Source organism: Lacerta agilis, chromosome 10 (assembly GCF_009819535.1).
Source record: "Lacerta agilis isolate rLacAgi1 chromosome 10, rLacAgi1.pri, whole genome shotgun sequence".
In the NCBI taxonomy this organism is placed as follows: domain Eukaryota; kingdom Metazoa; phylum Chordata; class Lepidosauria; order Squamata; family Lacertidae; genus Lacerta; species Lacerta agilis.
This window is the reverse complement of record NC_046321.1, coordinates 42,828,000-42,971,016: the sequence shown is the minus strand read 5'-3', so window position 1 is coordinate 42,971,016 and position 143,017 is coordinate 42,828,000. Positions and strand designations below refer to the sequence as shown.

Here is a 143,017-nt window from a genome sequence, read left to right as displayed (position 1 = left end):
GGTACTATTTCTTTAACAGCATTTGATGATACACAGATTTATCGTGGACTAGACCTAAGCAGTATTGCGTGTGATCTCCCTTTAAAAGGACACATTTATGAATTTATGGTTTTGGATTCATAAATCCTTTTTTCCATTTCTTGAAGGTTGATCCCTTGTAATTTTACCAAGTAAAGGTTGAAGCAGATACCCATCTCTTTAAATCCAAAAACACAAGGAACCTAAAACCCATCTCTTAAAAAGTAATAATAACAATACTAGCAGTAGAATGATCACTGGCTGTATTTACCTTTTGCTCTCTCTTCACAGTAGCATGACTTGATAAAAACAACGAAAGAGTTTCTACACCTTTAACAGTCGTATAAAATGCTACCATTCTTTGCAACTGTTCACCTTATTTCACATTCCGTCCCCCAATTTATTTTTTTACACAGGTCTTTTAATTCAAAATATCCCAAATGAATGTTCCTGGTGCTTGTTTCAAGGTTAAAAACAAACAAACATGAACTTGCATTATTGTCCAGTCTGAAATTACTTATTTTAGATGATGCATACCAGTGTTAACTATCAAATCTTCATCATTTCTTCATCTTCAGGTATGGTCAAATGTTTTCTCAAATGTTTGTCAATAGTTTTGCCAGGCTATCATGACAGTTTTCTAAGCTGGGTACAGAGAACGGTGAGTGGGAAGAAACTCATGAAACAGGACTTTCCTTCCACCTCCACCCTTTGAAAAGCCATACCTGAGGCTCAGAGGACCCTCCTAGGAGAGGTACCTTGTGCAAGTGGTTGCCTCTGATTATTATGCAGCTTCCCATCTCCCCCAACAACCACCCTAAGCACTAAGAGAATCACCTTTATGCAGTGCTTTTTTTCTTAAAAAATGTTTAGGAGCACTCTCATTTTCCTACTCATATTGAAATACAATGAGGCCAAACTTAGATTCACAAAATGTTTAGGGGTATGCGTACCCCTGCATACCCCCAGAAAAAAGCACTGCCTTTATGACTAAAGGGGATGTGGAACAGGAAGGAGTGTATGGGAATATTCACTTCTACGAGCTTCCTCCTCACAATTCTCTGGATCCAGCCCAAAGTTTACTCCAGTTTAACATAGACTTGTGTGTGAAATAAGGAAAGTAGAAATTAATACCTGATGAAGTTCCTTTTATTGTCCCTGAAATGTTAATTAAAAACAAAGCAACTTTTTGAACTGTATTTACAAAGCACAGTTGAAATACTATCATTTTCAAGGCTGGTAACATGTATATTTGAAGTACATGTCTTCTGCTATATCTGTTCTGTTGTACTTTTATGTAAAAAAAGAATGTATGACTGTCATTAAGAATGAAATCGTTGGTTCCTATGGCACAGGGCAGTCTTCCTGTGTGTTCACAAAGGCCCTACCATAGAATGGCTTCTTTCTTCATGAACCGTTTCTTTGAAATCTACCACAGAAGTGTCTCTGAATGGGGCCAGAACCTTGATCTGCGGCTAGGGACTGGAGCACATCAATATAAGTCTGATTAAGGCCATAATATGTATGAGACATGAGGCATGTCTGACAATTTTATGCTTGTTTCAAACAAATTAACACAGTAATGTAAAATTAGCTGCAAGTTTGCATTGGTAGTGACATTCCCGTTCCAAAATCTCTTTGCAGTGAAAAAAGGGCAGAGTTAGGAATTAAAGTCTTCTCATGCATAGCTTTTATGTCCACATTGTCTTGGCTGAGAACATGAGGTATCATCATCAAACAGGATGATGTTGCTTTTCGATATATTCACAAATGACCTGAAACGTAACTGAAAAAGTTTTATTCCCATTTATGGTCAGAACTGAAGTTACTTTCTGAATATCACATTCCTTAGTGCTTTGATTTTTTGAGGTATTGTATGTGAAACAAATGATCTTAAAAATGGAGAAGGTCCTTCACTCAGGAATTTCTATACTTTTTGTTTAGCAACGGATGTCAACAACCTGAACACCCTGTTAATTTCCAATGCAATATATACATATATATAAATAAATATATAATATTATATAAAGATACATATATGGTACTAATTCTATATTTCCCCTGATATTTGCCAAACCTTGAATGCAGGCAGTTGTCTTGTTTGTAAGGCATTGATTGCTACTGAATGTATAGGAAATGCTTCCATTTTGTAAAAGGAAATAGTGTTTGTATGGTATACCATATTATTGCATGTCCCAACCAGCAAGTATGGTGCCTTTCTTTTCTTAACATAAACATGTCATTTCATTGTAGCATCACCTTCAGCTATGTCTTCTAAAACTTTGCTTCTCTAACCCTGCACTGTGGTTCCGAAGTTATGGTACAGCCCAGCTAAAATCTTAGCATGAAAACAGACAATAACAGTCCTGTAATCACCAGTGTGCCACAAATGCATTTATTAAATGCATAAATATACATTTCTATGAAAGCCAAAACTGTATTTGTATGTTACTTTTTGTCATTACATTGTAAAATACTGTAAATTTGTTATTTGTTGTTATTTGTTCTAATTTTGCATTATAAAAAATTTTCCTACATAAAGACATCCTACATAGCGACTTTGTATAAAAGTAGCTTTCTAGAGTTTATTTTATAAAAATAAAAAATTCTAAAGAGTTGCCAAAATCCTTCTGAAAAATTCAAACTTGTTTCAAACCACCCCTCCCCCACTGTGGTTTGTTTCAAACATTCCATGCTTCCTTTTAAGCAAAAATGACATTTATACTACACATAGTATGTTTTGTTTTTCAAGATTCATGTACTACCATTTAATTTCGGCGTGCTTTGTCATTGAGCTTACCAGATGATGTCAGTTTCAAAATGTATTATGTAATATTGAAAACATCCCCTCACCAGTGCCAGCTTCATATGAATTGTAGCATGGCAATAAAATATTGATTTTTACTATGTAAGTGTTCAGTGCTTCTTGAGTGGATGGGAGAAGGGTGTTTTCAGGTGTTTGTATTTTGTACTTTTTCTTACATTCAAGTCAACTGTAAAGATTATCCGAGTTTAAGTACACATCACATTAATTAGCTAATGAATAGTCCCTCCTGTTTTGGATTGAAAGCCACCAGACCTAGTTAGTGCCTTGAGCAGAGAAGCTTGAAGGCTGGGTTAGGGATAAGGTAGCCAGTGCGCCAGGAGTTAAACCCAAGCCCCAATGGCCTTCCTATTTGGCTCCCAATGAAGCCTCGCACCCACATGTCAATTTTTGACTCTGAAAGCTAATTCAAGTGTGCCTTGCACTGTGGAATCCCTTTGTATGTAATCTTTATCTGTGTTGCTCTGGGTACTGTATATATTAAGTGCCATACAGAAAGAGGTGACATGTTAATAGCTATGTGTAGGGTCAATCCATACAGAAACAGCTTCCACATTGTAGATATAATATTCAGTTTAGACAGGAGACCAGTTTGTCCAATGTATGCATGTTTGAATGCTCCCCCACAAGAAAATGCATTAGGAAAGTGTAAACCAGCGTTAGGGCAGCTTCCTACACATTGCCAAGAAAGAGACACAGATTTGCCTGTTTTAATTTATACATATAATTAATTATTGTTAAACCAATACAATACTGTACATCTCGGCATAGTGGGGAAGACTGTGATGAAGTGATTTCTCAATCTACGGTCCAACACAATTGATAATTAGTGGGCAACTTCAAGTCCCCTGCTCTTCCTTCTTAGGTTCTTTATACTGGACTTTGGCCCAAACAAAGAATGATCCTCTGAAAAGTTCAAAACATGGCCACTCTAGTCAGGCTAAAACTATGGTGAATTGCCTTTGTTGTTTCTATATAGAGAGTTGTTTAGTGTAGGACCATTCAAAAATGCAAGTGTTTCTTCTGCACCTTCAAATGGTGGAGTCTATTAATAGCCTCTAGCTATTATTTTTGCTGATAGTTTAAATTGGGCCAGATCAGAGGGGTGTCTAACCACTATCTCCCCAGCCACAGGAGATTTGGAAGTTGTTTCTCTCATACATAAGTCAGCAGATCACTCCTCATTTACCTGGATCTTGAAGTCCAGTTCTGACATTTGTGGCAACCCAGTACAGTATTTAGAACCTTCGGTTTTGCCTAATTAAAAAAAAATATAGCCACTGCAGAAGACAAGATACCACTGTGTGGAACTACTATACCCAGAATTAACAGCTGCAATTCAAAGTAGGCCTGTTGCTGGAAGAAATCTAATTGATTGTAATGAAGCAACTGGTTAAATCTGCATATGGAAAAGAAGCAGCAGCATTCTTTCAGGTCAGCTATTGTGGGAAACACAGTGCTGCTTGGAAAATAGCTATCTTATTTCCCGTATGTATACACGTATGTGGGTCTTTGGTCTAATCCAGAATGCCTCTTGGGTTCAATTGTAGGTGGTGTGTATTGTCAAGGCACCATTACAGTCATACCTCGTGCTGCATTAGGTTCATGTTGCGTCTTTTTGGCTTGCGAACACGGCAGGTTTCGTTGCTTGCGCAGAAGCATTCTGCACACTTTATGCATGTGCAGAAGCGCTCTGCGCGCTTCGCACATGCATAGAAGCGCTCAATCATGCTCCGCGCTTGCGCAGAAGTGTAGCTCTAGTTTGAGCTGCCCTGAGGGGTGAACCTCTGCCTTCCCCAGCACGCAACCCCGACCCTTATGCATGTCTATCCAGAAATAAATCCCATCCAATTCAGTGGGGCTTGCTCCCAGGTAGCTGAGTTGCAGGATTTTCAGCTGCAGCTAGATCTTTTTTTTTTTTTTAATGCTTTTCAAGTTTATACATTTCACTAATTTTAACATTTCAAAACTTGACTTCCTCCCCCCCTCTTTCTGCGGTTCCTTATATTTATTTTTAATATCTTCTGCATATCCAAATCAACTCAATTTACTCATTTATTCATCTACTTTAAATATATACTCTTACAAAACTGCAGGTGATTATAATAATCCTGCCAATGTTCTTATCTGTTTACAATTTATCTGTAAATATTCAATAAACCGTTTCCATTATTTTATAAAAAGTTTGTTATCTTGATTTCTTATTCTTTCTGCACATTCCATAAGTTTTTGTATCCAGTTTTTCCTTTGCTGGGACTACTGCTTCTTTCCATTTTGGGGCGAGTAAAATTCTTGCCGCTGTAGTAGCTAGATCTGAAAACCCATCTATATCCGTTACAAGCTCGTGCCGATCCCTGGCTAGGCTCCAACCCTCTACGCAGAGGCATAAAGGACCCGCCGGTAAGGGAAAACTACACTTCCCGGCATGCAAGGAGCCCGCTCTGCCCTTCCTTTCTCCGGCGGCTAGCGTCATTTCCGGTCTTCGTTGAATCCGCTCGAACGCGCAACTGCTGCTCCGGGCACGAGGCGGCTGGGAAGATTCGAGTAGCGGCCTGGAAGCCCGACCGCTCCGTCAACATGGTGAGCCACGAATCTAATAATCCCACCCTCCGTCCCTCTTCGCTGAGGGGGAGCCGGAGCCCGTCGTGGCCGAGCGGGGGTGGGGGGTGGGGAGGGAATCGAAGGTTCCAGAATTACCGGAAAGGGGGAGGGGAGGGGAGCCGGTGACGCCCTGGCGGCAACGGCCGGGGATGGAGAGGCCCCTGGGCCCCGCTCTCTCCTTGGGCGGCGCCGTCCACCACCGTTAGGATGCTGGGGCCTTCATTCCTTCAGCCCGTCCCCGTCCCCGTCCCCTCGCCAAGCGCCTTTGCTTGGCCCGAGGAGGAAGGGTTGCCTCCCTCTCCCTTCAGTGCGCAGGCGGCGCTCAAAGGCAGCCAGTGCCGGAGACAAAAGGAAGGCGCAGCTCTGGGGGGAAACTCCGGAGAGGCCTCTTGGCTGTAGTTACATGCAGTCACTTCATAGGGTTGGAAGGGACCCCGGGGGGTCATCTAGCCCAACCCCCTGCAATGCAGGAATCTCAACTAGAGGTCATACACGGCAGAAGTGGCCAGCCAACCTTTTATGATTCAAAATCTGCCAAAGAAGGAGTGTCCCATGGCCTCCCGAGTTCATTGGGGATCTGTGTGAAGACTCCTTTCAGGGGAGCCTGGCTTCTGCCGTGGCTAAGGAGTCGCATATTATACACACACACACACACACTACCCTTTTTCTTAAATTTCGATGTAGTGTAGTGATTTGCACCACGGTTCACATTGCGTTCTGCAGCAGGGGTGGGGGAACTGGATCTGGTGGGTGGACCAGATCCTTGTTTCCTTTCCCTGCAGGCCCAAGTTTGACAGGTGGGCGAGGCTACCCGTATTTGCCCTTGTTGTTTGAAACCAAGCAGCACAGGCAGAGGGGCACGTAAAGTTCTGAGCGTCGTCTGATCATTGAGCCTGTCGACGCCATGTGTGTGGCGTTCTGCAAGAACTAGCAGCCGCACTTTGCAAGACCTGATGATCAGAGCTTGGGAAGCTTTGCGGACAGTGTGTCTTTAGCTGCCCCACACTTGACAATAGCAGGTACGAGACAGGCTAGTGCGGCTTGACCAAAATTGCTGCGTGGACGTTATTTGGCCTGTCGTCCAGATTTTCCTCATCGCTGTTCTGCAGCTGTAAGCTCTTGTTTGGTTGTTCGATTTGTGTGTACATTTTACACCTGAGGAGGGAGAAGCATGCTCAGCTCATTCCCCAACCGTCACCATCTTTGTTGCCCTCCACGAATTGGAGGATGAAGTGCTTCTACTCATGGAGGCTCCATATGTAATCTAGAACCCTGCTTTTGTAAGATTTTTTGTTATTACTATTGTTATTTATTAAATTTGTATGCCGCCCTTCACCTGACAACCACAGGGCAGTTGACAACATTAAAAAAACAAAACAAAATGAGAACACAAAATACATAATAAAACAAAAACAAACCAATTGCTTCTCTCCCACAAACACATTTAAAAGGCCATAGAATGTTAAATCAGCCCAAGACCTGGTCACAGAGTAACATTTTTTCTGGGCACCTAAAGATGTGTGATGAAAGCGCCAGGTGGACTCCTTGTGAAGAACATTTCACAAATGGGAAGTCACTGCAGAAAAGACCTGATCTCATGCTGCCACCCTCCAGACCTCTCGGGGAGGCACTCAAAGAAGCACCTCAGATGATGATTGCAAGGTCTGGGTCTGGGTTGGTTCATACTTTAAATCACACTGCAAGCCTCCACCCTAACCCCCAAATAGAAAATGCTGTCCACTTCAGAGTCATGAAGGGCAATGACAGTGGTGATCTGGGAGGAAGAACTTAGTGCTCTTGTACCTGTTAGTGTGTAGGATTTATAAGTGAACATCATGCCTGAAAGGGAGCAGTAGTCACAATGTGAGCAATTCAGAAATTATATAACACTCATAGTAAGTGAATGGCAAGGTGTAAAATAGTTATTTAAAAATTAAGTCTTTCCTATATGCTAATTGGCATTTTGTTTCCTATTATTTCAGGCATCTTTATCCCTAGCACCTGTGAATATCTTCAAGGCTGGTGCTGATGAAGAGAGAGCAGAGACAGCCCGTTTGGCAAGTCTAATATTCATTGACACTTGATATCTAGAACTGTAGTTACACCTGTATATGTTTCGCTATAAAAGAAAGCTTGAGCTTATTCTGCTTGGAGTCATATTTATAATTTACCCTTTTTTATTCCAGTCATCTTTCGTTGGGGCTATTGCCATTGGAGATCTAGTTAAAAGCACTTTGGGACCTAAGGGCATGGTAAGTTATTTGTAATTTCTGAAATACATTGTTTTTGTCACTGTTACCACTTTTGAGTCAAATATTTAAGATCTTCAAATATGGACCTTCAGGACAAGATTCTCCTCAGTACTGGAAGAGAAGGCACAGTGACAGTAACCAATGATGGGGCAACTATCTTAAAAGCTATTGGAGTGGACAACCCTGCAGCCAAGGTTTTGGTTGGTATGTTTGAATAAATACATTATGGGGATATTTTATTTTGCTAAATTAAAAGATTGTAGATTGTCTGCTTCCTGTGAAAACTACAATGTGTTCCCAGTCTGACATTATTCACCACATCATGCTGGTTCTTGAACCAAAGCAGTCAAACGTAGACGTAAAGAAAAAGCTGGATGGTGCTGCTTAAGTGTTGCATAATGCTGTATTTGCTTCTTATGACATAGTGCCCTATCCTGGGCACATACAGCCTTGCCTATAGTATGACAGTGCAGTTAGAGAGATCCTGCTTTTATCTCTGATTTCTGTATAGCCATATAGAATGCTAACATGATATTTCAATATTAAAGCTTATGTGGTAACGTTCTCCTCACAGATATGTCCAAGGTTCAAGATGATGAAGTTGGAGATGGAACTACTTCAGTAACTGTTCTGGCAGCTGAATTGCTAAGGGTAATAAATAGTTCCATTTTTTAAAACACTGAAAAGGTATGCTGAAATGCTAAGTTGAAGTTTTTTCGCTGCAACAAACTAATATAGCTAACTTTATAGAATATGTACAAGGTATACTGATTTTAAAAAATAGGGAGTTTTTATTTGTTGAAGATTCCAGGTAATCTTATTTCAGCCTTTACATCATTGAGACAACTGAAAAAAGGAACAAGAAAGTGGCATGTATTTGCCGGAGAGCACACTTGAAGTTATTGTTTGTACTTGCAACTGCATCAAGATAAACTAAATGCTTTTATTTTTCTAGGAGGCAGAATTATTGATTGCCAGAAAAATCCACCCTCAGATCATTATTGCAGGTTGGAGAGAAGCAACAAAAGCAGCAAGAGAAGCCTTGGTGAAATCTGCTGTGGATCATGGGTTAGTTCTAGTCACAGACAACAGGCATTTGTCTCTCAGATTGTTATGGTCCAATATCATGTAACTAATGACAGGTGTGTGCAGCCAAACAAAAAAGGAAAGTAGCATTAAGAGCTGAATGGTGCTTGCACTTAAAGAAGTGTTTCCTGCTATTTGAAACATGCAGCTTTGTTGAAATATTCTACCAATAAGCAAAATAGTCTTGAAATTTATCCTGGACATACTACTACTACTACTACTACTACTACTACTACTACTAATAATTTATTTATACCCCGCCCATCCGGCTGGGTTTCCCCAGCCACTCTGGGTGGCTCACAACAGATTAAAAACATTCTAAATTCTGCAGTATATTATTTTAGATATTGCTGTATTTATTTATGAAAAACATGTTTTAAAGACAGTGGTGTCTGATGCAAATGGCTTCTTCCCTCCTAAGTTTTCTACTTTCCCAACTACTCTAAATATTTTACAGTGGCTATTATGGGAAGAATAGCCTCCCTATTCTAGATGCTTTTTTCCTGGTGAACAAGACTTCTTCACATCTGGATAGGACAGTGTTCTAGGACATTCTCCTATATTTTGAATAAAAATGTCTTGTATTACAAATAATTGACCTGTGTTGCAAAATTTTTATTTATACTGGAGTTCAAAAATGTGCTAAATACAGAGGGAAAGGAAGGACTGGGTGTATGGCACATTAATGAGGCAAAACCCTATTGTACTGCTGATTTTTCATGGATTTTAAATGCTGAGGAGGTTCTGCATTTGAAAAAATAAAATCCACGATTCATGGATTAATTTAGTGTCTTTAATATACAAATGAAACATTGAACATCTTTTTGTGAAAATACAGTTTTACATTCTTCTAAAAAACAAATAGTGCAGCACATGCTATTAGGCATCTGCCAGGGCTTACAGTATTTTTGGTAGCAGCTTGTTAGGTTGGTGTAGGTGGGTGGTGGTGGCTCGAAAGTGGAGAGTCAGAAGCCTTGCAATTATATACAGAACTTTGCTGTGTGTTTCTTTGGATCAAGGCCATATATTTTAGTGATGATCCAAGATGTGCTTTTAAGTTTCCTTTTTTCTGCTTTTCAGGGGAAATGAAGATTCATTTCACAAAGACTTAATGAATATTGCAGAAACCACACTCTCTTCAAAATTGCTTACTCATCATAAAGATCACTTTGCAAAACTTGCAGTAGATGCTGTCCTTAGGCTGAAGGGATCTGGTAATCTGGAAGCTATTCATATCATCAAGAAACTAGGAGGAAGTCTAATAGACTCCTACTTGGATGAAGGTATAATTTTGCTTTACTGGTAACAATTCAGTAAATTATGTCAGAGCAAGGAACCTTGTCATTGCTTACTATGAAGATAAAATAGCAGGCTTGCCACTAAGCCAGTTTAAAAAAACATTGTTTACTGTCATGTAAGCCATAACACCAGACAGTGTTCACAAACAAAATTGTGCCTGCTTTATTCCTACAGGCTTGCACTGGGAGAAAACTAGCTCACAATTTGTGTCTTAATGTTATGTCCAAACCAGGAATCATAGTTTGTTTCACTCTAAATAAACTGACCTGTAACCAAATTTTCTTGTTTGCTTACTGCTCATGGTTTGTAGGAGCGAAACAAACACAATCCCTGGTTAAGATACAGCGCTGAAGATGGAAGGAGCAAGATGTTAATCCATGGGTTATGGCTTACTGTGATAAATAAGTGCAGACAGTATTTGTATATTTCAATTAGCCTTGGTAAAATTTTGAAGGCAAGTTCCAATGTATTATTTTGCATGCAGAGAAGGGCCTCTGAAAGCTATTCCCATAGATGTGAAACGTAAGTGGAATCATGTTTACATTGCTTCCTGAATGGTTTTAAATCACAGGATTACCTGTGTAAACTGAATGTTTGCCTATTCTGACAGAAAACTTTTCATATTTATGCACTTGGGTCACTTCATAATGTATTGTATGAATTAAGCATCTGAAGTAGCCTCAAATTATCTACATTTAAGAAGCTAAGTGTCTTCTGATTCTATTACTGTTTCATTTTGGTCTGCCTTATGGGTTCCTTGATGCTTCATATGATTTGGGGGGAATACTGCATTGTTTTATTCAGCTAAGTTTTTGAATCTATTCTTATGATTGTTTGAGTGAAAAGAGCCCCGGGCAACCTGTTCCGTTTCATAAAATATGCCTGATTAACCTTGCTGCTGTAACAAAAGTCTGATTCTTCTTCATTTTAGGTTTTCTGTTGGATAAAAAAATTGGAGTCAACCAGCCAAAAAGGATTGAAAATGCTAAAATTCTTATCGCAAATACTGGCATGGATACTGATAAAATTAAGGTACGTAATTTTTTGGTGCAAATCCTAGTGTAGTCAAAGCAGTTGAGTTATTGCTGAATATTGACATATTATTTCTTAGATATTTGGCTCCCGTGTAAGAGTGGATTCCACGGCAAAGGTAGCAGAAATTGAACAAGCAGAAAAAGAGAAAATGAAGGAGAAGGTTGAACGTATTCTGAAGCATGGAATAAACTGCTTTATCAACAGGTATGTATTATGCTGAGGGATGTTTGGAACATGCTGGTTGACCTGCTGACAAGCCTGTAACTACATAGTGGCACAGTTTACACATCAACTTAAACCACAGCTTAAAACAAATTGTAGTTTAGTGTGAGCAAACAGCATGCTGGTGCAAGGTGCTCAGAAATTCCCACATCACTCCTTCCTCACACCTGCTGCTGCTGCTGCTGCCATGGATGAAAGCTAGAGCCTGGCTTGTTGAACCGAAGAACAAAACCTTGGTTACTAGTCGTTAACAGTTAAAGTCATGCACAATGTATAAAAATCATTGTACTGTTGAGCGCTATGGAAGTTTTTGTTGAGATAAATTAATATATGTTTTCTGCCACGTTATTATGAGCACCTTTTCTTATTACAGGCAATTGATCTATAACTACCCAGAACAGATGTTTGCTGCTGCTGGTGTTATGGCTATTGAACATGCAGATTTTGCTGGAGTTGAACGTCTAGCTCTTGTTACAGGTACAGAATTATTTTTAACCTGCCTTTTGTTACACAAGGGATCCCAGAATGTGGTACAGTAAGAAGAAAACTGCATAATAAAAGTAAATCAGCAGCACCAGATAAAACATGCCACTAATAACCAGGAATCACATAGTAAATACCAGAAGGCAAAGTACCATCCATTGAACAAAGGATCTGAACTCCTACACTTCATTTTTTTTACAATATGCTGTAAATCTGATTTCTTTTTTAGCTATTTGGGAAAGTTACACAGAACCCAGCTTCTTTGCTGCTTGTGGGCCAAATATGAGAGCTGGAATTGTTTTCCAATACATTTTTTTATCCCCCCCCCCCCCGCACAATCATAGTGAGGATGTCTCCATAATTTAAGGTGAAAAGTGGCATATCAGCATAGTAGTTTCTTTAAAACAACACACAGAGAGAGAGGGAGGGAGAGAGAGAGAGAGAGAAAAGACTGATGAACATTTGCTCATACTTCTTTTCATAAAAGCTTCTTTTCAAAGTTCAGGTTTGTATGTCTACTAAGTAAACAGTTATGAAAACTATTTTACACTTGGGGGGAAAGGCTAACACGAAGTTGCATTCATTCTCAGGTGGTGAAATTGCTTCAACTTTTGACCATCCAGAATTGGTAAAGCTAGGAAGCTGCAAGCTGATTGAAGAAGTCATGATTGGTGAAGATAAACTTCTTCATTTCTCTGGAGTTGCCATGGGTAGGTTTTGCTGCTTAGTGTTGGACAGAACAATCATGTGCACCAGCTACCGTCCACTGCTGTGTCTGTGGAGCAGCTGCCACCTTGCATTCAGGCTTTACCCCAGAAAGGGAGGAGAAGATAACCACAATCTGAAAATTTTAAAAACAAGAGGCACATCCCTGGAAACTATCGGGGTTGGTGGTTAGCAGCAATGCTCATATGTTACCCACACATGGAAAGCAGTGACCCTAGCACCTCTACCACCTAGAGACAGAATAACACCTTTTGCAAGTATGCAAAGGGAAATGCCTGAATATGTACAAGAGCAGCTACAGAGCAACCGTCTCCAGTAGCTCAGTTCATCTAGTGGGGGGAGAGGGGGTTATTGGTTTGTTTGTTTTTCTTGTTTTTATGCTTTTATATTGTGTTTTTCTGTTGTGAACTGCCCTGAGATCTGCAGATGAAGGGTGGTATACATGTTTTAACAATGATTAATAATAACAACAACAACAACAACAACAACAACAACAACCACCACCACCACCACCAGTCACCACTATGTGGCTTTAGGACTTGGCTTGATAGACAGCAGGGCAGCAGGTTCAATGTCCTTTTATATATCGCTATGTAGGAGATAGGATTTTGTTGGAAATATTTTTATTGCTTTCCCTTACCTTTTTATACCTTTTAGGTGAAGCATGCACCATAGTTCTGCGTGGTGCAACACAACAGATCATAGATGAAGCGGAAAGATCTCTGCATGATGCACTGTGTGTTCTTGCCCAGACTGTAAAAGATACTAGAACAGTGTATGGTGGAGGTAAATATACAGTGTTCTTATTTCAACTCCAGCAATTGAAAGATTAACTTTATTACTTGCTCAGGTTGGTTACAAGGTGTCTGTTTGTTTCCTAACTCTTAGGCTGCTCAGAGATGTTAATGGCTAATGCTGTTTGGGAGCTTGCAAAGAGAACACCAGGCAAGGAATCTGTAGCAATGGAGTCTTTCGCTAAGGCCTTGAGTACGGTAAGCTAGTGTTTGGTTCTCTTTACTACCAGTATAACGAAGCACAGTGCTCTTGAAAGCTAGTAATTCTGAGGAGGTGGCTGAGCACACCCAACCTACATTTACTGGTTGTTGGTTATTGCAAAGTCTTTCGAGATGGTAGTTTTCAGGTTTGTGGCTGATGCAACCAAACTGTGCCCTCGTTAACCAAGGAACAATAACATTACCTGTCTTCCTCTAGGCCCTTTCCCATGTTTCCTTTGGCTTGGCTGACTTTACATAGCGTTCTTTCTAAGTGCTTCTAAAACATGGGTTGGCTTTCTCTCTCCAAACCAATTGTAGCAGGATTCCCTTGAACCAGGAATGGAGGACTGTGGCCCTCCAGATGTTGTTGGACTCCACCTTCCATCAGCCCCGGCCAGTGTGGCCAGTGGTCAGGGATAATGGTTTCCTAGCCCTGACCTAAGCAGAGATCTGGGATTCTCTTGTAAACTTGTTTCTCTTCAATGAATGGGAGGGATTGCCAAAGATTGTCAGTACTGTATTGACAATTTCAGATTCTGCATCAAGGATACACATATTTTGAGTAAGGGTAGTGCAATAGTACAATAGTAACTAATAGCGCTTACATGTGTGCTGTGCATTACTGTTATTTATTTTTGTAATTGCCATGTGGTTTGCAGGTTTGATCTTTGCCAAATGATCTAACAAGCCTGCTTTATTTTGTTAGCTCCCAACTATCATCGCTGATAACGCTGGCTATGACAGTGCAGATTTGGTTTCCCAGCTTCGAGCTGCTCATTTTGAAGGGAAAACTACGTATGGACTTGGTGAGGATTTTTATATATAGTTTGTCTGTTTTATTTTTTAAAAATATACCTTTTGTGTTACTAAGACTAATAAAAACTAGCAGTGGGAATAGAAGCTGCTATGGGGTGTTTTACATTCAACAGCAGCAGTGAAAATTAAAATCAAGCGTGAGACTGAATTTCACTAAATGCAAATTCCACTTGAAAATGTGTAGACCTTTAATTAATATCAGTATCATTTTAATAGTGCCAAGATAGAAAATGCAAAACAACTATGGAAATGGGATGCTTGCCTTATTAACACTGAGAAACTTTTTTTAAAAAAAATCTTGAAGACATGAAGGAGGCTACCATTGGAGACATGGCAACTCTGGGAGTGGTGGAAAGCTTTCAAGTGAAACGGCAAGTTTTGCTGAGTGCTGCTGAAGCTGCAGAGGTGATTCTCCGTGTCGATGATATTATTAAAGCAGCTCCAAGGTAAAACCCAAAGCTTCTCCGGTTCTTGCGAGACAATGCCGTAATCAATCTTTATCAGAAAAACAATTGATTTGAACTATTTCCTTATAATAGGTATGCTTCTACGTTTATGAAATTTTGTTAGGGTTGTACATTTGATGCTACCGGCTAATATAAGATATATTCCATCAAGGTACGATCAGTGTCCTATCTGGTCTAGGAGGATCTGTTCCAGGTTTTGAGCCTGAGGATGTAGCCAAGGGAGTTGAAGCAGCGGGACTGAAAATGTACCCTCTCAACACTTGCCTTTTTGGGCTGATTCAAAATAATCAGAAGGGCTTGGCCAGAGGGATCCAACGTGTGGAGAGCTCGTACATGAAGATCTGTGGGGAGGCCCTCTTGATGGAGCTGCAATTAATTGACTGATACACAGCGCAGGAGGGAGGACTTTCTTGGTGTTGGTTGTCTGACTGTCGAATTCCCTCCCCCTCAGATATAGCTGGTGCCAACTCTCTTGTAGGCATCTGTGGTAGTGGGCCGAATAGTGGTCTTATCCTCTTGACTTGTAGTTATCTCTGCCTGCTACTGTTACTAATTGAAATATCATTGTAACCTACTCTGGGATTACCTGGGCAATTAAGAGTGGACTGAGAAGACTATTGCTGATGAACTAAATAACAAACATGTACGAACACTTAGGTTCTTACATTCTAGGCTTGGAACTTGGAAACTATTATTTCCTCCCAACATTTGCTTGTACTGAATTCTGATTCTTCTTTCAGGAAAAGAGTACCAGATCGTTATCCATGTTGAGTATTCCGTGGTCAGTAAAAACACGTGGACCAGAAGTTTGCAAAATACGTTGTGCGCTTCAGACCGATTTGAAGAATAAAGGGGTGGAATATGGAGCTTTGGCATGTGATCATTCTTTTGTTGGATTAACTTATATTGTTTCAAAAAGACCAATTCATTCTTATTGTATAACATCTATACTCCCCCACCATCCTCTTTGTAGTACCCCATAATAAAAGTTTCAAATCTGTTTTGACTTTCCATTTACCTTGGTATAGTACCAGAATGTGTGCTTTTTATTGGAAAGACCTTCGAATGCATACTTGAGAGCACAATTCAGATAATATGCAGGTGGCTGATCATGAAAGCAAAGTTTACTGCTAGTATTTAAAAATGTCATCCCGTGAGATCCCTTTGCATGAAGATAATACAGGCCACTAAACTTTTAGCTAGTTGTGTGTTTATCACATCTCAGCAAGGAGGAAGTAATCTGAACTCTCACTTTTTGCTGGAATTGGAGGTTCAAGTACATGACTTTCTCAAGACAAAAAATGTTAATTTCTAGTTGGAATGTTAAAAAAAATCTGGAAGAAGTAACTGCATTAGCTGATTGCAGCAAATGATAGAGTGCTGTGGTACTGTAACTATGAACACATGTCTTGTGGCATTAGCTTTTGTAGGCTGTAGCCTACTTTCAGAGTTCTGAAATAGCTTGGAAAGTTGGAGGAGAAATAGTTCACAATGAAATAATAAAAAGCTTTACTTAGGATCACAGCCAACATATTTAATGCATTTTAATTCAAAAGGTAAAACAACTAACTGCATAAATCCTCTAACTTGTTAGGCACGTATAATGGGCTACGGTGGTGGTTCCTAATTGGTGGTCCGTCGTACTATTCACATAGCTAAAAGTACCACAGAGATACCAACATTTTCAAAAGTAGGAAGGTCATTGGCTTGACTTGAAAAATGGGGTCCGCAGTACTTCATTAATTGGGAAGCACTGGGCTAAATAGCTAAATGGAAACAAACTATTCTAATGGCATATCTATAAATCTTGCTTTTCTATCAGTCATGGCTTCCCCAAAGACTGAAGGTGCTGAACACTAATATGCTCCACGTAGTTGGATTTGTGACTGGTGAACCCCAACTTTAAAGTTCTCATTTACACACACAAAACCAGGATACATTTGCAGGATAAAATATCTCCCAAGTGCCTTCAAAATTTCTTTAATACCACAGGGCTAGTGATGCAGCATTGGATTTAATTTTACAGAATGCAAGGCACCTGCATTTTTATCTTTAAATTGATTCCTTTCCCCCTTCTCAAATTAAAGATTCGTTTATAATGTGTACTAGGTTTTGTTCCATCTGAATTCCGTAGAAGAGCTGCAGGTATCAGGGGGGGCACATTAGCTGGCTGTCACAGTTCAGAGTTTATCTTGCTAATTCTAGGTATTTACTCACCAAGCTGGGCTTGCACACAATACCATAGAAATCGAGTGAAATCAACACATGCAGCTTTACACTGGATTATGCAGCCTGTGAAAACAGTCCAAATATTCTCATCTTTATCTGGAGATGAACACCCTGGCTGAGAAGGCTTCTGCAGCAAACTTGCAAGCTCTGCACTCTAGTAGAAATTTTTGTCACTCTGCTAGACTGAGATGGCCTGGAGGAGGGAGAATGGAGTCGATGTCCTCAGATCCTTTGTCCCTCTCCATACCAGATCGTTTCCTAGGTTCAGGGCTTTCCTCAGACCACCTCCCAACCCTGTGCACCCCCTTAGCTACCTTGGGTGCATTTCTGCAGGGGTTGTGGTCATAGATCACCAGCTTCAAGCTGCTCAGGTGTACGAGACTGGGGAAGTAAGTGATGGCATTGCGGTCGACGTCAATAATCTCCAGGAATGGCATGTGAAGCAACACGGGGGGGAAATCCGGCAGCAGGTTGCTTGAGAGCCAGATGCTGCGCAGGTCCTTCAGGTACCAAAGCTCTGCAGGCAGGGAGTGCAGTGCATTGCAGCCGGCGTGCAGCGTCCTGAGTTGCTTCAACTCACACACCACGTTGGGCAGGTGATACAAACAGTTGGACTCAATCCAGAGCGTCTTGAGGTTCTGCAGCTGGCGCAGCTCCACGGGCAGGTCTCCGAGTTTGTTGTTGCCCAGGTAAAGGATACACAGCTGCTTCAAGGTGCACACCACTGGAGGAAGCGTTTGGAAATTGTTGAAATCCAGTGCCAAGATCTGTAGGTTCTGCAGCTGTTCTAGCTCAGAGGGCAGATAATTCAGATTGTTGTCACTCAGGTACAATTTGACCAGTTCCCTGAAAGAACAAACGTGCAGTGGGAACCGCCTCACCTGCCTGCTGCTCAGATCCAACATTTTATCAATTGGCATCTCTTCAAGGTCTCCCAGGATGTATTTCTGGCAGGCATCTGATGGGAAGAAAGCAATGACTGTTCGCAAAACGTTGCCCATCCTAACAACTTCGGAAAGTTACATTGGTTCCCAGTGAATCAGGCTTAGGGAGTAGGGAAGCTGCCTGGCTTCTATTTTGTGTGCTGTTCCCTCCTCCTTGCTGTAACATATATATGGTCCACATAGCAACAATCATGAATCTCAAGAGCCCTGAAATGTTCCTGATAACTGAATGAGTGTCTGCTGATGAGAAATACAGGCATTGCCTTGGAATAGCTCTCGTGCGCAAAAGCAGCAGAAAACACCGAGGTGAAGTTCTGAGATTGCACAGTGGTTAATCAGACATATTTTCCAAAATAGTCCCAATGTTCCCATTAGCATGCTCTACTCTAAAGGCTCTGCTCTAATGGTGCTTGATGCTAGTAACATGAGAGAGAGACATGTTCAGTACTCGTTTATGTAAATGTCATCTACTGTAAGTGTTTATTCATTGCAAGTAACATATTATGCTCCCTGGCACAAGCTAAAGGGCTCTCAGCCATGGCTTTCAGTCAGGGTTCAACCATCAGCCAAGCAATTCTTGTTGGCCCTAAACTGTGACAGGTTCCCATTCTGGATAGGTGTGGCTGTTTTAGTATTCCTGATGTAAACCACCCTATGCCTGTACCACAAATCTGAACTGAATTGGACTCCATTGGCTACTTTTGGTTAAAAATATGTGGGAATCTTAAGCATGGGATTCAAAGACACCTTTAACATCTAATTTGACCCCAAATGGATGGTTTCAAATTCCATGGCACAATTAGGCAAATCCTACTGCTTAACTTGGACATTGATGTATATGACATTTTGCTATTTCTGGATGCAGAATGCCTATTTACATTTATTTGTTGTTAAAGAACATATTTAGGACTTACTTAAATATGTTATGGGGTAAAAACTCTGGTTTACAGTTTAACTATTAATCTAGCTTTATCAATGCAGATCACAATGACCTTAGATTGCTGCACCTTGTGACTATGTTGGCAAGCCAAAGTCTCCTTGCAGTGGGCTAATGAGATGAAGGCAATGAAAAAATAGCCTAGAGTCTGGACTTTTGAGGACCTTAATGAGTGATGGGGATGAAGACCAGTTAATGTAGGATGCTGTGCCTCTCAGAGCTGAAAGTCTTGAGACAGACAGTAGTTGCACCTTTGTCTGCAAGAGCTGATTCACGTAGCCCTCCACATGTGATCAGATGTGAGTGTTGTCTGAATCCTGATTCATCTTGGGTTGTGTCCCCAAATGGTCATGCAGTGACTCCATCCACTGGTGCCTATTGGGATTGCTGGAGTGCAAGGCAGGGAGGCCAGCAAGAAGTGGAGCCACAGCCAATGACAAACAGAGCCAACTAAATTCATTTGGATCCCATCCTTGTCCCTGCTGAGTTCTACAATGGGAACAGAGTAACGGGGGGGGGGGAGCAATAAGCAATGCTACCCCTTGGCCTATAGTTGTAAGCAAGCAGCCAGCCAGGTTTGGGTTTGGTGGGGCAGTGAGCCATTTGCCCTAAGGGATGAGCCTGTAGAGTCTTTTGTTACTCCCTGGGCTTGCTCTGAAGTCTTTGCAAACCTGCTTGCCTTAGATGTGCAAGCCGAAGGCCAGAGCCATTGAGCAACAGTTTTTGACACAAGGATTACTCAACTCCACATTATATATGTTAGGGGTAGGGAAGCTTTTTCAGAGGGCCACATTCCTTTCCAGGCAACCTTCTGGGGCCACATGCCAGTGATGGGCAGGGCCAGAGGTAAGGAAGAGGTATTGCCAGAGTTCAAGGACGCACTTGAGCTCCAGGAGGGTGCAAAAGAGGGCTAGTGAGAGGCATGACCTGGGGAGAGGCTGCGTGGCTGATGATGAGGAGGTGCAAACTGGAGACATCCTATCTGGAGGAATGGATGTGGTCCCCCAGGACTGAGGTTCCCCATCTCCGATACATTTTGTAGGAATAACTTGAACTGATGAATTAGATCCTTTGAATCACATTCTTTCTCTCCATGAATTTTGGACCCTGTCGTTTGTTTATGAGGTGCTGGGAATTATAGCTCCATGAGGGGTAAACTACTACAGCAACCAGAATCCTTCAAGGGAAAGAATGTGCTTCAAGTGGGGTTTAAAGATACATAGTGCCTACACAGCCTTAGAGTGCAAGCTTTGCACCTGCCTCCTTGGGAAGAGGTTAAATGAAAGTAATTCAGTAATAGCTAATGAGAAGAATCAGGTGAAATAAGGAAAGGTCAAATTGCTTGTTATGGTGCTGAATCTTTCAGGTGAGCCCATTTACCCTTCATCTTTATATAGTGCTTTGAATTGCATGGGTTCACCTATGAAGACCTGGGGACATGATAAGACCTGGGTTATAATTACTTAGTCCACACTGGAAAAGACTCATTATTCTTAAGCGGTAGTGGCATGTGTGGTGAGACACAGCCAACCTCCTCACAACGGAGTCTACTAGAGGCAGACTTTCAAATTTCAGTGGCGCCCTGTACAACACAACAAAATTTGGCACCCCCATCCACACCTCTCGACTTTCATTATAAGTCATTGTATGTTGCAGCCCCCCTGCAGCGCCCTCTCACCAGCGTGGGTGAACCAGTCGCACTTCCCTAAATCCACCTCTGTTACTGCTCCTTATTTGGACAGTGTTGGGGCAGGGCAATAGTGGCAAGGTTGGGGTGGGGTGGTTGCACCAGTGGAAGCATCCCTGCCGGTCTAGCACTCCTTTCAGTGCAACTGCACAGTCTCGCCCTTATTGGCACCCCAGCCCCATTTAGGTAAGCATCCACACCAGCGTCAAGCTCTACCACATGCACTGCTACTGCCTGCCTCCATCACTCCCTTGTTTGAGTGTTCTAATGGAAGGGTGGGGAATATGTGGTCCCCTAGATGTCGCTGAACTCCAACTCCCAGCATCCCTGGCTATTGACGATGCTGGCTGGGGTCGATGGGAGACGGAGTCCAACAGCATCCTGAGGGCCACCAGTTCCCCATCCATGTTGTAACAGATTGCAGTATTTACACAAATTGGTGGGTCCTTGTCCAGCACATTACAAATGTTCTGCCAAGCGACTGACCTGCAGTCGTTGACTGACCCCACAAACAGCTGGTTGTGATCCAGCAAAGTATATAAAAGAGATAGAGAGAAGAAAAGCCAGCTTTATTTCCACTTCCAGCTGAAGCCATGAAGGTTCTCTTAGCAGCTCTGGTTTATATTCCATGCATCACAGCTGTAATAAGGTAAGGAAGTATTTACCGTAATATATTTTCGGTGTGTTCTTAGCAGTGGGCCCATGTTTCTGTAAAAAGGAATCTTGTTAATTACTTTAGAAGCTTTTTTTTTAAAGAAACTTTTGGTGTTGGTATCGAAAGGTATTTGCTGCAAGATGGCACTAGACTCAAACCCTGGGCAAAATTCATGGAAACATTTCCCTTGCAACAAGTCCGAGTGATAGAATCCATGATACCACACTCACAATTTATGTTCATTTCAGTTCTTAGGAAGATGCTTTATACTAATCCAGACTATTTATCTGGTCCAGTACTACATAGGCTAGCAATGGCTCATGTACCTCAAATAGGAATTGGGGAGAAACTTGATTCCATTGGCAATTAAAAGTGAGCTTACCAGCTTTGTGTTTTCTGAAACAAAATGCGAACCGAAGAACAGCTATCCTTCAATATTCTCAGCCAGCTTTTTCAGTGCAGTTCTCCAGTCAAGTAATGTACATAAAAGTGCCTATACAATGGTAAAGGGTGCATATATTAGTGAAAACAACATATAAACATGTGAATATTGGTATGTGCATATAAAAATGTACACAGGAGAGATTTTCGCTAAAATGTTAAATTTTAATGAGGATTGTTTTTTTAAAATCGCAAACTGATGCAGAAATGTGGAATTTAAGATTAGAAAACCTAGAGAAACACAAAATGGACATGTTCGCCCATTCCAGGCCTCAACACCTACCATGTAATTTTATAACACTCTAAGGGCCGGATTCAACTCAACTGGTGCACTAGCAGAAACCAGTGCAAGGACTTCCAAAAGCTCAGAAGAGCTTTCCCTCCACTTCTCCCCCCCTGTATTTCCTCAATTCATTTCGGAGGGTGGGTGAAACCCCAGAACAACACATGTGGGGAGGAGAAGGACGATTGTTCCATCTGGAAGGCAGAAATGCTTGAAGAATTATCTTATTAGCACTATGTTGATTTTATCCTAAGCTAGGCAAAGTTAACAAGGTACGTACCAGGGCAAAAATATTGATTAAACCACCCTAGAAAAAACATACTAGTCATAGTTTTGGCTTTACTGGGATTTCATTGTCTATTGTATGCCACACCAAACATGCATTCATGTCATTCTCCCAGGATCCCTCTAACGCGATTTGAATCTATCAGAGGAAAACTCCGCAAAAGAGGAGAGCTGCATAAGTTTCTCGAAGCCCGCCAACCTGACATTTTTGTTCAGAGGTACCCGCACTGTCTCCCTTCAGATATTAATTTGTCACAGGGACTTGCAACAGAAAGGCTCTATGACTACATGAATGTGAGTATGTCATTGCATAATAATGGGATGGAAGCTCATCGGACAGATGTTGCTCATTGACTGATTGATTTGAAGACCGATAACCTGCTCTTTCATGAAATGACAAGGCTCCTTCATAAAACAACAAGGCAGATTGCAACATATAAAATAGTCTATAAATGTCTATTTAAAAAGTAACTAAAAATGTCAGCAAGCATCCATTGCTCAAAGTATATGTCCATCTGTCCCTTAGTAAAATTGCTACACTTGGCACCTATTAAGCCAATATTTATAGAGCTGTTAGTAGCCCAGACCATACCAGAAGCATTATTGTTGTATTGCAAAGTAAACCTAAATTAGATCGCAAATTTAAACCATCTGTTCACTCCCAGGACAAAGTAGGAATTAAAGCACATGCCTCAAATAAGCAACAATTGACTTTTTTTTACATTTTCTGAAAATATAATAGAGGTTCCATATGTAAATTCCTAATTCTAGGAAACATTTATTCCTCATAAACTGCAAAGAGAAGGAAGGTTGGTTTTACAATTTAACATGCCATTGGCAATGGTGGTGCCATCCAGATGTTGCTAGACTACTACTTCCATCATCCCTGACTGTTGACCACACTGCCTGGGGCTGGTGGGAGCTGTATTCCTACGAAATCTGGGGTGCACCATGTTGACTCCTTCTGTGCTAGCCATTTGAGCAGAATAGCTATCAGGCTTCTTGTCTAAGGATTTGTGAGTGGTTATTGGTTTAATTCTGATCCTGTTTGCTTGAGAGGTGGCTGGACTTAGAGCAGGTCCTTCAAAAAGGACTGTGAGAGAAAAGGAGGAGAAAGGGATCATGAGGTAAATCCACTTGATGAGAGTAGTGGTAAAAGCAACTCTTTCCTCAAACTGCTGTAGAAAAGGAACACAAGATGGAAAACAGTTTCCTTTAACAGTTTCCTTGTGAGGCCACAAATGTTTTTGTTTTGTTTTAGCTACTGTATGTTTTGAGGTAGCCGTCAACAAAGGCACTGCCTTGAGCCAAAGACTGGGGGGCCAGCAGTGCCGTGGTGTGGTGCATGTGTGACATGCCAGTGAATTTTGCAACGTGTGTTGTGTGTGCATCGTCGGGAGAAGGCTTTGCCCAACACCACAGCTGCTCCTCTCTCACACTCACGAGGAGGCTGCCTTTGATGCTGTGCCACATTCGGCTTGGCGGCTTGGCCTCCTCCACCCCCTCAATATTGGGGGCGCTGAGGCCCCTGCTAAGAAATATTGAGGGCGCTGATGACACCTCCACCCCTTAGAGTTGGCACACCTGGCCGTGAAGGTCTGTTAAAGCAAAAATAACCAGGAGTCTCGTGGCCCCACTATTATATATGTATGCATATGTGTGTGTATGTATGTATGTATGTATGTATGTATGTATGTATGTAATATTGTTAATTGTAAATAGCAATAGAGGGACTTGCTCCCTTGCACTTGTTGACCAATGTTGCTTCAAATTTGTAAACGAGGGCTGGGGAACCTGTGACCCTTCAAACATTTCAGAAATAAAAAGGTAAAGAACCCCTGGACGTTTAAGTCCAGTCAAAGGCGACAATGGGGTTGCAGTGCTCATCTTACTTTCAGGCCGAGGGAGCTGGCGTTCATCCACGGACACCTTTCTGGGTCATGCGGCCAGCATGACTAAACCACTTCTGGTGCAGCAGAAACCAGAGTGCATGGAAACGCCGTTTACCTTCCTGCCACACCTGTACTTATTTATCTACTTGCACTGGTATGCTTTCGAACTGCTAGGTTGGCAGAAGCTGGGACAGAGCAACGGGAGCTCACCCCATTACGGGGATTCAAACCACTGACCTTCTGATCGGCAAGCCCAAAAGGCTCAGTGGTTTAGACCACAGCCCCACCCACTTCAGACATTCCTGGACTATAGATCCCATCACCCCTGCCCATTGGCTGTGCTGGCTGGGGCTGATGGAAATTTGAACTCAACCATGTCTAGGGCGCCACAGGTTCCTACTGTAAACAAGGCTCTTGGTTTGCTCAGGAAAGAGTGAAATTGCTCCAGAACAGAACCATGGTAGCTTCTCCTATTTTGTTCTTTAAAATTTGTCGGGTCAAACAAAAATGCAAAATATGCATTTCCAATTAAAGCAATGAAAATATAAATTGACAGTTAAAGCCTGTTCTCGGAATACAAGATCACGTCACCTTCTGCAGCAGATGCCAGGAATGGGTTGTTTTTTTAAAATAAAATAAAATAAATAAATACTAAAAATAGAACGTGAGACGCGGCTGTGCTGCTCGCCAGGGGATGATATGGAAGTGGAAGGCTGATAAGCTTGTGGAGTTCATTGGTGGGCTGATCCTGTCTTGGCATCCAGGATTCTTTGCCTGGTTTCTAAATTTACTTGGATATTTAAGAAAGCGTAATAAACCCACAAAGCCAAGCTTAATCAGGCTTGTTAAGAATTTCTGGATAAAACATTCCCTCCCCCAATTTGAACAACACTCCATGCAGGGTATGGCTCAGAGTTCTGTGCAGTAAGTCATTTTGAAATATAGCTGTGCCTTTAAGTGCAGGGTTTTGTTTTTAAAAGCAAAATTGTCATGGTGGGTTTGCTAATACAAACAGGAATCCTAGCAGTTCTCCAATTTGCATAGAGAGAGGAAAAAGCTCCCATTGCTGGTGTGGGGATTGGGACCACATCAGGAAAACAAGATTAAAGCCCTCTGCCACCACACTAAAATCCCAGTCCAGAATGGGACAGTGTGCTGACAATTCCTATAAAAGACAAACACCACATTGGCAGGTATGTGACTAATGTAACTCGTGTACTTCCTCCCCACAGAGGTGTGCCCACAGAGGTGAATGCTGAAGACATACCTCTTCACCTTGGCTTTTTGGGTGTATACTTTTCAGACCCACCTCTATTTTCAGTGTTTAGGCTTGGAGGGTCGTTACCTCTGCTCCTAAAATGGAACTACCTACCCAACGTTGTGTTCACCTGCTGGGCACCACCACCCACCTGAATCCCCCCCCCCAACTTTGTCTGTCGGGTGACTGAATATTGGACTGATGGGTTGTTTTTCCCCTAGGCCCAGTATTATGGAGAGGTGAGTGTTGGCACTCCACCTCAGCGATTCACCGTGGTGTTTGACACCGGCTCCAGCGATTTTTGGGTCCCATCCGCTCGTTGCTACAGCAAAGCTTGCAGTAAGAAATATTTTGACATTTAACGGGTTTAAAGCAGCAGCAATCTCAAACATATTCCACCTTGTGTACCACATAATTCTCCAGACCCAAACTAAAATAATTTAAGGTTTGTTTCCGCCCCACCCCCACCCCCCAAAAGATGGGCGGGTACAAATAATATATATAGAGAGAAATAATGGATTGGAGACAGGGAAAGGGAGATTTTAGATGGCTGGTTGGGATGGAGGTAGCGCAGAATTTTAGTCAGGGAGGGCCATAAAAAGGTATGCAGGGCATTGATGTAATCCATTTCCGTCTTTTCTACCCCTCTGTGAGTTCCTCAGCTTTCACCAGACATTGCCCACTATTAAGGAAAATTCCGGGTTGAGAGACTACTCAACAGCACAACAGCACAGTCCCCCACGGGTCCATGCGGTCAGTAAAAGAAGGAAATCCCAACCAAGCAATTTGGAGCAAAACAGCAGTCAGTAGACTTAGATCCTTTATTGTTGCGCAACAGGTTCAACAACAGCGAGTGAACCCAGAGCATGGGGCAACATTAACTTTCCCACCATATCCCAGAATACAGTTCGCACAGCATCATCAATACATCATTGCTACATCACTAACATGTCATAAAAGGGGAGGGTTACACAAGATTAGCATAGACAGACTGATATATCAGGGCAACAGTCAAGTATAAGATTAGCAAAGGCAAACATGTCTTAAGTACCCAACAGAACTTCCTTTGCATGTCTGGAGCCTGAGGCAAGTCTGGTGATGAGATCTGGCTTCCCTTGGAGAACAATGAGCCCAGCAATTATCACCTCTGGGCATTTCTTGGGGTAGGAGGTGTGTACACATGTCTTCAAGCTTGGGGAGGTGGCAGGGGAAAGAGTTCTTTTTCCAAGGGCAAAATGGCGTTGGAATGGAGGAACTTGGCAAATTTTATATGATTCATAAAGCTAGGCATCTTCCCTGAGCTGTCAGGTCAAAAGGATACATTCAGGCATAATATCTGTAACATTTAACAACTTTAAATATATGCCTCCCCCCCCCTGTAATTTCCGTAACATCACACAATGCCAGTAGAAGGAACAGCCAAATTCAGCATCTGAGTGATTTCTTGCAGGCATGGAGATTCCAATGCATGCAAAGAGCGTCTTCTGTGTTGGCTTCCCCATTTGCTTTAGTCACAATGGAAAGGATGCTTGCCTGAATCTTCCCCACTTATCAGAGTGAAAGCGAAGCCCACAGGTGTATTCACCTATTGCAACTCATAGGACTCCGGGCCCAGGATGCACGTTTCACATTTCCCTGACATAGAAGATCCATACAGAAAATGCAGCGCTTTGCTTTTAATTAATGCAATGCTTTGCTTTTATTATTTAAACAAAATTAGGCCTAAACTTGGGGGGTGAAATCATGTTTATTGCTGAGGTTACTAATTGCCTTTGTTTTTACAGGCATGCATAAAAAATTTGAGTCGTTTATGTCACACTCCTATGCGCAAGTAGGGCAGCCGTTTTATTTACAATATGGGACTGGGAGTTTGATCGGCATCACTGCCAAAGACACCGTACAGGTGAGAGAAGCTCTTACTAGGGTTGCCTTCGAGCGTTCTGTATTTCGTTGGGTTCTTGGCAGTACACGTGAGGGCATGGATAATTTGGGACATGTCTTTTATAACAATTCAGCTGATGTTCAAAATGCATTGTTAAGGGAATTCAGTCCGTGTTTTATGTGTTCCAGTTCACCAAAGTCTCTTTGAAGATAAGGGAACACAAATTCACACAACTATCTTATAAATTTACTTTATATGCAGATGATATAGCCCTAATACTATCATTCTTTCTAATCTTTGCCAGAACTGGAGAAAGTTATTGGCATATATGGTTCAATATCAGGTTGTGTGATAAGCTTTTTCCATCAGAGGCGGGGAAACTTAGGCCCAAACTATAGAATTTTGTGACATAAACCAAACCTGAAAAGGTTCAAGAAGGAAATTGATTTGAACTGAATAACCTGAACTATGATGTGGTTACATGTTTTTCATATTGTTTCCCTTTGGCAAATAAATGAACCAGTTCAGCAACATTTCCATTGAGGCTCAAGACTTTGGAGAGTCTGTCTATGAGCCTGACCTGACCTTTACCTTTGCACACTTTGATGGGGTGCTGGGCTTGGGATATCCATCGTTGTCCGTGCTGCATGGACTTCCAGTATTCGACAATATGCTGAGGCAACAATTGATAGAGGAACCTGTATTTTCCTTCATCTTGAACAGGTCAGTGTTTGAGAGTGAAAAGATGGGATGACACAAACCAGCCTTTCCACAGAATGGTTTCTGGGGAAATATTCACATTGTTGTTGTTGTTGTTGTTGTTGTTGGCACCCATCTGTCTTGAGAGACAATAGAGTGTGCCTTCTGGGGTAAATCAAACCACTGTGACAGCAACACCGAAGTAACTTCCCTGGGGCATAAGCCTGGGCTTTGTGTATGAGAGCCCTGGGCTGCCCAGACAAGACCACCATCCCTCTGGCTTCGCTGATGTGGTCCAAAGTGAAGCAGAGCAACACGCTTGGCACCAGCTTGGCTGCAGGAGTTGCCAGAAAGAGGAGCACAAGGTGCCATCCAATCATCTTAGGGACTTCACTCCAGATTTGTGGAGGGTTTACTCAGTGTTTTTTTTCTAAAAGAAATGTTTAGGGGTACTCTCATTTTGACTCAAGAAAACCACCATTTTATAGTTCAAATTGGGAAATGGACAGAAGTACAAAGATTCACAAAATGTTTAGGGGTATGCATACCCCTGCATGCCCCCAGAAAAAAAACACTGAGTGTAATTTTTATTTCTCTCTCTCTCTCTCTCTCTCTCTCTCTCTCTCTCTCTCTCTCTCTATATATATATATATATATATATATATATATATATATATATATATATTCTGGTACAGTACTATATGTTTTCCACACAATTCATCAGGAGTGGAATCTGGTTCACAATTTTTATCTACTTGCATGATTTCAGTGAGCTGAGAAAAGCAGGGACAGCCAAAAGTTTTAGGGGGCCCTCAGACAAGATGCCAATTATCCAGCAAGGAGGCCTACTTATAGTGTAATCATAATCATCAAAATTATGAACATTAATTTATTAATCACCTTCTACACCATCGTCTCAAGCCAATGGACAATTAAAAAAAATCCAAAAACAGTTAAAAACACAAAGAACAGCTGATACATTTAAAACAAAACTGAAACAATGCAAAATAGACACTCATGACAAAGGTCTATTTATCCAGCTGGGAAAGCCTGTTGGAACAAAAATGTCTCCAATTGTTTCTAGAAAGTGCAGATAGTGGGCACTTATCATATCTCAGCAGGAATGCTATTCTGCAGAACCAGGGAAAACACACTGAAATTCCTGCTGGGAGTTGCTGCAGAGCTGGCTTCTGAGATCTTTGGAGCTTGCAGGAGAAACTTTCCTGCAGACCACAGAAATCTTCTGGATATGTAAGGGATAAGGCTATCCCTCACGTAACCTGGTTCTGTATATGTTGGTACCAAAACCTTGAATCTGGCCTGGTAGCAGATTTCTGTTTCATCTTTTTTGTTAGAAAATGGACATATTCATATTTGAGCTTTTAAAGAACTCCAATCAGGGCTGTAATTTCTAATGAACTATTGTTGTTGTTGTTGTTGTTGTTTCAATTTATACACCGACCTATACCCAGAGGTCTCAGGGCAGTTCACAAACAAAACTACAACATATAAAATCAAACCAAAAACAATAACCCAGTTAAAAAAACACAACCCCAACAAGCCACATTCTAAAAGGGTGTTGGATGTCAATAAGATCAACCAAAGCCAATCTTTAAAAAAGAAATTATGATATATGAGGCTTCTTGTTGTTTCTGTTGATGTCATTTAACTCCATTTGAGTTGCTTTTCAGATTTGGACTTGATGGTTTTGAAGTGTTAAATACTGTTTTTGTATTCTGGCTATTCTCTCATCATGGTTTGACTAAGGCTGCATACATACTATCCATTTAAACCATGACTTTCCCCAGAGAATCATGGGAACGACAGGTTACCCCTCATAGAGCTACAATTTTCACCACCCTTATCAAACTCCTGTTCCCAGGCTTATTTGAGGAAAGTCATGTGCTTTAAATATGCTTTGAATGTATGGTATGTTAGCAGCCTAGGACATTTGCAGCTTCCAAGACAAACAGAAATATTTGAGAAGGCTGAACTGTTTACACCCTCATTCAACTTCATGTCAAACCACAACTGTGTTTACGCTTGCCTATCCAATAATTGTTTTTCTTTTTTTCTTTTAGAGGAGGCAACACTGAGAATGGGGGTGAGTTGATATTTGGAGGCATTGACCATTCTCTCTACAAAGGGTCCATTCACTGGGTTCCAGTCACCGAGCAAAAGTATTGGAAAATTCATATGGACAAGTAAGTTTGAAAAATAAATGAATCAGAAACCTTTGGAGTGGGAATGTAGAAAGGAAAGCATCTCTGGATCAAATAACACAAAAGAGCGAGGTACAGGGGTGTGTGTGTGTTGTATTTGGACCAAAACCCTTGTAGAATGTGATTTATGGAGCAAAAAAATGTGCAGACTCCATTCTAAGCAATTGCTTTGGGAGAAAAGCGCTTGCTCTCACCTTTCAGTGTTTTTAACCAATGAGCCAACTCACAGCTTTGATTGTTGGGTACTAGAGAAATAGTAGAGTCATGCATGTCCTAGAGAGGACCTTTAAAACGAACCACGAAGTTCCTTCTCCAGACAATGGCTGGCAGGAATTCAACAGGTTAAGCCTTGGCTATTATGGAAATACAATTATGGCGGAAAGTTCACCTGAGGACACTATGCCTGTTGGGCAAACTTATTACTTGTGTGTGGCTCCTGATTATTTTTGTGGGGGTTTCCTCCACCCGCTTGCAAAACAGTTTGAATACAAATACATTTTATTGCTAATTTTATGCTAATATTGTGCCAGTCTTTGCAGGGTGTGGGGATGACCCAAATCACAAGCCATATTGTTGTGCCTTCGGCACATATTAAGTTGTATATTATTGCTATTGTACGTTTATTGATGCAGCTCCACCTACTGGCCAGAAAGAATGTTGCAACGGATGGCAGTTGCTGGCAGTTGCTGACAGAGGTGTATGAGGGGAGGGAGGTTCCATTTGGTGAGAGAGCCTGAGGGATTTCTGTTACATGTTTTCCACCGATGGTATCACATCATTGTTTTACCCGATCTTTGTCATTTAAATAAAGTTAGATTTATGAAACAGTCTCTTTTATAAAGGACAGAGGGGTTTACCTGCCTGTCAAGCTACATGTGTCACCAGACAGTGTAGTGAGGACAGAACACACATACCAGGCCCAGAAAATCTCTTTAGAGCTCCTGGCTGGTGGTATTTGGAGCCCAGCAAAATCTGGACGCCACAGTTCCCCCAGCACTCTTTTAAGATATTCAAAATTAGAACTACCGGTACTTGAATAATATAGAGGCAAATTTTAATATCTTTCAGAGGATAATTTTGCTGAAATTATCTTAAAAGGTTATGTTTTAACTGATTGCTGACGTTTGCTTGCTTTCCTCATCTCTATATGCCCCACATGCTTGCAACCTGATTCAATCAAGAGTATTCATCATGTTTGTTCTTTTCTCCCCATAAAAATACAGCGTGAAAATCCAGGGACAGATAGCAGCATGCAAAGATGGCTGTGCAGCCATTGTGGACTCTGGTACATCTCTCATTACTGGCCCACCCTCACAAATAATACGGCTGCAACAAAAAATCGGAGCCCACCCAGCACCGCATGGCGAGGTAAACAGAATGTTTGGGGCAGCAGAGCCCCAAAGAAAATCCAGAGCTGTTGATATGATGGTGGTCCAGGACATATTGTTCTGAGTTGTGAGAAAAAAAGAATCAAAAGGTCAAAATAAGGGGCAAGTTTTGGGCAAAGCTAGAAATATATTTGGCTGAAATTTGAGAGAAATAGGAAGTTACGTTTGTCTACTCTCATGTTATTGGCAAAAGCAACAAAGATTCTTGTGGCACCTTGTCTCATCCACACCATACATTCAAAGCAGTCTTCTACCACTTTAAGAGTTGTGGCTTCCCCCAAAGAATTCTGAGAACTGTAGTTTGTCAAAGGTTTCCTAGCTGCCAGCTCTTCCCACATACCAACACCAATAGGTCACTTTCACTGTTTATGTGAAAGACAATAAGAACCTCAGTTCAAGTGGAGGAATTAATTTCTGTTACAGTTTATAGTAGACTGCAGAAGAGTCTCCAGCCTGCCCCCGATAACCTTTACCATCGGGCAGAGAGAATACACAATAACTTCAAAGCAGTATATAATCAAGGTATGTATCTGAATTCTCACCATTGCTGTCGTCTGATGCAAGAGCTGTGTTGAGTGTTTGTGTGGCTGAATGTTGATATGGAATGTGGATTTTTAGCTGATGGGCGTAAGAAGTCTCTCAAGAGCCTCCCTAGCAGCTGGCATTCAGAGGAGCACTGCTTTTAACAGTGGGTGCCCACTGCCTTCTCACCACTTCCCCCTGTACAAACACCCCTGTACCCTTTGGCCAAAGGGTGTGAAAGATTGTCAAAGGGAGGGCATGTGTTTTGCAGAGGCCAAAAGGCTCATGAAACGAAAGCCTGTCGGTTTTGGTTCAATCCAGGGATGGCATGGCTCATTTCACCACTTAAGGTGAAATGGGAAATGCCAGTTCTACCCTGCTGCTGCTGCTCCCATGGCCACATGTCCTGCTGCATCTGCAGCTGGTGGAGAAGTGGCACCCCCCCCAGCATTGATTTTGGGCAAGATTGCACTGATTTTGGGTGACATCTCACCTAAAATCATGTGAGATCTTGCGCTCTCTGTGTGGGTGGCTTCTGCCAGCTCTGGTTCAAACGCCAGTGGGAAAGCATCACCTAAACAGAAGTGTTTGTTTTTCTGTGACAGCAAACCAGTGGAGGAGAAGCTTTTTGCCTCAGTGGCTTTCAGGCTCTGGATCTTGGCCCCCGCAGCAAACCGATGTGGATTCTGGGAGACGTATTTATGTCAGCTTTCTATTGCGTCTTTGATCGCGGGACTAATAGAGTTGGATTTGCTCACAAAGCAAAATAGCACGAGTAATGGGAAATGCTCTGACAGCGGTTTGCATCCCGCCAGTAAACCTGCCCTAGGTGCAATGAGTCCAACTGATTTGGATGAGGGTGGGTGGGGGAAGAGGCAGTGTTAAAGAAGACTTGAAAATTCTTGGATTAACTTGGAAGTGAACCAGTGTTTATCTCTATGTGGGCATTGGAAAGCAGTCGTAGGCTGCAACCCTATAGCTACTTACAGTGGTATCTTGGTTCTCGAACGGCTTAGTTGTCGAACAAATCGGCTCCCGAACGCTGAAAACCCAGAAGTAAGTGTTCCAGTTTTTGAATGTTTTTCAGAAGCTGAATGTCTGACGCGGCTTCTGTCTGAGTGCAGGAAGCTCCTGCAGCCAATCGGAAGGCGTGCCTTGGTTTTCAAACTGTTTCAGGAGTCAAACGGACTTCCCGTTTGAGAACCAAGGTACCACTGTACTTGCGAATAAACCCCATTAAACTCGGGGCTAAAAATGCATGGAATTGTATTTTAAATCTCTGGACTAGAATTTTTCTCAAGGAGTTGAAGGTAAAGCAGGAGGTGAAGCCGTCTCAGGGATGGTGGCCCTCCCAGAGCAGCCCTGCTCTTCTAAGAATGGTATGTGCACCATTGTTCTCACCTTCTGTGCTCTTCCAATGGCACATTTCTTAGTGGAGGGAATAGGATACCAGACTAATATGAAAGGGAAGAACCCAAATTATTCACTGCAAACTGGATTTCCCCTTCTTCTGAGCAGTAGTTATGGAAAGAGGAGTCCTCGTTTCTTGGAGTTTGTGTTGCAATATAGGTAGGCAGTGCCACATGTGGCTTCAGTTAATCTAAACAGGGATGATTTTACCAGTGATTATGATAATGATAATTCTATTCCTTTTACTGTGCAATCCTATGCACGGTTTACTCAGAAATAAGGATGGAAGGATCTGTCCTTTTCAGTTCTCCCAGTTTCTCAGTTTTCCAACCTTAAATTAGTTCTTCCCATTTCTGCGGCAATTTCTGAATCTTTTCTAAAAATCCTCATGAAAACTCATCTGCATTTTTAGTGCAGGTTTCTCCAAATAAACATATTTTTGTATGTTCTAGCTAATGTACACATTTTTGCAAGCGTTTCCCCTAAATATAGGTATTTTCATATGTTATTTTCACTTTTCCATAATACTTCATTTTTGTGTAAACATTATTTGGTTGGAGAACTGCACCCCAAAGTTTGGCTGAGTCTGAATTTTGTAGGATATCTGTGTTTTGATTCTCGTATTGCTTTGGCAAGTGCAAATTTAATAGATAAGGCTTTAAATGTGTACTGAATCAAAGTTCTCCTCCATCCCTACTCAGAAGTCAACCAATTCCCCTGGGGCTTATTGCCATGTAAGTGTGCATGGTCCAATGAATGGGATTTACAGGTTAAACCTATGCAGAGCTGCGCTGTAAGTCTGGAATTTGTCACTTGCACAGTGGAAAGGAGAGAACTCCAGGCAATTTGGTTTTTAAATCTCAACTACAGATGCTGAAATTGCTTAAAGCAATTTAAACTTTGCTTCTGGCAACTGTGTCAACATGTCACGTTTTAGGTCCTGCTTTTGCCATCTCTCCTACACAAAAATATTTTACAAAGGCTGAATACTAATCAAATGGTGTTTAAACAGATACTTTAAAAGGATGCATTTTTCATTAATGCCCACAGGGCTAGATTTGTTAAATCTGGTTTTAGAATCAGATGTATGGATTAATTAAAGTTGATCAAGAAAATGCCCTTTGGGGTTGTCCTGTTTTCACTTTATTTGACCAGTTTGTTTTCATTTGCAAATGACTTCACTCTGTTTGTGTCCTCTTGTGGATTTATGCTGTGGGAAAAGGGAATGGAGGACATTAACTCTGTCATACAAAGAAATGTCTCTATTGTTGTGAGGCATAAAAGGGGGAAAATCCAAATATAATGGAATGGAAATCTCCAAAGGGTTTGCTGCTGACTTTGATTTACACCTCTTCCTTTCATTGCATTCTTGTAATTTGACTGGAGATATTTGTTGGAGACAAACAGCATATTTAAATTTGAAGGGATCCTTTTATTACCAACAGGACAGTTCTTACTTCAGCCAGAAGGATAACCACCCTTTTAGTTGATATTCCCGTGCGCAGATTCAAACATCATTGTTTCATCTGCCCCATTGTTTCAATCCTGTTTGCATTCAGATACAGACGCAGGTGGCGCAGTGGGCTCTTGGGCTTACCAATTGGAAGGTCGGCGGTTCAAATACCTGTGACAGGGTGAGCTTCTGTTGCTCTGCCCAGCTCCTGCCAACCTAACAGTTCGAAAGCACGCCAGTGCAAGTAGATAAATAGGTACCGCTGCAGCGGGAAGGTAGATGGCGTTTCTGTGTGCTCTGGTTTCCATCACGGTGTCCCATGGCTCCAGAAGCGGTTTAGTCATGTTGGCCACATGACCTGGAAAGCTAGCTGTGGACAAAAGCCAGCTCCCTCAGCCTGAAAGCGAGATGAGTGCCACAACCCCATAGTCACTTTTTACTGGACTTAACCGTCCAGAAGTCCTTTAGCTTTACTTATCTTACAGACAGTGGGAGAAGGACAAAGGAGATTTTAATAGCCCAACTCTCTTTGGGACAGTCTCTTCCACCTCTGTGCCTCCCTGCAGCTTTTTCTCCTGTCTCTGACTGCCCAGCCTCTTCCTCTTTCCCCCTGCCTCATGGATGGCACAGAACCCCACAAATCACCGGTCCTTTCTCCTGGACCATCCTCCTGCCCCCCTGCCTCCTTTGCCCGCACTTTGGACTCCCTAGCCTGTTCATGACACCAGGCCTTTCCCAATGTTTCATTCCTGTCAGTTTGTTAATTTGTACCCTGTTGGTTTATGATCTACACTACAGTAGTTATTTTCACTACAATTTTATTGTTTGTTTATTTTTTATTTTTTTTTTAAAAACCATCATTTCATTGAGCAGTCTGTGGCTCCACCCACTACTGGCACTCAGCCCCTGGAATAGTCACTACAAGGGGATGCAGGCATTGGGCTGGATTCTGCCTCGGGTATCAAAATGTCTTCCCTGGTACCAGTGCAGATAAAGGCTGCTGAACCGCACCCACCATTGTGAGGTCTTGCTGAGGTCACGATGATGCCTCCACAGCTGCTGCCATTGGCTGTGGACTGCCTGTGATGTCACAAAAGCAATAATGCTGCTGGGTGGATATAAAGGAGGTCCATTCCCTTCTTCCCAGCAGAACGCAGTTGGCAACTGCTGTGATGTTCAACTCTTAGGTGGTCACATGGCAGATGGAAGGAGGTAATCACCCAGCCATGGGATGCTGTGGAGCAGCAAGAAGGCAAGTTCATATGCTGAGTGGGATTGAGGCTTGAAGGGACGTGATATCCATGCTTGGTTTCAATAATAATAATAATATTTCTTATACCCCACCCATCTGGCTGGGTTGCCACAGCCACTCTGGGCGACTTCTAACAAAAATACAGAGGGAAAGAAAAGGGTTGGTGGTAGGGAGAAACACCAGACCTTAAAAGCTTCCCTGTGTCTCTCAACGGCCCCAGCCATATTAAGAGTGTTCAGGCTTTTGAGGGGGAAATTTGACTTCTGCTTCAAAGAGTGAGGCGCGGGAGGGGCATCAAAATGGGGAAGGACACCTGATGGGCATAAGAGGGGAAGGACAATAGCTGTGACACAGTAGGAAATGAAAAGCACTATATTTGTCAAGCCCTAATTTCTCAGACTGACTATGTGCCTGAAGTCGCTTGATGCACACGCACATACAGAGACAGAGAGTGGAAGTGGCCACAGAAGCCATATTCACTTCATACATACAGTTCCCTGTCATGAGAGATTTTATCGTTAACCCATTCTGGGGAATGTAGCTATCTGAGGGGAATAGGGAGAGTCTTCTAGCAACTCCCAGCACCCAGAACAAACTACAGCTCCCAGAATTATTTGTGGGAAGCATTTAAAGTGGTATCAGAGGGCTTTAAACATATAATGTGGTCTAGAACTGGCGTACATCCTGAGGAGAATGCCACGTACCTGTTTTCCATAGCCACTGCAGCTAGAGCTGGGAAAATGAGATAAGGGGAATGCTGACTGCTTTGCTATCCACGGGGCGTGGGGGTGGGCAAACTACACCGCAAAGCTCAGGCTTAGATTATGATGGAGCAGCTGCTGTTTCCACTGTTCTTCACACTGTGGACCACCAGCATGGAGCTCTCAGGCCACTGGTGATCCATGGACCAGTTTGGGAACCTCTTGATATATGCAACTGTGTTGATAGGCAACTTTCTATATTTGCTCAAAGGTAAGATCATGTAACTGTCGTAGTGCTAATCGTTAGGACTATTTTTGGCTCCTAAATTTTCTTTAAAAAAAAAAAATTCTTATTTGATTTTACAAGTATAGAACTATAACAATACAAATGACATATCCATATTTAGAGGTATTTCCCAAATCTCTAGACTTTCCACCTTCCCCTCCATGGGTCTTATTGTCCACCTTCTCAACTGCATATTATTTCATAATCCATATTTTATATATTTCTATATTAACCTTAGTATTTGCTACATACAGGTGTTATTAGAATCCTGCTAATGTTTTCATCTGCTTACAGTGGTCTCCTAGATAATTTTTTCCCATTCTTTATTGAAGTTTTGGTCTTCTTGGTTCCTGAGCTTTCCAGTCAATTGGCTCCTAAATTTTCTATAATTGTTGAGCTAGCTATTAAAAATCTGAGTACAATTTTACTAACAACAAGAAAGAAAAGTTTTGAAAGGCGTTAGTTATTAAAAGGACAATTCAAGAGAAACGAAGCCATTGTACAGTGGTACCTCGAGTTACAAACGCCTCAGGTTACAAACACTTCAGGTTACAAACTCCGCTAACTTGGAAGAGTTACCTCGAGTTGAGACTTTGCCCCAGGATGAGAATGGAAATTGTATGCCGGCGGTGCAGTGGCAGCAAGAGGCCCCATTAGTGAAAGCACGCCTCTAGTTAAGAACAGTTTCAGGTTAAGAACGGACCACCGGAATGAATTAAGTTCGTAACTAGAGGTACCACCTGTAATGATATCCCACTTCATGCAAATAATGCTCATAATATTTGCACAAGCGTATGCTGTTTTTTGAGGCTTCCTGCATGTGTTTTCGAACCGGTTTTCTTTTCCATTGAAGAAGGCCACTGAAATAGTTGTGTGGCGCTTTCTAATTGAAAACGTCACCAGAAATGTCACACTAATTAAGAAGGCCTGATAGAAACTGATGAGCCGATGCTGGTGTCAGAACTGTGAGAAGCTTATTTTGCAATATGCCAAACCTGCCAGAGTGTTAGCGACCAAAGACAACTAATATTTATTTGTTCACAGTTTGAAGGGGAAAGGATGGATCTTAAGGCAACAGGGAAAGTAATGGTTGTTTCAAAGCATGCCACATTTTACCTTTTGTGAACAGTGCTGCCTTTGAGTGACTGTAGTGCAAATCCCATCCCTACAATATAGTCAGTGCTGCATAAATAAAGCGGGAAGGAGTGGAACACTAACAATCTCTGCAACTGAGTGAGGGAGTTGTCTGGATCCCATGTTACAGTAGCAAGAACTAATTTATTACGGCAGGGGAAACATCACATAGAAAGGGGAGGTCATCCATTTCCATCGCTGTCACAGGCAAATAGAGATCGAGGGAGAGGCTATGCACACATTCACAGGCTTCCCCATTGCAGACATTTCTCCAACATGGCATGGAGGTGGGGCTAGCAGTGGTCTCGGTGGTGGGGCAGGGCCAATGGGAAGCAATGCTACGCCCTCTTCATCCAACCTTAACAAAAGGCTGCTGGATCAGGACGATGGCTCATCTAGCCCAGTGTCCTGTTCTCACAGTGGCCAAGCAGATGCCCCAATAGGAAACCCGCTAGCTGGACCCAAGCACAAGAGCTCCATCTGCTCCTGCAGTTTCCAGCAGCTGGTATTCAGAAGCAATACTGGCTCTTAACTGTGGAAGGAGAGTGAGACCATCATGGCTAGTAGCTCTATGTGATTAAGTGACAACCACAGAGGATAAGGCTAGTGACAGATGGGGACTTCTATGAACTTATTTCTTTCCTACCTATTACATAGCAAAACAGGCTAGAAATGATACGGAATGAAATGCACCAGTAAAATGTCAACCAGTTGCCAAAATGGACAGGGCTCAGAGGAAGAATTTCCACCCTTCTCCAGTCACAATGTCCCAGTAATGGGCAAAAATATGCCTGCTGATGTTGCCTCTGCCCTCTTTTCTGTGGTTCTTAAAGAAGCTACAACACCAGTTGAGATACAGGCAGCCCCCTGTTTATGCGGGGGTTATGTTCCAAGGCAACACACGCGCCAGTGAAATCGCATATAATTGAAACCCACTGAATAAAGCCTGCAAACACCCCACCCCGCCCCCATTCTGCCCTTTTAGTGACATTTCAGTGACGTCTTTATGACGTTTCTGGGTCACTTCCGGGTTCGGTGCAATGGGTGTAGACACGGTCGCACACATATTGAATGTGCATAAATGGCGCACTTGCCTGTATGCCCACCTGTATCTCATATTTACTGTTCAGTTTGAGCTAAATTACCCCGAATAATTAAACCAAGATAAGATTAAATATTTTCAAATTGTATTATCAATATTGAGGCTTTTGGTGAAGCATAATGTTGCCTGCAAGCTGTTGCCTGCCCTGAGGTGAGCTGTTAAAAAATAGATGTCCTGCGCGGCATGAGTTAGCAGCACAACATCTTGGTGCTCTCCAGTTTGTCAGAGGTGTCCTTTATTTTTCTCATTGCTACACTCAGCGATATAAAGGATATCAGTTTCTCTAGCATCCACTTGTTCTGGTAAGTGGCTTATGTCAAATGTATTAGTAGCAGCAGCAGTAGAAGGAGAAGAAGTGGGAGTGCTCTCAGTACTTAAGCTGCCTTCTCCAGGCATTGTCCCAGACTCTGTTGAAAGAGATTCAGTTTTTGTCCTAGGTGCCGCATGGCAAGTAAAAACATATGGGAATTGCCACATTTGATTATTTGGCAGGTTGCTGGATGTGGTGCTTTGATGGGTGTGAGGTTCCTTTTCCTGTTTTGCACCAGTGGATGAATCCTGTTGCCCAGACCCCATATGAGGTGGTGCAATTTTTGAAGGAGATTTGAGCAAATCTGTGGGAGAGCTGTGCAGGGGAGCACAGTGGGTCATCACAGGTGCTTCGGAATCAGTCTCTGACTCACTTTGATTGTCAAAGTCTTCTTCTGTCAGGATGTTAATGTCCCTGTTTATTTGTGAATTCAATCTGTCTTCATTTTCAACAACCATCTTTTCAATGGCTGCCGAGTCCATTTTAGCTAGGCTTTCTTCCGCACCAGACTGGTAGCCTGTCTCCAGACCTTCATTCCTGCTGCTTTCTCTAATGACTCCAAGATCCATGCTCCCGTGCCCCCTCTCATGGCTTTTCATGCTGTTTGAGGAGAAACGTCTCCCCCTGGAGTGCATTTCTAGCAACTTGCCAATGTGATGCATTTCGTGAGAGGGGAAGAAAACAGAGTTCTCACTCGACTGCCTTTGGTAGGACCGTCTTGTTGGGGCAGGAGAGCCTTCACGAACACTCATGAACCGTTTCACTTTTTTCAGCATCGAATGCTGCCTTCTGGGTTTATCGTTATTCCGGGGCCAGTTTTCTCCATGAAGCAACTGGCTATCACCGAGGCTGCAAGTTAAAACATGAAAGCAGTTATCATCCCTATTGCTAGCAATGAACTCAATTCTTAGTGTGTGGATCCTTATGGGGCCCCATCCACACATGGTGGCATTATCCATGAATAAAAGGGAGGCAACTTCTGCAAACCCCCCCCCCCCGGATTTCTACAACAAAACCTTTGGGAGGGGAACTCTATGAGGGGAACATTAAAAAAAACACAGCCCAACCTCAAGGACTGCCTCTCCCCCCCCATATAAACTGTCCCAGACTCTATGCTCATCATCTGAGGCCCTTCTTGGTATGCCTCCTCCATGTGAGGTCCTGAGGGTGGCAACATGAGAACAGGCCTTCTCTGTAGTGGCTCCCCATTTGTGGAATGCTCTCCCCCAGGGAGGTTCGTCTGGCGCCTTTGTTATCCTTAGGCATCAGACAAAAACGTTTTTCAGCCAGGCCTTTGGCTGATTAATATTCTGCAGGCTTTTAATATGTGTCTGTGGGAAGGGTGGGTTATTGTTCCGCTGATTTGTTTTAGTTATGTACTTGTGTTTTCATCTTGTAATAACCTACAATATCTTGTAGTTTATAGTGACTAGTAGTCACCGATAACTTCCTCTAACATGAATCTGCCCACTAGTCATGGTGCTAAAGGTTGCCTACACTGGATTGGAGGCAACGTTGTCCAGAATACCAGTTGCCGGAAAGCAACAGTGAGAGAGTGCTGCTGCCCTCATGTGCATGCCTGGTGACTGGAAACGAGAGACTGCATGCGATAGCAAGGGCTCTGCTGGATCAGACAAAAGAGCTATGTTCTTAATAGTCTGACATCTGGTATCTTGTATCAAGAATTAGGTATGTCTAAGCCTGAATTCTTTTAGGACTGGGCTGTTAATGACGGAACAAACTGGGCCCACGAGGAACCATTTTGACCCTGTCTAACTATGATAGGAGACCGCAGACTTGCATACTGCATTTCGATGGTGGATCCAAGGAAAGATGGAATGCAGGAGTCTGCAGCTGCTAGCGTGTAGGGCGGGCGGGCGGAGGAATCATCCCAGTAAATGTCTTTTTTCATTCTGGGTAAATTCATGTGCATTTCATCAACAGCCAGAAGTGAAACCTGGAACAATGGCCATGAATTAGAAAGCTTGCAATGCAGTTTTAGGCGCAATAAACTCTGGCCACAGTCTAGAGAATAGAATGAACTGCACTATTCATACCCAGAACACCCAACATGACCGTGTCATTATTTTTCCCCAAGCAGCAGTTCCTTGAACCATATGACAAAATTATATTGAAATGTGGGCATTTCAGAAGCAATATGTGAAGCGGTTGCTGTTTGGAGTAGGGCGGATTTGCTACCACAGGGTGTCTGCAGGGCTTTGAGCATGCCTAAAAGAGCTCCCTTCTAGTAGTTTTAAGCTACAATCTGTCCAGACTAGCCAATGGCCAAAACCAGAGGAAAGTGAGACAATCTCAGAGGAGAAAATGCCACCATTGGTCAGAGCGCTTACTAGGGTCTAGAGACCTGCTGTAGGAAAAATGCATGCATATGAACGCTAAAGAGCCATGCAGCACACAGCCTGACATTTCAGATACTGCAGCTGAAGCAAAGAAAGAAAAAATGGAACTCTTGATGATAGCATATTGTAGGGTAATGATGTGTTTCTCCTGTACTTTTGCCAAGAGAACAATCAGCTTCTTAGCTCCGAAATCAGTGGAGGATCAGTTACAGCAAAATAAATGAACATGGCAGGCAGTGAAGAGCCTTCAGCAATGTGTTGAAGTGGAGCTTGCGAAGAAGTGTTCGAAATATGTCTGTAGTCTAATCTGTGAAATGTGGGAGGAGGGCATCGCGCAATATTATCCACGGCAGAAAAAAAAATTACATTGCTGCAGAGCTGAAGAAAATAATTGTAAGTGGCAACAACAAAAGTCACACCTGCAGATTCCTATCGATGCACCAATTTGTTTCAAAGTCATCGTCGTCTTCACCAAATGGGTTGATGAGCTGCTCAGCAACCTGTTATTAGAATTGCGCGTATATATAAGTACATCACCAAAAGATGAAATATCAAAAGATATTTATGCTACAGATTTGTACTAATGCACAATCCCCTAGAGCAGGGATGTCCAACGAGTAGATCGTGATCTACCGGTAGATCCCTGGCTGATCCTGGTAGATCGCGGGATCCTTGTTGTGTACAAAAGTTATGGGGGGGAAGCTGAAAAAACTCTCTGCAATCTTCCCCCCCCCAAAAAAAGCTCAACAACTGGGCAATCCACCCACCCCACACACACTCCTCCTCCCTCCAATTGCAATGGGTAGATCACTACCAGATTTTTTATACTGGGAGTAGATCACAGTCTCTTGGGAGTTGGACATGCCTGCCCTAGAGGGTAAGGACGATGCTTTTGATAGGTGATTGTGCAATCTCCACATTTTCCCAAGTGGATTTTGCAGCACGTGGCACCTGATCTACTGGATTGAGAAATCTGTTGGAGTAGGGGAGGTAAAGTATACAAAGAGGCTGGGTTTTCTGTGATAAATCTGACAGATTCTGCCAGTTACAGAGAGGAATGGCATGAGTTGGGTAGAAGAATCCAAATCCCCTGGTCAGCCGTGATGGGGCTTAACAGACCAGCATGAGACCAATATCACCTCGAAAGCCCACCTGCTCATGACGGCAAGATCAGAAGGTGGGTGGTTCAGGAAGGAAAGCCTCCTTTTGTTATGTCACTTCCTGGGCTAACATGATGAAAGGGTCTAGATTGGGCCCATCTTACCATCCTGTGATGGCAGAAGGATTGGCTCAAGAGTGCAGTGGATCCCAGCACGAAGCCAGTGGATTCAAGATGAATTACGATTTTACGAACAATTATGTAACTAGATGCTACAGAAGTAGGACAATGAGACATGCTGTACTACCTAGCTAGGCAGATATCTGTGAACAAGCAATCACACTGCAGGGCATCCTTAAAAGAATGTGGAAGATATAAAGGAGGGTGACTACAAGGGGAAACATTGCGTTGGCTCATCTGCCATGGGCAATGCGGCACATGATATCACAGTCTGAAAAGAAATGCAAACCAGGACAATTAAGTGCTATTTTAGGATGCCTGGATATGAGAACTGAACAGATTAGTGACTAATCCAGGACAACACAAAGTGGGATTAAAAGGGCCTCATGTGAGGGGGACTGTTGTCCTATACATAACAGCAATGACTGGCAGCCAGGCAATGATTTCAAATAACCTGTTTTGCAAACTAACTTGAAATGTCCCTTTCATCTAAGACTTTATAGAACCTTTATTTTCAATGAGGATAGAACTCACAGGAGGAGAACACTTTTATTTTTATCTTTGTTATTTCTAGAGGGAACCTTTGTATGATACCTTTGAAGCTGTGCTGTAACTTCTCCTTCCAGGCTGTGACGCTTTATGGTTTACATTGTTATTTTTGTTATGTTTGCACTTATTTTTGGTTAACAGATCAACACACTATTCTTTTGCATTCTTCACATTGTCGTATCAGGTGGACAGTAACGTGTGTTTTAACATCGTTACCAGGGCCAGCAGCATAACCTCAACAAACCTCTTTTGATAAAAAAATGCAGCAGAGGGTGTATTCCTACTCATGATTTCACTATGATAAGGTCTGCTTTGTAGACATTGTCAGAGAGTGAGGGGACAGTTTGACTCAGTGAGTACAGTCGTACCTTGGATCTCGAATGGCTTAGTTGCCAAACGTTTCGGCTCCCGAACAATCAAAAACTGGAAGTGTGTGTTCTGGTTTTCGAACAATTTTCAGAAGCCAAATGTCTGTCTCGGCTTCTGCGGCTTCTGATTGGCTGCAGGAAGCTCCTGCAGCCAATCAGAAGCCGCACCTTGGTTATCAGACGTTTTGGAAGTCGAACGGATTCCGTTCAGCTTCCAAGGTATGACTGTACTTGCAAGAAGGACCTGTGGTGTGGGCTGCCTCGGGGCTTTTAACAGGGAGATTGGAAGTGCTGCTACTTTTTTAGTTGCATTGTGACATTAGGAAGTTCTTATGATGAAGTTGGACTGGGCTGTGATTTTTTAAGTATTTCCCCCCACATTGGGGGGGGGGGGAGATTCCTGCATTGCAGGGGGTTGGACTAGGTGACTCTTTTGGCCCCTTCCAACTCTACAATTCTATGATTCTAACCTGCCCCATATCTAGGATTTAAGATGTGTGAGAGTTACAATGTAAACATAACATACCGTACTGGGGAAACCCAGTGTGTGGCTGGGGAAATCTAGCCAGATGGGCGGCGTATAAATAATATAATTATTATTACTTCATATGGTAAAATCAGATTAAAACATATATTTTGATGTTCCTAAATAGGCACCATTAGAGGATCAATTTTCTCTGGAGGAGAATAGTACCAGAGGGTTACTGTTTCGTTGCCGCAATCTGATTATTTGCTAATGTACAAGTTAAGCAGATATTATAGAGGCACCGAGGAAAAGCAAGTATGTACTAGTCCCCATGTCCATCTTCACAACTCTGTGGACAGCCCCATACTAGCTAACAACTCTCACAGGATTCCTGGGAGACAGGCATGCACACGAACTATTTGTTTGCACCAGTGTGTCCATGTGCTTCTGAAAGGGCCTTCACAGCCCCACAGATCATGGCGGCCCTTTGTATGCTCAGCATTTCTTGCTCCTATTGCTCCTGGCAAGGAGTCTACTCTGGCAGGGATGGCAAGCCTGAGGCCCTCTAGATGACTCCCATTTCCTTTCATTATTGGCCATGCTGGCTGGAGCTGATGGGAGTTGGAGACCAACATCAGGGAGTGGCACACATTCCCCGCCCCTGTGCAATGGCAAGGTTTCATCTGAGACAGTGGCTGTACCCTTTTGGGGAGACACGAGCTCTTCCACAGTCATGTATGCTTTTGTCTTTCCAAGGATGGTCTATTGCAATGAGGTGTACATGCCATTATGGAGCTCTGGTAAGAGTGGGGAGATGCATATACAGCGGTACCTTGGTTCCCAAACACTGAAAACCCAGAAGTAAGTGTTTTTGAAAGGTTTTTCGGAAGCCGAACATCCAATGTGGCTGTTGGCTATTGTTTCCGGGGCTCCTGCACCAATCAGAAGCCATGCTTTGGTTTCTGAACATTTCGGAAGTCAAACGGACTTCTGGAACGGATTACATTTGAGAACCAAGGTACCACTGTATTTGGAGCTTTTGTTTTTGCTATTTATTTTGCGTTTTTGTTTTTGAGGCTTTTTTTGGTTGATTTGTTTTTTGTGACTGTGTAGAACCCAGTTCAGCTACTGATTGATTGATTGATTGTGTGACTGCGGAAATGGATAAAAGCCCCCCATCCAAACAATGATTATCATCAGTGCAAGTAAGAAATACTTTTTATTTTATTTTTATCATCTACAATACTGTCTTATTTATTTTACAGTACAGTACATTGATCATTGCTTTCATTTTATGGATCAATGGTCTCGTTTGGTAGTAAAATTCATGTTAAATTGCTGTTTTAGGGGTTGTTTTTAAAATTCTGGAACGGATTAATCAGTTTTGCATTACTTTCTATGGGAAAGCGCACTTTGGTTTTGGAACGGACTTCCGGAACAGATTAAGTTTGAGAACCAAGGTACCACTGTACATTGTAGGACAATGATTGGAGAGTAACTTCCCTCTTCATATGTGATATCCACTATGATAGAAGCAGGAAGCTTTGGCAACTCACTCCTCTCTCTCTCTCTCTCTCTCTCTCTCTCTCTCTCTCTCTCTCTCTCCTATTATTATTATTTTATCTTGTAAGCACCATTGAGTGGGCTCCTGCCCTTAAAAGGCAGCCTCAAAGCCCCCCACCCTTCTACTACGGTTGATGAAATAGTCTGTGAAATCCAAGTCTGGCAGATTCCTCTATACACAACATACATAGCCTTCTCAGTGGGATTTCAAGAGACAGAATAACACTTGCAGCAATTTATATTAGGCTACGTATAAAACTGCCGAAACCTGCATTGCTGATAGCGGGGCTGTTTGCAAAGTTGAGCTACAAGTGGCTCGACACATTGGTGTGGCTGATAATGGGCAGAATGCTGTGCATAATACAGTACTTGGAATTTGCAAGAAGCCTGCAATCCAGAAATGCTTCTCGCAGTGCCATCGTAAATGCCAAACCTTCTGCAGTATGCACTATCAGCAGTGTGAATGTGTTCAGATCATCGTAAGAGACATAGCACATTGGATAGCTATATATTTTTGGTATTGCCTAAATCCAGTGCTTCCCCCCCCCTTAAAAAAATAATGCTTAGGGGTACTCTCATTTTCCTACTCATATTGAAATACTGCTCCTCAATGAGACCAAACTTAGATTCACAAAATGTTTCAGGGTATGTGTACCCCTACATCCCCCCAGAAAAAAGCACTGCCTAAATCAATATGTGATGCTGTATGCTGAATAATTGCTAAGTGTCTCTCTCCATCCCCTTTACTTTGTAATTGCGTCTATTCAGATTGCAAGCCTGAAAAGCATAGCCGGTGTGCTTTTAAGCTTTATAGAATATTTTTAAAATAGAAAAAGTGACAATTATATTCAGACTTTTTTTTATCTTAGCCTAGCTTGAACTATGAGACATGGATGTTGGCTGTTGGCTGAGCTCCATAAAACACAGTGGGCTGTGTCCAGGGGTCACCTCGTGTGACTAGAATGGGCTTCTATCTGAGTGACAGGACAGACTTTCCAGAGCAGATTTTCCAGAGCAGATTTGCAAGGGGATGGGAGAGGGGGAATAGGGTGGGGGGTGGGGAGGAGAGGAGAGGAGCAATAAAAGTATAGATAGCTTTTTCAAGGGGCCCTTTACTTCCATTGACTTGGCTGGAAGAAATCTCACTCACTGAATTTGAACAAAAAATCACAAGAAAATTCCAAACACACTGGAAAACTATAGTAGCGATTTACCTTTAGCCATCCTGCATAGAAGAAAAACTGTAACAATGTGAAGATAGGAATATAAAGATCTAAATCATGACCTGGATAGTTTTGTTCAGGGTCCAAAAACTGGCGTCCTATCAGGCACGTGAAGAAGAAGGTGTAGACAGCAAGTGTTACAACCTGAAATGAATTAAGGACACATTAAGCTACTGCTATGGATATAATAAGGTAAAGGTAAAAGGTAAAGGACCCCTGGATGGTTAAGTCCAGTCAAAGGCGACTATGGGGTTGCAGCGCTCATCTCACTTTCAGGCCGAGGGAGCCGGCGTTTGTCCACAGACAGCTTTCCGGGTCATGTGGCCAGCATGACTAAACCGCTTCTGGCACAACGGAACACTGACGAAAGCTAGAGTGCGTGGAAATGCTGTTTACCTTCCCACCACAGCAGTACCTATTTATCTTCTTGCACTGCTTTCAGACTGCCAGGTAGGCAGGAGCCGGGTCATAGCAACAGGAGCTCACCTTGTCACATGGATTTGAACCGCCGATTTTCAAATCTGCAAGCCCAAGAGGCTCAGTGGTTTAGACCACAGCACCACTTGCATCCCTATTACGGATATAGTTACTGTATAAGAAGTGTGCCATATATATATGTATATAACGTGCAAAGTTCTATTGGCCACCTACAGTGCAATACATTCTCATGCAAGATGATACAAATGTGACATGGCAGTGGGAGAGCAGCTCCAAGATGGGCTGTTAGGGTTTGGTCTTTACTGAGTCTCCAATTCCACTTCAGCTCTAAGAAGTGAATAAACCAGGATGGGGAACCTGTGGTTGATGGACTCCAACTACCACCATCTTTGGCTATTGGTCAATCTGGCTGAGGCTTTTGAGAGTTGGAGTCCAGCAACATCTAGAAGGCCACAGGATCCCCATTCATGGAATCAACTATTTGTGAAAGCAGGAGGAGGTGGAGGGAGAAACACAAACCTTTCAGGCTTTGAATATACACTGCATTTAAGTTTAAACTTTTCAGCACCCCAAGATCTATCTCTACCCACCATTCATCATTGTTTCTGTATATTGGAAAAGGTTTCACTTCAGTACCTGTGTGTACACCAGGGGAATTCCGACCCAGTCATAACCAAATAGCAGGCTACACCAGGATCGATAACGATTCATCTCCTAAGTGGAAAACAAACAAACACGAACACAAAGTTGATGTGGTCATTGAAGAGAACAACTACATTCTTACAATTATTAGCATGGTGGAGCTTGGTAGTAATAGTGATGTAACAGACTCTCTGGCTGCAGTTGGTTTAGCTGATGTGATGTCACAGAGTAGCAGAGCAGGATTGGTTTAGGCATTGGATTGCCTAGGGCAGGCATAGGCAACCTTCGGCTCTCCAGATGTTTTGGACTACATTTCCCATCATCCATGACCACTGGTCCTGTTAGCTAGGGATCATGGGAGTTGTAGGCCAAAACATCTGGAGAGCCGAAGGTTGCCTATGCCTGGCCTAGGGGAATGGCAGGTCTTGGTGCTAGAATCCTAAGGCTGAAAACCTAAAGCCAAATAGTAACATTTTATGAAATCAACAGTGCAATCTATACATGTCTACTCAGAAGTAAGTCCCCTTGAATTCAACGAGGCTTGCTCCATCCAGGTATATGTGGATAGGATTGCAGCCTGAACTACGCAATTATATCCTGGATTTTTCAGTTGAACTTTAAATCATATCATTGCTACAGACCAGAGGAGGTCACTTGTGTATGACAGCTGACAATATAACAGTGTATTTTTGAAACACACTGTCATCGGCAGCTCTTGCCTTTGATGTTGCTGTGAGTAACGGCCGGCTCAAGCGTTGAGCTTAAAAGCTGTTTATTAGACATTGATAATTACAGAGTGATAAAACATGACTACTTCCTATCTAACAGATTTCCAGACTAGAGTCTTTGCGCCTTTTCCAGCAAAGAAAGCCTCTAGTCGCCCTAAAATGACGTCTGCGCTTACGTCTCCCCCTTTGTTCCTCCCGCTGTCTGCTACTGACAGTGTGAGGGCTTTCTTCCTCTTCCGGAGACGTCTGTACAGGAGGACTGGGGCTGGAAGTATCTGTACTTATTATCGGTAATTGCTCTCGATATTTACTCTCCTCCCCCTGACTGGCTGAATCCCAAGCTTCTCTCTCTGCCTTTTCACCTGTGCTCTCCCCCCTCTCTTCCCGAGCAATGCTTTGATCCCTGACACACACCTTTCATGTTTCCTGGGGCCAGGAGCAGCAATTTTAATGTCTCACAAAGTCCTAGAATGACACTGCTGTGAGGTCATTGTGGGAAATTTAAATGGCGGCTCCCAGACCTGATTGCCTAGTACTGCTGCTAGGTAAGCCAGAGGCGGCTCGCCAACATAGGAGGAGAATCACTAGTGGGCACTTTGTCTGCCCCACACTCAAGCCTGACAGCTGCCCTGCAATAGACTACAAATGCAATGAAAACAATGCATTTGAAATGTGAACCAATGGAAGGGTATGGTGTGAAGATGCCTTGCCTGGGGTGTCATCTGATCTAGAGCCAGCCCTGGTATACTGTAGTGTAGGATGAAACTCAGTCACTATGATATAATGGAAAGGAAAGAGACAGGGCTATGGTTTATATACGTAAAACAGGCATGTTTAGGAAAGAGCACATCCCGCCCCCTACGGCGTTAAGCTGTGTTGGCTTACTTACGATCAAAAGGGTCTGCAAATCTACACTGTCTCTGATCCTTCCGTCCTGTCGTGCTTTCGTTGCCAAATTTCCAAACCAGACAAAGGGGACCCAGTATTTAAGGTGGGGAGATTTAAGATCATCAAATATTTTCCTTTCCTCTGGTGTCATAAAACCTGTTTATAAAGAAATAGAGTTGGCTTTGGATCTCCTATATATGTTCAGAAAACACATCCTCTGAAGCACGTGACCCCAAACAACCTTACTCATTTCTGCTTGAACTCATGTATTATTAAAAGGATCATAAACCCCTTCATATAGTCAAACGTTATGTCTGAAACAAGGATGATGAATCGGCTCTTGAAGCAGTTTTATATGACCTTCAATGTCCCAACCAAATTGTAGTCAAGGTGTAGTTAAAAAAACTAAAAAACTAAAAACTGTCAGTTTCACCTGAAAGAAAGAGAAGCAACAGTTCATGCTGTGTGCTGCATATATATGGTGGTCCCAAGCCACCTTTGGGATTGGTCTGGAGGTAGCAGTTGGTGCAGAATGTGGAGGATAGCAGTGACATGCGGTGAATTTTTTAGTAGGGGAACCAGAGATGCCAGCTTCTGAGGACAATTTTTTGGGGGGGAGGGGGAGTTTGTTGTGTGTGTGAGCATCGCACCATCCTCCCTAAGCCGGGCAAAAGCTTCCTGGGCTTTGGGAAGGAGGCGCCCGGCCTCTGACAGAAACTCTAACGATGGGTTTCTACCATTTTGAATCTAAGCTCTTAAAGTCAAACTGCACCTGCTTCTGGAATCCCATTTCCTATAATGCTACATTTAGCATGATTGTCATGGTTCATGCATCACCCTAAGTACTTACTAACTGGAAAAGCGATTCCCAGGAAGAGGACGGAAGTGCTGCTTCTCTTTCTGACGATGTGGCCAGAGGCGTAGGAAGCCTCTCGGGTGTCCGGGGCGGCGTTGCCGCGCTGAGGCACCCCCCTGGGGGCGGGGTGACCTGACGCATGCGTCGTGACATCACGACACATGCGTCAGCACAGACTGCGCATGCCCGGAAATCCGGGCATGTGCAGTCCATCCTGCTGGTGCTGCTGCTCCAGCGGCAACCCAGCGACCGAGCGCCGGCTCCTGGGGCTTCTCCCTCCGTGCTGCTTTAAAGCCCCAGGAACCGGTGCTCGGTTGCCGCTGGAGCAGCAGGGCCGGCTGAGATGGACTACGTGGTCCATCCCGCCGGTGCTGCTGCTCCAGCTGCAACCCACCAAGTGAGCGCCGGCTCCTGGGGCTTCCCCATCCTGATTGCGCAGGGCAGCCCCATAGCGGCGCCGGCGGACGGACCCCAGACGGGCCGCGGGGCAGAGTGGCTTCGCTCTGCGGCTTGCTCGGGTCCGCCGGCGGGGCGGGGCTGGCCCTATGGCCCATGTGTCACCCCCCCTCCCCTGGAACCTGGGCCGGACCGCCCCCCCCCCGCGACGCCCCTGGATGTGGCCCTGTGCCTTGTCTATATATACGTTATTGATACATCAAAAGATTCTGCCCCTGCTCAGTTATGGCCACATCTGACGTAGCCGAGATGGAGAAGAAAAGAAATGGACAAATACCTCCTTCTACCACGTGGTCGATTGTTGGAAATCGCTTATAGACAGCTGTGCTCACTGAACGGAAGATGAGGACGGACGTTAAATTCACGTAACGTATTAGAGTTCTTCTGAGCAAGCGGCCGTGCTCGTCTTTCCCCTGGATAGTACTGGAGATCAATAACATAAGTCTGTCTGGCCACGGCAGATTTACAAACTGGTTCCACCAACGGTTCACCACCAAAGTAACATAGAAGCCTGGAGATTTTGAAAGATCCCGATTCACATTCGTTGCTGCAAATCATCACAAAGCTTTGGCTCTTCTAAAAAATGTGCGCAGTTAAAATATACACCTAGGCTTACAACAACTCCCTCATGGAAAGCACTTGGGGCCTATAACTCAGTAGAACTTGTCGCTCTCCTGTTGCTTCTGGACTCCCACCCATCCTAGTCAGGAAGCACAATGGTTAGGGTTGATGGGAGTTGCAGTCTGGTAACATCTGGAGGCAGGGGTACCAACTTGAATAAAATATTGGGGGGCAGGGAAGCCCTGCCATGCATAACTGATCACAAGATGTGGCACACACACACACACACCATTTGAATGGCAATGTCCATCAACTTTAGGGGGGGTGGGGCCCTCAAAATATTTTATTGGGGGGATTGAAAGGACCTCGGCCCCTAGGAGTTGGCTCCTATGTCTGGAGGGCCAAAGGAGTTTTTCTTCCACTGCTGTAGCTCTTTTGTGAAGTCAGATGTCTTTACGGGAACATTCAAAGAAAGAAGCAGGAAAATATCACGACAGAGCAGCAAATGCATTCCTACGCCACAATTCAAGGTGCACAGCACCCAAGGCCAGGCATATTATTTTGGCAACAGAGACAGAAAATTCCACAAGCACTTCCCCTCCTCCTCCTCCTCATCCCTAGCAGTAAAAATGCAATCCTAATAATTTAAATAAGTAACAGCTCACTGCCTTTTCATGATACCCCAAAGCAACTGCCTGGAGCGGATGCTACACTCTGCCAGCCCTGGTAAATGGGGAGAAACTAGTGCTAGCACGTCTCCCGTCCTCAAGACTGGTACTGACACTGTGATCGTACCAGCATCAGAGCAGCTTGTGAACTGAGCTGCCTACTGGCTGTACAACCCTGGTGCATATGATGTGCAGTTAATATTTGAAAGATACTCGGAGTTGAGTGTGAATTTCATGCTCTTTATTCAGCTCATAGTAGTGAGGAATGCAGTTCCCCCAAAATGTTTGCTTTATATACACTATTTACACAATGGGCCCCACGTGATTGGCTAATTCCGGGATACTCCTGTATGCCAATCGGAATGCGGATTCACTTCCACCTGGAGCTGGATTGGGTGGCTCCTGCAGACCAATCAGACTGCTGCAATCTCAATCCTATTGTTCTGGGACCAGTCAGACTGCTGCAATCTCAATCCTATTGTTCTGGGACCAGTCAGACTGCTGCAATCTCAATCCTATTGTTCTAGGACCAATCAGCCTGCTGCAGTTTGGATCCTATTCAACTCAGTACATAACAATATTGTTAAACAATTTGGGAGTAAGAAATCTGGGCCAATCTACCATGACTCACCCAGAGATCTATCCAGTAGATCCCAAACGTCTTCCTGCCCATCCCTGCTTCAAGGTTACTGGTGAAGTCCTAAACGAAGTCATGGTAATTATGGGATATATATATATGTGTGTGTATACTCACCAAGCACAAAAGTAACTGGGATTTGTTCTGCATATCTGTCACAATAAATGGCCAGTTTTTCAAAGTATCGTTTCTGGCTACCAGTAAGAATAAATCTGCAAGGACAAAAAAAATAAAAAGAAAAAAAATATTAGTTTTTCAAATTAGAGCAGGTTAATTCCGTATTAAGAATATAATATGGGCAACCAGGAATACCAGTATTAATAGTCATTTACTGCATAGGAGGTGATAAGGAAGCTCATGTGTGTGTTTCATGACAAAAGCCACTGCTCCGAGACTGACAAGTGAATGGAAAAATCTCAGATATGCAGAATGAAATGCATTATACAACTATTATTCCGGGCATATAACTCATTGGGGCATGCTTCTCAGGAGACATGTATAAATTAGGCTTGTTCCCTGCTTAGCAACGAGGGTGAAAATGATAAATATTCAGTGCATTATGACAATATTTCTACAACAACACAATTCCGTATAACGGTAATAATACAGCCCATTAAAAACAGAGATCTGATTATATAATCCATGGTGGGAAAGGGGGAATCAATCAAACAATGGCCATAATAGCTTATGCAGGTTGTGAATCTTGGAGGCTGTGAAAGATGCAAACTCTTAAGTCCACATCAGCACCCAGATCAAACTATGCAGATTGCTTTTAAACGACTCTCATTACTATTCGGGACATTCCCCAAAAGATCTATAACAAGATGAAATTGGCTAGATTGCACCCAGGGCCACCTTAAGCATATCTGGCGCTGTGGTGCAAAGATCCCTCTGGTGCCCCCCCATTCCCAGAGTTGTCAACCTTTTTTTTAGGGCTAGAGGAGGCGGGCAGTGGTTGGAGGGCAGCTCCTCCGGTGGGGAAGAGACCTGTCTTTAAAAGGGGGAAAACCAAGCGAGCGGGCCTGTGCCAAGTGAGCGAGGGCATGTGCACTGCTCCCGCCAAGCGTCGGCTCGGTTTTTTCCCTTTTAGCCTTCTGGCGCCCCACAGAATTCGGCGCCTGCGGGCTAAAAGGGAAAAACCCGAGTCAATACTTGGTGGGAGCGGTGCACGCACCCTCGCTCACTCGGCGCAGGCGCGCTCGCTCGGTGTTCCCCGGACTCTCGCCTGACGCCCTCCAGAACCTGGTGCCCCACACCACTAGCCTCTATGGGTAAGACGGGCCTGACTGCACCCCCCCTTTTATTCATTTATAAGAACAGTTTTACACCACCTTTCAGTGGCAGTGAACAAGAAGACGATAACAAAATTAAAATTCAACAACAAAATTAAAACAGAAAATTACAGATCAAACAAGAGCACAGTAAATGAAAAACCATTGCAAGCATGCAGCATTGTAAAACATTTTTGCTGCCTGCCTAAATGTCACCAGAGATGGGGCCAGTCTAATGTCCCTGGAGAAGCTATCATGTGATCCAGCTCTGAAGAAACCCAAAGCTCTGGCCAAGGACACCTCGCGAAGCAACCTACACTCAAAGCTCTACTTGCAGAAATTTGATAGGAAAAACCATCACAAGATATAAATGGGCCTGTTTTTGCTAGAATGTATTACTAATTGGGGGGAGGGGAAACTATAGCTCTCGTATTGACATCTTATTATAATTGAGTATTTGCCTTCATAAAGGGATGAAGCTTTGTTTTCACAACACCTTTGCTGTTGAATATCAGAGACTTTTCCATTTCATTGTCAGTCGGTGTAGTAGTGACACCCATCATAACTACAAGGCAATCAGCTTCCTTATTACAGATGGGTAGCCGTGTTGGTCTGCCATAGTCAAAACAAAATCGAAAATTCTTTCTAGTAGCACCTTAGAGACCAACTGAGTTTCTTCCTGGTATGAGCTTTCGTGTGCATGCACACTTCTTCAGTATCTGAAGAAGTGTGCATGCACACGAAAGCTCATACCAGGAAGAAACTCAGTTGGTCTCTAAGGTGCTACTAGAAAGAAGCTTCCTTATTGGAACAGGAGGCAGGAGGGCTGCACAAGAGATCCTGGACCATGTATGCTCTTGCTGAAGCCAAGCAGGTCTGAGTCTGGTCAGTGCCTGGATGGGTAGACCCCGGGAAACCACTTGTATGCTGTCTCGGGTTCCACGAGAAAAGCAGGATATACATTTAAGAAGATTAAATAAATAGTGATAATGCATAGCTCCTTCCTTGTCGTGGCAAGGGGGTTTGGATAACTCAGAGAAGCTATGAGCTATGGGGTGCAGGGCCACCCAAGATGGACAGGTCATAGTGGAGAGTTTTGACTAAACGTGATCTAAACGACTAAACAACAACAACAACAACAACAACAACAGCACAGCTCCTTCAGTAGAGCTTGTGCCGGAGAACATCCTAGTGGATTGTGTCCCACGTAATCATGTTTCTTCAAGTACCAATCTTTATGTGGTCTAGATAGCACCATCCTTATACAAGAAGATACAAGCAGACCTGGGGGAAATTCAGGTTTGGAGAAGTAAATAAATTCTTTATGGAGGAGAAGGAACCCATGCATTTGCAGCGGGGGAATAGTTCAGGCCACAGATCACTTGAGTGTTGGTGAGGGGGATGGGAGCCATAACACTGAGAGGCGTGGCTAATCTTTCACCCTCCAGATATTGCTTGACGACAACTCCCATCATCCCTCGGGTTGGCCATGATGGCTTGAGCTGATAGGACTCCCAACAACATTTGGAGAGCTACACATTAGCCATCCCTGGAACAGAGTATCCTGAGAAAGGGCAGGGTTGGCTACAACTGCATCCTGAACAGAATACAACATACTGAAACTTTTTGTTGCAGATCCCTCCGTCATTATCCAAGGAAAGATTGCAATAGAGTTTTTCACGAGGTTGAAAACCCCCCCAGTACCTGTATAATAGACTTATTGCCGTGTAAAGAGAAGCAAAGAGAAAAAATTCTCTGTAAAGCAGTTTGTAGATGCTTCCTTTCCACTTGAGAAGCAATCTGTGGAACCCAAAGAAAGTGGCATTTGCTACTTTACTAGAGTATGTGACTGTCATCGCCTCTGCTGGTTGCTCCTGGGAAAATGGAAAGACAAAACACAACAGGTAACCCGTATAATTTTTATTTATTTATTTGTGTATTGATAATCCATATATATATATGTGTGTGTGTGTGTGTGTGTGTGTGTGTGTGTGTGTATCAAGCTGGTTTACTACATATAAGAATGCAATCAGAAAAAGCATCCATAAAATGCTATTACAAGATGGAAAAAGCATCATTGGTTAAAAAGGGGGTCTGAAAGAAGAGAGGAGTGGGTCCCACCAAACCTCTACTGGTAGGGTGTTCCACAGGGAAAGGTCTGCCACACTAATGCCTCCTTCCACTCCTTAGTGAAGGACAATTGAAACTCAGGGGTGTGGGGGACTACCACACCTGCCCCATCAGAAGATCTCAGTACATGTGGTAGCGTTGAAGGGAACAGATGATTCTTAAAGTAATCTGGGCCTAAGATGACTAGGGTTTTGTGAATTAACACAAGCACCTTGAACCTGGCTGGGTAGCAAACCAGCAACCAGTGCAGCTCTCAGCAGAGTTACTGAGCAGAGTAACTTGTTGCCAGTAAGCTACTCCTGTGAACAGTCTGGCAGCTGAATTTTGCCCTAGTTGAAACTTCTAAAAGGGATACAGGGGCAGACCCACATAAAGCATGTTACAGTAATCAAGCCTTGAGATTACCAGTGCATGGGCCATTGTGTTCAGGCTGTTGTGGTCCATAAATAGTTGCAGCTGGCATACCAGAAGGAACTGGTAAAAAGCACTCCCGGTCATGGAGGTCACTTGGCCCTCTGGTGACAGAGGTGGCTCAAGGAGTACCCACAGACCGTGTCCCTGCTCCTTCAGAGGAAGTGCAACCCGACCCAGAACAGGAAATCCAGCTGTCTCCTGGATCTGGGAACTACCCACCCACCAGGCCCCTCTTTCCAGAATCGGTAGTCATACAGCATCACAGCAGCCACCACAAGGAACAGTGTTATCAGAGTATTCACAGCATGTACAATCCGGATGCCTGCTGTGATTTCAACAGACACAGCCTACATTGTTCCAAGCTACGTAGCTCCAAGGGACAACAATATGCTGTAAATTATGAATTCTGTAAGAGACACTGGATCCTGCACTTGTGTGGAAACCCTGCTAATGGGCAGAATATATTCTACGTAACTCAAGCTGTTCTAACACCAATCTAACATGTCATTAGCAATGATGGTGCAATGAGCATAGAAATTCCAATAGATCCTCTGGACTTTTACTGGGGTTTCAACATGCTGCTCAGAATGCAACTTTCCATCCGCCGGGTAGACTCAGCAGTAGGAGATGTGTTTCCCAACCAAGGCAAATGTTCCATTAGTAGAACCTCTAGTTGAAACATTTTCAAAGCACCGATTAAGCCAGTTGGGATCCAAAGTAACAAAAGGCATTAGTTGCAATGTTATTGGCAGTACCCTGTATGCATTGGCTGTGTTTAAGAAACCACCTAACAAAGACGTGAACTGCAATCTGGCTTTACTGAAAACGGTGGAATTTAGGCTGTAATCCCTTAAACACAACCTGGGAGCAAGCCCCATGAAATTCAAGGCCATTTACTTGCATGCAGACTTGCATGGTTTTATTAGCCACACATAATGGATAATGGGATTATACATTAGCCTCCATACCATATTATTTATTCAATTTATAACTCAAAACTTTTCAAAATTGTTTTTTTAAATAATAGATTTTTTAAAACTCATATTGGAAAGGAGTATTCATCCCACCTCTATTCGTCATTTCCCCTTTGAGGCCCTTCCATGACACCCTCCCAGTAAATGAGCTCATATAAATTGACCACACAAGCTTTTTAAAAAAGTATTAAATAATCACAAACAGACCATAATCTGCCCATCATGAAAAGCAACCACCGAATGCCTCTATAGTCATGCAACTATAAATAACTGCTGTGGGTTCTGTGTGTGTTGTACAGTAACTGTGTATCCTAGAACTGCAAGTGTAAATAAAACGCCGTAAGAACATCAACCACGTGCAAGCATAGAAAGGCTGCAGAAGGACTGGTCAATGCTTTGCTGCATGGTTAAAAAACATAATTTATTTCCTCCCAAAATATTTATTCAAGTGTGCACGTTGCAAATGCCATTTTAAGAGATCAGGTTAGCTGAAGCACAAAATAAAAATCAACTAACCTGCTCTCCTGATGAGATCACTCAAACACAGAGATGATATTCCGAGGCCGCCTGTGTTCCCCAAGCGCGTTCAGGTCACTTTGTTTCCCTCTCCACCTTCGGCACACAGCCTATCAGGGCTTTAATTGCTCCCTGGAGTCCTCACCGTATCGGACTGACAAGCACAGGGGTTAACGTGTCTTTCCACTTCTGGAAGCCTGTTTTTGCCAAGTTCTCCACTGCTGTCAGCTACAACAGGGAACAAACGCAAGCAGCAGCTGCTGATCTGGCTCTTTTCTAATCTATAATTATCACTCCACTTGTTATCCAAAGGAGGACCCCCTTTGGTCTGAATGCAGAACCAACCGTGGGCATGATTTGCCATGATGTTTTTTCAGCTTGGATTCCCGCCCCCGCCTTTCTGCCATCTGCCTAGTGCAGAAGAAGTAAAGAACAACTTCAAAAAACCAGAGCCGCCTTTTTAAAAGTGCTACAGAGCAACCTGCGTAAAAAACAAATGGGACCCCCTTTTTTGGGTTGCAACCCTTAACGACTCTGCAAAGTTTAAAAACTTGTGCAATTTGGTCAAGAGGAATTGGATCAATAAATAGGGATTGCCTTGCCTGCTTGCTTTCTTCTGAAGGCAATCTGTCTGTGCCTGTGTCCAGCGGTTGCTGAGATCAGGAGAATCATTGCAAAAATAATGTGATTAATCTGAAGACTGTATAGTAGAAAGATGTATGAGGTCTGGGATTCTGGGCTTTAAAAAAAAAAATCCTCAATCCTGTTAGCAGAAAATAGAAAAAAAAAAGTCAATTAGAATAAATTATGCACATTGAACATGTCATTTGTGCATGTGTTTTCTGTAACCTGACTCATGATGTGAATATGCTTTGTTTTGATGACCCAGGGTTCTTGTGGAAGAATTAGGAATTGTGTGATGCATTTTCTCTCTCCTCCACAGCCTAGTAGATGAGGAAGGTTAGGGGTCTGACTGGTGGGGCAGGAGGTTTGCTCATTCCTTGGAAACAAGTGGAACTAGTGAGAAGTAGTGGCTCAAGGAATTTATTTGGGGCTTGAAGGGACCAATGTATGGAACGCAGAGTAGAATTAATTAACATAAATAATACAACATGGTAAATATGTGAGATGAATGAATCAGGACAAGTCTGACATGTTTTTTAGGCTTTACTAGTGACATTGTTCTCAACTATTTTTCCAGTACTCAGAGATACCAAGTTTATTCTGATACATCAATTCAGTAGTTCATTCAGATTTTCCACTTAATAAACATATAGGCCACCAGCAAGAACTAGGGATGGATGAATTTGCCAATTTCCCCTGTTTCTTATTTTTCTTCTCTTAGATTCAGTTCTCCACATTTTTGCAGTACTATCCAATAAACAAACAAACAAACAAACAAACTCAATGAACATTCACCAGCATTTCAGTGTGTATGTCCCCTGATGAGAAAAGTTTTGTATGCACCTAAACACATGTTACAGGCAATTTCCTTTAATATAGGCATATTTGCATGGTAGTTTCACTAATAGATGCATTTTTATGCACACTTTCTCCATATTCATGCATTTTTTTGCACGTCGTTGGGTGGCAGAACTGCTTCACAAAATTTGGAGAAGTGTGAATTTGAAAGGCTAGCTGGGTTTCAGTCCACGTGTTGGTTCAAGAAGAGCAAAACAGGTAGTTTCTCTTTGACCATACAAACAAAACTGAATTTCACCTCCACCCCAAGTAAGAACCTTTGTACAGTCATAGCTTGGAAGTTAAGCAGAGAATCTGTTCTGGAAGTCCGTTTGACTTCCAAAACGTTCGGAAACCAAAGTGCGGTTTCTGATTGACTGCAGGAAGCTCCTGCAGCCAAGCAGAAGCCGCAGAAGTCGGATGTTCGGCTTCCAAAAATAGTTCGCAAACCGGAACACTCACTTCTGGGTTTGTGGCATTAGGGAACCAAAACGTTCGAGAATTAAGCTGTTCAAAAACCAAGGTACGATTGTACTCGGGCACTTCAGTCTGTGTGAGTGATCTCGTGTGTGTAGATTAGCTGTGTACAAACGACTGCTATAGCAGTGTTTTTCAACCACTGTTCCGCGGCACACTAGTGTGCCGTGAGATGTTGTCTGGTGTGCCGTGGGAAAAATTGAAAAATTACTTTATATATAGTCAATATAGGCACAGAGTTAAATTTTTAAACATTTTCTAATGGTGGTGTGCCTCGTGATTTTTTTCATGAAACAAGTGTGCCTTTGCCCAAAAAAGGTTGAAAAACACTGTGCTATAGAAGGGGCAAGTGTACCTTGCACTCTCGGGTGGAGAATCTATGGCCCTCCAGTTCTTATTGGACTACAACTCCCATCATCTACGGTCACCATCTACGCTGACGGGTGTTGGAATCCAGCAGCATTTGGAGGGCAAAACAGGTTCCCCAAGGCTGCCTTGTTTAGTACCTGGGATGAATCAGAGTCGCCCCACCTTTGCCAGCCATCAAGAGATCAGCACTTTTCCAACTGCTATCACTGCTAACATTTTAGATGCTAATGGGTTTTCAGTGAGCGCAGCAGTAGGTAGCCCGATCCTCTGCTGGATTGGGGCCATGGCCTTTTTGCTCAGGGGCACCGGCTGCTTGCTCAGTTCTTGGCAGTGTCTAGGAAAACACTGACTGCAAAGAGCAGACACTTCCCTTTCCAGACAGAACAAAAGCCTGCCAGAAATGTATGAGCAAATGGGGAGAGGATTTACTTAGATGTATATGTGTTTAGGATTCTATCCAGACGTCGTTATCAACCACTTATTCCAGTATGGGGATACTTCAATAGTTTTTTGACACTGCAGTACTTCAGGTATGCCGTGAACATTCAAACTACAATCTTAAAACTGACTTGTAGAGAATCTGCACCATTTACCTTAGTAGAGTTTATTATTTCTGAGTAAATATACACAGGATTGAACTGTAAATTTCCTAGAATTATACTACTCTCATACTGATAGCACGCAAATATAAACACTGCCACAGCAATATTTGAGTTTTAACATGTCTGTCTTTTCAGTGCCATGTAAATTTCTCTTTATTTTCTAACACTGTTTAAATTTTTATTATGTTGTGATTTAGATCTCTGATAGGTTTTACTTCTTTGCTCTCTACTTTAATTGTTATGATGCTGTGGTGTTTTATTTGTTTGTTCTAAGTCAGGGGTCTGCAACCTTTAAGACAAAAAGAGCCACTTGGACCCGTTTCCGAAGAAAGAAAAAAAAACTGGGAGCCGCAAAACCATTGCGACATTTAAAACAAATATAACACTGCATTTTATTTTTAAAAATCCGATTTAAATTTTTTTAAAAAATCTGATTTAAATAAAAAAAATCCATTAAAAAAATTTTTTTTTTTAAAAAAAAATCATTCATTTTTATCCACCCTGGGGACCACCACCAGGTCACAGCCTGATCCAAGGTGGGTTGCAACAGCATACAAATATTTGATTTGTTGTTTTTTTTTAAAAAAATGAGTCCTCAACTGCACACTTGTGTTAAATGTTTGTCCCATGTCTAATTGAAGACTGCTGGCTTTTACAATAATCTTAGTGTCTTTTACCCTTAATATTCCAGACCAGAGGCTATGCTCACCTCTTCCAACCTCCTCTCTTGCTAAATAAAGCACAGAATTGCACCAGAGAAGCCTGTGATGTTTGTGCTGACTTGCATACAGGTGGCTGTAGTAGTTCATAGTGTTCAAACCTTTTTAGGGGAGTTCCCTGCCCCCTTAATGACAATGGTGATAGATTTTGCACATGAACACAGATCCAAGTTAGAACTCCTCTCTTCCACGCCAACAGGTGCTTTGTCAAGGCTCCCCTAACGCACACTCAGGACAGAGGAAAAACTGCAACCTTTTGGGGCGTCCTGGCCTTGCTCCGGGGCGGAGAGAGCCGCGCGCCCGCGAGAGCCGCGGTCTGAGGCTGCGAGCGGAACCAGGAGCGAAGGAGGCAGCGGCAGGGAAACAGGCGCCACTTCCTCAACCATTTTTAAAAAGAGGGCTTCCCCCCTCGCCCTCGCCCGCCGCCCCTGGCCCAGCCCGCAGCTGCCTACCTCATCGTCGCCTCGACGCAGCAGCCAGCAGCAGCTCCACGCCAGCAGTAGCAGCCACACCTCCGGAGGGAAACTGCTGCTGTCTGCTGCTGCACCTGCGCTGGCAGAAACGAGGCATGACGCATGAGCAGAGCAGCACAGCAGCAGCGCCCTCAGCCTCCGGAGGGCGGGCCGCCGGCCAGCTGGAGGGCGGCCGCTGCCGCTGGCCAGCTGGAGAAGTGGACGGGCGTATCCGCCCCGGAGCCACGGCAAAGGTGTAAAAGAGCCGCATGTGGCTCCGGAGCCGCGGGTTGCAGACCCCTGTTCTAAGTGATCTATTTGACTTTAAAGCTATCTGATTTTAAAGCTGTGCTTTTGCTGTATTTAAACTGTCTTTCACAGAACTGTGATTTTTTTAAATAAAAAATTATAATAATTTTAATTGGTTTTTACAAATATTTTCTTGCATGACATCGTAGCAACCTTTTTACAAAAGTAGAACATTTGGCTCCAAGAGCCTGTGACTTCCCTCCTCCCTGGCTGATGGTTTTCAAACCAAATCTCTCTCTCTATATATTGCATTTTCCTATAGTTCTTATTCCTGCTAAATCTTATCCTTATATAATTACTTAATTAACTACAATAGGTAATAAGTGATTAATTTCTAATTACAAAACTTCCTATAACCCTGCTAGCTATGTTAATTGTTTACAGTTGTCTTTCAAATATAACATAAATTCATTCCAGTCTTTGTGAAAAGCCTGATCCTGCTGGTTCTGAATTTTTCCCGTCAGTTTCGCCAGTTCTGCGTAGTCCATTAATTCCATCTGCCATTCTTCTTTCGTTGGTAAATCTTCTTGCTTTCATCTTTGGGCTAGTAACATTCTTTCCACAGTTGTTGCATATAAAAACAATGTTTTATCCTGCTTGTGTATTTCTTTGCCTACTATACCTAATGTGATTTTTAAAATTATTGTTTTCCTTTGCAGGCCACGCAGAGACATTCTTTTATATGGTGGCTAATAAATCAGTTGAATGATTAAATGAGTACTCAATTGGGCTTGCTTCTGAATAAGCATGCATAAGATTTGCTCCTCCTGCTAGGCATAGTCTTTAATATACTTAAATAAATCTTGCGAGTTACATTAAAATTTACATCCCACTTTTCTAGACAAAATGACAACTCATGATTGCTTTAGAGCAGGGGTCAGCAAACTTTTTCAGCAGGGGGCCGGTCCACTGTCCCTCGGACCTTGTGGGGGGCCGGACTATATTTTGAAGAAAAAAAATGAACAAATTCCTATGCCCCACAAATAACCCAGAGATGCATTTTAAATAAAAGGACACATTTTACTCATTTAAAAACACACTGATTCCCAGACCATCCGCGGGCCGCATTTAGAAGGCAATTGGGCCGCATCCGGACCCCGGGCCTTAGTTTGGGGACCCCTGCTTTAGATAAAGATAAAACAATGTCACAAAACAATACCAAATTCATTAAATCAAGAAGCCAACAATAAAACAATGGAAACAGGAGAAACTACTCAGGTGAAAATGATATAGGCTATTTCATATTGTGTTTTAGCATTTTATCTTTAAGAGGACAGTGTTTGCAGAGGACAGTGTAATTGGGCAGTTGATATAAATACCACAAATAATAAATACATTTATTTTTTTAAAAAAATGAATTTTACATTTCACAATTACAAGGTATAGCTTGATCTTCACCACTTGATTGCACCCCTGCTTCAGCATTCACAAGGAAAACCATTCACACACACAAAAAAACACTTTTAATTAAAAGTAGCATTTCCTTCTAAGCAGTTGCTAATATTTTCTTGGCTATAAGAATTTCTGGGTCTTGGCTGCACTGTTATCCTTCAAGGTTAGCACATACTGCTTTGCAAAACTTAACAGTTTTAAGTTCTTAGTGTACCCGGGTTAAAACACAGCTTTAATTAACTTTCATAATAAAATACCACAACTTTATTGAATTAAAAAAAACAACAGAACAGAACAGAATAGAATAGGGGGTTTACTAAAGTGATATACATATATCTGAAAGCATTCTGTGTAATAAAGAGTAAATCTATCATAAATGTTACAAACAAGCATTGATTTAATGGGTTGCCAAACACACAAATTGGTCATGGCGCTTCTGCTTTATCAAGGCTGCCAACGAACCACGTCGAAACAATACAAGACGCGGTGTAATCCTAACAACCCCTCCCAGGATTTGTTGCAGTTAGTCAGTGCTTCCCTCCTGATCAATGCTCAAATTTCAGGGGACTACGAGGCAGGAGGAGCCCAGATCACTCAACTTATCCCTTTATACATGCTAGAAACTAGACCACTTAAGCTACAACAATTTGCCAGCTGCCCGGCTGAGTGCAAAGGGAGAGCTTTGTAGGCAACCAGTATTTCTGCACCCTAAATGCGCCTCTCTTCTTCTTCTTCCCCATTACTGTATTGGGGCCCGGACAGGCGTTGAAGTGACGGGACGCAGCCTCCAGGGGGAGCCCGCGGAGCCCTCTGGCGCCGCCTACCTGGACCTCCTCCTACCCAGCGGGCCGCTGCTTCTTACCTGGCATCTGATTACTGGAGTTCCGCCCGGCCCGAGGGCGCCGCGTCCCTCTGGGCGCATGCGCGGCGGCCTCCTCCCCCCCCCCCGCCTCTCCGCTTGCCCTCTTGTTATCAGAGACTGGCTGCAGCCGCCGAAGGAAGGAGCAGCGCAGGGAGTCGCCGCCGCCGGCAGGGAAGCGTCTCGCTCGGCTTGGCAGGTAACCCTTTTCTGTCCTTCTCCGCAACTTTGGCTCTCCGGGGCGCCCCAGCACCACCTGTGGCACCTTCTCGCCTCCCACCCCGTCGGGGGCTCCTCCTCTCGCCGGGCAGGGGCTCCGCGGAGCACCCGAAACACGCAGCTCCCGAGCAGGAGAGGCCCTTCCCTTCCCTTCCCCACCGCCGCCTCCGTCCCTGCTGTGTATTGCTAGGCACCCATGGCGGAGAGGCGCTAGGGTGGCCAGGAGCGCCTTCCTTTCACCTCCCTTCTGCACCCCTCTCTTTCCACGCACCCCACGGCAGGGTGCGCCTCCAAGATACATCACTTCCAGCCCATCTGGGTGGCCATTCCTCAAACTCGGCGGTGTCACCTTGCCCAAATAGCGGCTTCTTCTCTCCTCCCCGACGTTAGTGCATTCATCGATGAGGGTGTCTAACAACCATATACCGGTGGCACCAATTTAGATGCGATAAGGGGTGAATGAAAATAGTATTTGATGGAGGGAGGGGGGTAACCTGATGCAGCTCCCTAGATAGCACTGCATTTAACAGTGTTAAGAGAGGGTTGGACATCCAGGATCTATGGCTGCTCTGTGTGTTTTTAAACCCTTGACACTCTCTTAAGTGGCTTTGCATTCAACTAAACACCCTATGAGGTTCCCAGCACTCGGCGCCTGTGGCCCTGGCATCTGCAGACGGCCACATTTTGCACAGTCAGTCTTTCTCTTGTTTTTCAGAAAGCCAGCACTTGCAAGTTGCAAATCCTGCAAACGTGCAGAGTAATGTTTGCAACCCTGTGGCAGCCATAATGATGTCTGGCCAGCCAGTCGTCTGCTGTATTCTTCAAGAGCGTTTGTTGTTTCTATGCCCTGCTTCCCTGGCTCCGCCGGCTACATAATTTAATGCTGTTCCCAGCTGTCTTCCCCTATATTCCATCTTGAAAGCAGAATAAATTATACAAGGACAATATATGCAAGTTTAATTAGCACAACTTATTCTGAACTTTATCTTGACTGAAGGGGGACTAGAAATTTGGGAGGATGATAGTGAAGGCTTTGCATAAGAAAGAAAAGTCAAATGAATTTAAGAGGCAAATTTCATGAAGGGAATGGGAAGGTGCTGGTAATTGTTGCTTTAAAAATTAACATGGAGAACAGATTGGAATTACTCTTCATAAAGAGTTGACAGTAAAACTTTGTTCCTGGAGATAAACATTGTCGGTTTTTCATTAAAACATCGTCTTTAAAGTTTTGATATGAACTTGACAGTTCTGCTGGATGTAAAGCAGAATGTGTTCGTCGTTCTTAAAATTAAAGTGCCCATTGTGTTGTCTAGAACAATTTATCAATAGGAGACCTACTTTCAATAGCATGCTAATACCTTGTAACTGGAGATTACCAATACTGTAAGTACTACAGATTTAAGGTAACAGTATTATGAAATTGAGGTTAAGTTGAAGGAAGGGTAAATGGATTCTCTGTTCCTTCACAGTTAATGTTAAAAGTTCTGGATGGTGGCTTGTGGGGAACAAAACAGCTATTTTCTGAAGCAGTGTTTCGTTTGAAAAAGTTGTGAATGCAACTTTTATTTTGATAGGTTTTCTGTCTCTCATTTTGTACAAGTTCTTCCTTGTCTGCTTGGTTCATAAATGCTAGAGCATTAAAAATAATAATAATGTATGGTTCTTTGAAAATTACTTCTAACATAGATGAAAGGCTGATAATGCATGCATTTGAATGTCATTACTGCATAAGTTTAATCTATTATACATGAAACAAGGGGGATGGTATGCAGAAATTAAAACAAAATTGTACTCTTTTTTGGTTTCTGGCAGTTTATGTATGTTTCCTGTGCATGGTCACATCAGCCTTTATCTGTCCCCTCCCCCCTAAGTCCTTTGTCTGTTCCACCCCCCAAGGCCATTTAGTAGTGCTAGAGTTCTGTTATGCTAGGTTAACATTACCTTGAGAATAAAGAGGGATAAATAATTTATCCTAGTCATTATGCTTTTAATAAATAACTAATGTCCATGTAACTTGCAGCTGACACTTAATACTCATATCTCATTTTAGAAGGGCCATATTTAGTGGAGTATATTCAAGTATATTTATCTTAGAATTGTCATGTTTGTTAGAGGAACACATATTTTGAGTGTCATGACACCTTAGCACCCTGCAAACAAATGTATTTTGAAGATTTTAAAAATGACCTAGAAGCAAGTTAATGGATATTCTATTGTTGCACATTGAAAAGTAGCATTGCGTTCGGCACAGATTGCTATGGGCACAGATATGCACACTTTAATTTGCCCAATGCAAGTGGTAGACAGTATTACCCCTAGCTTGCCTAAGAATCTCGTCCTGATTCATAGCCTCATTGCCATGCACATTATCTGTCAGTTGCTGCTTCTCACTGGTTGCCATGCTGCTTGGATACATAGGCTACTGTCTCATTTGTTTACCTGCAGCAGCAGTTTTTCACACTGTGTCTGAGAACTGGTTGGTCTGAGGAGCTGTACTACTACTAGTCAGACTGAGCAACTGATAATGATTGGGGAAGCAGAGAGATTTAGGGGGCAATGTAATAATCTGGAAAAAGGAGAGGGAAACATTATAGCTGTCATTTGCAGTTTGGGCCTGATTGTTTTAACAATTGATTTCTGGCCTTAGGGTTTGAGTTAGTAGGTAACATTATGCAACCACAAAGTTGTGTTTTACTTGCCTGATACAAGTCCTGCACTTCTGTTAGCCCTCACTCTGTTTCCAAGATCACCTTGGTTCATTGCACTGCCTGTTTCATGTCGTTCTTAGCTAGTTGTTCTTAGCTAGTGATATAGCCCTGCTGAACCATTGGCTCAGTGGATTAGGTGCTTATCGAGAATTGGCTCAGTGACCTAGCAGAGCCGTTGAGCAACTTGATTTGTAACATGCACCAAATACATGTTTGTAGTGATTATATGTACATGATACTAGGAAAAGAAACAAGCAAGGCATCCTTCATATAACCTCACATACCTGCTATTGAATACGCAAACTGCCATTTGTAAAATACTACCACTGAGCCTCTTGGGCTTGCCAATCAGAAGGTCAGCAGTTCGAATCCTTGCAACGGGGTGAGCTCGTGTTGCTCTGTCGCAGTAGATAAATAGGTACCACTGCGACGGGAATGTAAGCGGCATTTCTGTGTGCTCTGGTTTCTGTCACGGTGTTCCGTTGCACCAGTAGCAGTTTAGTCATGCTTGCCACATGACCTGGAAAGCTGTCTGTGGACAAACGCCGGGACCCTCGGCCTGAAGCAAAATGAGCACCGCAACCCCATAGTCGCCTTTGACTGGACTTAACCATCCAGGGGTCCTTTACCTTTTTTTTACTATCACTCTGACTGATGGCAGCTCTCCAGGGTCTTTGCTAGCCATCTTCTTACCAGAGAACATTTATCTGGATGTCTCATGGATTGAATCCACAACTTTCAGCATGCAAAATATAGCATCTATCACTGAACAATGGCCCTTTCATGTAGGGTTTAATTCTTTATACTCTTGCTGCTTTTTGCCTAATACAGAAGTGCAGGAAAGGAGCATTGTCTATTGGTCTGTGTAGGAGATATATTTTATTATCGCACTGATTTCCCTCTTGCCTCAAGAGTGCTGAAGGTGTTGTGCATGCTTCTCCTCGCAACAACCTTGTGTGGCAGGTTAGCCTGAGAGCCTGGCTCAAGATTGTCCGGTTAACTTCACAGCTGGGTGGAGATTTTCCAAAGTTCTATTCCCTACATTCTAACTGCTATACCACACTGTCTCTTTAAATATTTGGCTTTAATGGAAACTTGAGATTTAACACTAAAAGTGCAGCGGATAAGAGTAGCAGCAGCAGCAGAAGAAGTGCCAAATAAATATTAACTCGAGATGCGCCCTTTGGTCAGAATAAAAACAACAACAACACATAGCTTTGTGTTGTGCAGAAATGGCAAAGATTGAAAGAATTTTGCTAGGAAGATTACATTTAAAATATTTAAGGAAAGACACATTCTTTGGAATTTAAGGTAGGTAAAGCTGTAAGCTTAAGATCTTTGAACAGCTCAACTCCATCGTAAACCAACAGTTAACATTTGTACTTCTTTCCAGAAATGGTCCATTCCTCCTCCTGCACCATAAGCTCACTTTGCATTTCTGATATCTTCCTTACAACAAAAGTGATTGAATTCACATTTTTTCCCCTTCAAAATATTCAGTTACCGGTACATGTTATTACTTTTTCTTCCTTTTTCATTATAATTTTTTTTTGCATCTGACAGAAATGGGCATTAGGGTGGCAAACAGGATTAGAAACCTCATTGCTTAATGGAAGAACACTGAAATGGGATTAATGCAAGTTCACTAGTAATGCATATAAGTTCCCACTCAAACAATTCTCATTTTTTTTTAAAATGAAATGCTCACTTTTATTATACAATGTTTCTTAAAATATGTAGTAGCCTGGTGCAAATCAGCAGTTGAAACTAGATTATTATTATTATTATTATTTTAAAAAATCTCATCGTAAACAGCAAGAGAAGACACAAAGCAGCTTTCTGTTTTATGCTGCTGTTGTTGATGATGAAGGTACGTAGTCTCTGGTGATTGGATGCAAAGGCTAGTGATGGCAGGAATCTGGGGATACTTCCAGAATCCTCATCAAAGATGTAACTATTCCCTTGCCTCCGACATTTTTTTTAAAAAAGTATACTGATTTGATTATGTCTTGCTTGATTAGGATAAATGAGGTTGTCTTACAGGCTGTTCATTAAGGGTTTTTTCATGCATAGGCCTGATCTAAATGTGGCATTCTGCATTTGTGGGCAACTAACTGCACAGAGTGGGTGTAAGACGTCTGTGAATCTCAAAATGCTAAAAATAGCCCTAAATTGCAAAAGCCTGCTAGCGAGTCACGTGTGTTTATCAGTTCATGCTGTGTACTTAGTGGAGAATTAATCCTTCATATATAAATGTGCAATATCTTGAGTTAGCCTTCCCTTCAATGCTGCTGTTTAAGTGAATTGAGGAACCTCTCAGTCTGTTGCCCTACATGTACAGAAAAAGCACAAATCCTTATGAATCTGGTGGTGGGCAGGAAGTTGGAAGATGAGCATGGTCTGTGGGTTCTCTAGAGAAAGGGCCTTCCTGGTGAATCCCCATCTCTTTTTGCCCTGGTTTACCCAACTTTGCAGCAGTCAGTTGCAGCCCTGGGTGCGCACTATTTAAATTTCCCACAATGCCCCACTTCATTGGGGGAATTGTGGGAAATTAAATGGCACCTAGAACAGCCAGCCAGTGCTGATCAGAGCATTAAGCGAGGTGGGGGGAAACCTAAATCGGGGCGCTAGACAGCACTGGGCCTTGCCAGGGATTTGGGGTCTCGACAGCTGCCCGTGGGCACTGAGTGCTGATGTCTTCCCCTGAAGGGCAAGACCAATACTGGAAAGAATGGCAAGATTATGTCTTTATTAGAAGTGGAAAAAAATATTTTAAAATCTAGTTTTTTCTATTTTTGATATACTCATTTCTGATATGTAAGTTACCATTCTAATGTACTGGAAAACTGAAATGGTATCTGAAATGGTCATTATCTACATAAAAGTTCCAATGTATATATTAAGTAGGATATGAGGATGCTCTCTTCTATTATGCACGTTTAAAATGATTTATATTTTAAAAAAACTTTGTAAGTTTTATGACTTTAGGATGTAGCGGGTAACTGTACTGAGTTTCTATCTCATACCTTACTGAAGTACCCTCTTAATTAGCTTTGTGTCACATGTGCTTTCTGAAAATGTGGATTGACCCTGTGCTTGCATGTTGTGTGATGTTATCGTTGGAGATCTGTGTCCATGGCTCCTATGTCTGGTGCTTTCCGAGCTAAAGTGCATAATATAATTTATTAGCCACTTACCCAGAAACTGTACAGAGGCCAGTCCAAAGCTCTTTGTGTTCAGAGCCTCTTTCCTATGGTTAGCTTGCAACTTTTGACACATGTGACACCGAAACATGTTTTAAGGTCTCCTCATAGGCTAATGCATTGTGTAAGCAAGCCTTGAGTGCTGACTAAACCGTATCACTTTCACCCTGTTTATAGAACTAAAACATAAATGAGCTTTAAATGGTGGTTTGTTTTTTTAAGTGTTTTTACAACTTTCCGTCACTGTTTCACTAGGGATATAAATATTGAACTTCCTTGTTTCTTCACACATGAGGCTTAAACTGGATTTTCTTTGAGAGCGTAGAACTACTCTGGCAGTAGTTTACATAAAATGTCTCATCTGCCATATAATAACGGTGACAAAACGTGGCATAACTATCTCTCTAGAAGTTCTAAGGTCCTTTTTACTTTTGAAATTGGTGCTTTCCAACACCATGTAATGCTTGCTAAGGAACACAAAGTTGTTTTGTCTACTTTAAATCCGTGAGCACGAAACTGGTTCTTGTATTCATTTTCTTTGTTACCTCAAAGTGTAAATCACTCCCTCTAATAGCTGGTTTGGCTGGTGAGTGCTGACAGGATTGTAGCCAAAATGAGGCCACCGAAGCAAGAGAGAATGATTGGCATGTTTCCCAGAACATATTTGAGAAGAAATACCCTAAGAGCTTCCCCCCCCCAACCCAGCCTGGCTAAAGCTGAGCATGCTGAGTGGACTTGAAAGGTACAAATGGAAAAGGGGTAGGATTGAATGGATCGGAGTATCCTGGAAGAGGGCGTTACTTGACTGAGCAGGAGTTTTGTTGCAGGTCTCGTTTGTACTTGACTAGTTCATCTTTTCACAATGAAGACAAGGACACTTGCAGACTAGAGCAACGCCGAATGCTAGGATCAAATTGTGTGTAAATTGGCCAGTTGGGAAGTCATGCTCAACCATAGTTTATCAGGGCAGGAACAAGACTTGGGGCTTGCATGCTCCCCCTCGCTTATCTGTCTCTGGCATGACTGTGCGGAAGGTGAGGTGATCAAAAGTTTCCACTTTTTGTTAACCATAGTTTAGTCTTTCATCCCAACTGAATACACTGTCGTTTTGTTTGAGACAAGCCGGCTTTATCACCCATGTTTCTGAAGTTGGTTTATTCCAAACAAACACACCAAACTGTGGATAATCATTGTGATATCCAAAACTGCTTAATGATAGCATGTTGCTTTTTTCCATTTTTGCTTCTGGAGGTAAAATGAATATCTTAAGATGCCTGTTTCTGGAATTGAGCTAGATCTGCACTACTTGAAGCATCCTGCTACAATAGTTTCTGGAGCAATCCCTTCCCTCGCCATTTCTTTTTGCTAACAGTTGAATTCTAAGACAGCGCTAAGCTGTAAAATATGAATAGAGGCTTTTGTGCAATGCTGTCTCTAGAAACATTAAATTATTTACTGTAATTTGTTTACATCCTCTTCAGTTTCAGTTACGTGCATTCCAAATCCTTTGTCTGAATGCAGCTGCTTGTCTTGCTAAAAGTCCTCAAGCCTCAATATGTGCTTGGTGGGGGAAGGGAGTCCAGGAGTTGCATCAGGTGACAACCAGCTCCCTTGGGTCCCAAGTGCTAGGAGGGTTTGAATTACTGACTGTATAAAACAAAGCTTTAGCAATGCAGTGCCTTGGGAAGCTTTGACCCTCATGATTTTTATACAGTTGTTGTTATTATTAAAGATGTTCATAAGATGATTTTTAGGGATTAAGCATGGTCAAACACACCCAAGTCAAAGTACATCGGATTCTACTGTAAATTTTGAGTATTGTAGAACAGCACGGTATGGTCAAGTTATGCTTCTGGTTAGCGGTGGACATTCTGGAAGGAAATCTGGAAAATCTTCCTATCCAAATTGGGGTGCTTTGCTTCGGAAAATGTTCAGATGCCCTAGAACAGAGCTTTCCAAACTGTGTTGCGACACATTAGTGTGTCGGCTGCAGAGTGTAGGTGTGTCACACAAACCCTCCCTGCTCTCCTCCCGGGGCTGGAAAGGGGTCAGTTTAACCTCTGTGGTTTGCTAGTAAAACTGAATTACCGTGTAGTGAAGTGATGCATGTCTAAAAAGTGTGTCACCGACCTGAAAAGTTTGGAAAGCTCTGCCCTAAAGAGTGATCTAACTTAGAATGTTTGTTTCACTTGTATTTAATAAACAAAGCTAAAAATTTGATACTGCCAAGCCTCCCAAAGACCATACAGTATTTGTAATTGTCATCCAGTCATTGCTACTAATGAGCTTATGAAATGAACATCTATCTATCTATCTATCTATCTATCTATCTTATCTAGCTAGCTAGCTAGCTATCTTCGGGAAAATAAAAGCACTGAAAATTTTTCTGACCCACGCTACTGATTTGGTTACACCTTCCCATTTTGAATCTCTGGCACCCTATCTGCATAACCTAGCAATTCTAAAATATAGACACACTTTTACTCTTGCAAGATTAAATGTATTGCCCTTGGCTGTACTTGAGGGATGGTTCCAACAGATTCCACACGAAAAACGCTTATGTCCCTGTGGAGATGGCAGTACTGAATCAGTGGCGCATGCCCTTCTGGCTTGCACTCTTTATAAAGATTTGAGGAATGAGATTATCACCTCTCTTTTATTGTCCATTCCGGGTCGCCCAACCACTGCCACAGTGTCCTTTCTCTTGGCAGATCAAGATGAGCAGGTGACAGCATAGGTTGCAAGGTTTTTAGCTGGGGCAATCAGAATAAGATATACTATTTGACTATTGATTCAAAACCCTAAAATGTATTTCATATAATTGACTTTTTATTTCTTTTCTTTGTATATCGTATTGTTGTTTTATTGCTATGGCCGATGGCTGGCGCAAATAAAGATTCATTCATTCATTCATTCATTACAGCAGGGTTAATCAACTTGGGTAGCCAGCAACAGATGTTGTTGGTTTATATTTCACCAGCCCCAGCCAGCATTACCAATGGTAGGGGTGATGGATGTTGGAACTCTGCAACATCTGGAGGGACCCACATTTGCTATCCCTACATGACAGCAAGGTTCATACCATTCATGACAGAGTAATGAATTGAATATTTATTACGAGATGGCGAACTCTTTCGTATATTTCCATCTAAACAACAACATGCATAATACTTGCAGAAACATAGTGATTTCTGAGCTGTTGGGTTTGCACCAGTTTTGTCTTGCCAACCAAACTTTCAGTGTGATAAATTGTCCTGCAGTTTCCAGCTTACATCAGTTCTGTATATTTGACTTGTGATCCATGGAAATTGGTCTTTTCAGGTAGGCAATATACAGTGAAGGGAAAAAGTATTTGATCCCCTGATAAATTTGCCCGTTTGCCCTCTGACGAAGAAATGACCAGTCCATAATTTTAATGGTAGGTTTATTGAAGCTGTGAGAGACAGAAGAACAACAACAGGAAAACCCCCAGAAACCCAGAAGACAAAAGTCAGAGATTGATGTGCATTATAATGAGTGAAATAAGTAGTTGATCTCCTATCAACCAGCCAGATGTCAGACTACCTTGTATCTTCACTGTATGTAACGAGCTGAGATTAGAAGCACCTGATGTAAGGGAGAGGTCTTACCTGTAATTCCAGCTCGGTACAGTAGACACCTGTCGACAGAAGCAATCAATCCAGCAGATTCCAAAGTAGCCACCATGACCAAGACCAAAGAGCTGTCCAAGGATGTCAGGGACAAGATTGTAGACCTGCACAAGGCTGGACTGGGCTACAAGACTATTGCCAAGCAGCTTGGTGAGAAGGTGACAACAGTTGGTACAATAATTTGCAAATGGAAGAAACACAAAATAACTGTCAGCCTCCCTCGGTCTGGGGCTCCATGCAAGATCTCATCTCGTGGAGTTGCAATGATAATGAGAACGGTGATGAAGCAGCCCAGAACTACATGGGGGAAATTTGTCAATGATCTCAGGGCAGCTGGGACCATAGTCACCATGAAAACAGTTGGTAACACACTACTCCGTGAAGGACTGAGATCTTGCAGAGCCTGCAAGGTCTCCTTGCTCAAGACAGCACATGTACAGGTCTGTCTGCAGTTTGCCAATGCACATCTGAATGACCCAGAGGAGAACTGGGTGAAAGTGTTGTGGTCAGATGATACCAAAATTGAGCTCTTTGGCATCAACTCAACTCGCCATGTTTGGAGGAGGAGGAATGCTGCCTACGACCCCGAGAACACCACCCCCACTGTCAAACATGGAGGGGGACATATTATGCTTTGGGGGTGTTTTTCTGCTAAGGGGACAGGACACCTTCACCGCATCGAAGGGACGATGGACGGGACCATGTATCATCAAATTGGGTGAGCACCTCCTTCCCTCAGCCAGGGCATTGAAAATGGATTGAGATGGGTATTCCATCATGACAATGACCCAAAACACACAGCCAAGGCAACAAAGGAGTGGCTCAAGAAAAAGCAAATTAAGGTCCTGGAGTGGCCTAGCTAGTCTCCAAACCTTAATCCCATCGAAAATCTGTGGAGGGAGCTGAAGGATCGAGTAGCTACACATCAGCCTCGAAATCTTACTGACTTGGAGACGATCTGCAAAGAGGAGTGGGACAAAATACCTCCTGAGATGTGTGCAAACCTGGTGGCCACCTACAAGAAACGTCTGACCTCTGTAATTGCCAACAAGGGTTTTGCCACCAAGTACTAAGTCATCTTTTGCAAAGTGATCAACTGCTTATTTCACTCATTATAATACACATCAATCTCTGACTTTTGTCTTCTGGGTTTCTGGGGGTTTTCCTGTTGTTGTTCTGTCTCTCACAGCTACAATAAACCTACCATTAAAATTATGGACTGTAATTTTAAAAAGTAATTTGTGTGTCTGTGAACATTAAAAAAGAAGAAGCTTTAATTCTCATTTATGTAGGCTGTAAGAAAAAAGGGGGGGTGGCCCTGTTTGTGAAATGCCGCAATGTATCCACTGTAGGCAAGAACTGAAAGTGTTGCTACAACTTTACCCTGAAGCAATATAATACATTACTCTGATAGTTTTACCCTTTGCACTTTTATCCTTGTGTGTTTACGTGGTATTACTGTCGTACAGAAACTGAGCGTTTTATAGTTAGGCACAACCGTAGAAGACTACGTTTTTAAAAGGAGGTATTATGCAAGTTTGTGCAAGCTGTAGATTCAGACTTTCTGCTTCCATACAAAGCAACCATTTAAGTTGAGATGGGAGGCGATTTAGTCCTGGACAGAGTGTGTGCCTCTAGAAAACCAGCAGGACTACCAGGAAGTCCCTGTTTACTGCGCAGACTTAGTGGGGGGGTTTCTTGGCAGATGTTGGGAGATGAAGCAGCATTCCACAGAAAATTACAGTGTTTCTTTTGTGTGGCTGTTTCTTGAGTTATTTTCTTCGACAGTCAAAAGCTGGAGTACGGTTGTCAGGGTAGCAATTTATTGCACGCCACTTCTGCACGCAGTATGCAATAGGAGCAAAAATAACATTTTGAATAGAACTAAGCCACAATATACATGGGGGGGGGAAGGATTTAATGACTGAAATAGATACAAAGCTTTTACCTTCATGTTAGTAAGCAGCAGAATCTCTTTCCTCCCACTCACACACCCCGGCAAACACATCTTTTCCATAGCTGGAGCTTTCTCCATTTGTTCTGCATAAAATTATTTGAAAGCTCACAGGTATCATTCAACGGTTCTCCTATTTTTGGTTTAAACCTACCATCATTTCATGGTATCCTATATGTGTTATTATCCTCTGCTTTTTCTAAGCATCTTGGAGCAGCATCTTAACATCATAGTACCCTTGAAAGGTAGTCACCATTAGACTTTACATCTGAATGGGAATGTGAAGCTGGGTTTCCCAGCTGCATTCTTCAGCCGCTGTCCCATGCTGATTCCCCACAACTATACGTTACTTCGGGGAGGGCACATTTGCTTCCCTCACTGTCTGTCTGTCTGTCTCCTTCCTTTCGCTGTTTTAGCAATATGGTACTACTACGACTACACTGTGGGTTAAACCACAGAGCCTAGGGCTTGCTGATCAGAAGATCGGCCGTTCGAATCCCCGCGACAGGGTGAGCTCCCGTTGCTCGGCCCCAGCTCCTGCCCACCTAGCAGTTCGAAAGCACGTCAAAGTGCAAGTAGATAAATAGGTACCACTCTGGCGGGAAGGTAAACGATGTTTCCGTGCGCTGCTCTGGTTCGCCAGAAGCGGCTTTGTCATGCTGGCCACACGACCCGGAAGCTGTACGCCGGCTCCCTCGGCTAGTAACGCGAGATGAGTGCCGCAACCCCAGAGTCGGACACAACTGGACCTAATGGTTAGGGTTCCCTTTACCTTTACCTTACTACTTTCCCCATTCTGCTGCTGAGTGTTACAGAGATGAAATGTGTGACCCCCCAAAATCTGGTCTGGGTTTCCCCTCAACCCTCTAGAGCAGTGTTTCCCAAACTTGGGTCTCCAGCTGTTTTTGGACTACAACTCCCATCATCCCTAGCTAGCAAGACCATTGGTGAGGGATGATGGGACTTGTAGTCCAAAAACAGCTGGAGACCCAAGTTTGGGAAACACTGCTCTATAGCAGATTTAGGGGTTGTGCTGGGAAGGGAGGGGAGATGAGAGTTTCATTCTGCTGCTAAAAGCACTTGCACTAGTGGAATTGTTTAGTTGGATACCACCCAATGGCTTAAGTGATTTATTTCAGTGGAACTAAGTTAGGCCACACTGTTTGCCTCTCCGTTTCCTAAGGGTCACCTCAGGTAAACAAGCCATACAGCTGATGTAGTGCAATAATTCGAAAACTATTCTCATTTTAGGACTTCATATGATGAATCTTTTATTATGGCCAACGACACCCTGGAAGGTTTTCACGAAGTGAATCTAGCTTCGCCCACCACTCCAGATCTTCTAGGAGTGTATGAATCCAGTGCTTCTGAACAAACTACCTCACCCACGGTCATCTACCGGCTTCATGCCTCAGCTGTGTGCTCCACGCCAATTCCGAGTGCCCTGAGCGTCTCTGATCTTCCTACACAACCCGTCTATTCATCTCCTAGGCACCTCAATTGTGCAGAAGCATCAGGTATCAGGTTGGTTGTGAGAATCTTCTCTTGATGAACTAAGCAAGCTTTGTTGCAAGCCACTTTCTGGTGTATGTGTTCATCTGTGTTTTTTGTTTTTTAATAATAATACTTCATATGCAGCAGTATACATTGCTAAAATATGTATGCCTTTTTCTTTCAGCATCAATGTTACAGAAACCATTCCTTGTTCTACCTCGGGACTCCAAGGTGCGTCGTCCAAATATGATAATTCCAGAAAGGCAAGCAGCAATGCCGAGAGAGAATTTTTGCAAGGAGCAACCATAACAGACTCCTCTGAAGGAAGTGATGATGTTTTGGGACTGAGCACAGATAGTCTGTCTCGCCTACGGAGCCCATCGGTTTTGGAAGTCAGAGAAAAGGGCTATGAAAGATTAAAAGAGGAACTTGCTAAAGCTCAGAGGGTAAGATTAATGTATAGGGTATATTTTTTCAGTTTACTGTTGAGCGCAGAATTCAGCACCCTGAAAATCTTGGAGTTCGTGCAAACTTCCAGACTTCCTTTATTTGTTCTCTTAACACCATTGGTATATTGAAAATTGTTCATGAGGCACTTAATAAAAACAAAACTTGTAAAATCAGTTGGAAGGAACCCCAAGAGTAAAAGATTTAAAATAGAAGCAGACAGATCTTCAAATTTCAGTCTTGATCAAGAGGTTTTGCACTCTAAAGTTCAAGGTGATTATAAATGTGATTGATTGCCTCTGAAAAGGAGGCAAATAACAAGGCCGTATGGAATAGCGCCTCATTGGGTTGATTGCAGAATATGCTCTGCTCTTAGTAGAATCTACCGGCAATCTTGCATCTGAACAAAACATCATGTGTGGGGAGAGTTAGGACTTCTTATAGAAGACTTTCCATGACCTGGTCCCACTTAAGGGTTTATGTTAAAGTACCTTTAACGGGGCCTGGAAACAGTCTAGTAAGTAACAGAGATGCTGTAAGATAGGTGTAATATGACCCCATCAGTTTCTTCCCATCCAAAATCAGGCAGCATAATTTTGAACTGAAGTTTCTGAACAGTCTTCAAGGGCATCCCCGCATAAAGTTCATTGCAGTAGTTGAGTGTGGCAGGTGCATGGATGACAGTGGCATGTCTCTGTGATGACGAAGACTGGCTTCCAGCTGCTTGGGCAACGTTTGGTGGAATCCCAAAGGTTGTGAGATAAAATGTCAATATGAATTTCAGTGGTTCAAGGGAGAGTGTTTCATTGCTCTGTACCCCCTCCCTATGAATAGTAAAGCAATTTAAACTACAAATATTTGCCAATTCAGTGATTTATACAGGTTCCAACAGTACTATCCTTCAGGTACAGCATACTTTAAGTGTTAAAATACATAGTTATGAATAGCCAAATGGGCATTCTGCAAAGCTATCATTACTCTTTCTTGTATCTCTTTTAAAATGAATATTATTTTCACTTCAGTATCCTGATGGTGATGATGATGTAGATGTTGTTAAATGTGTATATTGCCTTTCATCCGTACATCTCAGGGCTTCAATTCTGTATCTATAAAATGAACTTAGGTTGACTGATTCTAGTTTGAAAAGTGATGCAGGTCTTGGGTTTTCCCTTCACTCATATAAATCACATATGGCCCCATAGCCTGTGGAGTCTTGCTGTACAATGTAGGCATTGGTGTCACGAAAGAGAAGAAATGTTCCTTCTGCTTGGTTTCTGTTTTTTTTGTTTTGGCCAGGTCAGCATTGCTTTAAGCCAAGATGTCTCATGTCCCAATCTTCAAGCTGCTTAGTCCAGAGTAGTCCTATTCACGTAAATAGGGCTCTTTCTAAGGAACGGGCCTTGGAACTGCCTTTTCAGCTCACCTTGCTTTCAAAACGAAACCCTCTGCTACTTTGCAGTTTTTCTGAGTTGTTTGTGAGTGAGCTTTGCAAACCTTTGCAAATCTTATCTGTCATCCCGAAAGTATCCTGTAAGCCTCTCCTGGAGATGTAACTCTTTGTTTTCTGTTCTGTGTGAGCTTGTCACGCGTGTCTTCTAAATATTGGCTGCCCCCTAGTGCTGTATACTTACTAACACTGGCAAATGAAAAGGTGAAGGGATTGTTTCCATTTTGGTTCCTTCTTGATGTCTTTTTTTGGGGGTGGGGAAAGAGAGGCAAGGGTTGTTTGGCTGCGATTCCTACTTTGCATGAAAGCATATCATCAAGCTGAAACTACTGGCTATGCACCAGTAGCAATTCCCACGAAGAGCAAGGTTTCTGTTCCAGCAAAAGACAAGCAAAGGGGCAACAAGGCAACCCCATTCCCATAAGAAGCAGTGGGCCCTGTTTCTTTTGAAAATGTAGAGCGCAAGAGCAGAAGGGCAGCGATAGCTTCTCCTCTCTTGCCTTGCCTTGCCCCATTGCTTCAAGCACTTTTGTCTCCAGCACAACTTGCTTCTGGTGTGAGAGCCACGCCAGGAGAAAAGAGCGGAAAGGAGCTCAGTCTCCCCTTCTTGCCTGCGTATTCCATTTCATGTAACGCCGCTGCCCTTTTACACGTGAACAAAGCAGACGCGTGAGTAAAATGCACATGGCTGCTGTATCGTGTCTAGTTTGGCCCAAACATCACTCTTCTGCCCAGGGTTGGAAAAGTCGTAAATTACAACTCTCAAAATCAACACCCGTTTCTTTTTCTTAGGAGCTGAAACTGAAAGATGAAGAATGCGAGAGGCTTTCTAAAGTGCGCGACCAACTCGGACAGGAATTGGAAGAACTTACTGCCAGCCTCTTTGAGGTTTGTTTGGAGACTTTGCTGTGATAACAAGCTTTGGATTGAGGTTGCCGTTTCAGGATGTACTTGAATGTCTCCCCCCCCCCACCCCACCTTCAAAAATGGGAAGTTTGGGAAAGAGTTTATTCTTGTGAGCTCATCTACTTAAAACGAAGCAAATTTCTTCACCAGTTGGGGTGACAGCAGATTCACCAGGGTGGGTGTGTTCATGCCTGTAAATGTGGTTGCTTAGTCTAAATTGTCCAAGCCATGCTTCTCCAAATAAATGGTGGGTTTCCTGGGTGCAATAGCAGCTATATATCTACATGGGGCTACCTTTGAAGGTGACCCGGAAACTGCAATTAATCCAGAATGCGGCAGCTAGACTGGTGACTGGGAGTGGCCGCCGGGACCACATAACACCAGTCCTGAAAGACCTACATTGGCTCCTACTACGTTTCCAAGCACAATTCAAAGTGTTGGTGCTGACTTTTAAAGCCCTAAACGGTCTCGGTCCTGTATATCTGAAGGAGCGTCTCCACCCCCATCATTCTGCCCGGACACTTGAGATCCAGCGCCGAGGGCCTTCTGGCGGTTCCCTCGCTGCAAGAAGCCAAGTTACAGGGAACCAGGCAGAGAGCCTTCTCGGTAGTGGCGCCCACCCTGTGGAACGCCCTCCCATCAGTTGTCAAGGAAATAAGCAGCTATCCTATTTTTAAAAGACATCTGAAGGCAGCCCTGTTTAGGGAAGTTTTTAATATTTAATGCTGTATTGTTTTTAACACTCGATTGGAAGCCACCCGGAGTGGCTGGGGAAACTCAGCCAGATGGGTGGGGAATAAATAAATTGTTGTTGTTGTTGTTGTTGTTGTTGTTGTTGTTGTTGTTGTTGCCTTTTGAATGGCAATCAAACCGCAAAGTAGCCGTCTCTCCTGATTGGAACTTGGACTCAAACATTATGTTTCCAGCACTTTCCATCGCTTATCTTTAAGGCATGGGCGACTCGCCTGTCGGTGCACTTGAGACTTTCAAAAGCAACGTGAAAAGCAGCTGTGCAGTTGGGTGACTTCAAAATCGTATCCCTGCTATCTATTATTTGCCAAGACAAAAAAAAAAAATCACGTTTCATAGCTTACTGTTTCCATGTGGTAGGAAGACCCGTGCAAAAGCATTTATATACCATGCAAACGTTTGTTCTTATAGGAAGCACACAAAATGGTGAGGGAAGCGAACATAAAGCAGGCGACAGCTGAAAAACAACTGAAAGAAGCACAAGGAAAAGTGAGTTAATGATATGCCTGTGACCCAGAGGGGTTTGTTTTTGTGTGTATGCATTGCTTTCCCCAGCTTTTCACTCACAAAACAGCCTCCTCAAGTTGCCAACTGACCTTTGAACTCATGGTGTTTTTTAAAAAATAACCCACTAGTGGAGTCAAGCGAGGAGTTTAGATGTGTAAAAACAGTCTAAAGTGGGATGGGACCCACAAGTGGGCCTTGGGCTAGTTTCAGGTGGGCCTCGGTGCCACAGCCTGCCTTGTACATCCTCATTGTGCCTTAGCTTTGTGGTTTGACCCTGTGCCAGTACCTACAACTCATGTGCTGAGTAAAAGTAGGCAGGAGACAGACGTTTTGGCTGACACAGGAAGGAAAGTCTCCTTTCTAAGGAGAAAGGGTCAGAGGGCATGTTGAAGGCAATTAGAAAATGAGGTGTAAGGTTAATACAGAGGTTAGGGGTCAACACGTAAGAGTCCTTTGACAGCAACACTGCATGGCACTACTGCCACAGCTATTAGTTTCATTCTCTGCCCTTTCACCCACTTGAAAGATCTGTTTTGTTAGAAACCAGGAGAAAGGAAAACACCTGTGTGCCCCAGAGTCACAACATAAAGTCATTTTCACAAAAGCAAGAAAGCAATTGATTTTATATCCTCTTGCTCAACAGATCTTTCAGTTTACCATTCATGGTCATTCTTTTGTTTTCCTCACATTGCCATACAGTGGAAACAGACTAAACACAAAAGTCCACCGGGGAGGAAATTATTCATCTCTAAGTATGCTACAAATGGAGTCCATCACCTCAGCTCACAGTTAAACTAGAAAAAACAGACCTCTAGTGACTGAAGGGGCAAAGAATGTTCCAGCTGAAGTCTGTATTACTGCAGAATAGTTACGAAGGGAAATAATGACACAACTCCAAGTGGGTAGTGTGAATTAGACCTCTGGTAAGAACTAGCTCATATATTTGTTCAAATTGTCATACAAATATTTCTATAGGTTACATAAATGAGAATCGCCGAGGCCAAACAATCACTAAATAGGGTCGGAGACAGAGCTTGACACAACCAGTTCTCAATTACTAACACCATTTTCTACTGGGTATCTAATCCCCCTCTGGAAATTACTTAAAAAAATAAAAATGTCACAGCATTTTCCTTGTGGCAAAGAAATCCATATACAGTGGAACCTTGGGTTATGTACCGTCCTCCTTAGAAATGCTTCGGGCAATGAGCTCCGCTAACCTAGAAGTAGATGCTCCTAGTTGTGAACTTTGCCCTGGGGTGCAAGTGGAAGTCACGCACCAGCGGCATGGCGGCAGCAGAAGGCCCCATTAGCCCACTGCTGAGATTTCACCTTCAACTTTGCCAATAAGGCATCACGCAAGTTAGTCATATTCAGAAATGCCCCAGAGTGTTCTCCTCAAATTATCCAAAAGCCAAACCCCAAACTAATTCAAATATACGAAGACTGCTAATGCAGAGTTCCGAATGGATAAGCTTTCTTCTGGCGTCTTACTGGCAAGTGAAATCCTAGGTCTCCGGGGCTAGGTCCCTTGGTTACTTCAGGTCATTTTGGCTACAAAATACTTCATTCCATGAAGGACCTTGCCACAAATGAGTGACTGCAGTAGAAGCAGCTTTTGCTTGCTTGCTTTCCAATCAATTATTTGCTATTTGAAAGTTTGGTCTCTCCTTTCCTTTCATACGTGTTTAGATTGATGTCCTTCAGGCTGAAGTGGCAGCCCTGAAAACGTTAGTGCTGTCCACTTCGCCGACGTCGCCCACCAAAGAGCTACAATCTAGCGGAAAGACACCCTTCAAAAAAGGCCATGCGAGGAACAAAAGTACGAGCAGTGCGATGGGGGTCAGCAACCAGGATGTCGCCATGATGCAGCCAATTGTGAAAGACTGCAAAGAGGTATTTCATGCTTGTATGTATTGTAGGTCTGCATCAAAACACCTGCAACGAACTAGTAGAAAACAGTTGCACTTGGAAGGTGCCGTAAGGCAGTACCATCCATTGAGGCAATGGAATGAAGCATTTGCACTTCTCTTCCGAAGAACAGTTTTGTTAATTTGGCTGCCCAACCGTGGCCAGATCGCTCTGTTCCCCCTCAAAAAAGATGTGTAAGTTTTGCCTAAAGGATTGCCTTCAAGCACTCTTTTGATTCAATTGTTTTTAAATTCACCTGCATTACCCAGTTAAGCGGGTCTTTAGAATGACCCGCAAAGATAATATTTCTTATCGTTGTGAACTTCATAAAACTGGCTAATACCAGGTGATCCATATTTCTTTCCTTTGTGCAAAATAAGGCATGCAAAATTTAAAGGCCTGAACCCTTTTGTAAGTTAGTGTGAAGTGGATGAGTTGAGGTTAAGAAACAAAGGCAGATGTTGGCAGGTAACCAATGCCCTAGTTAGTGTTTGAACAAGGAGGGAAATGTAACCTTTGTGCAACTTGACGGCTAAAGCTGTGGTATTAGGGCGTAATCTACCCGTGTGCAACTTGTGTAAATCATTGGGACTTAGGGGTTCTTATCGCTGTCTGTATAGTCATGTAGATTCTGTATTCAAGGTGATGTGGGCGCCATCTGCAATATATGATTTTAGTATGAATTTTGGATTCTTCGTTTTTTCATTATTATTATTATTTTTTAATGACAGGCCGACTTAGCTCTGTATAACGAATTCAGATCCTGGAAGGATGATCCCACTATGGACAGGGCATGCCCTTTCCTGGATAAAATCTATCAGGAAGATATCTTTCCGTGCTTGACCTTCTCAAAAAGTGAGGTAACGTTTTGGAACCATATATAGGAACTTGTTTCCTCAGGAGGCAGTGATGGCTTGGGTGGCTTTCAAAAGAGGGTTGGGCAAATTTGTGGAGGAGAAAGCTATCAATGGGTTCTAACAATGATGGCTACTACTTTATGCCTCTATGGTCAGAGCAGAATGCTTCTGAATGCCAATTGCTAGAAACCACAGGATCCTGCTTTGCAGGTTTTTCACTGGCATAAGGTTGCTTGCTGTCCAGAGGCTCAGGGTTCAGCTACCTTAGTAAAGAAAAAGTGTTTTATATGTGTTATAACACTGTGACACCAGATGGCTCTGTAACGTCCCGTCTTTCATCAATGGGATTTCCCGTTACGAAGTTTACAACGCTTTTCCCCGAAACACGTTTTTGATGTGCCTGGGTCCAACCTAAGTGGCAGTTGTTTCAGGGTAGCATGCTGTGTATTTAATATCTTTAGGAAATTTCAACAGATCTAAACTATGTGCTCCGTTTTCAGCTGGCATCCGCCGTCTTGGAAGCTGTGGAAAACAATACCTTAAGCATTGAACCAGTTGGCTTGCAACCTGTTCGATTTGTGAAAGCTTCTGCGGTTGAATGTGGAGGACCAAAGTATGTTCAAACTGGTGGGATCAGATTGTGCAAGAGACATCAAGATGCTATTTCAAAATAATGTCTGCCCGCCTGTCAGAAATGACTGGCATAGGTTTGCTAAAGGCCAGAAATGTCATAGGGTGCTACAGAAAAGGGCCATAGGGTTTTCTTTCCATCTGAGCTGTTTTGTGCCAAAGAATCACAATGTGCATACATCCAGGCATAGTAACATAAATGGCAGCTGCTGTGTAAACAGTGGAGCATGCCTTATCCTGAGTTCCTTAGAGGAAAGGTGGTGCTATGTGTTCTGAGTTCTCAGGCTCAGGAGTTGGGGAGACAGCTGGACCTGGGTGGGGTTGCTCTCCTTAGGAAAGAGCAGGTCTGAACTTTGTCAGTGGTCCTCATCTGTCTTGGAGGCTCAAGTGGCCTTGGTGGCTAGGAGTCCCTTCTTCCAGCAACAGCTGGTTCGCCAGCTATGGCCCTTTTTGACAGAAATGACTTCAAATCTGCACTAAAATTTTGGAACTGAGCACTCCAACTTGATTCTTTTTGGTATAATATAAACATTTCCATGAATCATAGAATTGGAAGGGACCCAGGCTTTATTAGTGTGATTCTCGCAACTTGACAGTGTACTACCAAGTTAGCATAACATAGTTTTCTCTCTCTCTCTCTCTCTGTAAATACTGCAAGTGCTCATTTATATTGCCACATAATAGCTGAAAGTAGTGAGAAGCACAGTCCTTTCATTTGTCTTTAAATATTTGTTGTGTCTTGACTTTGAAATTATAGCTAGCAATATATTCCGCAGTTGAGAGTGCTCACTGAATATCCTTGCCTCTGCTGTCCACCTGAGGCACATTAAGTGACCGAGAATTTATGGTGGATGTTCTTTCGAGGAGATTTTGGGATTCAATAAGCACGACTGAGGAAGAGAGCGTGAAAGCTGCATGACCACTGTGCACAACTATCGTTCACAATGTCAAATGGTGTCTGTAAATCATGGTGCATGATCATATTGCAGAATTCTTGTTTAATTGTAGACATCTGTACCAGACCTCAATTTTCATATAGATTAAATAGGTTTTAACAAACAAACCACTTTTCTGTTCTCTCCATACAGGAAATGTGCTCTCAGTGGACAAAGTAAAACGTGCAAGCATAGAATCAAGTTGGGGGACTCAAGCAACTATTACTATATTTCTCCTTTCTGTAGATATAGGGTAAGTATTGGGGTTCCCTGTGCTTTGACTCTGCTCATGGAGCAGACAGTTGTGTAATGCGCACAGTTAAGTATATTAAATTATAACTCTTGTGACTCTCTCGTGCAGATTACATCTGTATGTAACTTCTTCACATACATTCGGTATATACAACAGGGGCTTGTGAAGCAGCAAGATGGTAAGTAAAGATGTATGTCTAATGCAAATATCAAAAAAATACTTACTGGTGAACTTCCTGTAGGAAGGCTCTGTGTCTATCTGTAGTTGAGACTTTTCCAACCCTAAAGATTGCCTACTTGTTATTGGCAATGACTCCGATCTGAGTCTCCATTAATTGAGCAAAGACTTCTGCAGCAGCCTTTCCCAACACGTTGCCTTTTAGATGCTTGGGACTACAACTCCCATCATACCATCATCATTGACCGGGCTGATGGGCATTGGAGTCAGACAACATCAGAAAGGGCCACAGCTTCTCCATCCCTGCTTTGCAATCTCTAGGGCTATGCATTAAACCACCTACAGTCATACCTTGGAAGTGGAACAGAATCTGTTCCAGAAGTCCGTTCGACTTCCAAAACATTCGAAAACCAAAGAGCGGCTTCTGATGGGCTGCAGGAAGCTCCTGCAGCCTATTGGAAGCCGCGTCGGACATTCGGCTTGCAAAAATAGTTCACAAACCGGAATAGTCACTTCCAGGTTTGTGATGTTCAGGAGCCAAAACGTTCGGGAACTAAGCTGTTCGACTTCCAAGGTACAACTGTACTTTAGGAATATGGACAAGAAGCAATACAGCTAGCGAGAATAAGTCTTCATAACTAAGCCTGAAATAATATAAGATTTATACCATCTAACTATTGGTAAGATTTAGGAAGTGTCCCAAAAAACAGATTGCAATCCAAATTATAAATTGCCAGGTTATCACTGGATGCCGTGTAACCAGATAATTTTCTCTCCCTATGCTTTAAATAACCAGAAAATAATGATTTTTTGGGGGGGGGTAGGGGGCAATTCTAACAAATGTAAATTTAGGGACTGTGACTCACAGGCACACATGATTTATAGTTGTGGTTCAGGGGTCACCAACATGGTATGAGTGGGTATAATGGCACCCTTGTCCAGTGCCCACAAACATTCTGAGCTCCTCCCCTGCCTCTTTGCCATAAGGTGACATAAGGTACCTTGAAAAGTACATAGCTGAAGGAGGAAGTTGGAAGAGTTGACCCCTGTTGGAACTAAGTCTGGTAGACTAGTTATATTCTCCCCTTCCCCCATGCCCAACCGCATTAAATTGGTAAGAAAACTGAACCCTCAGCAGTTGATGAGAGGCTAGTAGTGTTTCTAATGCAAAATGCATTAGACAAGCTTTGTAGCGATGCTCTCAAGAGCTGCATTTTTTTTTAATTCTGAATTTTTAATATCTGAAAACTCAAGACCCTTTCCCCTTTCTTAAAAAAAAAAAGCACACCAAAAAAACCAGGGGGGGAGCACCCCTGTTCCTGGCGCAGTGGATGATACTTCATGTTAGTATGTTAATGTTCTGTATACTGTAAAAGGGAAGGAATAACTTGAAAGTATACAAAAGTAGATAAGTATACAAAGCTGGGAGCTTTTAACGAAACACGTTTCCACAACATGTCTCTTGTCTTTGTTTTGCCTTTTGTTAAAACTTTAGAACACTAGTAAATCTTAGTAAAATAACACTAAACATACTAAAGAGAACAAAGGGAAAACAAAAACAATCACTTCGTGGAAAACCAAGATAAGTACAAAGCAGAGAGGGAGCCATGAGACAGCAAATGAAAAAAGGGAATGTTGTTAAGTAGGGTTGGGTGTAAGGGGGCATGATTTGGACCACACAAACAAAGTCAAATGTCAGAGGTGTTGCCCAATAAAGTAATGCTTCACTGGGATAAGTAGCTTCATATGTTTGTTTATGTGTATGGCAAAAATCTTCCAAGTGGCAGCAAAGTCCACCACTGGTTGAGCAGTCCCCCTTCAAAGCATTAAAGATGATGAGTTAATTTTTTTCTGAGACACCTAAGAACAAAGCTTTCTTACACCAACAGTTCACCATAGTAAGAACGTGCTTCCATTTCCCTTTTTACAACCAATCTAGCTGCAACTAAAATGTCTTGGGTTTTTTCTTTCTCTCTTGTGCAGTGGATCAGATGTTTTGGGAGGTTATGCAGCTGAGGAAAGAGATGTCACTGGCAAAACTCGGATATTACAAGGAAGAGCTGTAACTGCTACACTTCCGGTGCTTGCATGCACTTCCATAAATGTACATATCTTCAGAGTGGTTCAAAATCCTTGTCACGACCTTGATATTTATTTTGAAAAGGGTCCAAGGCTTCTCGTTCTGTGCAGATTGCACTACATGCTCTTGGGAGTTCAGCAAGATTATTTTATTTAAGGATGGACATGACTGTTTCGTTTGAAACGAAGGCAAGAGGATTTTCAGGTGTACTATAGCGATTGTAACTTTAACAGTTGAGAAACGCAGGTTTGATGCTGTTCAAATATTGTGTTCATTTTTTGTGTTCTGGAGAGTTTATAATGTAGGATTTCAACTTAATAAAAGTTAACTCAAATTTGAGTCCTGTGATGTTGAACTTTTAAAGGAGAAGAGCGCATTCTGCAAATTGTGAGGGGCATGTTTCTGCATAGATATTCCCATTACTATAGGGAACTTGGCGTTAATAGCTTGGCGTAAATATATATGGCAATACCAACCAAAAACTAGGGCTTTGAAATAGTAAAGCTGCTTCAAACTTGGTATCCCAAATTACCTACCTAGTGTCTATGGGGTTGGAAATATCTTTATAGGGGTTTACCTCTGGAGTAAAAAGGTAAAGGTAAAGGACCCCTTGATGGTTAAGTCCAGTCAAAGGCGACAATGGGGTTGCGGCGCTCATCTTGTTTTCAGGCCAAGGGAGCTGGTGTTTGTCCACAGACGGCTTTCTGGGTCATGTGGCCAGCATGACTAAACCGCTTCTGGCGCAACGGGCCACCATGACGGAAGTCAGAACACATGGAAACACCGTTTACCTTCTCGCGTTAGCGGTACCTATTTATCTACTTGCACTTTTGGGCGTGCTTTCAAACTGCTAGGTTGGCAGGAGCTGGGACAAAGCAACGGGAACACACTCCGTCGTGGGGATTTGAACCGCCAACCTTCTGATTGGCAAGCCCAAGAGGCTCAGTGGTTTAGATCACAGTGCCACCTGCATCCTTTGCCTTTTACCTCGTGAGTGGAGAACATGAGAAATCCCTTCTGGACATTTAGTCCAACATCCTGTTCTCAGTGGCCAACCGGATGCCTATAGGAAGCCTGCAAGCAAGGACTCAGTACGACTGCCCCTCTGTCCACTTGTGGTTCCCAGCAGCTAGTCCTCCAAGTCATCCTACCCCCCCACCTCTTTTTCTGTATTGAATCTTTTACTTTCTTCGTTTATTTTGTATGTTTTCTTTCACCATTCTGTGCTCCACCCCTTCTCCCATATCAGCTTCCAAGGAGTGACGATTTACGCACCAGTTCTATTTCCTTCCAAAACCTAAATAAAATGCCTGTGCACTTAATGCAAGGTATACATAACCCAACCATTCAGCAGTTGCTGTTGTTGTTGTTGTTGTTGTTGTTTTTTTTTTTTTTTTTAAAAATAACTGGCAAATACTAGAGGACCATTTTCCCTTGCCTTGTGTGCCATCCTTTCATGGCATCTGAGCTTTTGGCATATAACTTACCAGGGTATGGCCATAAACGTGTTTAAAATACCCCAAGGCCTAGTCACATAACCACTCTGCTAGTGGCCAGATGCTGCTTTTCATTCAATCTGGATTGTGTAACTAAACAGGCAATCTGCGTATTTTGCACATCTATTCCATCTTTATTTATGGTAGTCTGCAAATATCCTTATGATGGGCAAGCCTTTTTGGTAATGTCCATCATCCAAGCTGATTTACAAAAAACGATCAAAGCCCTACTCAGAGTAGACCCATTGAAATGGAGGAACCTGAGTTACATTTATTGATTTTAATGGGTCTGCTCTTGAGTAGGACTAGAATACAACTCCATCCCATGATAGTGTATTAAGCATAACCGTATGAAGTTGGGGTTGTCAAAGCATGGACTCTTCCATTGTCAAAGCATAGACTCTTCCAGACAGATGCCAACGACAAGGAGTTTGGGGGCCACATGCCAATGGTGGGCAGGGCCAGGCGCAAAAGCAGGCAGAGAAATGAATGTGAGTCTTACCATTGTATAGTAGGCTAGTTCATACAAACATTAGTACAGTCTTCTCTGTCCTCCAGCCAGGTAAGCAAAAAGTAGGACCAGAGTTTTGGTGGCACATTCCTGCCAGGCCAAAAGGAGGGTTAAAAACAGGGCTGGTAAGGAGTGTGGCCTGGGGAGAGTTCCTGGGACCAGCTAGAGAAGCAGCCAGGAGGGCTGCATTTGGCTCCCTGGTATGCGGTTCCCCATGGTTCCATCCATGGTTCCCCATAGTTCCTCTAGGTGAGCTTCATGGCTTTAAGCTGGACTTGATTCCTTGAAGTTCCCTTCCTCAACAGAAAAGTTTTGCTGTTTTCCTGCCATGAGGGAAAATGGAGAAAGACAATTGCAAAGTTTTGTTTGTTTGTTTTGTTTGTTTTCTTTTTTAAAAACATCTTTATTGAAAGTTCACAAAGTACATAATTATATGTGCACTGAACATGGTGAGATGCAAATGAAAAAGAGAAAGAGAAACAGATCCCGCGTAGAAGGGAAAATAAAGGGGGGAGGAAACCACAAAACCATATTTTACAACAAGGTGGTTATTGTACTTCACCAGATGTTAACCTAATACAGTATTTGTAAGAATAGATTCCAAATATCATTGAATTTGTCCATGGCAAATTGCAATGTTAAAAGTTGTGCTCATTTTGCAAAAAAGTGCACAGGAATTAAAAGCTGCCTGAAACTTCATTAAGTGTTTTACCAAATACAGGTCTGTCTGTCAGATACACACACGGCAAATATATTGGAGGTTTGTGGTACTATACATAAAGTACATAAGAAGTACAACTATGGATGGAGAAGAATGAAGTTTGTTCTGCATTTCACTTCCTGGACTTTAAACATGCAGACTGGAATATAATTAGCCTTCAGGTTTTACACTTGCTTTGCTATACAGGTGTTGGCTTCAAAAACAACAACAACAACAACAACCCAAATGTCAACTGTATTTTAAGATAAAATATGTCTGGAAATGTATATAGAGATAAAAATGAGCATTTTAAACTTTTAATGCAGAAATGGGACAAAACAGATTTATGAATGAATGTATTGTAACATTCTTATCCCAACTTTTCAGGATCTCAAGGTGGCTTACATATTTCTCCCCCTCACAATAAACACTGTTTGTTTGTTTGTTTGCTGGGTGGGGAGAGAGGGACTGGCCCAAGGTCACCCAGCCAAGTTCATTCCTGAGTGGAGACTTGAACCCGTGTCTCCCAGATCCTAGCTCAGCAGTCTAACCATTGTAGCACAGTGGTGTAACAAGCGACATCTCGAACTGTGACTGATCAAGAAATAGAATCATAGAATCAGAGTTGGAAGAGACCACAAGGGCCATCCAGTCCAACCCCCTGCCAAGCAGGAAACACCATCAAAGCATTCCTGACAGATGGCTGTCAAGCCTCTGCTTAAAGACCTCCAAAGAAGGAGACTCTAGCTGTATCTTTAGACTAGCTTTTTAAAAAGAAAAGAAAAAGCAAAAAATCTGATCATACCTCCATTTATAGCATTTACCTTAGCTATACATAAACACATGCAGGGGAAGGACAGGCAAGCTATAAGCAACCTTTGTTGCCTTCTTAATTGCACACATGCTACATAGCAGAGAGTATTAAAGGGTAAAGGTCCTTAAGGAAGGAAGCTCTTACTGGGATCAGCTTTACGTAAGGGGAAAATACTGTACACATATTGGTCCTAAAGTAGTGGCAGGATCTTTATTTGGTGCTGAAACCCTCAAATCTGACCAGGAGCTCATTTGCAAAAGTCCTGGATTCTCACCGGCACACGTAGCCTGTGTGTTTTGACAAGAATGAAGGAGATCTTTTTTGAACTTATTGGCAGCCCTCTGAAAAGGTGCAAGCTCTCCGTAACCAGCTGAGCAAGTCTGAACTCTTGCAAAGTGGTTTGGGGTGCAAACTGCCTCCTCCTCCTACTTGCCCATGGATGTTGTGGGTGAAAATGAGGCTCTTCAACAGTTCTTCGAAGGTAGGTGGCCATCGGCTAAAGTAAAAGATCGTTTTGTCCGCACTGAGGGAGTGTGTTGTATTTTTGTTGCCTCTTCTGATCACTCCTGTATTTTAATATATTTATATCCTGCCTTACCTCCCAGGAACTTGAGATTGATTCATTTACGATATTTATATATTATGCTTCATATTTGGACTGCAGGGACACAGAGTATATGAAGCATAAAATCAAATAATACAGAGAAAATGTAAACAGACCTCAGAGCAGACCTAAAGTCATTAAAATGTTTGAGTAAGATTTTTTTTTAAGTGTTTTCCTGGTGCCTAAATAATAGTAGTGTTGGTGCCAGATGGTCTAGGTCTAGTGCCATGCATGACTCTACAACACAACAACCCTGTGAGGAAGATTAGGTTGAAAGATGATCACTGGCATGAGCCCATCCAGTAAACTTCATGGCTGAGTAGAAATTTGAACCTGAGGTTTTAACACGAATGTTCACCATACTGTCTGCAGCTTCAAGCTGTGATCTTATCCAGCACTGCTTGCATGTGGGGTTTTAATTTTAAAAATCTTAGTATGGACATACCTCAGAAGTCGAACGGAATCCATTCTGGAAGTCCATTCAACTTCCAAAAAGTTTGGAAACCAAGGTGCAGCTTCCAATTGGTTCCCGATTGCACAGGTGTGCCTGAAAAAATAGCGGAAGGAAATAGCGCGCCGGACATTCGGCTTCCAATTTTTTTTTTTGAACACCAGAACACACACTTCCTGTTTTTGATCATTTGGGAGCTGGAATGTTGACTCCCAAGGTGTTCGGGAGCCGAGGTATGACTGTACATTTAAAAATATTTAAATGAACAATGATACGAAAATGAACTTTGTAGTCATCTTGTTCAGAAAACCCTAAAATTCTCTGGCAGCGACTTTACATGCATATTAATCAAAACATCTTCCTGAAATCTAACCACATATTCACACATATTCATATTAGCCAAATCCCATATTTTCTAAGCTATAAATATATAAAGGATAATTCAGTTTGTTTTTTAGCATTGGACAACTAATATATATATATATTTGCTGCTTGTGGTTCTATAGTCCCCCTCCCCCTTTGGCATTATGATACTATAGTGCCTGAAATCTTTGAAGTAGTAGTAGTAGTAGTAATAATAATAATAATAATAATAATAATAATAATAATAATAGAATATTAAAAACAGAATAAAACATCAAAAATAAAAAAAAAACTTCCCTAAACAGGGCTGGCTTCAGATGTATTCTAAAAGTCTGGTAGTTGTTGTTCTCTTTGACATCTGATGGGAGGGCGTTCCACAGGGCGGGCACCACCACCGAGAAGGTCCTCTGCCTGGTTCCCTGCAACTTTGCTTCTCGCAGTGAGGTAACTGCCAGAAGGCCCTCGGCGCTGGACCTCAGTGTCCAGGCTGAATGATGGGGGTGGAGAATTATGTGGTCACCGAAAAAATGAATATATAACAGCATTTTCAGCCGAAAACCATGGCCCGATCTCCATGTTTAATCTTAAGGGCAAGACGTGCAGAGAGCATTGGAGAATGCATTGGTGGATACACGTCTGCTGGAAGAATTCATAGACAGTGATTTTGAATCGTTTGGAAGCCTGTAAGTATGAAAAGTACACCATTTTCTTCATCATTTCCTTCCTCCACCAATTTCTTAAAATTGCACACAAATAATGGCAGGGATGCCGCCCCATTCCTGAAACAGGGTGACAATCCATGCCTTATTCAAAATAGGGTTTTCAAGGACAAGTGACAATTTAATTGCATAATGGCTGCTAAACATCAATGAGATTTATTCTATCCCTGCTCCTGTGTCTTCCATCCCACATTGTTCAAGAGAGCCCCATACCTTCTGAATAGGGTTGGGGCGGGGGGAGGTCGTATGTGGCCGCAGGGGAAAGCAAGGAATGGGAAACTTTCTTCTGTGAACTTAGGACCTGAGCCAATATCTTCAACAGCTCAATTGATACTTGGAAATATCATGTGGAATGGGAGGGAGAGAAGAGCAAATGTGCCCCAAGCTTCTGTTTAATGGAGCCATGCCAATGCCGAGAAGGTGGCAATATTATCAGTTCTGGATTGTGCTTCTCTTTGTCCAACTCTTTGAATATGTCAATGGATCATATAACACATGTGAATGTGCGGTAAGACAAGTGTCAGGCGTCATTAGAATAGCAGACACACTTTGGAAGGATAAGGAAAGGATACAAACGCTGCTGTCATCATAATTTCCCGAGAATCAATTGCAGATCTTAATAACCACAGTTCCTCTTCAATACTTGTTATAATGCCATCCGTGGGGGTTGGGCTAGCCCACACATTTATCGGGCCTATCAGGAATCCTCGCAGAACGAGACTTTAATAGCTCACGTAACATGTAGACCTGCATTAAAAGCTCTCCGCATGGCCTTGGCGTAGCTAACACATAGTTGTGGGGTTTTTTTTTTGGTAAACACAGAGAAACTACATTTTTGTTATATGTATAATAACTCCCCCCCCCGCCCCTCTCGGTTCCAATTCTAGGCAAAACAAGCTACCAGACTCCCCGCCAGATTCAGGATCCGAGCCCTGCTCTCCACCACAGACCAAAGGTTGGTTGTGTGAGTCCTGATTGGCTGGTATTCTGGATTGGGTGTTCAGTGTTCATCTGAAGTGGCGACGCTGGATGATGCAATGCTTCTCTCTCTCTCTCTCTCTCTCTCTCTCTCTCTCTCTCTCTCTCTCTCTCATCCCATAGTCGCGTATTATGACATTTCATACCCTACCGGGTTGCGACCTTCAACACCTCTCCCTTCCGTAGGGCCCACCAATAAGTTTCCTTGCAGCTTTTTTGAGACTTCTTGTAAGACAAATGCCATCGGACAAGTATGCGGTGCGCAGCAAGACTTCAGTGTGAAGACAGGCAATGCTCCAACTCCCTGGAACAACTCCATGCCATCAAATAATCATGCTTTAAATGGCTCCCCGTTAAGACCCTCTCACAACCCCAGGTAATTTAAAATATATATTACTGTAACCAGTGCTTTTTTCCTCACGGGTCAGCAAGAAAAAGTGTGGAGAGAAAAAAATGAGTCCGATTTAAATTTCACCCGCAAAAAGAAAGAAAAAAGGCTGCTGCATCTTTTAGAGGCTCGGCATTTTTTAGAGGCATTTCCTTTTGTAGGAAAGAGCTGCTGTCAGCAAATTCGTGTTGTTAAGGCACACGGAATAAGATTTAAATCTCTCCACAAGGTGGCAGCATTTAAATGTTTAACAGCTCAGTCTTGTGCAAGTTTTACTCAGAAGTAAGTTACATTGTGTTCAGTAGAATTTAAGATTGCATTTGCCACATGATCTTTCTTTGAGATATTGCATTCATATTTTAATCAATTGGTATCAACGTTCATGTTTCCTTCTAGTCTTTCCTTGGTATCGAAAAAGAGAAAGCACTCTGAGATGTTGGAGGACCCTCTAGAATTTCAAACATGGTCTGGCAATGTTGGACAAAGTAAGTGAAAATGTATATTTTGTGGGAGGGGGTGGGGAGCATCCTTCAGCACAGATATGTTAACCTCCATACACTTGAGACTTTAAAGTAATATAATAGTGGGGTTGGAAGATGGAAAGCATGAAACTAAAAATACCCTGCCTCGAGACAAGATCTACTGTATCTGTCTACCTGTCAAACTGATCACCGACATTCCTGAGAGGCCTGTATGAGAAGGCTTGGACTTAGTTGTTCTCTTAATTTTGTTTTTTGTTTGTTTTCTGTGTTCTGTGGGCTGGAGAAGAGCGCAACTCACGTGTCCCATGTGTAATGCCAATAAATATACACATTCGTAACAGGAGGGGAGCTGTCCTTGATCCAATGTGCCAATGAGCGTGCCCCCCGCCCCTGCACCACTGTTGTTTGAACGGAAAGACCTGGACACCTTGGATGGTATTCAGTTCAGTAGTTCTGCTACTGTGCAGAAGAACTTCTCCTCCCTCTCCTCTCACCACAAACCCTGTGCACTCCCTAAATCTGCTCTTGAGGGTAGGGAGGAAACCCAGGACATCTTTTAGTAGTGTGTGGGGTGTACACAGGGAAAGGTACTTCAGTTGTACAGTGCTTGTTCTTGCATAATTATTTAGGCGGGTGCTGCGCCCCGCATGCAATTGCACACACACAATGTATCATCTTCTTTGGCCCCAAGATTCTGCAATTCTAATCCTGTAAACTGCAATCCAAGCACAACAAGCAAGAGATGGTACAAGAGCATCTCTATGGTTCAAGATGCCATCACCATCATTTATTGTTTATATGCCTCCCATCTGACTGGGTTGCCCCAACCACTCTGGGCGGATCGCAGCAAAATATTAAAAACACAATAAAATATGAACCATTAAAAACTTCACTGAGCAGGGCTGCCTTCAGACGTCTTTTAAAAGTCAAATACCGGGTAGTTTATCTGTTCGACATCTGAAGGGAGGGCATTCCACAGGGCAGGCGCCACTACCAAGAAGGCCCTCTGCCTGGTTCCCTGTAGCTTCACGTCTTGTAGTGAGGGAACTGTGAGAAGGCCCTCAGAGCTGGACCTCAGGATCTGGTGGAGACACTCCTTTGGGTATACAGGGCCGAGTCATGCTTCTTCTAGCCTGACAGAATCCCAGAAACAACAATATGACTGGTCTGATCTCCTTCCAGTGACTGTAAAGGATTCTTCTCCTGACATGCAGGAGTATGACAGCGGTGGGCAGAACGGAGCGTCTGTTGAAAAATCCTATCCGTCCCTCGCCTGGCAACCATATCGGATATCTCCCTGGAGCAGCCTGTTCAACCATAATTATGAAAAGCTGTAAGTGCTTATCACATTCCATCCTTTTTTCATTGTGATGCTCAGATTGGAAAGAAATAGACACCACAGGCTTCTCTTGAGGAAGAGACTGAATTGATGTTTGAACTACAAATTTAAATGGGTTTGATGATGATGATGATGATAGTAATAGCATTAATAATAATAATAATAATAATAATAATAAATTTATTTATACCCTATCCATTTGGCTGGGCTTCCGCAGCCACTCTGGGTGGCTCCCAACAGATTAAAAACAGCATAAAACATCATGATTGGGTTGTTAGGTTGTAGGCTGTCTTGTCCCAAGTCAGAACACAGTCCGTCTGGATCATACTGCTTCTGCTGAAGCTCTCCTGGGTTTCAGACAACTGGAGTTACCCCCAGCCCCACTTAAGAGATGTGAGAATTAAATCTGGGACTTTGCTACACAGCAGGCATTCTTGGGGAGTGCGCACAGCTGGGGAGGGAAGGATTAAGGGGAACTAATGGATGTGGGGTGTCCATGCCAGACACGCAGATGACATTAGGAAGGCCAAGCAGGTGGCTCACCCACTGCACACCAAGTTAAACTGTTCAGCTTGACTGTGTGTCCACTAGGTGAGCCACCTTCAAGATGACATTTCTAATTTCTGTCCTCATGTCCAACATGGACACCCTGCGTCCGTTAGTTCCAGGCATTCAGCATGGAGGCTGCCTCTGAATATTGTTTGCTGGGGAGGAACAGATGAGGAGAGCTATTGCCTTCATGCTTCCTTGTGGACTTCCTAGAAGCATCTGCAGAAAGCAGGATGCTGGCCGAAATGAACCTCTGGTATGATCCAACAACGCTGCTCTTCTTATTCTTTGAAAATAAGAGACTTTTTTTTTTTTACCTGAATTCGATTGGTGGCTTGAGCTGCATTTTTAGTAATGTGTAAATCAGGGGTAATAGGCACCTGGGGATAAAAACAAGGCATCATGGCATCTCTCTGATGCTCTTGCATCCTGTTAGAAATCAAGTGACTGTCAATGTAGCTATGCTTAAGTGTTACTGCTTAAAAAATATAGTCTTTATGAATACATTATTTTACTTCTTGGAAATGTGCAGTAGTCCAAAGTCATTCATATCTATGAATACCTTATTTTATTTCTTGAAAATGCACAATTGTTAGAACCATTTCTTGCTTTATCCTCTTTTTAGAAGTAGTTTCATAATATGAAGAGGGATATGAGATTGGGCTGGGGTGGAGGTATCCACAATACAAAAGAGAAGTAGTGAATATCTTCTCAACCCATATCACAAGGGCCATCCAGTCCAACCCCCTGCCAAGCATAATGTCTTCAATGTCCAAAACCAGGCATATCTATTCTTTCACCAGCAGGGTAATATTGGGACTACCAAATGTTTACTCTCCAATGTAGAAGAAACATTTAAAAATACAAATAAAGCCTGATTTTCAGAAACTTGTATCTTTGAAACTTGATATCCTCTTTATTACACGCTTTACAAATCCAGAAGTGAGTGGACATTATTTATGAGCCAGTTCTCTTCTCTTCTGTAGATTAAAATCTCATGAAGAAAGTGACAGGTCTCAAAAGGGACCATTTGCTCTTTCTTCACCATCCCGAGAGACCACAAAGTTGAAATAAATCTTTTGTAAAAGTCTATACATTCTAACCTCTAATGGCCAAGTGAAAGGAGGAATCCCAAAGAGCTGCCTTTCATTTGCTGGTAGGAAAGAGGGTTTCCACAGTACCATGTGACAAGGGATCATTGTTCAGCCTTCCTTTAATGAACAAAATGACTCCATATAATGGAGACTTTGAGTCTTGGGCTGTAGCTTTCAAGTGATGTATTACAGAGATGCAGACAGAGAGGCACAATTGTCCTAGATAGCTAATTCACTGCTTCTTTCTAGACAGCCTTTGAGACCTTTGCCCCGTACAGGATAGCAGAAAAGAAAGGTCTCACATTTAAACACACGTTTAAACAGCACATGATAGCAGCCATCCTCATAGTGACTCCGCATAGTGACCACCTCCCAATCCACATTGGACAGTATATTTATTAGGACTAAAACAAAATGTCACAAAGTAGGATGTAGGTTTAATGCTCTCCAGAATTCTTTTCCAGGCTGGGATGTGACACAAAGCCGGGGACTGGGGTGGAGGCTGGGGTGGGAAACAAATAAGCAAATGAACAAAAATGGGCTTGATGCTGTTGCTGTCTCAAGGTAGGAGATTGATTGTAGACTTGGTTGGATTTGTCCCTGCTAGAGCCTGCTGCAAGTTCCAGGTTATGTCTATGATTCTAGGACAAAGAAGCAATTTGGAAACATCGGGGGCATCAGTTTTCCAGATATGTTTCTAGCATTAAGTGAAAGAGACATGAGGAAGTATAAGGAAACATACTTATATTAACTAAACCAGAGATGATGATGATGATGATGATGATGATGATAATAATAATAATTTATTTGTACCCCGCCCACATCTGGCTGGGTCTCCCCAGCCACCCTGGGCGGCTTCCACCAAACATTAAAATACATTTAAAATATCACAGTTTAAAAACTTCCCTAAACAGGGCTGCCTTCAGGTATTTTCTGAATGTCAGGTAGTTGTTTATTCCCTTGACTTCTGATGGGAGGGCGTTCCACAGTTTAAGTGGGTGTTAATCTTTGTGAGACTTCAAATATAGGATTTTTTTTTTTATTACCCAGAAAAATTCTACTGGATAATACTGCAGGAGGTTGAAACAATCTTCTATGTATTCTTTTACTGTTGTTTACATCAGGGGGTTAGATGGCACACAATATATCCTCTTATGAGATGCTTCCTTGGTCAATCTTAAAGAGTATACTTAAAGAGTTTCTTCCTTGAGGGTGCTACTACATTTATTAATGAGCAGCTGCAAAACATCAGCATGTCTCTTAGACCTGATGTGGCTGTTAGTTCTTAGCTAGGCATTTTTTAAATAAATGGTTTTTGTTTGTTTGTTTGATTGTTTGCTGAGGCTGTGATTTTGCATTTCATATTTGTATTTTGACATTGGTTGGTTGACCATCATAAATATCTGACTGGATGTTTTAAAATGAGGGTCACATGAGAAAAACGAGTAGCCTTTTCGCTCACTGCTTCAAAGAGGCATCGTGAGCAACAGTGCTCCCTTTGGCTTCCTGTCAGCCCTGGAAGGAGCCAATCACTCTCTTTAAAAGGAAGCAGCCCTAAACAGTACTTGAGGTGTTTAGTTATCTCTACCTATTTCCTATACGGCATTAAAAGCCAATTTAAGAATCCATTATTACTTCAAAGATCCCCCTCCAAAAAGACATGAATAATTTGTTACTGGAGTATTCACATCTATGATATTGTCTGAGCGATGTGACTTGCTGAAATATTATTCCACTTACAGATTCCTCTTGTGTGTGTTTTTTTCCAGCCCAGATGTGGGATATTACATTGTTACAAACAAAGGATTTAATTTTTCAACAGCAGATAGCGCTTTTGTTTGTCAGAAGAAAAACCATTTCCAGATAACAGTCTACATTCGAGTGGTTGGACACCCAAAATTCGTCAAAACCCATTTGGGGCTGAAGCCGGTAGAAATGTTTTACTTGAAAACTTTTGGTATTAAGGCAAGTGTGTTCCCTCTCTCTCTCTCTCTCTCTCTCTCTCCATTATTAATTTATTTCAGATACTTCTATGCCACCTCCTAGGGCAGGTATGGGGAAGCAAATACAGCCCTCCAAACCCTTGGGACTCTTCGCAGGCCCCCACCCCCCCACTTGCCCTGCTTCACACCTTCCTTGAATGTTTTTGTGTGGCTGGAATATGTCCTTGAACTCTGATCCTCCCTCTTGCTTGCCTGGATGGAGGTCAGGTATTTTCCCAGATAAGCTTAATGTACAGAAACCTTCTGGTATGTAAAAAAAAGAGAGAGTCTTAAACCTCCTTTGCTTGTTATTCCATATTTAGATGGAAGCTCCCAATCAAGTAATCATCATTGAGCAATCACAACCTGATCGAAGCAAAAAACCTTTCTACCCTGTTCAGTAAGTACTAACAAACATACAAACCACAAACCACCAAAACGCACACAATATTATTATTATTATTATTATTATTATTATTATTATTATTATTTGCTGTAGTAGTAGTAGTAGTAGTAGTAGTAGTACCCCACCATCTGACTGGGTTGTCCCAGCCACTCTTAGCGGCTTCCAACAAATATAAAAGCATAATAAAACACTGTACTTATCAAGTAAGTATATGTATCCATTCAGTTATTCATTGGAGATATCCCACTCTTCTATTCAGAAATATCACAGTGGCTCCTTTCGATTTCCATTCTAGGCACCTCTCCATTCCAGACCCCCACCCAGCCTGCCACCCCTGCCTAAAAAGGGCAGGTCAAGCGGAAAACTGCTCAGACCCGTGCTTTCTAGGCATGCCACAAGGGGAAGTGTGGATGTCCTAATTATTCATTTGCTAAAGCCACTAAACTGTTTAAGCTGTGCACTACTGCGCCAGAAAAAAACTTTTTTACTAACTCTAAATTTAGTAAAGTAAAAGTAAAGGACCCCTGAATGGTTAAGTCCAATCAAAGGCGACTTGGGGTTGCGGTGCTCATCTCGCTTTCAGACCGAGGGAGCCAGCGTTTGTCCACAGACAACTTTCCAGGTTATGTGGTACAACAGAACACCATGATGGAAACCAGAGTGCACGGAAACACCGTTTACCTTCCCGCTACAGCGGTACCTATTATCTCCTTGCACTGGCATGCTTTTGAACTGCTAGGTTGGCAGGAGTTGGGACAGAGTGATGAGAGCTCACCCTGTTGCGTGGATACGAACCGCCGACCTTCCGATTGGCAAGCCCAAGAGGCTCAGTGGTTTAGACCACAGCGCCACCCGCGTACACACAGGATCTAAATATTCTTAAATTTAGCCTCTTCAGGTGCTGCCTGTCTGCATTTGTCAATAATCCATGGATCGTGGCAGTACTACCTTTAGGATTAGGAAGTATGAGTATCAATGAGCTCCATCCTTTTACTTTTCCATAGAAAGACACCTTAGGGCAACTTCCTCCCTGTGGATAGGCTGAGATCCTGCATGCGTAGCCTAGGGACCAAATTAGATGTGACATCATTCACCATGATTAGCAACTGCATAAGTGATTTTTAAAAAGTGAATCATAGGGTGTTTCCCAGGCCCAATCTGGGTTGGGACTTCAGTGGGCATTGAAGACCCCCTTCCACCATTGCAATGTGCCAGGGTCCAAACTGGCCCCACCAGACCCACTGTTTACTTTAGTAAGCCATTCATGCAATTGCTAATCTTGTGAATGTTATCATGTCTAGTTGGGCTCTTTTGCAGTTGATGCTTGTTGAGCAGCTCCAGTCCTGTTTCCATGTTCCTCTGCCTACATCATTGTTTTGCTGATGAGCTGGCCAAAGACATATCTTTTTCCTGGGAGGTGTTATGTATTCAGCGGTCTGTGTTTGCCTGAGCTTGAGTCTGGACTAAGAATTCTGAGCTCCTGTGTTCTGATTCAATACATGATGTCCCACCACACAGAACATTTCAGGATTTGGGCCTCTGCCATTGGCCCTTGAACTCTGAGTTGTTTATTCGCAGCTTGGAAGTTTAGACAGCCAATCACAATGGGAGTGGGTATGGCCCAGGCTTTCAGGAGTGTATATAAACAGTTGCTTTGCCCCTGTTTCCCAGTTATGTAGTTAAATAAAGGTTCTTGCTGTTATCACTGCATCTTGCCTCGTGGGAACCCACCTACACTTCAGGAGTATTTGAGGTGAGGGATATATCATTTGGGAGATGGAAAGTACCAGGCAAGGAATCCAAAACTGTTGAGATCTGGGAGCATCTGGCTGTAAGAAGATTCAGCAGAGCATTAGCCAAAAATGAGTCTTCACAAGTTGTCTTGCCAATTATCTGTCAATAACCTGGTGTTACTCTGCAATGTACATCTTTTCACAAATGTAAATAGGTGAATACTTGAGAGAGGCAATGGAAATTGGGGTGCAGGAAGTAGGGAGCAGAGTCACCCATTACCACTGCCACCTCAAATTGGGGGTTGCTCTCTTTGAAGTGCACTATATAGATGGCGAATGCTCACCTCTGTGAAGGACTGAGAGTTTAACTTATTAGGCATCTTGTGGAAAATTTGCTGTGAATTAACAGTTAAGCTGAAATCTGTGTGCTTTCCCCCTTTTGTGTTATAGAGTTGATCTGCCAGGAGACCAGGTGACCAAAGTAACCCTGGCACGACTGCACTTTAGTGAAACAACAGCCAATAATATGAGGAAGAAAGGAAAACCTAACCCCGACCAAAGGTATTGCGTATGACAGCAAGCATTTCACACATTTCACCATGTGCTTATGTTTTAAGGCTCATTACTCTTCAATTCCTCTGTATCTCACTACTTCTTTTTCTGGTCCATGAAAATCGCCTTTGCACATGTAGTCCCACTGTTCAAAACAATGAATATCTATTGTCTAATTAATGTATACTATATGGTATGTGCAGCCTTACAGCACCATCCTAAACATGTCTACTTAAAGCAAATTCCATTGAAATAATGGGCCTTACTCCAAGGTAAGTGGGTTTAGGATTACAACCGTAGTGTTTGTATTGTTATAAGTTTGTGGGGTGCCTGGAGTCTCCTTCTAATTCTGGACCCCACTTCTAATTCCGGGGTGCCTGAATTTAGCATGTCGAAATATAAGTCATGTTACAACATGAGTCAGGCTGGCTTCCTGATGAAGTCATTGGCTGGAGAGATGAACCATTAAAAGGGCACAAAGAAGGCCATTAGCAGAGACTCTCTGGCCCTGGTGGTAAATGCTGAGAGCCCCTTTCTGAGGTGAGAGATAATTAACAAAGACAAAAGGCCAGTGTTTGAGGAAGGTGGGGGCAGAATGCAGTGGGCAAAGAGATAAGCAAACAGGAAAAGGTGTCAGTTTTGCAAGCTGGACAGGGGAGGAGCATGAGGTAGGCTATCTGTTTCATGCTGCAGAGAAGGCCAGACACAATGTTTGGGGGTCTCTTGGAATCCGAGGCTACAGCAGTAGAAGGAACAGGGCCCTGTTGGGATGTGAATGTTCTGCACTCTCACTATCTAGGCTCAGGTTGTAGATATGTTTAAATAAACCATATATCATAAAGACATCACAATCTCTGTTGTGCCTCATTGTTCAAACAGAAACACAGACCCTGGTAAGGACACAGACCCTGGAATCTCACACCGCTCAGAGATTGGGATGGTGTGTCACAGTATGTTTACTTAAAAGTAAATTCCAGCTTCAGGTGTGGGATCCCCTGGGGGCTGGGGAGAGAGAGAGAGAGAGAGAGAGAGAGAGAGAGAGAGAGACTTAGTCAGGCAAGCTCCTAAGCATGTCTACTCAGAAGTACCATTGACTCAATAGCATTGACATCCAGATAAGTGGGTTGCAGCTTGCAACCTTACTCAAAGGGAACCCCAAACTTTGGGTGTGGTTTGGACAGCATTAAAGGTAAAGGTAATCCTGACCATTAGGTCCAGTCATGGACGACTCTGGGGTTGCGGCGTTCATCTCACTCTATAGGCTGAGGGAGCTGGCGTTTGTCCACAGACAGCTTCCGGGTCATGTGGCCAGCATGACTAAGCCACTTTTGGCGAACCAGAGCAGCACATGGAAACACTGTTTACCTTCCTGCCGGAGTGGTACCTATTTATCTACTTGCACTTTGACATGCTTTTGAACTGCTAGATGGGCAGGAGCTGGGACCAAACAGTGGGAGTTCACCCCATCGCGGGGATTCAACAGCATTTGCATCCTTGTAATGGTAAATCTTGGACAGAGTACAGGAAGCTTCTCTGTTTTTGAGGTGCACACCCCTTTGTTTCCAGAGTTCTTGGCCATGTCTGTGATTTTTTTAATGCCTGAAATGATTTTCTAATTTAAAAAACAACAACATTCTATTTAGGTACTTCATGTTAGTTGCTGGGTTGTACGCCGTCAGTCAAGACCAACCTTATTTGGTGGCTGCTCATGTTTCGGAAAGGATCATTGTCAGGGTAGGTCCAGTGCCAGATATGGCCCTCTGTGTTTTGTTGCTGCTCTTCATCTCAGCTGCACAGTATTACTATTGAGATTTATGGGGTGACTTTGCTGCTGCATTAATGGTTTGTCACTCTTTGCCCCACCTCTTCCTCCTTCCCTCCATCTTTGACCTTGCAGTGGATCTGTGGGAAGCATGTTTTATCCTCCATTTTATTCCTGTGAAAGTTGGGATTCTAAAAAGTCCTTGCAATTACAAGGGGCTGCCAAGTGGGATCCAGCCCTTGGAACTGGCATGGTCTCCTAGGCTAACTCACATGAAGTTTGTGAGAATAAAAGCGGGATAACCCGTGTTTACTATTTCGATCACCACAAAAGCGTAGGTTGCAAATGTTCATTCAAAAGTTGGCATTTTTAAAATTTATTTATAAAAAATATATTATATACTGCTGCATTCTAGAAATACACCACATTGGTTTGCAACTATATAAAACCATGCAGTAAAATCATTTTTTAAAAATAAAATAAAAACAAACTAAAAGCAAAATAATTCAAAACAAGCACCCAAAACTTCCACAACTGCCATGTAAACAAAAGCCCTTTTCAGGCCTTCTTGGTTTGCATCCAAGGAGAGGCACTAGGCCACATGTCAGTCTGACCCCTTTACCAACCCACCACAACCTTCCTGCGTTGATTGGGGTGGTCTGAAAGGGAATTCGAACTGCACACAGCTGATCTTGGTTCCATTCCGTTATGTATTGAAGTTCTCACCCTAGGCCACTAGGGGTGTTGTGTATAGAGTTTCACTCTGCCCACCGTGACTGCAGTTCTCACTCAGGTCCACAACATGCAAATGAAGGGTTGAGAGTGCCGTTCACGGGTTGGGTAGCTAGAGAGAGTTGTTACTGTTGCATGTTACCGAGTACTATATAAACAGGCTGGCTGAGCCCTTCAGTCCAGTTCTGTTCCAGCCTGAGAATAAAGAGAGCTGCTTGGAGAATCACTGTGTCGTCTGCTATGTCCACCCACTACTTAATACATTCCCCATCTCCAGGCTATGCCACTCAATGTGGGACGGTGAGGGTGGAGGGGGCTGGGGTGTCATGCAGAGTCCTGCCACCCCAGATACAAATTAAGAATGCCTGAAGAGGACTAAAATCTTAATAAGATCTTGTGCATCCGAAATTTCTGCTTAACCTGGTATGTTCAGCAAAGGCCCGCAAGAGAGACGCTCTGCTCTGCTTTTCCTGCAATACCGGGAAATCTCAGCCATCTACTCACCGAGTTGTGGTTAACAGGCATATCAGATCATGCTCTAATTGTGAGGTACTTGGCTCCACATACTTACAGATGGCAGAGAATGGTTAAAAAGAAAGAAAGCTTTCCCCGGTGCTGTTTTGCTTGGATACAAATGGGAATCCTTGAATTCCATACTGACTGCCTGATCTTTTTTTAAATAAACACTAATAAATCACCAAAATCTCAGCACCGTCGTGTTTTGAACACCTGCCCTTATTTTGCCTTCTCATCCCACTTCCCTGAATGGTAAGATGTTCTAGCAAAATGTTATAGTGTTTACAGCACAATCCTAGCCATGTCTACTCAGAATTATGTCTGGCTGAGTTGAGTGAAATTAATTGCCATGGGGACACAGCAATTGTAACAACAGGAAGTGGGCACAATTTAGGCCAGTGTAATTTATGCTCTTACCCTTGTTCCAAGCTTCCTTCAGGACCCTCTGGGAAGGGGCTATTGCTGGCTGAACCAGCATGGAGGGTGGGCCTGAGTTTTGAGGACCGGGCGCTGGCCCACATGACTGAGCTGAACAGGGTTTGGAATAGGTGCAAGTCTCTTCTCATACCTTCCACACAAAATCCTTCTGCGATGCCATCTTTTTCTTGTGAAAGTATGATGGCCATTTTGGATGCCATGACCTTGTGCAATTTCACACCGCAATTCTCCCCTCTGAAAGTGCTTCTTTTGGGCACGGTGCCCAAAAACGTGTGTTTGAGGGAGCTGCAAAAGATTGTGGCCCAGTAAAGGTGCTTTTTAAAGGGGGAAATTTGCTTGAGATCTTGTCACCCAAAATGGCCACCATCCTCTTCAGAGGAAAAAATGGGATGTCCCAGGTTTTTTGGGACACTTGCGGGGTATGTCTTCTTGCCCTGTCCTGCTCAAGCCATGCAGCAGAACACCCCTTTGGGGGATTTATGCCATTGCAGATTCTCTTCTTGTTATCTAACCAGATTTGTCTAATATCAGTTGTGCACTTTTGAAAGTCACTTTGCTTTAGTAGATGCTCCCAATCCCATCCTCCATCCTGCCCCCCCTTCCCTCTCTGGTAAGATTCAGTGAGGTGATTTTGGACCAGATGTTTGCTTCAGGCCTTCCCTTCCTTGCCCCCTTTTGCATCTTTAAAGTATCTCAACACACACCGACTCCTTTTGGGTGAGGTTGTTTTTACTCAGCTGTTAATTTTGCTGCGTCACAAAGAAGCATGAGGGTGCATTTCTCTGGAAGGATTTTGTGTGGTACTAATTCTCCCCCCTCCCCGAAAACGAGTTCTGTGTTTGTACGCTACTGACCTGAAAATGTTTTCAGGCCTCTAACCCTGGACAGTTTGAGAATGACAGCGATACGCTCTGGCAGCGAGGACATGTTCCTGAAACCGCCGTTTGCCACGGTCGAGTGGGAATTAACACAGACACACCAGATGAAGCCCTGGTTGTCTGTGGAAACATGAAAGTTATGGGAGCAGTCATGCATCCATCTGACAGGCGAGCCAAACAGAATATCCAGGAGGTGAGCGAGACAGGGAAGTAATTTCCCAACACAGCAGCGCATGTGCGCATGGAGACGGTGACTGAGAGGCAGGCATTTCGTTGCGAAGTAACCAGATGTTTCATAGCTTTTGCTCATAGCTTAAAAAACTAGCAGGGTGCCAGAAGGGATGGAGAGGAAGGAAAAAATAAGAAGGTGCCTTATACGGCATAAAAGTATTTTGTCCATCTAGGCCAGTATTGCCAACTCAGGCTGGCAGCAGTTATATGGGGAAGGGGTTGCCCCCATCATTTCCATCAAGTGGGAAGTAAGGAACATAAGAAGCTGCCTTATACGGAGTCAGACTATTGGTCCATCTCACTCAGTACAGTATTGTCTACACTGACTGGCAGTGACTCTCCAGGGTTTAAGGCAGGAATCTCCCCCAGCCCACCTGGAGATGCTGGTCATTGAACTTGGGAGCTTCTGCATGTAAGACAGATGCTCTACCATCTTTTCCCATCTTGAGCCTTTTAACGGGAGGTGACACTTAACAAAAAGTACAAAATTCACTAATTTATATTTAAATAATGTCTCAGTTGTCCTTCTTTGTGGTCACATCCACACCATTCATTTAAAACATATAGTTCCCCCACATGTATTTTTAAAGGAACCTATCCTGACTACGTTTTGAAGTCTGTACAGTCGTACCTTGGTTCTTGAATGGAATCCGTTCCAGAAGTCCGTTCGACTTCAAAAAACCTTAGAAATCTAAGGCGCGGCTTCCGATTGGCTGCAGGAGCTTCCTGCACTCACTCGGAAGCCGCGTCGGACATCCGGCTTCCAAAAAATGTTCGCAAATCAGAACACTCACTTCCGGGTTTGCGGCATTTGGGAGCCAAAACGTTTGAGTAACAAGGCATTTGAGAACCAAGGTACAACTGTATCTGGGTTGCATCCAGTGGTGGTTTTGCACTAGTGGAAAGCACTTCCGTACTTGTACAAAACAGGGCACCCAACCTGCCCTATCAGTTTCAGCCACATGTGAGCCCCAAAAAGCTACTCCTGAGGGTTGAGGAAGCCTCTGGGATGGTGTGGGATATGGCACAGATTATTTCAGTAGGTAAGCTGAAATTGGCAAAAATGGGGTACCTCACCTTTTGGAAACCCTCTCCCTAGGGCTCCCCCCCCCAGGTGGGTGCCATTGCCATTATAAGAGAATGAGGGAGGTGTTCGTGGTGAGTTCCTGCACCTCTTTTTCTAGATAAATAGCACTCCCTCTCCTTTTACCTCAAAATACGTTTTGGAACACAGGGGCATTAATGTTGCTTAATAACAACTAGGCATATTAACTGTGGCCACTTCAGACTTCAAAAGCACGTGCACATGAAAGCCCTTTGACATGACTTGACTGTGTTAAATATTTTAACACGCTAAGCCTTGTCTTTGGTCAATTAGGTTGATACGCGTGAGCAGCTGAGAAGAATAGCACAGATGCGGCTGGTTGAATACGACTACAAGCCCGAGTTTGCATCTGTTATGGGGATTAACCAGACCCACGAAACAGGTATTCCATCAAATCATCTGTTGTTTTCAGGTCTTCAGGCATAATAATCTTGAATACACCCCAGCGCCATCTTCCTTTATAATGTTGCAATGTTTGCCTTGGCGGTCAAACGTGACGCAGGAATCTAATTAATGAATGTATCAATTGCATTGCATTGTGTTTTTTAGACTGCCCTTCAATCACATCCCCAGGGCAATGGGTAAAAGAATGAAACACCTAAAATGCAAATACGATCACAACAGCAAACCTTTACACAAGGCCGCAAGTTCAGAAAAGTGTCTGGAAAGTTGGGGGGGAAATAAAAAGGGGGTTGCCTAGCACAGGAAACACCTCATAGTAGGTACCTGGTCAACCTCTTTAGAGAGGGTGCTCCAAAATTGGGGTGCCTCTGTCTTCCAGTAAATAATAAGTTACAAAATGTGCAGGTGGGTTAAGGGTCTGAACTGGGAGGAATAATACCCTGGGTTATGTCAAGGACTACATACAGGCATTGCACCTAGACAAGTGGAATCTGAAACAAAAGATTGCAGTGTGGAATGCTTCTGTTCGGGATTCAAATCAATAAGCCATGTCCCTGTTTCAGGATACTCCATTCTATTCAGAGGGAGGTCCTCCCTGTTTTCCGTAGCCTCCTTCACAGTAATCCATTGTTTATTAATATTTACAGTGCTTAAGAATAAAATAAAACTTCCAGCTTGTAGGTAAAGCAACAAGGAGTGTGAGAAATGTTCTGCTTTCGATTGCACCCCTTCTCTTATTTTTTTGTGTGAGCAGGAGTAATTGCCCAGGAAGTTCAGGAACTTCTGCCAAGAGCCGTGAGAGACACTGGAGACTTAACATGTGAAAATGGAGAAAAAGTGGATCATTTCCTCATGGTCGATAAGGTAATTCTGTTTTCCTGCAGCGCCGTGAACCATCTTGCTTTGAAAAACAGAAGTTGTAAGTTCACTGTAATTAGTGTTCACGATTAGTCACATCATTTTTCAGATTCACCTTCTAGAGAAGTAATAGTCTACTCTTTGATGGTTCTGTGTTTTAATACAGCAGTGATTAGAAACAGGTGTCTCATCCAAGCAGGGAAAGAGAGAGGGCAACTTCAGAATGTTGAACTGGGGAGACCCAGGGTCAAATCCCAACTCGGCCTTGTAGTGCACAAGAAGACCTTAGGCCAGCCACACTCTCTTGACTTGGCCTACCTCAAAGGATTGTGGTTAAGGTAAAATGGGGGTTGGGGGGAGCGATTCATGTACGCCACTTTGAGCATCCTCGAGAAAAAGCAGAATATACATTGGAAATAAATAAAGTAGTAATAATGAGCTATTCCTTCCTTGCATTTGGATCTCCCTTTGGCCAGCTAGTGTTATGGCAACATTCCCAGCCGAATTAACTTCCAAGACTCTCAGTCCTGCATCGTTGGCATGAAATGGGACCAAGGGCAAACTTGAATTAAATGCTAGGCCTCATCATTTGGATCTTTCGGATACTTTGTCCTGGCTGCTCAAGATAAAGTAGACCTGTATTTTTCTTATCACCTGGGTCCTGATGAGAGGAGAGCATTTTCACAAAGGGGAATAGGTTAACCATACTTGCATCTGTTCAGAAAAAAAATGTGCTGGATTTGATTGTTTCTGAAAATATTCATACTATATACCTGGGGTTGCCAATGTGGTGCCCGACAGATTCTGGACTCCAGCTTCCATCAGCCTTAATCAGCAAGGACAATGGTCAGTTGTAGTCCAACAACGGGTTATGATATTGGGTACCCCATACTAATAGTGATGTAAATTATCTGAGTGCCAGTCCTTATGTTGCCAAAAGAACACTATCCTAAGGTTACCAGGTGTCCCCGTATCCCGGGGACAGTCCCCAGATTTACAAATCAGTCCCCTGACAAAATCCATCCATTCTGACTGAAGTTGAAAAGTGTCCCCGGATTCATTGAAAAAAATCTGGTAACCTACACTATCCACCCCCACAAAAGAGCAGGCATCAGCAGGCTGGGGGATGTACAAAATAAGAGGAATGGTCTACACTGCAACTTTTTGTTTTAGCAGGCCCCTCCCCTCTTGTGGATTTCACTATGAACTTGCACAGTTTCACTTAAATGGCTGCAAGCTCTGGCACTCTGCAGGACCTTGTGACTTAATAAAACTCCAGTCTGTCTCCCTCTCCTCATACAAACTATACATTTGTGGAGATCTGGGCATGACCGGTTGGGAAGGCATCAGATTCCTATCTCCTGTGCAGGGGGACAAGAGGACCATGTCATTGATGTAATGGCTTCAAGACCATGAGTGTTTTGAAGATACCCTTCAGTGAACCAACTGTGGAATGTCTTGTCTCTGTTGATTGTGTGGGCTTACCCAACTGTGTAGGTTTTGTTTATGCTACATATCATATGCAGCAGTACAATTTGGGCCCCATAAAAAAAACAGACCATCTCTGTGCGGCGTTTACAATGGTGTTTTGTATGGCTTAAACGTACTGCGGCAGCTTAACAACATATGGAAGAATAAACGCTTTATTCAAAGGCTGAATGGCAGTTTTCAATTTGCACTTTATAGTGTGGGAAAGCAGTTTGCTGAAATGCAGCGATATAAATAGTATATCATCCTGGGGGCCTTGCATAGACAACTTCCATCAACCATAGGAGTGGCTGCACCTCTGTACAGAAATGTGTTTATTTGTGTGATGAGTAAGACAAATGGGAATGAAAGGGCAGTTTGCCCAAGGCATCACAACCCTGCAAACATCTAGGAAGAAAGCCAGGATCCTGAGGGAGCATTCTTAAGTCATGTGTGAGCTGCTGTCACACTCCTGTGGTTGCATTTGTGAAGAGGAACAATGTGGCTTGAGCCAATGATGTGGCTCCTTCTAGGGAAGCTTGAGAAATCCAGTCTTTGTGAATTCTGATATGACCATCAAAGATTGGTGTAGGGCCCTTCCATGTGCACGGCAAGTGCTAAGTGCTTATTAATGCACTATACATCACACCAGAGAGAGAGACACCTGCTGCTGCTGATCCCAAGTACCTGGTATGCTAACCCATTTCAGCTGTTGTGGGGTTAGGAGGAACAGGCGCTTTGAGCTCGTTCCTCCATAAATTAGCCTACCTGTGACTACTCTGAGAATGTATGCACACAGAAAGTACAAGGCTTTAAGGGCTGTGAAGATGAGGTGAGCTGTGAAGGAGAACCCCACTCACCAACCCATATATGATGTAGTGGAGGCATCAGCCCAGGCTTTGTACCATGGAAGGTGCTCATGGTGGAGAGGACCTCCAGGAGACACACACTGTTACCAGCTGCAAAGCCGAAGAGGTGCCTATGCTTAGTGACCTCACCCCAGCCAGGCAAATGCATAGATTGGAAGGCCAATGACTTGGTGCACTTCCCAAATATTTCAAGGCAGTTCTCAGCTCAAGAGATATATCAAAAGATTTCTCAAGTGCTTATTTTCAGAGAAACATCTACAACTTTAAATGCATATGGAAGAGCCAGCGTGATATACAGTAGTAGCACAGTGTGTTGGGCCACTTATGAAGTTTGCCATGTGGCCTTGGGCTCCAGTCATGCTCTGCCCTAACCTACCCATAGGGTTGTTGTGGGGATAAAATGGGGAGGAGGGGACCTTGTATGTAAACTTGAACTCCTTGGAAGAGAGATGGGATGTAAATGCAATAAAATCAATAAACACATTAAAAAAAAACAGATCAACATGGAAATGAGACAGAATGGAGTTCTGAATTCTGGAGAATTCATGAGAAAGTGTCACAGAGTAGAAATAGCAGATTTACCCATCCCTTGCTCCCCTCCTTTCTATCTCATTCTGGTGCACTCTGGAACATGTCTGGAACATGTTCCGCAATGTAGCCGCATGGCCACTTCTTCATGCATTCAAGTTCGAACCATATTCCCTCAGATCTTTCTCAGGTTTATATAAATTGACTGGTTCATACATAAGAAACAAGGACACCTCGTAAGAGGCCCATAAAGAGGACCTGGTGTTAGTTGTTTCAGTGTCTGCTATCCTGCTTAGCAAAAAAACCAAACAAATACTTCCCAAGCTCCCATTTCAGAAATAGCATAAGGGGACTCTCTTCTTCCATCTGTCTTTCTCTCCCTGGGGAAGTTGTGTTGGAGTTGCAAGATAAATGGTTCAGCTGAGTCTGCTTGCACCATCTGATCTGCACAGAACGTACCGTGTGACAGGGAATTCTGAATCTGTCCATGGGAAACAGTTTGTAGTGGAAAACATTCAGAAACCTCGAATGCCTGTCACGATCTATTTAGTGTTTAGGCACAACGTTAATTCAAAACAAATGTTTTAGCGTGGTGCTGCATAATGTCCTCTTGTTAGTCACTGCCTTTCCTGCACAAGTGCTCACCGGCAATTGAGTGCAGATGGCACACAATTTATTATTTTCATACATAACTGATCCAGCAGTTTGGGGGTTGTTGGGGGATTTTTGTGGTCTTATTTATTTTGGATAAAGGTGTTGGTATTGCATGCACTTGAACTCTCTGTTTAGGGTAGAACTGAGAAATCACATGCCAAGGGTAGTATCCAAAGGACTGTAAAGCTTATACTCGTGTTTCCTGAACAGCAATCTCCTCTGATGCACGGTGAAGGGCTTTTGAAACCGGCAAGAGTCTTAAAAGCAAATTGTGATTTGTGTCAAACTCTGCTCTCCAAATTCTCAAAAGTTTTCTTCTCCTGCAAAAGAAGCTTCCGTTTTTCTGTCACATTTTCAGTGCAAAAAAGAAAAAGGAAAAAGAAAAGATTAGGGAAAACTTTGGCACATCATTAGTCATGATATAATGGAAGGGGAGTGAGTTTTGTGGTTTAAAAAAGCAGAAATAATACCTTCAGGAAGCCATCTAGGATGCTCAGCTAAGGTACTGGTAACTCCTTTTTTCACATCTTATTTATTGATGGGATTCTTTGTCTCTCTCTGTGTGTGTTTCTTTCAAGGATCAAATTTTCATGGAGAATGTGGGTGCAGTGAAGCAGCTTTGCAAATTAACAAACAATCTTGAAGTCCGGATAGAAGAGTTGGAAGTGTGGAATAAAAAACTAGCCAGACTGAAACAGATAAACAGCTTGAAGTCAACGACATCCAGTGAAAAGAACGCAAGAAGGTATCTGCGTTTCTCCTCAGGGCACACAGCCAAATCCACCAGCTTCCTTAACGTGTCACACATAACTTGTATATCTAAAGGTAGAGCTGAATTCATAGGACGGCAAGTTCTGGATACTTCTTTAACATTTTTGTGTTTTATTGTTTAGACTGCAACTTGTTTCAGAGCACTTAAAAAAATAAAAAAAAGTAAGGCGGTTGAGGGAGCAATCCCAACTGACTCTGGAGAGGTATGCAATGCCAGCCTGGCACAGGAAATAGACTGGGGCTTTGGTTCCTTATCAGCCTTGCTTGTGCCCAATAAGCCCCATTTTTGAGAGCTACAGTGACTACCCACTGGCAGCAACAGGAACTCTGCCATATAATCAGTGGTGGAGTCCAGTGGACACCTCTGCAGCATCTTACCCTTTTCCAGCAGTGTGCATGGTCAGATTTGCACTTTGATACTCATGATTTCTGAAGAGTCCATTGTTTTGGCAAAACTGTTTCTAGTCACATACTATTTTCATGCAAATGGAATGCACTCCAAATGTCCATTGCAGCTTCCATGGAAGAAATAATAATAATAATAATAATAATAATAATAATAATAATAATAATAATAATAATATAATTTATTATTTATACCCCACCCATCTGGCTGGGTTTCCCCAACCACTCTGGGCGGCTCCCAACAGAATATTAAAAATAGAATAAAACATTAAAAACTTCCCAAACAGGGCTGCCTTCAGATGTCTTCTAAAAGTCAGATAGTTGATTGTTTCCTTGACAGCTGATGGGAGGGTGTTCCGCAGGGCGGGCACCGCTACTGAGAAGGTCCTCTGCCTGGTTCCCTGTAACCTCACTTCTCGCCATGAGGGAACTTCCAGAAGGCCCTCAGTGCTGGACCTTGGGTTGAACGATGGGGTGGAGACGCTCCTTCAGGTCTATTGGGGTTTGTCATTCTAACCAATGTTTCAACATGAAAAACAATCTTTGATGGCATTCATCTGAGCAAGCTAACAACAGGCTTCACCTCCTTTCTGATTTCCCCTTCTAATATTCTTTTTTTAATCACTTCCTGCGATGAATTCACAAAGTAAAGCATTTAAAAAAATATATGTATTCCAGGATTTTTAGCCAAGCTGCTTCTCGTTTACCATCAAGAAAATCAGCTCCCATAAAGGTGAGTGAAAGTAAGAACATAGATTGCAAATAACTCTTTGACGTGTAGATAAAAAGACTGTCAATTTAAACAGAAAACCTGTTGAATTGGTTACAATCTCTTTAAAAGGAAGGGGGCACATCTGGAAATCACCTGGCTTCCAGGTAGGGACAAGCATGGGAAAGTTGGGGAAAGGGTACATGCTCTGCATGCAAAAGGTCAAATCCTGGCTCTTCTAGGTAGAGCAACATAATCTGGGGCTACAATCCTGGAACCTTAAATCTGCAGTTTACTTCTGAACAGATGTGTAAAAGAATGCATTGTAGGTTGCTAAAGCAAGTAAGATAAACTGCACGCTATGGGGGAAGGACAATTTTTTTTTTAAAAAAGGAGCAATTGGTTGTCTCAGACAGCTGATTTTGGATGTAAGGAAAGGGTAGCATATGGTTTGTTATTCAATCCCCGCCCCCTGGCTTGGGTGAAGACTTAGTTCCACTGAAATCCACTGAAATCCGACTTGAAATCAATGGGCCACAAGTCTAATTTCAGTGGATTTCAGTGGGTTGACTCTTAAGCCTGGATCCAACCCCTTGCATTTTTAATTCCCAGGGAGAATTGCTTCTGGGATCGTCTGCCTAGAGGTGCCAAAGGAACTTTAACAGGAGTTAAATAGTTTTCAGTGTTGATTCTGAGCTGTACATGCACAAAAATATTCTGATGATGCACACTGCCTGCTCCACATAAGCATTATGGATTAAGCCCACGCTCCTTCCTTCCTTCTTCCTCAGATGTGTTCTCCAAAGAAAAATCAGTCATGGTCCAGCTCCAGGATCTTCCAGATAACTGTGATTGCTTTGGTTGCAGTTATGGCAGTCTGGTAAAGAAAAGCATATTGTTAATGAGATGTTGGGATGTAATTTCAACATTGCACAAACAAAGTTCTACAGTGGAATGGGATTTACTTTTCCTCCCTCCCCCTCCACATGTTATCAGATTTGTCCTGGAGGGTCCCTCAACCCTCTGGACCGGATTTTGAAGGCTGCAAGAAGGAAAGGAGAGGAAGTTCCATTGTGCAAGTGGAAGTCTGTTGTGCAAGCAGAACAGCAGCACTGGATACAACCACTTGGTTGTTTTCTTCATCAGTTCATTCATAAAAGCTTTTTATTAAAAAGCATATGAAACATGGTTTATTGTTATAGGGAAGAACACACACACACACACACACACAAACATAAGTGTGGTGATAATCATCAACACCATCAGACTTCATTTCTTTGATTCTAATATTAAGTACTGGTTTAATCAAATAAATGATAACTGAGGCTCATAAGAGAACTTCAACAATGGGGAGGAGATATTTGAGGACAAAGGAAGAGGCAAAGGCCATGATCTTAAACAGGAGGTTCCCATGCTCATATTAAAAGTACAGGAGGAAATATTATATGAACTCATAATATTATGCCTTTATTAATAGTAGGTTACAGTAACTGGGTAGCAACAGTGGGAGCGGACCATTGCCTTTTTGTGCCATGTTTGTGGGCCTCCTGAAGACATCCATGAGAAGCAAGGTGCTGGACTAATTGGAACTTTGACTTGAGCTGGCAGGGCTCTTATTAGTGAGGCTTCTGAAAGCATGGAGGCCACCATTTGTGTTCCCAGATTCCCTTGTACTACTAGGGATCATCAGCTCAGCAGAGATGCCATGTGGCTTGTATGTCAGAGGCAGTAATGCTGGAAGCCAGAGAAGGGGAGAATGCTGTTGTGCCTAAGTCTACCTGGGCATTTTGTGGGCAACCATGAGAACATGTTACCAGACTTGATGGGCCACCAGCCTCATCCAGCCGACTCTCTGGATTTTGCCACAGAGAAACTTTCTTACAAATTGGGCAGCGGTTGTGTTCCAAGCTTCTAGAACTTGGTGCTATCAAAGGTATTTGTCTCATGCATCTGGAGGCAGGTCAGTCGAAGACATTGCTTCTGTACTCTTTTTTGTATATGATGATAGATGTCAATCTATGGAATAAATGTCTCGTTGCAGTGTTCTGTCGATAGCCACCATTTATGTCCTTAGCATACCCGACCCAGTCATTGCCAGTTCTACAAACAGGCAAGTAACTGATTTGTCACTCATTTGAACTTTAATTGTTTCCTCTTTGTAATGCTCTGGGGTTGGGCAGATAGCAGCCTATTTAAAGCGTATAAGCATTAAATGTAAAGGATTGGCAAGCCTCCATGGAGATGCAATTGCACTCTTTGGGAGCAGCCACTTTTATGTGCCTGTTTCCCACTTGGTGCCAACAAAGCATACTTGAATATGCTTATATACCCTTGTTGCTGCTGTGTTAGAGTAATATCTGCATGGTTTTTATTTTATTTTATTTTATTTGCTAATGTGATTTTTATTAACCTTTCCCAGCAATTCAACAAGTCTGATAACACTCCCTCCACCCACCACTTTGACAGGTACTGTGCTTTAAGCTATTATTTGAGGCTGAAAAAAATGTTAACAGAGTAAATCTAAAAATTGCACCCTGCATTGATGGAATTTGGCAGGTGACACAGAATTCTGCACCCTCAGAACCACAACCTTTATTGTGCTGTTTTTAAAAAGCCTATGAGGTAGAGCCAGCATAGCATGAGTGGACATCCACTCATACAACAGGATTTATCCTCCTCTCTTCAGTCCTGAAAAGCCTTCCATTCCTCCTAAATCTGCTCCAGGGTGTTGGGAGATGCCCTCAGAGCAGATGTTTGGGGTGTGTTTGCAGGGATCTTGGGGGGTGAGTAAGAGAAACAGGAAGTGCAAATGGATTTCTGCTGTGTGAGCAGGCGGGCGTCATTGGACGTTGCCCCATATTTCTAGGCTATAAGGCTGAAGAAGTACACTTAGAAATATATGGGCAGCACTATACATTAGGCTCACAGCTTACGCTCACTTTACATATGCAACCTTATGCAGTGGGTGGGAAATAAAGGGAGATCGGGAGAAACCTATTGTTCCCTGCTCTCCCTTTATTTATTTTCCACACACGCAGCAGGTTTTCCTTCCTTACCAGCCTCTGGGAAGGAGGTGTGAGGGCTCTGGAAGCATCCCAGATGCTGGTATGGAAGATGGCACATCACATACAATATAAAGCCATAGAAATATTGAACATAGTAAAAAATGAAACAATAACCCCACAGGGGCTTCTGGAAGTTCCTGACTTTGCATAATATTGTCTTTGAGCATGGATCCCCGCAGACCTGAACCCTCACATAAGTGGCATGCCAATTGTGTAATATTTCTGAAGGCAGATATGTGGGTCAAAATTTCCTGTTGTCATTGCTACTCAATGTGGAGAGCAGAAGCAGAATGAATTAACTGTTGCAAAGAAGCAAATCTGTTTGAACTGAAAAATTAGAATGTATTGACACACCCAATTTTGCTATGTTAAAGCTGGTGAAGGTGATATGTGTGTCACTCATGGATTTCTTCTACTGTAGTGACCAGATACAGCACAATGTCTTCAAGCCCAAAACCTACTGGCGTCATTCCTGAAGTGAATTTTTGTGGCATTTTACCTTGTCAGGAAACTTACTGCTGTCCAAGTCATCAAACAGTAAGAAAAGACCTAAATTATCAGAAGGTGAAGGCAAAGGAACATAGTAAGTTAAATCATGAATGGATGTTGCCACTACTTACGAGAAGGCAATTTCTGTGATTGTAGTGATTGTGAAAATGATTGCTGAGGATAGATCTCTCCATGTAGCTGTGTTCCTACACTTGCCCAATGACAATAATGTGGAGACAAAATTAGCACTTTGCTGAAATCTGTTCTCAGTTTCTCAGAAGTTTTATTTCTCCGTGAAAGATTATTTTTCAGTTTTTCTGTCTCTTTCTCAGGGAACATGAGGATTCTTTGAGAATTTCAGGGGGTGGGGGTATGGAGCTTACCTTACTGTTGCAAGGTGTTTAAAGGTGGTTTGTGTGTTTTTCTTTCTGTTAAACATTGCTCCAGCACTCTGCAGTCTCCCTGGCTGGCCCATCTGAAAAACAAAACAAAACAAACCACAAGAGGAGTTACCGGTACTCATGTTATCTTTCTCTGGGCTTTCACTGATGTGCTGGTGACCAGAACAGATAATGCTTTCAAACCAGCACTAGGGGCTGGTTGAATATATTTTGCTATATGAGGCAAATATGGTGAACCACACCCCATTCTATATCCTGGAAAGTGGCCAGACTGGTAGCTAAAACTTATTTCAAAACTGACAAAGGGGCAGTCTGCTCCCCCACTGTAGCTGAGAGCACCAGGCTAGCTTAGGACAGTATTCTTGAACTATGGATCTCCAGATGTTGTGGGGCTATAACTCGCCTGACCCCTGACTCCTGACTATTGGCTAAACTAACTGAGGATGATGGGAGTTGTAGTTCCCACAACAGTTGGGGACCCAAGGTTGAAGGACACTGGCCTACAGAGCACCCTGCAGGTCACATGACACACACAGCTCTGTTCTCTCCAGCACCTCCCCACCATGCAAGGTCTGAGGCCACCACCTCACTCTACTTAACAGTGAAGATGGCCTGGCTCATCCTGCCAGGGCTTGCTGCTGCACCCCACAACACCTAATCCGCTTTATACTTTTGTCAATAAAACAGAGTATTACAATGCAAACCGTATATTCCCTTTGCTTATTCTCTTCTCCAAATGGAATGGTCCTTGAGAAACTGAATATGACCTCTAGAGTGTGAAACAAGTCGCCTTTCATAAAGTGAACTGTCTTCAGAATAGAGCATCTGCAAGCGTCCTTCAAACCTGTGCTTGGAAAACTCACGCAGAAGCGCTTTTTGCTGTATTTGTTTTTGTCATATAATTGTTTCAGTTTGTGAAGGCCCTCTATTCTTCCCTCAGGAACGAAAAGGAAAGCACTGTCAGGAAAAAACTGGTTTGAGAAGCCTGACCTTGGAAATGACTGTAAAGTATTTTTTATTTCTTTTGAAAAATAAAGTTCCTCAAAACCCCTTTGGTTACTTTAAAATGTCTGTTGATCTAGTTTAGAGAAGTTATGCATATAGCTCATTGCCAGGACAGCTGGCACATCTTAGTTTCTGTCGTCCATTATGATTTCCTCCTATCAATAGTTTTGAGGAAATGCATTAGACCCACTTTGTGAATAATTATTCTGGGGATGTCACCCACAACTTGGTTCAATGGGTCATGTTCTCCTCCACCTCTTCCTTTTGCCTCCCGTTACCAGCAGGAATGGGGAAAAATTTGAATCAGTTTGCATTTAAAGGCAAACATACCTAATTTGCACTTTCTGAAACAATCCTTGGGGTTCCTTCATATAGAATCATAGAACTGTAGGGTTGGAAAAGACCTTGGGAGTCATCTAGTCCAACCCCCTCAAATGCAGGAATCCTGCCCACAGCCATGGCTGGATGGGCTCGAACCACCAACCATCTGATTAACAGCCATCCACACTGATCCATTGCTCCACTAAGTCCCATGCTTTTTTTCTGACATGATTTGCACATGTGTTTTTGAAATGGTAACCTCTTAAAGCGGTTAGTGTACCACATTGTTGTTTTCACATGTGGTGTAATTTGGATGAAATTGTGTGTGTATCAGAGTTACAATTCCAGAGGACTCTTCAAAGTTAATATGTCGTCTGAAAGCTTGACTTTTGCTTTATGCGAAAACTGTAAGGCAAAGTCACTACCCTTAATAGGGCCTTTCACTGGGGTGCCAGGGTGAGGGCAGAGGGCAAAGGCAGCTAATGGAATGGGGAGCCAGTTGTAACAAAAAGTTTTCATATAAACTTTTCATTATTATTGTGTGTGCATTTTTTAAAAAAGTTTCTTCATGCCAAGTGTCTATGTTCACGAAAACAATTCTTCTTCCTTTCAGGGACTGACACATCAATCATCTCTATGCAGATCTTAGAGACACAACAAAAAATAGATCACCGCTATTGTCGCAAAAACCTGCAGTGTGGGTGGGTAAAATTGTTTCCTTACATCTCTTTGTTGAATGCAACACAGAGCCTCAATATGTTAAGTTGAGCCAAGGATTTTGCTGCTGCAGGCGGGCCACTGTGAAAAACCAGTAGGGATGGAGGAGAAATTTTATTCAGCATGCACTTAAAGCTGAATCCAACAAATTCATACTTTCTGAAACACAAAACAAAACAAAAAATTCTTTCCAGTAGCACCTTAGAGACCAACTAAGTTTGTTCTTGGTATGAGCTTTCGTGTGCATGCACACTTCTTCAGATACACTGCTATCAGTGTATCTGCTATCAGTGTATCTGCTATCAGTGTATCTGAACAGTGTATTCGTGTGCATGCACACTTTTTCAGATACACTGCTATTCTGAAACACAGCTATCCTTTAGCAATCGCACTTAATCTGAATTTTGCGATGAAGTTTTCGCGGCAGCCAATATTTTCAGAATTTCATATATTAGGAGAAAATGCTTGCAAAAATGGGTACATCAATCAAAACTACATATAAAAATGTATTTATTAAGTGAAATTTGCACTAGAATGCAGATGAGTTTTCATGAGGATTTTTTTTAAATTGCAAGTTGCTGTGAAATGGGGAAAAGTGAAAGTTCAGATTGGAAAAGATGAGAAACTGGGAAAACGGAACTTTGAATCCCTAGCTGTCAGTTGGTCTGACCATAATTTATAGTTAACTCAACAGAGATTAGCTATCTGGAGAGGGCAATTCTATACCTGGGAGTAAAGTGCCATTGAATTCAATGAGACTTACTTCTGAGTAGACATATGTAAGGTGATAGTGTCATGCCTCCACAATTAATGGTGCAAATATTTTCATCTAAGAAAAAAATTGATACTGCACACTTAGGAAACTGATATTGTGAAATCACCCTGTGATCTTTGGATGAAGGGCAGTATACAAATTTAATAAATAAAAATGATGATAATGATAATCACCATCACCATCTGCACATGGGGGTGCAGAATCTTCAGAAAGGCAAGATTTTCTAAATTTTGTTTTTGCTTTTAGTTCACATCCTAGCCAATTCATGCTCCTGTCATTTATTTCAGCTGTTTTTAATACTGAATTTTAAAGTGTTGTAACTCACCCCAGGACCTGCTGCTGAAGGTTGGATCATAATTTGCAAGAGGATGGCTGATTATTTTACCTGTTGCTCACTGCTGCTCTCCATTTAAAAAGCAGGCTACCTTGCTATTCTGTGCAGTGCTGGTGATTGTCTCAAAGTGCCTCCCACTGAAATTGTTGCCCAATGAAATTGTTGTTCGTTGCTATTTCCCATTAGAATAGTTGATAAGGTTGCTTAAGGCTGTACTTTGCAGTCTCCAGTTCATATAACTGATTGGCTTGGTACTTGACGTTGTTTTCACTTTTATTGATATTTGTCTAGAATTTCAAAATGCCATTGTCACTATTTATTATTTTAGGTCTGGAAATTATAGTTACATTGTTCCCATTAACAAACACACACCTGTCATGGTGAAAATCTCTCTGGAAATCAAGTAAGTACACAGACAGATTTTGCTATAGATAAACTTTTTTTCTTTTTCTTTTACCTTATCTGTTATTATGTATATGGTATGAATGAAGAGGGACCCAGGTGGCACTGTGGGTTAAACCACAGAGCCTAGGGCTTGCAGATCAGAAGGTCAGCGGTTCGAATCCCTGCCACTGGGTGAGCTCCCGTTGCTCGGTCCCAGCTCCTGCCCACCTAGCAGTTCGAAAGCACGTCAAAGTGCAAGTAGATAAATAGGTACCACCCCAGCAAGAAGGTAAACAGCGTTTCCGTGCGCTGCTCTGGTTCGCCAGAAGTGGCTTTGTCATGCTGGCCACATGACCCGGAAGCTGTCTGCAGACAAACGCTGGCTCCCTCGGCCTATAGAGCGAGATGAGTGCCGCAACCCCAGAGACGGACACGACTGGACCTGATGGTCAGGGGTCCCTTTACCTTTACCTTTATGAATGAAGATTGCGCCCTGATCTTAACAGATCCTAAGGAAACTGAAAGGATGAGAAAGCACAAACTGAAATTTACGAATGTCCTTTAATTCTGCTGGAACCCTCAGTTGGCCTTAATGGAGCTGGGTTGCATCCTTAGAGCCGATTCATGTGTTGCACTTGGCTGCTGATGTTTACAGTGGAGACCCAGTGAGTGCAATGCAATGTATGCCGAAGGAACTTGTGCAGTGTCCTAGGTCAGGCACGTCCAACAGGTAGATCGTGATCTACCGGTAGATCACTGGACGTCTGTGGTAGAAGCTGAGTGTACTGGCCGTTGAATCTAACTTCAGCTCAGCACTGATGATGGGACAGCATCTTCCACTGAACCTGTGAGCAGCTGACTAATATAGGAGGTCCTCCAACACCTCCCCTATGCTCCCTATCCTCCAGCAATCCACCAGCCTAGGCAGCTGCTTCACTCTGTCTAATGGTGGGACTGGCCCTGAAAGTGATTTGCACTATTGATATGAGTTACCCCCTGCTATGCTATGGTGCTCCTGGAATTAGATCATTCACTTGATCTGCGAAATGGGAATGAAAGCAGTCATATATGAACTGGCCCATAAAATTTAAACTCAACATTTCCAAATCACTATGATCCCATTTCCATGTCTGTACACTGTCTTTTGAGCAGCTGTAGTGTTAGAATTAGCATTAATTTTCAGTGGAATTCTGTCTCCCAGTATGGAGCTACACATTTGCCTTGGGTGCTTTGCTTGTTAAGCTCCATTGGTCTTATTTTGTATATTTTTTTAAAGCAGTACTATAGAATCTTGCAGCTTCTAATATTATCCTTGTTCCTTGAAGTACAACGGAACCACTCATTATCTTTCAATGCAAAATCACCTTTGGAAAGTCTTGCTTTCGTCTTCCACAACAAACCCGTCAGAAGAGGGAACCCTATCCAGAAACTACACAGGTACTTAGTTCTGTTGTCTCTTCCATACAAGGAGTTTTATCTACTTCATCTGTCAGTTAAAAAACAACTAAAAGGAAGCACTGCCCACTGCTGTTATATTTTCTGGGACCTAGGGAGGCTCCAGTTCTTCAAAATAATACAACAAAGGCTTGCAAACAAGCAAGATGTGTTTCCCTTGAGTTAGGACAAAGTACTAATTCTCATTCTGACCTTGGCAAACCCCAGAATGGCCATAGCCTTAGAAACTCTAGCTTTCCCATATGTGTAATAGGAATGTCAGAGAATTCTGACGAAAATGGGAAAGGAAGTGGAAATTACTGCAGTTTGCGTATTTGTCTGTGGTCAATGAAATGAGTGCAACTGGTATTCAATCACGTTGCTGTTGTTCTCGATGTACACAGATGATATGTAATTAATGGCTTTTTTTTACGTGGTGGTGATGTTTCCGTTACGTTGAAATGAATGTAAGTTATGTAAATTGCTATCTAAGTTATGTGTGCTAACCATAACTTATGTAACTTACGTGAAATAGTAGACAGCAAGACAAATAATATATTATTTGGTGAAAACTGAACTGCAGCTGAATGGAAACAGTGCTGCTTGAAATGACTACATGTCCAGACGGAAATGGTTGCCCTCTTATTTCCCTAATGTGCATTTGCAGCAATAGACATCCATGCAAGTTTCATTCCCTATCATCTCTCTCTCTTATTTGGTTATACAGGGATTCCATCATATTTGGTATCTTCCTGTAAGCTCGTTCCATGACAGTGCTTACCATTTTCGTGTTGCTGCTCCAGTAAGTCTTATTTTTTTTATTGAAAAAAAAGACTAAAAAAGAACAAAACATTTAGCTATGATTATTAGATCTATCTCAATATTACTTTATTTATTGTTTTGTCCCACCAGGATCTTGCAGACTGTTCAACGGATCCTAACTACGCTGGGATATTTTTCACTGATTACTTCTTCTATTTCTATCGGAACTGCATCTGAAAGGATGGCTTTAAGGCTCCCTGAAAAAAATGGGGGTGGGGAAATCTTTAGCGCTGCTGAGAGCTTGTTTGCCACATTAATTCTTCCTGGCAAACACTTAATGAACTTTATGTTTTATGCCCTTGTTTTGGGAATATCAAATGGGAGTAAATAAAACTGAAGCATTTTGTTGTTTTGTGAGGTCTTCATAGAAGCTGCTAGTAAAACTGTGTGATTGCTGACGATTCAAAGGCGAGCACATGAGCCGACTTCAGTTTAAGCTGATTTCCCGCAGTAAGACACAATTGGCTTAAATCCAACTATCTGTCTGATCTAGTTTGTGGACTGGGCTGTAATCATTCATTTTAATGGTGCAATAGAGTAACAGAGTAATTGGACGGAAACAATCTTATTTTGCAGAGCCTCTCGGCATGTTTAACTGCCCCCCTAACCAAAGGAAAAAACAATTGGATTTCTAATGGGATTTGTGCCCCATACACAATATTGTGCTCTTGCAACCCACGCTAATCAATTGGAGGGCAACGGGGAAGCCTACCATGTTAACCAAATGGCTTTTTCTTATGTCACCTATAAATGTGCTTTGCATGAATGTATCATGAGCTGATGCTGTTACAGGCCTCTCCCAATAGTATAGGCACCCTCCCCCTTACATGCGGGACTACACACGCACATGTGGTGCTGGGAAATAAATAAATAATTCAATTCAAACCTGGAAATGGCAGGAGAGAGCTGGTGAGCCCTCGTGGCTTGCAAGGAGACCCTCCCTGGAGCCTGAAGAGGATGTCACTGAGAGTGGAGCAACCCCTGAAGAGTCTGGAGGCACAGTGGGGCTTTGTTTAGGCTGCTCAGCCTCCCCACCTAACAGCTGATGTGCGGGGCAGCATGGCAGCTACAGTCACTTTCCCACGCCACCTCCAGCCTCCAGCCAGCCCCAGAGCATCAATTCTAGGTCTTCAATTGTTAGATACAGTGTTTTTGGTCTAGACTGGAGAGAGAACAGCAGAGAGGGTATTTAGATGAAGCTCCCCACTTACGTGATTTTCACTTATGTGCACGGGGATCCAGAGCGTAACTTCTGTGTAAGTGGAGAGGGGGGGATGTCTGTGCAATCACAATACTCATATCTAAATATGAATGTTTAGATAGGCCAGAGTAATTTTACATGGGCAACCAGGCCATGGCAGTGCAAATGATGCATGTATAGCCCATGTTAAAAAAAACACAATATTTTTTGTGGGTGCTGAAAGCCTAATCTATATCTACAAAACAAAACATTTGATAGTACAGTACTGGGTGAAAGGGTCCTGTTTTGTGTTGTGTCCTCTATGGAAACATTTTCTACAGAATCTGAGCTCTGCACAGGTTTTGGCAATTTTAGCGGTTTGTGACTATGAGGGTTCTACACACCTTGTTGTTGGGGTTCTTAGTGCAGGCCTGCAGCAGGGTTTATTTCTAGGGCAGGGAAAGATGGATTATGCTTGAGGGGACAGCGCACAGTTAATTCACTCTGTATGAATAAAACACAATCGTGACCCACTTTATTCCCAGTTACTAGTTACTAGACAATTGACAGAGTTGCAGAAACGTATATATCTACACACACAAACGCACACACAAAGTAAATCAATGTGGGGTAAAAATTACAGCCTTTTATTTCTCTCTGGCTTAAATCCAGGGAGCATGCATGTCTCCCAACAGTTGGCTATAGTTTCCGTTTGTTGAGAAGGAGCAGCAATGAAATTGCATTCACTTTCACAAGGTCATCTTTGTATTTTACATAGTGAATTCACATCATACATGTAAAGCACATTTAATGCACATTTAAAACACAAGGCCTCCTGCAAAGAATCCTGGGAACTGTAGTTTTTAAGGGAGCTGGGAATTATAGCTCTGTGATTGGTGAATTACAGTTCCCAGGATTACTGAGGGAGGGGGGGTAGCTATGTGCTTTAGATGTGCTTTACAAAATCCATATACCACTTCATTGTGAAAAAACCTTTGGTGCCCAAACAAGCAAGCAGCATTTTTGATCCTGTTGGCAAGGACCCACTGCCAACCTGTCCCTAGTGTGCTCTAGACCACATGAAGTCTGTTTCCTGCTCTCTGTTTGCCCCCTGGAAGATGAAAAATTATAAGGGCTCAAGCTGAAAGCATCATTAAATGTTAATCTGCCAGGGCCGGCGAGGTCAGTTTGTGTTGCTGAATGTAGCGACAGATGGAGAGTCCTCTGTGAAATAATGCAGCTTTGCCAAAAGCTGTCAGTACATGAGCTGTCTGTCATCCTGCACATGTTCTCACCATGCGCCCTATAAACAGGGAATGTGAGCTGGATGGGGAAGCTCACAAAGAGATCACCAGCGGATCTAGACTGTCTCATTACGGAGCTTCTAACTATGGAAAAACTTGCTCTTGGTAGCCTGGAGGTGGCGGGGACAGAGATAAAAGAAGACAGATGCAGGAACACATGTTTCCCATTTCTTTCTTTTAAACCCCCCTCCCCATAAAAATAAATATTAAACATGTATTAATCTATATTTAAACTTCAGGGTAAGTTTAATTTAGGATAAACTTTCCACATTCGTTCTCAACAAATCTGTGGTGCATGTTTTAGTCATATCCTTTTTGCAGACAGGCAACTAAGGTTGGGAGCTTTGTCCAGGGTTATTGGTGGAATGAAGTCTTCTCAGAGGACTCCGCTGTAAAATATATGGCACAGGATGGTGATGGAGGTAAGAACATAAGAGCCCTGCAAGCAGGACTAGAGGGAAGCAGCACTCTCTCTGCTTGTGATTGCCAGCAACTGGCGTTCAGATGCATCCCACTTTCAGCAGTGGATGTAGAACATAGATATCCCTGCTGGTAGCCTTTGTGGGCTTTATCTTCCATGGACTGAGTCATCCAAGTCGGTGGATCTACATCTTATATTAGACAATAGTTTGACTATGTGTTGAGTAAAGAAGTGCTTTCCTTGGTCTATCCTGAATCTTCCAACGTTCAGCTTCATTGGGTGGTCCTAAGTTCTCCCAAGTGCTTCTTGGGAGAAAAGCAATGACAAACTTAGACAGCATCTTAAAAAGCAGAGACCTTGCTGACAAAGGTCCGTATAGTTAAAGCTATGGTTTTCCCAGTTGTGATGTATGGAAGTGAGAGCTGGACCATAAAGAAGGCTGATTGATGCTTTTGAATTATCGTGCTGGAGGAGACTTGAGAGTCCCATGGACTGCAAGAAGATCAAACCTATCCATTCTTAAGGAAATAAGCCCTGAGTGCTCACTGGAAGGACAGATCCTGAAGCTGAGGCTCCAATACTTTGGCCACCTCATGAGAAGAAAAGACTCCCTAGAAAAGACCTTGATGTTGGGAAAGATTGAGGGCACAAGGGGACGACAGAGGACGAGATGGTTGGAGAGTGTTCTCAAAGCTACCAACATGAGTTTGACCAAACTGCGGGAGGCAGTGGAAGACAGGAGTGCCTGGCATGCTCTGGTCCATGAGGTCACAAAGAATTGGACATGACTAAATGACTAAACGTGGGAGGCAGTGAAGGATAGGCGTGCCTGGCGTGCTCTGGTCCATGGGGTCACGAAGAGTCGGACATGACTGAACAACAACAAAAATGACTAAACAACAACAAGAAGAAGTTCTAATATTATGAGAGCAGGAGAACTTCTCCCTATCTATGCACTTTCTTTACACCGTGTATACTTTGAGTCACCTCTATCATACTCCCCCTTACTTGCCTTTTTTCCAAAGAGAGAGAGGGGGGGGGGGGAGAGAGAGAGCCCCATGTGACATCCCCATATTTGTGTAGCTGTCTCTTGCTCACAATTTGGCTAAAAGAGACTGAGCTACAAATCAGGAGTTGCCTGGTTCAAATCTTGCCTCTGCCAAGAGTGCAAAAGAGATTGGAATAGCTCAGCTAGTAAAACATGAGACTCTTAATCTCAGGGTCATGGGTTCAAGCCCCGTGTTGAGCATAAGATTCCTGCATGGCAGGGGGTTGGGCTAGATGACCCTTGTGTTCCTTCCAACTCTGCAATTCTAGGACTCCATTCTAATAGGCACATTGAATTTCTTCTGACTATTTTGCCATAAATCTGCCACTGTGCTTCATTACCGGCATTTATTTTTCACTAGATTGGGTTGGGTTGGGTGTGCCCGCCATCCTGTTCTTGAACTAAAACAATTTTTCTCAAGAACCACTTAACCAGACTCAAGGAGCCTTTTTCTTTAAAAAGTGCTTGCATGAGGAGTAGGTCATGCACAGTTAAATGCATAAATATTTCAAGCTGATGGAGCCTAAGCAGCAGTTGTGCAGGAGTGAAAGAGCACAGCAATTACAAACGTTAAGTGGCAGTTGTTGTAGTGCCACATTACATATGACGCAACAGTACAACTGAAGCTTCACATAGCCTCTGTCGGTTGAATGCTACACACACAACAGCGAGAAGAGCTTGCAGTCTGTGTGTAATATGCATGTTTGTGTTCTGTTATTTTCTCTGTTAATTCATGCTCTCCAGGGTTTCACAAATGAAAAGACTTTCAACACTCCAATGCCAAGGATCACATCAAGAATTCTAACGCAGGGTTGCCAAATTTCAAGAAGTGAAAATCCAGACACAAAAAGTGTTGTCCGAGCTGCTCACACCAGAGCCTGAACAAGAGCCGTCCGGGCACATAAAAAAAAACAACCCCAAATCCAGGACATTGGCTTTAAATTGTAAAATTCTCCTCAGAGGGGCACATAGGACCAACAAAAGAGGACATTTTCAGGAATTCCTGGACATATGGCAACCCTATATCTGCCATCTCCATTATTATATAGATAGGTTGTTGAAGATTTGCCGCTGCCTGCCGTATTCATTGGTGGCTCTGGTGACCCTGCCCACCACTGATTTAGAAGAGTTTGGATTTGATATCCCGCTTTATCACTACCCGGAGGAGTCTCAAAGCAGCTAACATTCTCCTTTCCCTTCCTCCCCCACAACAAACACTCTGTGAGGTGAGTGGGGCTGAGAGACTTCAGAGAAGTGTGACTAGCCCAAGGTCACCCAGCAGCTGCATGAGGAGGAGCGGAGACGCAAACCCGGTTCACCAGATTACGCGTCTACCGCTCTTAACCACTACACCACACTGGCTCAAACAATTTATTCCTCTTTTGGGTTAAAGTTCAACCACCGAAGATGTGCTTGGTGAGGGGATTATCATATAATTACATTATTGACAGTTCAAAATATAGGACAGCAGCTGCAGTTTTTGAAGTGGCTGGCTGTGTGCCATATGTCACCGTAGGCTGCAATCCTATTCCAAGGTGTGCCTAGGCTCCCTTGTGCCCTTGGCAAGGAGATGTGGGCCACTCTGAGTATTGGAAGAATTGCCTGAGGACTGCACAGGTGGGTTACTAGCCACTCTGAGCCAGATTGGAGAGGTGATTTTTGTGGCCCCTTGACCAACCTAGGGACACCCCTGATCCTATACCAACTTACCTTGGAGCTATCTGAGACATCTATAAATTGGACATGGGTGGCGCTATGGTTTAAACCACTGAGCCTCTTGGGCTTGCCGATCGAAAGGTCAGCAGTTCGAATCCCTGCAACAGGGTGAGCTCCCATTGCTCTGTCCCAGCTCCTGACAACCTAGCAGTTTGAAAGCACGCCAGTAGGTGCCATTAAATAGGTACCGTTTTGGCAGGAAGGTAAATGGCATTTCTGTGTGTTCTGGTTTCCGTCACGGTGTCCCATCCCACCACAAGCAGTTTAGTCATGCTGGCCACATGAACCGGAAAGCTGTCTGTGGACAAACACCGGCTCCTTTGCCCTGAAAGCGAGATGAGCACCACAACCCTACAGTCGCCTTTGACTGGACATAACCGTCCAGGAGTCCTTTACCCTTTACCTTACCATTTTTTACACATAGATATTCATGCACACTTAGAAGTAAGATCAGCCCTCTCCACCATCTGAGTTCTAGCTTCTAGAGACCCTGGGGAGGAAGCTAAATCTTGAAGAATGGGTACTCTAGCATTTTACACTAACTGCTTTCTTGATCATGGGACCCACGATTGGTCTCGTCCTCTCAACCTGCTGGAGCCTGTGTTCACATACAGGGGAAGTTCCTAACTCACTGAGGGTTCGAGATCCATCCCAACTGCACTCCATCAATAAATGAGAAAATAATTTGCATTTTAAAGTTATAAAATGTCAGAGAAATTTTCAGTTAAATTCTCATAGGTGGGATGCAGGCTTTGTAGAGAGGATTGAATGGCGGCCAAGAGTCTGAAGCTCAGTCCAGACTAGTTAGAGGGGCTCGTCGTATGAAACAGGCAAAATGACACTTCATCTGGGATTTTATTGTAACAGCTTCAGATGGTGTTAGGAATGTGTAAGCATTTGATTATCATGAAAATTCTTACAAAAACACAAGTGACAAAACCAAAGAAACGTCACACACATGCACACACAATTATCAGAAAAATAGAAACAGCTGACAAAGCCATTGTCCCAGGCGCCAATAAAAGCTTTTAAAACCTTCTATTTTAGGGCTTGGACTATCTTTAAAATGTATATACAGTGGCGGGCGGGATCCGTTCCGGAGCTTCGGTCGGATCCTGAGGTTTCCGCAACCAGAGGGACCGCTTTTGTGCATGTGCGAGTGGCGAAACCCGGAAAAATACTTCCAAGTTTGCTGCATTCCCATCCTGAAGGATACGCAACCAGAGGTGTGCATATCCAGAGGTACCACTGTATCTCAATTCACATTTCTTTATAATACAAAGCACTAGGAATATGTTTGAACGATGATATAAAAACACTGATAATAAGGAAATGTACATGCTGAATTACTGGCCACCAGAGAAGTTTTGATTTCATTCTCAATAAAGCAGTTAAAATTTAATTACATTTTACAGTTTCCCGTGTCTTTAATAACCTTTCTTTCTTATGGTTCCTGTGGCATTTCCCAATATTTCCCAAAGCTACAACTGACCTCAATGGGATCGATTACTTGACTATCAAGGTATCTAACTCCAAACTATTCCTGGAATCAGGTATTAGAAGAATGCATATTTTTTACCTCATAGATCCAATTTCAGAGACACGTACATGTATATTACTGAAGACTCTGCTCACTGCTATGCATAGGAATCTCCTCTGTGGACTATATCCAAAATGGCAACCTGCTCCCACATGTTGAATGCCATGGGTGACTTACGGAGACGTCAATAGCAGGCAAGTTATTTGGCCTAGGAAATGAAAAAGACCACTAGCTTTGCATATTTGAAATATCACCTTCTCCCTTTCATTGTTCCATGAAGATTTGAAATAAACCAAGTTTATTATCCTGTTTATTTCTTCTATGCACCATTTAGATCTAGAGAAGCAGAAAGGTTTGGGCAGAAAGTGATTTCCCCAGTCCTCCTTCCCTCTCTCTGAAAAAGCCCGTTCCAAGGAGGACCCATCCTGAACAGGGTGAGCTGTAGTATGATGGGCCGAGGGGGAAAGAGGCTCCCTGAAATTGGGTGGAGCTAACTCAGAGTGTTGCTGAGGGGAGAAAGGGGCAAGCAAATTACCTTCTGCCCACCCTCTAGTGGTGGGATTTCTCTAGTAACTCAAGCTAGTAACTGTAGAGTTCTGCCCCACAGAAATGGTAGCCTACCCATTTGAAAAACCCACAATTAAAGAGCCTTAATGCAATTTTAAAATGGTGAGATTAAACTGCTGTTTGGTGGGGTGGAGAGTTGGGAAGATTAATCTTTTTTAGAGATGGGGTGGTGGTGGTGGGTTAATACGAAGACTCTACAGTAAGAAGAATTATGTGTGTTTGGTTTTTCAACCGGCACGATCCTCTCAACCTAGGTGATGTGACGGAATCAAAATATAAAGAAACAGAGTTTCTCGGTGTATCCTTCTGCTTGAACTAACACAAAGGTATCTGCTTCCAGCGAAGTAATTGCAAGTCTGGTACTAAGCCTTAACACTGATTTAGGAGAGTGACCAGCGAGCACAGATGGAAATCACTGATAGAAGGGAAGAATGCTGTTGCCAGGCAGATTTTGCCTCTTACACCCTCACTAGGTGCAATGACTTCCCATGTGTGGTGCATGTGATGAAAGGATTATGTTTGAATGTGAACTCTTCTTTAAAGTAGTACTCTCTGGACCGAACCGAATAATACTCTTTTCCTTGCCACTCTCCATTTATTTTTGTTTGAAGTCCTGAAGGTTATTTGTGAATAAGTACTTATTGCCAAAAAAAGAGAGGAGGATTTGCTATGGCAGGATTTTTTAGTCAAGGATTAGTTCTGTTTGGAACTGGATTAGGCATGTGCTGATAAAATAAATTCAGCATCTGGATGGCTTCCATAAACAATACAGCATCTTATTATTTCACAAACTTTTTCAATCCCCCCATTGAATAATTTCACACCAATTTCTGCCCAGGTTATGTTTGTTCTCCAGAAGGAAAAGCTGCATTTCCACTTTTATGTAATCTCTCTTGCTAGGCATTCAATTATACGACCCTGTGTTGAAAACGACTTGCACCAATTTACTAGAAATCCTGCTAGGAATAATCTCGCTTTGTTCGTTCTGAAATTAATCCTATATGATCTTTTCAGCTCAGATGACTGACATAGATTTTCTTGCTAGGCATTGCATATATAGAAGCATTTCTGGCTACAATCCAGCCTACGCTATTGTTTCTGCTGCCAAGAAAAGGATATATGGTATGGATAAGAGATCAAAGAACAAGGACGACAGAATTGGAGGATTTGGCGATAATAATCCACACACAAGGGATGCTCTAAAGGACACCTTGAATGAAATGGTGATTTTTTCAATTGCCTCCTGGCCTTGGATACTTATGTATCCAAACAATTGCCTCAGGCAGCAAAATGTCTTGGTCCGGCCAGTGATTGCTGTTGCCCATTGGTGCTGGTGGAATGGAAGGCTGGGAGGCCAACAGTAGGGGGAGCCAGAACCAATAGTAGGCAGAGCCAGCTCATTGGAGTTTTGTTCCCAACCTCCTCCCTGCTCTGTAAGATGTAACACTGAGACTAAGGAGGAGGCAGCTTTACAGGCAGTGCCACCTCTTGGAAGTAAGGAGGCAGGCGGGTGGGGGCTGGCTATGGGCAGATAGAGTTTGGTGGAGAAGTGCCCCGTTTTCTCCCCTGGGTCCAGCCCTACTGGGAAGTGAAGTGGCCTCAATGCTGAGGAGGAAACAAAAATGGCAGCAGTGAAGAGATGGAACCACTGAGGGTGATTTGCCCAAGAACCTTCCCCCCCAAAAAACCACCCCTAGAACCAACTCACAAGTTTGTTGTGGGGATTAAATGAGGAGGGGGAGAACTATGTACACTGCCTTGAGCTTTCTTGGAGGAAAAGGTGGGATATAGATGCAATAAAACAAACAAACAAACAAACCTCTCAGGGGTTGCCAACATGGTGCATGCAGAGTTCATCCCTGGAGCCCATAGATTCTTCTTTGCCCCACTTCTTTATGAAATTAGGCTTGAAAGAAGCCTTCAGTTGTGGCCAATAGAACAGAGCATACCAAGTGCTTGGTTGAGGGGTGTTTGTGTGCCCACAACAGTTTGTCCAGTTTGCATATTTACCCACAGACCTCAAAAGATTGGTGACACCCCTATATGTTACTGCACTGACTACCTACCATACGTCCAAAGAGCCCTGCAGTGAATAGGACTCTGTGCTCCACTCTATTTGGTTTTTAAAGTTTTCCTTTCCTTCCTGATTTTGCAAAGTTTAAACTAGTACACCTGAGCTTTGTCCCATGTCTCACTTTGAAGGTTGCTGTCCTTTATGTTCGAGTGGCAGCAATATTTCATTTTGCTATGCATCACACACAATTTCTTGTTACAAAGTGTAGTTCAGAAGCCTGCCAGTTTCTGGGATTTAATCCAATTGTTTATTTGCTCTTTGGGGGAATCACTTAATACGTTGCAAGGGATTTCTCTCTGAAGTCTGTGTTTCTCTTTTGATGTTCACTTTGGAATTTTATCTGTGTCCTTGCAGAAATCCAATGTCCCGAATAATATAGAACAGATATGTGGGAAGTGGTGAAAATGAAAAATAAGCTGCTAATAGTGAAAGATGTAATAATACTTCATTGGCATTGGTGGAACTGTCCTGTTCGCTGCGACTTCTTCTGGGAAGACTATAAATTTATTCTCAAGAGAGCTGCATAATATGTTTCAGTGTCTTTTTCAGATTTTATCTGTGCTCACTTTTTTTTTAAAGCAAATTTTAAAGATGGTGACAGTAATTATTGTGTGAGATTTTTCAAGGCATGTGGCTGACAACAATGGGAAGCACCAGACTGCACTATATAGATCTTTAGCCTGATCTGGCACAGTTCAAAGATCTTTGTGTGCAACAATGAGCAACTCGGAGTCAGGGGTGGAGGACAGGGGGTGTGGTGGGGGATGGTATGCCCCGGGTGTCACCACTAAGGGGGGGGGTTTGACAAAATGCCGGGTGGCACTCACTGCGAGGCCGGCAGCCCGTCCGAGCCACGTGTCTCTCCTGGGAGTGACGTGGTGACTTGGGCGCCCGCAGCCTCTGCGCTGCCCCAAATGGTCCGCCCACCACCTCCCCCTCAGCTGTAGGGTGACTGAGTGCGAGGAGGCAGGCAGACTCCTTGGAGGCCCCGTGGAGCATCCTGCCCCGGCTCGCTCTGCCCCAATGGCGGCCGGCCCCGCCCCTGGGCACAGGGCACGCACACCACCCCAGGCGCCCAATCAGCTTGCTCTGCCACTGCTCGGAGTTCTGAATATTCTAATAACAACACTGCTTGCCACTGTTTGGAAGGGTAAGGGGAGGAGGTGGGTGGGTTGGTGCTCAACATTTCTCCCAACATTTGATTGGTGCTGCTGTTAGACCTGACCATCTGCTAAAGCAGGGGTGAGAAACTGGTGGCCCTCCAGATGTTGTTGACTCCAACACCACAATTGGCGTTGTGTTAGATAGTTCCCACTTAGAGGTGTTCCCTTGCTAGCTGTTCCTTTTGTATGATTTTCGGTAAGGGTAGTAGTATATGGAGGCCCAAACTACTCCCTACACTACCCTGCAAAACTGAAGTCATCCAAACAATGTAGTTTAATTAGCAAGCCATTCCAGTGGCGTCAGCAAAGCAAGGCAGCAAGATCAACTGAATCCACCATAAAGTATCAGATGAATTATTAGCTGCCACAACCTACTGAGTTAACAGAGCAGTGGGACTCTTAAAGCTTTATGGGAGGAAGATATTTCAATGGGATATTAGCAAGCCACCACTCTGCCTGCTCCCAATTCCTGCCCAACCATGCCGTTGAATACATGCCTCTGCTGTAGCTTGGCAGAGAAGAACAAGACCGCCGGGTGAGTGTGGGTGAGTGAAATATAGTGTTCGGAGTCTACTCAGGTAAGAATACACTGGATTACTTTTACCCCCCTCCTCAAGGGAGATTTATAAATCAAAACACACAGAACACAATGCTGTGGTCATTTAAATAAACAAAGACAATGTTTCTAACTTCTAAGGCTTGGGAACATTTTAAGGCTTGCCCTAGATAGCTCCTTCTCTTCTTCCATTCTACAGAGGATCCATTTTTAAGAGCCATCAGAAATCAGAAGGCTCCATTTGTCCTCCTGCCAGAACAGCATGGTTTTCAAGGAGCAGGACCAGGTCATTTCAACTGGGAAGAAGAGTGTAACAAAAAGATGGAAGCCGCCTGCAAGCCTTATGCCCAATCTGCTCCCAAGGGTTGGAGTAACCCCTAGAATGTATTTGAGGGGGTGAATGGGGGTAGGAGAGGGAGGGGATATTTCCGCTGCACACAAAAAAAATTCCTTGCATGAATGATATGATTCTATTGGCTACATCTCAAAGCCAAATGTAAACATTAGCTGTGGTATTTTCTATATTCCACTCCCTGCCATATTAATTGAGTATTTACAGGCTGTTAACAAACAATGACTATGAAACACCCAGTTTTACAGCAGTCATAACCCTGCAAGACTGTTTTGGAATTGGCAAGACACGTCTCATTTCCCTGTTGCCAGGCGAAAGTATTTTCCACCAGCAGACAAAACAGGCAGCACTTACTCATGAGCAGCTCTTCTGCCCAAAGTCTGCCAAATAAAGTGCAAGCCCACAGAGAACTTCTATTCATCACAGCAGCTTGAATCCAAACATGTCCTTTTATGAATGGGAAGCCTCTGCCACTCACACAAGGACTGTTTCTGGGGAAACAAACAACCTCCCTCTGCAGCACATTCAACAAAGGAGGGCGGGGCAAGAGGGCGGGGCTGAAAGGGAGCCGGGGACTCTTATCTCTCTCCCGATCTCTTGCTGGTCAGCTGCTAAGTGGGGTCCTTTCAACACTCCCCTTTCTCTTTGTAAAAGAAAAAGCATGATCCTCTTTTGGCCCCTGGGCAATTCAGCTCCAGGGACCACCATTTGCTCCATAAGACGCACAGATATTTCCCCTTACATTTTAGGAGGAAAAAAGTGCGTCTTATGGAGCGAAAAATATGGTACTTCTTTAACTCAGTCTTTGAATATATTGTTTTACCTACATCTTTAGCTCATAAACCATTCTTGTGTCTTTAGCAAGCTAATTTATATGTTAATACACAGCCAAAAGCTTTTGCAGCAGTATAAAATTGATCTTCTGATTATTAGGTCTCCCCCTTTTATTGCTCTGTTCTGCCAAATGTTATTTGCAAATAAAATTGGTTAATGCATCCTGCTCCAGACAGATAGATACAGTTACCCCACAGCCTGCTAATAAGAGCTGTTTTTAAGCCAGCAACTTAAGGAAACCCATTTATACACACAGGAGAGGCATCGCTGCTTAGGCAAAGGATGTGCCTTCATTAAAATGAAATATGGTTGGATGCCAGCTTAGAAGATGCTCTATCATGTTCACATTTTCCATACTGTGACTTCAGATGGCTTCAGAAAGAGCTTCGGTATGACCTTTGATGCAAAATATAAAGTAAACTTAGTGAATTGAATATTTTTTTAAGGTTGCTGGTGTGGTGCAGTGTAGTGGTTAGAGAGTTGGGCTAGAACAGTGTTTCCCAACCTTGTGCCTCCAGATGTTTTCGGACTACAATTCCCATCATCCCTGACCACTGGTCTTGCTAGCTAGGGATGGTGGGAGCTGTAGTCCAAAGACATCTGGAGGCACAAGGTTGGGAAACACTGGGCTAGAACATTGGTGAGGAACCTCCAGTTTGTGGGTCTGACTAGACCTATAGATGACAGGTGTGGGACAGGTAAAGGCATGACTGGGACAAAAAGTGGTTTGCAGGAAACTGCAACACCCTGTGCCCTGAATAGCTCTCTGCAGGTCCCAACAGTCAGCTAACCATTGGTGCTTGCAGACATCCATGTGTGGCACTATGAAGCCACAATGATCAGCTGGTTGTTGGGGCTTCAAAGTGCCATAGAGAAAAAATGGGTGTCACTATGATATCAACAGTTTGGCAGCCCCACCCTCCTGCCCTACTAGGCCCACAGGGTGGGGGATAAGGATTGAAATCTTCACTCAGCTGCAAAATTCACTTCGTACCTTCCAACATTTTGTCCTATTACATCATTATATTACTATTTCTAGGGCTGCCATATGTTCAGATTTTCCTGGACATTACTGGGATTTCAAAGGTGGAACTGACGTCCGGGGGAATTGCCGAAAGGCAGCACTTTGTCCTTGATATTAGGCGAGTCAATTGAAAAATCAATGATTCTGGGGTCTTCGGGAAAACCCTCAACAATTTGTATCCCACAATAAAAACTTCCCTATACAGGGCTGGCTGCCTTCAGATGACTCAGGGATTGGATAACTGGATGACTTTCTTGGCCAATCACACTCTCACACAAGTGCATTGTGAGGATAAAGGGAGTGAGGGTACTACAGCATCAGCCCCCTGGAGCTCCTCAGAGGAAGGGCAGACTTTACAGCAGGGATGGGCACTCTGTGGCCTTCCAGGTGTTGCTGGATTTCAGCTTCCATCACCCCTGACAATTGGCCACGTTGAGCAGACATGTATAGGATTGCACTGTAAGACAGCAAAATATTAAATGGTGGAGAGTTTTCTTCTCAATCAGCTTTGAAACATATATATTCTGCATGGCGCTTCTCCGCACTCCCTGTTTATAGGTTGAGGTTTCAGTAATTTGCAATGACCCTGCTTGGCTCTTTTAATCTCCCATCACAATAGCATCATCAGGGGGCCTTTTGTGGGCATGCAAGTTGGGCTATTGCAACTGCACTGCAAATCTCACTGCTATTGCCGTTTTCCCCATTGTAATGGGTTTTGTCAAGGGCTTAATTTCTAAATTTAAGCGAACATGCTTATGGCAGAACTAGGCAATCCTTCCAGATTCTGAAATGCTTTGCCTTGCTAAAAATTCCCAGGACAATGCTGATATGCATGTATGCCTAACTGTAGATAATTCCTGATTTCTTCTCTTGGGTTGCAAAACATATTGGCGGGGTGTGTTTGTCATTTATTATTACCAGTAGTTACAGGTAGGTAGCTGTGTCTGCCATAGTCAAAACAAACTTTTTTTTAAAAAAAAAATATTATTTCCAGTAGCACCTTAGAGACCAACTAAGTTTGTTCTCTGGAAAAGACCCTGATGTTGGGAAAGATGGAGGGCACAAGGAGAGGGGGACGACAAAGGATGAGATGGTTGGACAGTGTTCTCGAAGCGACTGGCATGAGTTTGGCCAAACTGTGGGAGGCAGTGGAGGATAGGGGTGCCTGGCATGCTCTGGTCCATGGGGTCACGAAGAGTCGGACACGACTGAATGACTGAACAACAACAACGTTTGTTCTTGGTATGAGCTTTCGTGTGCATGAACACTTCTTCAGATTCTTCAGGTGCTACTGGAAGGATTTTTTTATTTTAATTTATTATTAGGATCCTGATGTGCTTAGCATTATCAGGATACACTGGAAACGTGGCTTCTCCTTCCAAAAAAGAAATCCTAATCAAAACAAACCCCAAAGGTTGAATGATAATTTCTAGGGCCCCAAAGTACCCACCAAGCCCTGGTAAGATTCTTTATGGTGTTGTTCACATTTAGGGATTTGGCTAAATCATGCACTTCTCATTAATTTCTGAAGATATGGACCCAAGCCACTGCCCCCGTTGTTTAACACAACTATAAACATTGCATTTTATAGATTTCATATATCTGGAGGTGCTTTTACAGCAGAGTAGATTGCAGTCCTGAGACAATAAAGGCAAACTGCATTGTGGCAAAATAAGTCACACAAAGCTATTGGCATTGAGGCTAGAAGCATCTTCACTCTCCTTTGGCTCCAGTCCAGGGGTCAGCAGACTTTTTCAGCAGGGACCGGTCCACTGTCCCTCTGACCTTGTGGGAGGCTAGACTATATTTTAAAGGGAAAAAAGAACGATTTCCTATGCCCCACAAATAACCCAGAGAGGCATTTTAAATAAAAGGACACATTCTACTCATGTAAAAACATGCTGATTCCTGGACCGTCCACGGGCCAGATTTAGAAGGTGATTGGGCAGGATCTGGCCCCCGGGCCTTAGTTTGCCTACCCATGCTCCAGTCTCTTCACACAGCAGGCCAGATCCTGCAACTGCCATTATCCCTGACTAGGGATGGGTGAATGTGTCGATTCTGGTTTCTTTATGAAAGCCTTCCCTCGTAAACAAAGCTAAACTGATGTGCACGAGATGGACACCACACTTGACCTGTAACTCCGCTTAAACCCACCAAGGCAGGAATAATTTTGGCATTATACCATTATTGCAATAACTATTTAAAAGTGAAACCTGTTTTATTGTTTACTATTGTTGGCTGAAAAGGTGTCTTCTAAAACTGCAAGATGTAGGGATATAACTACATTTGCAATTAAGGGAAAACTCCAGACATTCTAGATTATTTATTCTGGGAGGGAGTTGCTTTGGCAAATGCCTGATTGTGATGGGACATAATCATAATTGGTTGCTTTGTTCCTCAGTGCACAACACAAGGACATGAGAACATTTGATTAAATTAAAGGGCAGTAAA

General features: G+C 43.0%; 6 protein-coding genes across 7 annotated transcripts; 4 read left to right on the top strand and 2 right to left on the bottom strand.

Annotated features, from left to right (window-relative positions):
• The first annotated feature begins 5,276 nt into the window (after window positions 1–5,276).
• CCT2 (chaperonin containing TCP1 subunit 2) lies at window positions 5,277–15,841 on the top strand. The gene is made up of 16 exons (XM_033163070.1): window positions 5,277–5,422; window positions 7,426–7,500; window positions 7,630–7,695; window positions 7,788–7,899; window positions 8,270–8,346; window positions 8,651–8,763; window positions 9,862–10,064; window positions 11,012–11,112; window positions 11,192–11,319; window positions 11,711–11,814; window positions 12,411–12,530; window positions 13,204–13,332; window positions 13,435–13,538; window positions 14,248–14,347; window positions 14,662–14,803; window positions 15,565–15,841. The coding sequence occupies exons 1-16, from the start codon at window positions 5,420–5,422 to the stop codon at window positions 15,593–15,595; spliced, it is 1,608 nt and encodes a 535-aa protein (XP_033018961.1). The 5' UTR covers window positions 5,277–5,419; the 3' UTR covers window positions 15,596–15,841.
• A 962-nt stretch (window positions 15,842–16,803) lies between these two features.
• LRRC10 (leucine rich repeat containing 10) lies at window positions 16,804–18,078 on the bottom strand. The gene has a single exon (XM_033163072.1). It carries the CDS (start codon window positions 18,052–18,054, stop codon window positions 17,224–17,226), a length of 831 nt encoding a protein of 276 aa, XP_033018963.1. The 5' UTR covers window positions 18,055–18,078; the 3' UTR covers window positions 16,804–17,223.
• A 4,279-nt stretch (window positions 18,079–22,357) lies between these two features.
• Window positions 22,358–33,076, top strand: LOC117054344 (cathepsin D-like). The gene is made up of 8 exons (XM_033163073.1): window positions 22,358–22,579; window positions 25,657–25,774; window positions 27,220–27,338; window positions 27,841–28,040; window positions 30,098–30,220; window positions 31,462–31,606; window positions 32,050–32,148; window positions 32,754–33,076. Exons 1-8 carry the CDS (start codon window positions 22,379–22,381, stop codon window positions 32,916–32,918), a joined length of 1,170 nt encoding a protein of 389 aa, XP_033018964.1. The 5' UTR covers window positions 22,358–22,378; the 3' UTR covers window positions 32,919–33,076.
• Window positions 33,077–39,690: 6,614 nt separating this feature from the next.
• BEST3 (bestrophin 3) lies at window positions 39,691–58,837 on the bottom strand. The gene is made up of 10 exons (XM_033163068.1): window positions 58,784–58,837; window positions 56,454–56,623; window positions 53,596–53,690; window positions 51,890–52,123; window positions 50,302–50,456; window positions 48,679–48,756; window positions 47,596–47,748; window positions 42,576–42,656; window positions 41,602–41,753; window positions 39,691–40,645 (listed from the first exon to the last, which is right to left on the bottom strand). The coding sequence occupies exons 2-10, from the start codon at window positions 56,603–56,605 to the stop codon at window positions 39,709–39,711; spliced, it is 2,037 nt and encodes a 678-aa protein (XP_033018959.1). The 5' UTR covers window positions 56,606–56,623; window positions 58,784–58,837; the 3' UTR covers window positions 39,691–39,708.
• Window positions 58,838–65,529: 6,692 nt separating this feature from the next.
• On the top strand, window positions 65,530–89,890 carry RAB3IP (RAB3A interacting protein). The gene is made up of 11 exons (XM_033163071.1): window positions 65,530–65,622; window positions 78,409–78,681; window positions 78,836–79,097; window positions 81,338–81,433; window positions 82,613–82,690; window positions 84,401–84,604; window positions 85,351–85,479; window positions 85,977–86,089; window positions 87,195–87,294; window positions 87,403–87,472; window positions 89,455–89,890. The coding sequence occupies exons 2-11, from the start codon at window positions 78,434–78,436 to the stop codon at window positions 89,535–89,537; spliced, it is 1,383 nt and encodes a 460-aa protein (XP_033018962.1). The 5' UTR covers window positions 65,530–65,622; window positions 78,409–78,433; the 3' UTR covers window positions 89,538–89,890.
• Window positions 89,891–93,215: 3,325 nt separating this feature from the next.
• MYRFL (myelin regulatory factor like) lies at window positions 93,216–127,132 on the top strand. 2 transcript variants are annotated; one of them, XM_033162844.1, is made up of 25 exons: window positions 93,220–93,553; window positions 95,080–95,173; window positions 96,097–96,164; window positions 96,374–96,563; window positions 96,972–97,060; window positions 98,240–98,390; window positions 101,809–102,004; window positions 102,345–102,421; window positions 104,611–104,721; window positions 106,356–106,446; window positions 109,031–109,231; window positions 110,648–110,756; window positions 111,531–111,640; window positions 115,731–115,897; window positions 117,007–117,061; window positions 117,829–117,917; window positions 119,079–119,147; window positions 119,457–119,503; window positions 120,524–120,685; window positions 121,933–121,995; window positions 122,932–123,019; window positions 124,473–124,547; window positions 125,854–125,965; window positions 126,690–126,764; window positions 126,875–127,132. In XM_033162844.1, exons 1-25 carry the CDS (start codon window positions 93,508–93,510, stop codon window positions 126,959–126,961), a joined length of 2,622 nt encoding a protein of 873 aa, XP_033018735.1. In that variant the 5' UTR covers window positions 93,220–93,507; the 3' UTR covers window positions 126,962–127,132. The 2 variants fall into 2 exon arrangements, with proteins under 2 accessions (XP_033018736.1, XP_033018735.1); XM_033162845.1 differs by lacking the exons at window positions 126,690–126,764; window positions 126,875–127,132 and having other exon boundaries at window positions 93,216–93,553; window positions 125,826–125,930.
• The last annotated feature ends 15,885 nt before the right edge of the window (window positions 127,133–143,017 follow it).

Coding starts and splice junctions, on each gene's coding strand:
- CCT2 (XM_033163070.1), top strand. Junction 8,764..9,861: donor AAATCTGCTGTGGATCATGG/GTTAGTTCTAGT, acceptor TCTGCTTTTCAG/GGGAAATGAAGATTCATTTC. Junction 13,539..14,247: donor TCGCTAAGGCCTTGAGTACG/GTAAGCTAGTGT, acceptor TTATTTTGTTAG/CTCCCAACTATCATCGCTGA.
- LRRC10 (XM_033163072.1), bottom strand. CDS start 18,054: ATGGGCAACGTTTTGCGAACAGTCATTGCTTTCTTCCCATCAGATGCC.
- LOC117054344 (XM_033163073.1), top strand. CDS start 22,379: ATGCATTCATGTCATTCTCCCAGGATCCCTCTAACGCGATTTGAATCT. Junction 25,775..27,219: donor TTGCTACAGCAAAGCTTGCA/GTAAGAAATATT, acceptor TTGTTTTTACAG/GCATGCATAAAAAATTTGAG. Junction 31,607..32,049: donor ACCCAGCACCGCATGGCGAG/GTAAACAGAATG, acceptor TTTCTGTTACAG/TTTATAGTAGACTGCAGAAG.
- BEST3 (XM_033163068.1), bottom strand. CDS start 56,605: ATGACAGTCACATACTCTAGTAAAGTAGCAAATGCCACTTTCTTTGGG. Junction 52,124..53,595: donor CCCAGTTACTTTTGTGCTTG/GTGAGTATACAC, acceptor CAAAATCTCCAG/GCTTCTATGTTACTTTGGTG. Junction 47,749..48,678: donor TTCCCCTGGTGTACACACAG/GTACTGAAGTGA, acceptor AATTCATTTCAG/GTTGTAACACTTGCTGTCTA.
- RAB3IP (XM_033163071.1), top strand. CDS start 78,434: ATGGCCAACGACACCCTGGAAGGTTTTCACGAAGTGAATCTAGCTTCG. Junction 79,098..81,337: donor AACTTGCTAAAGCTCAGAGG/GTAAGATTAATG, acceptor TCTTTTTCTTAG/GAGCTGAAACTGAAAGATGA. Junction 82,691..84,400: donor TGAAAGAAGCACAAGGAAAA/GTGAGTTAATGA, acceptor ATACGTGTTTAG/ATTGATGTCCTTCAGGCTGA.
- MYRFL (XM_033162844.1), top strand. CDS start 93,508: ATGGATGTTGTGGGTGAAAATGAGGCTCTTCAACAGTTCTTCGAAG. Junction 97,061..98,239: donor GTCTGGCAATGTTGGACAAA/GTAAGTGAAAAT, acceptor ATCTCCTTCCAG/TGACTGTAAAGGATTCTTCT. Junction 125,966..126,689: donor CCTATCCAGAAACTACACAG/GTACTTAGTTCT, acceptor TTGGTTATACAG/GGATTCCATCATATTTGGTA.